The 144,179-nt window shown below is 43.8% G+C and overlaps 4 protein-coding genes and 2 pseudogenes across 5 annotated transcripts; 3 read left to right on the forward strand and 3 right to left on the reverse strand.

The window, feature by feature from the left end:
* The first annotated feature begins 25,671 nt into the window (after positions 1-25,671).
* Positions 25,672-48,646, forward strand: LOC147443744 (uncharacterized). Of its 2 annotated transcripts, XM_086526545.1 has the most exons (9): positions 25,672-25,902; positions 26,073-26,317; positions 46,137-46,254; positions 46,328-46,414; positions 46,527-46,647; positions 46,719-47,359; positions 47,634-47,746; positions 47,822-47,914; positions 48,126-48,646. In XM_086526545.1, exons 1-9 carry the CDS (start codon positions 25,882-25,884, stop codon positions 48,229-48,231), a joined length of 1,545 nt encoding a protein of 514 aa, XP_086382671.1. In that variant the 5' UTR covers positions 25,672-25,881; the 3' UTR covers positions 48,232-48,646. The 2 variants fall into 2 exon arrangements, with proteins under 2 accessions (XP_086382671.1, XP_086382672.1); XM_086526546.1 differs by lacking the exon at positions 25,672-25,902 and having other exon boundaries at positions 26,179-26,317; positions 46,045-46,254.
* Positions 48,647-58,221: 9,575 nt separating this feature from the next.
* LOC147443745 (5S ribosomal RNA) lies at positions 58,222-58,340 on the reverse strand (annotated as a pseudogene).
* A 3,933-nt stretch (positions 58,341-62,273) lies between these two features.
* LOC147443746 (glycerophosphodiester phosphodiesterase GDPD6-like) lies at positions 62,274-107,039 on the reverse strand. The gene is made up of 8 exons (XM_086526547.1): positions 106,874-107,039; positions 106,581-106,738; positions 70,734-70,917; positions 69,634-69,708; positions 69,417-69,526; positions 69,007-69,225; positions 68,765-68,923; positions 62,274-62,770 (listed from the first exon to the last, which is right to left on the reverse strand). The coding sequence occupies exons 1-8, from the start codon at positions 106,947-106,949 to the stop codon at positions 62,522-62,524; spliced, it is 1,230 nt and encodes a 409-aa protein (XP_086382673.1). The 5' UTR covers positions 106,950-107,039; the 3' UTR covers positions 62,274-62,521.
* On the forward strand, positions 82,011-82,886 carry LOC147443747 (uncharacterized). Its single transcript, XM_086527638.1, has 2 exons — positions 82,011-82,248; positions 82,297-82,886. The coding sequence occupies exons 1-2, from the start codon at positions 82,011-82,013 to the stop codon at positions 82,884-82,886; spliced, it is 828 nt and encodes a 275-aa protein (XP_086383764.1).
* On the forward strand, positions 85,520-86,611 carry LOC147443748 (uncharacterized; annotated as a pseudogene).
* A 23,456-nt stretch (positions 107,040-130,495) lies between the features above and the next one.
* LOC147443749 (polyubiquitin-like) lies at positions 130,496-131,614 on the reverse strand. Its single transcript, XM_086526548.1, has one exon. It carries the CDS (start codon positions 131,499-131,501, stop codon positions 130,584-130,586), a length of 918 nt encoding a protein of 305 aa, XP_086382674.1. The 5' UTR covers positions 131,502-131,614; the 3' UTR covers positions 130,496-130,583.
* Between the last annotated feature and the right edge of the window lie 12,565 nt (positions 131,615-144,179).

Raw genomic sequence — 144,179 nt, forward strand, 5'->3', positions numbered from 1 at the left:
GTATTCTGAGCAGGCGACCTAGGGTTTTACCCCCCTTTTGAAGCCGTTCGAGCCCTCAGAATTTTGTTCTGAGCAGCGTAGCAGAAGTTACTTTTCCGAGGCGTTTAGATCAAGAGGGTGTGCTTTTTGACAGATTTTCTTCAGGTAAACAGTTCTTTTGGGAAGCAGCTTGTCTTAGCTTTGTGCTGAGATTTTGTGTAGAGTTTTGCTTGGATTGGAGAGGAGATTTGTGAATCTCTTGGAGGTTCTTTTGCTCTCTTGTGTGCATCTACAGTATGGCTCAATCTACGGAGAAAGAGATTTTTGGTGCGTTTACATCCGAAGACAAATTGGATGGTACCAACTATTCTCTTTGGTCTTTTATGGCCAAAAATGTTTTGGTTGGTAAAGGATTGTGGGATTATGTATCTGGAGATGAAGTTCGTCCAGGTAGCATTGCACCTGCCACGCCTGGTCGTGGTGCAGCTGTTGGTGCAGGACCCTCACAAGTCACTCCAGAGCAAAAGAGATGGGATACTAAAGATGCACAGGCTATGGCTGTGATTGCCTTAACCATAAAGAGGACAATCACACCACATATCAGATCTTGCAGAACTTCTGAGGATGCTTGGAACACTCTGCAAGCTATGTTTGGAGGAAGAAACGCTGTCAGAATAGAGTTTTTGAAGAAACAACTTGACAAAATACAGATGGACGAAGGTGACAATATTGTCAAGCATCTTACAAAAATCAGGGATCTTAAAGAGCAATTGCTTAGCATTGATGAAGTGATTCCAGAGAAGGACTTGGTTTCCAAAACACTCAATTCACTACCACCATCTTATTTGACTTTTCAGACTTCTTTGACTATGTCTTTGCGAGCTAATCCTGACCCTCTTCATTTTGAAGAGTTAGTGGCTTTGCTATTGCAGGAGGATCAATCACGTAAGAACAAGTCTTTACAGGTGGATGGTATGGATCATGCTCTTGTTGTACAGAACAAAAACAGGGGTAAAGAGAGTGCTCATTACTCCAAGTCTAGTGCAGGACAATCTTCAGAGAAGTCTAAAGGTGATTCCGACAAGTCCAAGAAGAAAGGTAAATGTCACTACTGCAAGAAACCTGGTCACTACATTAGTGAGTGTAAAAAGCGAATTGCTAAAGAAAAGAAGAAAGAGTCAAGTTTGGTTGTTTCAGTTTCTGGTGATTCTTCTACAGCTAAAGAAGAGTCTGCAAACTTTGTGCAGGATTCTTATGCTTTTGTAGTATGTTCAGATTTTTCTGCTTACAGTGTTGACAAGACACAAATGATTTGGTACTTTGATAGTGGTGCATCCAGGCATATTACTTCAAGGAAGGATTTGTTTTGTTCATTGGATGCAGCTCCAGCAAGAAAGAAGGTGACATGTGCAAATAATGCTTTATATCCAATCAAAGGCGTTGGTAAGATTTTGATTACCATTTCAGATGGTTCAGATTTATGCTTGCCAGATGTCTTATATGTTCCAGGGATCAAGAAGAATTTGTTGTCTGTATCCTCTCTTGCAAAAAATGGTCTTCGGGTCATTTTTGAGGATAACAGATGTGTTGTACGAGATCGAGAGAATGGTTATTCTCTTATCACTACAGGTACGCTGGAAAATGGACTATTTGTGCTAGATCATTATGAAAAGCAGATTCAGGTATGTATTGCAGAAACAAAGACTCAGGCCATGCAGGATGCTGAGTTGTGGCATGCTAGATTCGGGCATGTTAGTTATGGCAGTTTGATGACTTTACAACGTCATAATATGGTGCATGATTTGTCTTTATTGGAGATGCCACCAAGAAATGTATGTGAAGGTTGCGTTCTTGGAAAGATGCACAGATTTGCATTTTCGCAGGATGGTTCAGTTAGAGCGACACGAAAGTTGCAGCTTGTACACAGTGATGTATGTGGTCCTATGAGGACGCCATCTATAGGAAACAGCCTTTATTTTGTGACCTTCATTGATGACTTTTCCAGGTTTTGTTGGGTGTATCCACTCAAAGCAAAGTCAGATGTGTTTGCAGTTTTTCAACATTATGTCGCCATGGTTGAAAATGAAACAGGTTGCAAAGTACAGACTCTTCGTACCGATCGAGGAGGTGAATACATGTCAGGTGCATTTAAGGATTTTTTGGGAAAGAAAGGCATTAAACACCAATGCACTATGCCATACACACCACAACAGAATGGTGTTGCAGAAAGGAAGAACAGGTCTTTAATGGAGACGGCTAGATGTATGCTCAAGGCTAAGAGTTTGCCTCATAAGCTATGGATGGAGGCAGTTGCTTGTGCAGCACATGTTTTGAACAGGTGTCCTACTCGTGCCTTGAAGACCATTACTGCATATGAAGCTTGGTATGACAAAAAACCTTCAATCAGTTATCTTCGTGTTTTTGGTTGTCTTGCTTATGCTCACATCCCTCAGCAGTTACGTGGGAAGCTTGATGATAAGGCAATCAAATGTATATTTGTGGGGTACAGTAGTGGAAGTAAAGGTTATAGACTTTACAATCCTGCTACAAACAAGATTTTTGAAAGTCGTGATGTAATTTTTGCAGAAACTACTGCTCAACCTATGGTTGCTTTTGATGTACCTCATATGCAGACACATGATGTATTTGAAGGTTTGCTTCCTTCTTTTGTGGAGAATCAAGAATCACAACAGGTTGATAATCTTGATCAATCTTTTGATCAGCATGTGACACCTCATGATGTAGAGGAAATTGTGCGTGAAGAGCAAGAAGTTCTCAGGGAAGAAAGAACCTTGCCTAAATGGGTTCAGAAAACTTTGCAGGATAGCAAGTTGGATGCACCGTTGCCACGGAAAACACGTGCTGGTACTACTTTTGGCAGAGAGCAAGTAGATTTGGCTTGCTTTAGCACTCTTTGTGATGCAGATGAGCCTGATTCATTTGAACAAGCTTTAGAGTGTGTTCAGTGGAAAGATGCTATGCAGCAAGAAATTGATTCTATTCATAAGAATCATACATGGGATCTAGTGGACTTGCCTACAGGTAAAAAGCCTATTGGTACAAAGTGGGTTTTTAAGGTAAAAAGGAAACAAGATGGTACTGTTGACAGGTACAAAGCAAGGCTTGTGGCAAAAGGCTATGCGCAACAGAAAGGCATAGATTATGATGAAACCTTTGCTCCTACTTCTCGTGCGTCCACAGTTAGATCACTAGATGCAATTGCTGCTCATCATGGTTGGAAAGTGCATCAGTTGGATATCAAAACTGCTTTTTTGAATGGTGATTTGCAGGAAGAAGTTTATGTAAGTCAACCAAGTGGTTTTGTTGTAAAAGGTCAAGAGAAAAAGGTATGTAGATTGCGTAAAGCTTTGTATGGTTTCAAACAGGCTCCAAGAGCATGGTATGAGAAGATACATACTTATTTGATTGGCCAGGGATTTCAGAATAGTCCAACAGAAAGTACTTTGTATGTCAAAAAGAGAGATGGAGTTCTCATTATGCTAACACTTTATGTGGATGATATGCTTCTTACAGGAAATAATGCAAATGAAATTGAAGCGTTTAAAGATGCTTTGAGAAAAACCTTTGAGATGTCTAATCTTGGTTTGCTACATTATTACTTGGGTATTCAGTTTGTGCAATCAGAGGATGGCATATACATGTTGCAGGCAAAATATTTGCATAAAATTTTGGACAAGTTTGGTATGCAAAATTGTAAGCCAATCTCTATACCCGTAGAAACTGGATCAAAGTTGAGCATGCACGATGCTGGAGAACCTTTTGATGTACATACTTATGCAGCAGCGGTTGGTTGCTTGATATATTTGGCAGGCAACACTCGTCCAGACATTCAATTTGGGGTTTCACAAGCAAGCAGATTTATGCACAGCCCAGGTATGCATCATTGGCAGGCTGTGAAGCGCATACTTCGTTACCTTTCAGGTACCCCTAATCTTGCCATGTTCTTTCCAAGGGGGGATATGTATGGAAAGCACAGTTCTATGCAGCTTCTTGGTTACAGCGATTCAGATTGGGCTGGTGATTTTGACACACGACATTCCACAAGTGGCAATTGTTTTTTCTTGGGAAATGCATGTATATCTTGGCTAAGCAAGAAGCAACCCACAGTGGCTACATCAACTTGTGAAGCTGAGTACAGGGCAGCTTTCACGGCAACAGTTGATTGTGTATGGATACGCAGGTTATTGGCAGATCTTTGTGAGTGTCAACAGGCACCCACTACCATTTTCACTGACAGTCAGAGTGCTATGGCAGTTGCAAGGAATCCAGTATTTCATGCAAGAACAAAGCACATAGAGGTTCACTACCACTATGTCAGAGAAAGGCTACATGCAGGGGAGATCACACTAACTTACTGTCCTACACAGGATAACATTGCAGATCTATTTACGAAGGCATTATCACGAGAAAAGTTTGAAGCTTTCCGAAAAGCTTTGGGCTTACTCTCATACACATGATGATCTGCTACCTTGTACGGATTCACACTATCACTACAGGGGGGATTTGTAGACATGTAGTAGTGTTAGTGTGTATACGCGCTTCACCAGGGGCACTTTTCTCCCACTGGGTTTTTCCCCCTGGACATCTGGTGTGAAAGGACACCTTATCTCTTAGGGTTTCATATAAGCTTTGTAGCTCTGAGTTTGTATACAATTATTCCAATACAGAGAGAGAGACTACAGAGATCTCGTACACAAGCTCTGTGTCTTCTCCTTCTCCATCTTCTTCCTACTCTGAGTTGCTGTCTTCCTTCTGTTTCCTGTTTCATCATCTTCAACAGTTAAAGGGGTCCAAATGAGAGATGATTTGTCAAAGAGCAAGGCTAGCGAATAGAGCTTAAATACCTTAGGGTTAGCTTCATTAAAGACCTCCAATGGTTAGTGTTAAAAGTCCTTTGACCTTAGGCAAGCTAGGGATGTGCTTGAGGTGGAAACCCGGCCCAAGCTTGAGGTGCTTGTCGTGCTTTGTTGACTAAGGTGCTTGAGGTGCTTGTTGACTAAGGTGTTTGAGGTTCTTAATGACTAAGGTGCTAAGGTGCTCCATGACTAAGGTGCTTGAGGGGTTAAGGTGTTCAAAAGTCAAAGCATATCCCTACTCATGAGGGGGCGATCCCTCTTTGGAGGAGCTAGAGAGAGAACACACACACCCTCCCACAAGGCAAGCTTGGTACAAAAAAATCAACTAGGAAACTTGTCAAACTCCTCTTTACGTTGCCCTCATGGTGTGCCTAAAACCTATTGGTTGGCCTCCTCCCAAGGTGTCGGAACTATAATTTAATTAATTGTTTATGCATTTAATAGGTCCTCTCTCTCAAAGGGGAAAGGGGGACACTTGTCCCAAGGCTATCCTTGTTGCTTGATATGCACTAAGCATGTGATTGGCCAAGATTGAGGAGGTCCAATCAAGTGCAAGATAGTGCTAGAAGAGGGGGTCGACCAAAGCAAGGAGAGGGCTAGCTTGGGGGGTACAATCTCACACACACACACACACACACACACACACACACACACACACACACTATAGTACTTTAAAACCCCTAAACTTATTGGTCACTCACTTCCTAAAGCTTCAGTTGTTGAGTCTCGACCATGGGACTTGGCCTTCTAAATTACAAGGGACGTGTTGTGGTGACAGTTCTTTTTGCCCGTGCTAATAGTCACACACACACACACACACACACACACACACACACACACACACACACACTGTATCACCTACCTATTAAGCAATCCCGAGCTTACTTAGCTCTTGGGATTCTATTGAATCCTACCTCCTATGGTCTCCACCATGGGGCGTGGCCCTTCTAAAAACATGAGTTCTACATCGTGGTACTGCCTCCGGTTAACTCGGTCGTGAAAGCACTTGGGTTGCCTCTTCATTACACCTTGTAGGCGGCCTCACCATTTCAGCTGGGGATCTCTTCATTCATGGCAATCTGCACGCTATGCAGTTATGGCAACCTCCCTCCCTCCTTTATTTAAAAGGTGAGGGTGCAACTCTGCCCCTCACTTAGCTTTGTTTGTGCTCTGTTTTTTGCAAAAAATAGGACTGTGTGTCTGTATCTCTACTGCAACAAAGTATGGAGCTCACAACACAAGTAACACAGGTCGGCTACTTTTACTGATGGTTTTTTTTTGCACCTACATTTTTAGGGCAATATGTGTGTGCTGCTTTAAAAGGCATGACACCTTGAGTAGCTTTTACACAGTATAATAAGGAACAATGGGTTGGCTTTTCTACAAGGATTTAATCCCAATATTGGGATTCTGATTGCTATCTGTTGAGGATTCCATATTGATGGTTCTTTTTTGGTATGTCTTACTACCTATTGCCGCTTTTAACTCTGGTTAGCCTAAAAAAAGGTAAACTACCTACTAGCTACTGTTCAGTTGACTAAAGACTGGTTTTTGGTTACGGCTTTGCCCTGATAACTGGTACAAATAGACATTTTTTCTCGTGCTTGCTAATATGATTGCAGGTTGGCATGCTAATTGGTACCTTTTTTGGATGTGCTATGGTTCTATGATTGGATCAACCTTATGTTTTGGATATTGTTGGGAGCTTGAAATGGGATGGTGTTGTCCCACCCTCTGCACATCGATAGTGAATATTTTTGTGGATAAATGGGCCAGGTGGCACGCTACTGCTGTATCTGAACATTTCTTTATGGCCAGGATAAAGAGTAATACATTATATTTTTTGCTTACTCACTAGCGGTTGTTGTTCCCTTTGGTGCTTGGTAACTGTTTTGGTCTACTGCCTACTGCTGCTTAGGATGGTTTTGTGAGCAGAAAGGGATTTTACCATTACACAATGTTATTTGACATCATTATGGTATGGGTAGTTGCCATGACTGCATTCCATGACGACTTTTGGGACTGTTCCCAAATTTTGGTTAATTTGCTGCTTATCGATATTTACATGGGCAGTATGGTTTTTTAATTAGGGTGAAAATAGGGCGTGGCCCTGCTGCATACGAGTGATAGATGGTTTTTTCTGGCCCTAATTCTTTTAGTTACTGGTTGAATGTCTAAAACTGTCGTGATAAAGTACTACAAGGATCTCCTCTTTTATTCACATAAGGAATTGGTAATTGTATAGCATAATTCTTTTTTAGTTAGACTCGTGTTCTAACTTGATTTAGCAAGGGAATCTTGCCACCTGGGTTGGCCAAAATGATGTATAAGGTAAGTGACTTGCAAATTGGTGGATTTGGATACCATGGTAGGCCTAAACTTTACCCGACTTAAAACAAACATTGAACTAGCCTATGGCTGGATTGGAACCATCAAATAATTATTTTTTTCATAAACTTCATATGATGGTGCTTTCATTAATCTAGGAAGATAAAAACTGTGATAATAAAAGTGGATGGATTCAGACACTTGATTAGAAGGGGTGATGGCCTTCTAATCAGAATGATATAAAATTCTTCTCTAAATCAAAAACTTTGGGTTCTTTTTTGAAAAACATTTGTCCACATAATTACTCTGGACTTAGCTTGTAAAAGTTTTTCTAAAAAGGCTTGTAAGATGGACATGGATAATAATTGGCATAGTCCATTGATACCCGTAAAACACATCCAAGGCTAACATATTTGTTGTCTTGTTTGGATGGATGCAAGTAAGGAATCTATCTTATCTTGGAAGGTTTTCTTTAGCTTTGGCAAGCTTTCCTACACTGGATTACACACTCACTTACTGCTTGGGAAGTTCTTATGTTATTTTTTTGCTAGAATGAGGCCTCATTCTTACAAGCATTGTACAAAAATAATTCTAAGACTGAGTTGTTTTTGTACTTATTATTTTCTAATTTCTAAAGCTACCTGTCTTTTGAATGTAAAAAGTTCAATTATGTCGTATTATTTATGATAAAAAATAGCTACACACACACACACACACACACACACACTCATTGTGTGAGTTGCAAAGTGCAAGAGCTCCATCTCCTTCTCCAAGCTTGTAGAGAAGTTGAGAGCCTACACCAACACTCTTGGCTATGGAATGCAATCCAACCAAGAGCCATGCTCCAATGCTTAAGCTTGTCATCTTCTCCATCTTCATTACTATGATGTTATGTATGCTAAGCAAGAAGAGTATGAATGTTTCTTCTTCCTCTTCCCTACCCTCATTCCTCGCTAGCTCTCTCCACCTTTGAAGGTGTTTGAGGCCTTGGGAGTGAGGCTGAGGATGGTTAATGCTTTTTACAAAGTCTATGTTATGCTCGTGGTGCATGAAGTTTTCCATCTTCATTGCAGTACCTAGGTCACAAGGAACACAAAGATTGTATTGTACCAAGTCTCTCTTGATAGTAGAGTCTGTAATACAAAATCCTTTTGGAGGGGGCGGCTCCACATAAATCCGGTCCTCAATTGTTGTCAACTTCTCTAAACTCTCTCTCTTGCAAAAGTATTCTTAATGAGAAGTTAATTAAGTACTATGATTATGTTGCTACCGCTAATTAAGTTCACCCTCTATGTTCTCAAAGTAATCTCACAAAGATGCTCACTCTAATTTTCTTAATTCCGCTATTCTCAAAGTTTATATGCCATTTCCATTACGGAAAGAGAGATGAGATATAGAGAGGGAGAGAGAAAGAGAGTGAGAGGGAAAGAGAAAGAGAGAGAAAGTAGAGAGAGAGAGGGAGAGGGAGAGAGAAAGAGAGGAAAATGGATATATATAGAGAGAGAGAGGGAGGGAGAGAAAGAGAGAGTAGCGATAGAGCAGTAGGAGTAGAATAGAGAGCAATAGGAGTAGATAAATCTCCTATGGCTTTCTCTACTCTATTGCCCTCATCCTACCCCTCTCTATGTCATTATAAAGAGAGTGTAGAGATAGATAGTAAGTGATTAGAGATTAGGTTGTTTTTTTCTATACCTAAGAAGAGATGCACTCCTCTAATTTATGAAAGGTTGGAGTTGTTCATTGCAATAAGGTAAGTGGGACTAGGATTTATTATCTTGGTTGGCATGCCTGTTTACAGGAGGGTTTGGGGGACACCATCAAGAACTATGGTCTTAATAATGGAGTCTTTCTAGACTTGCCTATGACTTAAACCATTATTGAGCTATTAGCAAAATCGATAGGAATCGGTGCCAACTTAGCACTATTAAACCCACTCCACTACTCTTTGCAATAAACAATATTCTAAACCACGGGTGTAGTTACTTGAGTGCAATTTTTTGAAGGCTAAGAGAAGTAGTCACCAAAGCTTTAATCTCTACTATCTATACCCTATCTATACGTGTGTGTGTGTGTGTGTGTGTGTGTGAGAGAGAGAGAGAGAGAGAGAGAGAGAGAGGGATAAATGAATACGTATGTTTAGGTTTAGGTATACCTATGTTTAGGTGTAGAGAGAGGATTATTTGTAAACATGTAGAGGTATGCAAATTAGATATAGCGCTAGGTCCTGATACTTATCAACCTTTAATATAGATGTTAGACGAGAGACCATATGGTGGTGAGTAGCCATCACATTCTTCTGTTGGTTGGTTCACGTCCCATATGGGCTCCCATTCAGGTGGACATCGCCTCCAGTGGACCCAAGTCTTGAGGAGGTGATTCCAAGCATTGAAATTAAGCTTATCTATAGCTAGTTTTTTGTGAGCATGAGTGTAGGCCTAGCGTTTTGCATTTGCAGGACAACCGGCGACAACAGATTCCAATTCAGCCCTAGCATTTTTGGTGATCTGTGGACCTAACATTTTTCTTTGTTAGGTCATGTAATGGTCCTGCTATTAGTGAGAACTTTTCTATGAAGCGTCTATAGTATGCACACATACCTACAAAGCTTCTTAATTCATGAAGATTCATTGGTTTAGGCCATCCTTTTATTACCTCTAACTTTGATGGATCCATTTGGATGCCATCTTGAGAGATAATGTGACCTAAATACTGAATCTCTTGTAAGAAAAAATCACTTTTCTTTTGATTAACATAAAGTTTATTCTCTCTTAGAAATTGAAATATTACCTAGAGGTGTTGCTTGTGTTCGTTGAATGAATTAGAGTAGATGATGATATCATCAAAGAACACTCCAGTAAAGGTTTGATGAGGCCTAAATAGCTTCTCCATCAAGCGGTTGAATGTGGCTGGTGCATTGGTCAAGCCAAAAGGCATGACAATGTATTCGGAAAGACCCAACGTAGTGCAAAATGCGGTCTTTACAATGTCCTGATCAACTATCCTTATTTGATGATAGCCACTTTTTAGGTCGATCCTACTGAAGTAGGTGGAACCTTGTAGCTTATCAAATAGGTCTTCTACCCGTGGAACGGGAAACCTATTTTTGATAGTGATCCTATTTAGTGCTCTACATTCGACACACATACAGTATGTGCCGTCTTTCTTTTGCACTAGTAGCACAGGAGAACAAAATGGAGATGAGCTAGGCCTAACCATGCCCTTCTCAACTAACTCATGCACTTGCCGCATAATCTCCTCTTGTTGAGCTTGAGAAACTCTATAAGGAGGTTTGTTAGGCGGTGAACTTCCTGGAAGAAGTTCAATTGCATGGTCATCATTACCTCATTTAGGAGGTAGCTCACAAGGGATGTCGTCAATAAAGACATCCTGAAACCCCTTAAGAAAATTGGATAACTCTAATTCCTTTTGATTGTGTATATTTTCTTTTGCTAAAACATTAGGTTCATTTTGAAAATCTTTAACAAAAAACATGCACACGGAAATAGAGCTCTTTATTGACTTGTTGAAAGCTTGTGTATGTACAATGGGTATAGTGTTACCCATTTCCTTAGCATCTATATACATATCTTTTTTCCTGAACTTAAAGGAGATTCTCCTTTCAGGGAATTTAACATTGGTAGCCATGCGATCAAACCATGGTGCCTCTAGGATTACATCCCCATGCTTGAGAGGAGAGATAAAGAAGTCCTCTTTGTCCACATAGCTTTGAACATGGAGCCTCAATTTCTCGATTAAGGGAGTGACTGAAGCTTCTTGCCCCTTGAAAGCACCATCTGCAGGTAGGACATCTCCCATCTCATAGGCTTGTATGCCTAGCTTGGTGGCCAACTCTATAGATATAAAATTGTGAGTAGAACCAGGGTCAAAGAGAATAAAAGCATCATGTCCTCTTACCTTTCCCCAAGCATGGCATAGAGGAGATCCTTTGTGGTGAATTTCCTCCTCTTGGATTTCGACCAAGGTAGCTCTAAGAGGTTCATGGCGGGTGTTCTTTTGGGGACAAGCACGGTACCATGCCCTTGCTCACCGCACTTGAAGCACGGTTATCCTTGCGACTTTTGGACATTGTCCTTCCCCTTAGGCTCATTGGAACCCTTGTTTTTCATGGGCTTCGAATTTCTTTTAGCCCCCGTTTGGAAATTGATTCGAGAGGCCACCATAGTATGGTGTATAACCGCCGATATGGTGCGTGTCCTTTGAGAGTTGACATACTCCGCCATTTCTTCAGTTAAGCCCGCACAAAATTGTCGCTTTTGCTCTCCAAAATCCAACTTTTTGAAGACAGTGGCTTTGAGTTGTAGGTCCCAAAACTTGTCTACATATTTGTGAATGGATTCATAGGGAGAGAGATTTAAGCTTCGCCATTCGGTGAGTACTTTGTCTTTGGCATCGGTGGCCATAAACTGCTTCATAATGGAAGCTCTTAAAGCTTTCCATGTTCGTGGAGCTTCACCGTTGGCCTGTAGGCTAGACCACCATTGCCTAGCGGACTTTTGAAAGTGTATAGCTACATGGCGTAGCTTAGAGGACTCCGTGAAGCCCTCATCTCCAAACGCCGCGTCGAACTATTGGATAAAGGCCAAGACTTTGTCTGTAGCACCAAAGGTGCCATCGTAGGTAAGGAAAGAGATGCTCTTCCCTCCCTCTTTGAGCTTCTTGAGCTTGGACGACCTCTTCCATGCGGCATAGGATTTCCTATGGCCTCTTCTTTTTGATGGTTCAAAGGTTGCACCATCACTTTCTTCAGAAGATGAAGAATTTGAGGAAGATGAAGAAGAGGGTGACCTCTTTCTCGCCTTTTTCTTGCCTTGATCTTCATTGTCTTCACCATCACTTTCATAAGAGGAAGAGGATGAAGAAGATGGAGAAGAGGTTTTCCTCTTTCTCGCCTTTTTCTTCTCTTGCCTTTTGTCATCGCTCTTTGAATTATGGTGTGGAGAAGTATGCGATGCTTTTCTCCGTTTTGTCATCGCTCTTTGAAGTATGGTGTGGAGAAGTATGCGATGGTCTTCTCCGTTTTGGAGAGGATGGAGAGCGTTTAGCCCGCCATCTTTGTGGAGCCATCTCCGTCGAGGTGGCGGGAGACTCACTTCTTTCTTGTTCCTTCGGTGGAGGCTCTTGAGTTCTCCTTTGAGAAGGAGATGCGTCATCAAGGAGCAAATTTCTGAGTTCTTCATAGGGATCCTCTTCTTCTTTCCGAATCGGAGAGAGACCTCTTTTGGAAGTCTGGCAAGGAGGCTTCCTAGGTGTTCTCTCGTCATGGTGGGGAGCTTGGAGAATCCCATGAGCACGAAGCTGCCGTTGCACTTCACTTTGGAGGGATGGATTGCCCATGGCTTGTTGAAGCCTAGAAACAAGATAGTTAACAAGCATCGGGGCATCATTAGTAGCTCGATCATTAGCAAAATCAAAGTTATCAACATTAATTTCACTCTCTTTACTATTGTCAGCCATTCTAACAACTTTTAGGTGTAAACGTTTTAGGTGTACTTTGGCACTTTAAGCCCTAGTTGCTACTCCTCTTTACCCCTTTAGAAAAAGCACTCAAGCTATTGTACCCGTGGCTCGAATACCATCAATTCCAAGGAATAGAAGAGAGGGTCGTTCAACACCAAAATAGCACCGGCTCCTGTCAAGCTTCTAATAGCTCAATAGTGGTTAAGCTGTAGGCAAGCCCCGTAGGACTCCACTATTAAGAACATAGCTCTCGACGATGATGCCCCGTTAACTGCACAATGGCAGGCGCACTGCAAGGCTGAAAAATCCCTATTCTACTTACTCACATGCAATTAATAGTATCAACCAGTTATAGCTAGCTTGAGGACCTCCCTTCTTGAGCAATAAAAGAGAAACGTTGTGCTTTGATACCAATGTAACATTTAATGGCCTAGTAACTTGTGTGTAGCGGAAAATAACATGAACATAGTGAGCATTTCATTAGAATAGATTCCTAATGAGATTAACAAGAGTGCTTGGGTGGAGAGAGCAACAAAAAGCATAACAGCTAATTAGATAGCATGAACAATAGTTCAAAAGAGAGAGAAATTAAGCAATTGACAACAGTTGAGGACCGGATTTGCATGGAGCCGGTCCCCCCTCCAAAAGGCTTTGTATTATGGTTTCTCCCATCAAGAGAGACATTTTACAATACAATTCTTTGTGTTCCTTCAATACTAGCTAGTGCAATGAAGATGGAAACTTCATGCACTAAGCAAAACACTTATCAAACACAACATCAATTCCCTCACGGTCTCAGACCCAACACCCAAGATGATGGTGAGAGCTAGCGGGGTTTTGAGAGTAGATTGAGAGGAAGAAGGAGTATTCTTACGAGAAAGATGTACATTTCCTCACATAATCACTCATATTAGCATAGCTTAGCTTAGTAATTATCATGGTAGAGGAGATGAGCATGCATTGAAGCTTGGCTCTTGGTTGGATTTGCATCACAAAGCCAAGAGTTGTTGGTGTAGGCCTCCCTTCTCACAAGCTTGGAGTAGGTGGTAAGCTTTCCATTAAAGCTTGAGAAGGAGAGAGAGTCTTCTTTACTTCACACATGAGATTGTGTGAGTGTGTGTGTGATAATGCCTTGAAAAAATCAGTCCCCCTCTCTCTCTTGGTCGACCCCCCTTGCTAATTACTCATGCTACAGCCCTATTGGACCTCCCCAGTCTCAGCCAATGGAAATTAAGCAACATAAGTGATAGCCTTCTGACATGTGTCCCCCTTTCCCCTTTTGTGAGAGCTTTAGGTAGTTATTTAATTCAACTAAACTCTCATTGGACCCTTTTGCCTCTTGGCCAATAGGAATCAGGCAAGCCATTAGGCTACTGAATGCTCATTGGTCCCCTTGGGAGACTGTCCAATAGTCTTCTAGAGAGCTTAAATCCTATTGGTTCTTTTATTAACTGTTTTTAAATTAATTAAACTAGATTTACTCTAGCCTAATTCTCATTGGTCCACCTCCAAGGCCATCCGATAGGATTTGAGTACACCTTGTGGGCATCTGGGCTAGGGAGCTGACATGTGTCCCTCTTTCCCCTTGTGTACAAATGAATCTTGTGAGTGTGTGTGTGAGTTTCTCTCTCATCCCCTACTTGCAAGGTCGCCCCCTCCTATGTAGGGCTTGACAAAGACTTTTTGGGACACACTCAAAGCATCCAATTCACCTAATGTTTGACCTTTAGACACAACCTTTGAATTTTGGAACCTTAGCATTTTGGAAGTCTTAATGGGCTGAACCTTAGGGTCTTTTGAGCCCATTGTTGCACAGAGCTCTTTTGCAGATGGCCCCCCCTTTGGATCCCTATTTTCCCTCCTTTGGATCCCTATTGTGGCTGGTCTACTAGCTTAACCAATATTCTAGCTTTTTCTCCCCTGGCACTTCCCCATATTAAATGATCAGTTTAACATGAGAAAATCATTTAGGAGAATTAGATATTGATTATTATGACAATATGGCTTGCGTTTCAACTTGTAAACCCACTTCGTATCAATGGCCTTTTTGCCAAGAGGCAAATCACATAAAGTCGATGTGCCATTTTCTATAAGTGCATCATATTCTGATTGCATGGCAACCATCCAATTTTTTGAATTCTGTGCTTCATCAAAAGACAGAGGTTCCTCAACATCATGTAAGTTAGACACAACCAAAGCAGAACAATCTAATGCATAAGATGCATAGCGAGAACCTGAATGAGTACGACTAGACAAAGGTGCATCTAATTTACTGTCACGCAAAGTATGCACCAACCATTTAGGCATACCTCTAGCCTGCTCATTCTCATCCCTTTCCTCATCAACTACATCATGTACATCTGCATCAATAATAGGCTGATCTGCAACATTTTCAAAAAACCCCATAGGTTGTACATTTGCCTCATTGGAATTTACATTCGTACTACAAAGTGTCATAAATGTCCTCTAAGCTGACATTATTGTCTCTAGTACATGACAGCAAGGGTTGAACATAGTCTTCCACAAACACAACATCCTGTGAGACCAAGATATGCTTTGTTTGTGGATGATACAACGTGTAACCTTTGCTTTCAGCACTATAGCCAACGGAAATCACTTGACTGCCTTATATTTTTTGCGTTGTGTTTGTGGCACCAAAGCATATGCCAAACAGCCAAAAACACGCATGTGCTCAATAGAAGGTTTTCTATCATGCCATGCTTCATATGGAGTAATAGACTGCAAAGATTTCGTAGGACACCTGTTAGTACATAAGTGGCACACATGATGGCGTCAAGCCAAATAGAATGCAGCAAAGCTTGACTTTTGACCATACATCGTGCCATTTTCGTAAATGGCCTATTTTTCCTCTCAGCAACACCATTTTGATGAGGCGTATAAGGCACTGTACATTGGTGTTTTGTTCCACGACTAGCCAAAAATGCATTAAATTCATGAGACATATACTCCCTCCCTCAATCGGAACGGAGGGTGCGCATAGTACATTTTGAGACATTTTCAACCATAGCCAGAATTTTTTGAAGCACATAAAATACTTCGGACTTCGCTTTAAGCGGAAATACCCATGCATGCCTGGAGTAATCATCAATGAAAGTCACAAAGTAAAGGTAATTGCCCAAGGACGGAGTTTGCATGGGCCCACAAACATCACTATGCACAAGCTGCAACCTGCATGTGGCCCTAATTGAACCATCCTTTGGAAACTTCTGATGGTGCATCTTACCCAAAATATAGCCTTCACAAACATGTTTGAGAGGTGCTTCAAGAGGCGGCAAAGAAGCAACCATATTAGATTTCTGCAAACGCAACAAACTGGCAAAATTCAAGTGACCAAAACGTGCATGCCAAAGTTTTGCATCTGAAATAGCCTTTGAATCCACAACTGCATTTGCAAAATTCTGCCCACACTTGTCATACAAAGTGAGCTTATACAGCCCATGGCATAAAATGCCAAATGCAACAATTTCATCACCGAAACTGAGATCATGTACAGTACATCTGTCATCCACAAATTTGACCACAAGACCAGGTCTAGCAAGTGCAGATATCGGTACATACAAAAGATCCTTCTTGATCCCAGGTACATAAAGTGTATCAACAAGTGTGAAATAATTGCCATTTGCAGCAGTAAGCATAATATTTCCAACTCCTTGAACCGGATAAGAGGCATTGTTGGCACAAGTAATTGAATTCCCATGAGGCACAGACTCAAGAGAGGTGAACAAATCATGATGTGAGGTAATGTGCTTTGTAGCACCGCTGTCAAAATACCACACATGTGAATCTAGAGCAATTGACATGCATGCATCATGGAGAACATGATTATAGGTACACTCTGCACTAAAAGCCCATTCTACATCAACATCTGCATCACAGTCTCCTTTCACAGAAGACTCAACAATAGCTGCATTTGTAGTGGATCCAACATTTGCAGTGGAAGCACCCTCTTTCTTCTTAGCCTCTTTGGCCTTCAACTTAGGACACTGCTTGATCAAGTGATCATTAGCTTTACAATTAAGGCAACACATCTTCTTTTTGCCCTTATCACCAGAATTTCTAGACAAATTCTTGCCAGCAGAAGCATTAGGAGCATGTGATTTTCCACTTGCAGAAGAACCATAAGAAGTGGCTGCATTGTTGTTACCACCCTTTCTTTGAGCAACAATAAAAGCATGTTCAACTGCATACTGTCTAGTCCTGTTTTTTTTGGGACAGCGACTCTTGCAACAACAACGTGCACTGTCAAGACACCTGCAAGGCCGGACTAGACAAGGGCAAGGCCGGGCTAGGCAGTGTGGAAAGGGAGTCCAACTAGGGCAAAGGGCCAGGGGCTATGCTATATAGTGGGTGGTTGGGTGGTGGACTCTTAGGTTCTAGTTCCCCTTGTTCAACATTAGTATCAAGAGCTTGGTTCTTTTTTGGGAAAGGCACAGTCGTGGAGGAGGGGAGCCACACAAACTTGCATGAGCAAGTCGCATGTCGGGGTTACCAAACCGTGGAACACCTCTCCTGTGAGAAGGACGACAAGCAGGAATTTCGTGGGCAACCCCCCTTGCAAGGAGAAGCCGCCGAGGTGGACTTGCACAAAATTCATCCCTTGCAGGCTCTACGGCTTCGCGTCGGGCGAGGGAGCATTTCACGACCCAGGGCTGAAGCCCCTCGCTCAATACAGTGGCCGCCATGGCCCCCTTCCTTGCTCGCGAGCTGTTGTAAGCGACCATAGCCGCTGCGTGTTCGTTTTTCACATTACAAGGGCGCCCAAACCCCTTGGGGGTTAGTGGCCACACCCTTTTTCAAGAACAAGGGGTGGCACCCACAGTGGGGTACCCCACCCCCTCCCTCGTGTGCGGATTCGGTAAGGTCCGACAAGGTGCGGCATCTTGACACGGTCGGCACAAAATTCGAGTATCCAATTCTCTGCGTATTACCGATAGAAACTCAGAGATTTAAGAAAATCATTCCAATGGGAGTTCAAAGTACAATTACCTTTCAAAATCAATTAACGATTGCAAGTATAATTGATTCTGCTACCAAGGAATTGCGGAATTTCCTATATGACGGACAATTCGGATCAATTTCCACCGGGATACTATCGATTTTCACGGAATTAGCAAGGTTAATTACACTTTGCAAGTGCTCTCAATCTCATGTTTTTTTTTTTACTATTCCTTGCACCGCACTGTGTCGCCATGGATTCGGATATCAATATGACATTTGATTTTGAGCAAAGTACGCCTAATCTTGCCCATGATGGCCCGCGGCCGGATCCTCTCAAGGAGAGTACCCGCGACGCTACGGCAGGTGATGACACTTACGAATTGCTCGATATTCAAGAAGTTCGTGCACTTCAGACACACATGATAGTCATGGATGAAAATTTTAAAGCTTTAAATGCAAATGTTACTAAACTATCCACATTAGTGATTCAATTAATGCAACAGCAGTCCAAGGGTCCTACTGACACGCACATGCATGAGCACGTTGCTACACAAGGGCAAGGCCCTTCTAATCTAGGGCAAGGCCCAAATGCTGATATGTTGCATACTCTCACTGCAAAAGAGGTGGATGAATTGTTGAAAAACACCAAACCACCGATTTTTAAGGGAGAAGATCGAGACCGCAATAAGGATGCAATGAATATCTTTCTCAGCAAGTGGGATGGAACTCACGTCTTACGGCGTACTCCGGACGCAGTCAGAGCTCTGTAAACGAGCTTAACTATGGAAGGCAAGGCCTACAAATGGTGGATGTCTCTCAAGGAGAAGAACACCATACCACAGAGTTGGGCAGCTTTTGAAGCTATGTTTAGCAAAGAATATTTGTCTACAAATGAGGCAGATCAGAATTGGACGGCTTGGGACACATGTTACATGCGCCAATACCCATCATTGCTTGAATATATCTCTCATATCGGGATGTTATCCTCAAATTGGAAGGCTTAGATAACTTTCAACAAGTACTGGGGTTTATACGAGGTCTGACACCAGAGCTTAAGAAGTACGTCAAGACCCAAGACCCTAAAAAACTTGAGGAAGCCATAATGAAAGCACATATTCATGATGATCCAGATGAAAAGAAAGCACATAATAGTCACGTGCCTGCTAATACACATGGTAATACACGCACTCTATATGGGCACAATAAAAGGAAATTTATTATAGTTGCTAATTCATATGCATCTAAAAAACCCAAGGGGTCCAGGGGTCCTCTCTCTCCTGAGGAATTTGATAAAGCTAAGAAAGAAAAATTATGTTTTCAATGTTTAGGAAGTGGTCATGGCAAAAAGCATTGTCTCAAGGGGAAATCTGCTGCTCATGGCAAGGAGAAAGCAGTGCACACGGTACAACTGCTACCTCTTGAGTCTTCCTCACGCTTCTCTACAGTGGAAGTAACACACACAAAGGTGGTACATGAATGTTGTCTCACAGCTTCCATGTGGCAACAACCCTTTGGACCACATGAGTTAGTACGTATGCACGGATCTCTCCAAGGCCACAAGGTGTGCATCTTGGTAGATGACGGTGCTACTCACAATTTCATCAATTATGGATTGGTGAAAAAACTCAAATTGCCTCAAACTCCGTGTACCCACCGCTACAAGGTAGCAATGATGAATGGACATGATACCGAAATCTGGGATACTCAATGCTGAGCTGTTCCATTGGAAGTACAAGGTTACTCCACATGCTTGGATTTTCAGGTTATGAACATGGAAAGGGCAGATGTGGTTCTTGGTAGGGAGTGGTTGCATAGCCTAGGACCATCACTGAAGCGTAGCTATGAGCACAACAACTTGATGTTTGAATCCCATGGCGCACATGTGTTGTTGTTAGGAGAGAAGGATATACCTTCATCACCATTGATTTGTACCGCTGAGCTTATGCAGCTTGTTTTTTATAATGAAATAGATCAAGTTTTCTTGTGTTACTCACTGTCTCATTTTCTTTCTAACATTGAATCGGTTGAACGTTCCTCAACGTCGCATGCTTCTCTCTCATCTCTTCCACCAATGGCTAATTCTAAACAAGCAAACGTTGCTAGTGAGTTACAGAAATTATTAAAGGAATTTCAAGATGTTTTTCCTAATGATTTGCCACCAGGATTACCGCCAACACGATCGGTGCAACATAGCATCGACATGGCTGCAGGCTGTAAACCTGTCAGTAAACCGCCTTACCGTATGAGTTATTCTGAAGCTGTTGAGGTGGAACGTCAGCTTGCTGACTACCTTAGCATAGGGTATATACAACCCAGTTCTTCACCATGGGCCTCTCCTATCCTATTAGTGAAGAAAAAAAGATGGTAGTATGCGCATGTGCGTAGACTACCGTGGCTTAAATGTGGTTACGGTTAAGAACAAATATCCATTGCCCCGAGTAGATGAGTTGTTTGATAAACTCACTCATGCTCGCATTTTTCGAAAATAGACTTGCGGTCAGGATATCACCAAGTCCGTATTCGACTTGCCGATATATTGAAAACTGCATTCTGAACACGGTTTGGACAGTACGAGTTTTTGGTGATGCCCTTTGGGTTAACCAATGCGCCCGCATCATTCATGACACTTATGGATAGTGTCTTGAAGCCGTACTTGGGCAAATTTGTCATTGTTTTCCTCGATGACATTCTAGTCTACAGTGCTTCTGAAGAAGATCACTTACAACATCTCAGGCAGGTGTTTGAGTTGTTACGAACAAACAAATTATATGCCAAGGAATCTAAGTGTGATTTTCTAAAATAAGAAATTCACTATTTAGGGCATGTTATTTCAGCTAATGGGTCATATATGGATCAATCCAAAGTGGATACCATCCGGAAATGGCCTTCTCCTAAAAATCTGGAAGAGTTACAATTTTTTTGGGATTTGCAGGTTTTTACCGAAGGTTTATTAAAATTGTGCTAATATTGTTGTTCCCATGACGAATCAACTAAAAGGCAAAGGCAAAGCTTTTCAATGGGGATCCGCTCAAGGGCCGCTCAATAGCACAATTTTGATACGCTCAAGGATGCATTAGCTACAGCTCCCATACTGGCTATTGTAGATCCTTTGAAACCATTCGTTTTGGAAACGGATGCTAGTGACCGTGCTATTAGAGCAGTCCTGTTACAAGACGGATGACCAATTGCATTTGAAAGCAAGAATCTTGATGCAGCTCAACAGAACTACTCTGCTTATGAGCGCGAACTCTATGCAATAGTGTCTGCCTTAAAAACATGGTGGCATTATCTGTATGGTGCTCAGTTTGAGATTGTGTTTGACCATGAAAGCATCAAATGGTTTACACAACAAACGGATGTGGGCCGAGATTCTTCAAGAATATGACGCCAAGCTAAGGTATCATAAAGGTCGATACAATGTGGTGGCTGACGCTCTAAGTCGTATGCTGGAGATCAATTCTCTCTTGTTCATGAAACTTTCTAGTGAATTTTTGGATTCTCTCAAAGGCAAATATGAGCATGATGAAGCATATTCCAAAGTGTGGAGCCATATTCAAATGAGGGATCCTTCTCACTCTAATGATGGTAGTGTAACGTTAACCTCCACACGTAGTTCTCCTCTATCAAGTGATGAACTACATCGATGGAAGCATTTCACCATCGACAATGGGTACCTACTCCATAAGGGGAGAGTTTGTGTACCGATGGACATAGACATTCGGTGCCAAATTCTTTATGAGTCTCATGATAGTCAAAGTGCAGGACACCCGGATATTAGAAAAACTTATGCTCTCGTACGATGAAAGTTTTACTGGCCAGGTATACATGGATTTGTTCAAGCTTGCATTGCCTAAAATGTCAAGTTAACAAAGCAGAGCGCCTGAAAGCAGGAGGACTCTTACATCCTTTGGAGATTTCCAATGGAAAATGGGAAAGCATCTCTATGGACTTTATTGTGGGTTTACCAACCATTCTACGAGGTCATGACTCGGTATGGGTGGTCGTAGACCGGTTGACTAAACTATGTAAGTTTATTCCAACCAAATCAACCGTTAAGACACCAGAACTAGCCAAGTTATTTGTGGACAATCTATACAAATTGTATGGTTTGCCAAGTAACATTGTCAGTGATCGTGATCCCAAGTTTAACAATCACTTTTGGAGAGCTGTGTTTAAACGATTGGGTACACAATTGAACCTCAGTATAGCCGATCATCGAGAAACAGATGGTCAGACTGAACGAGTTAACCAGGTGCTAGAGGATATGCTAAGAGCATACGTCAGCAAAAAATAGTCAGACTGGGAAGAATACTTACCTATTCTTGAGTTTGCCTACAACAGTGCTAAGCATGTCACAACTGGATTTAGTCCTTTCATGCTCATGTATGGGTTTCAACCTAGGTCACCAGTTACGGTGGGGTTGGCAACCGAAAAACTCCAACAGGTTAAGGATTTTCTCCAAGACCACATGGATATGCTGAAACTCCCTCGTCAGAATGTCCGACAAGCACAGGATCGGTATAAGAAGTATGCCGATGAGAAACATCGGCAAGTTACCTTCGAAGAAGGGGAGGAAGTATTTTTACGTGTGCCAGAACATTCAGAAAGTCTGAAAACTGGGCCAACACCTAAATTATCTCCCCGATATTGTGGGCCTTTCAAAATACTCAAGCGAGTAGGTGATTGTGCCTACAAATTATTGCTACCTTCACATTCTCGTATTCATCCGGTGTTTCATGTAAGCCGTTTACGTAAGCGGTTACATGGGGATGACAATGTCATTGACCAACAGATTTTGGTTGATTTCATTGAACCTCCTACCTTACCGCATGAACCTGAATGTGTTCTCGATTATCATGAGATGTGTACACGTCATCATGTATGTCAACAAGCCTTAATCAAGTAGAAAGACCGACCTGAGGAAGGTGCCACTTGGGAAAACATTAGTGTTCTTAAGAATAAGTTTCCCACTTTTGTTTTCGAGGAAGAAAACTCTTCTTAAGGGGGGAGTAATGTCAGGACATCGGCAAGGCCAGACTAGACAAGGGCAAGGCCGGGCTAGGCAATGTGGAAAGGGAGTCCAACTAGGGCAAAGGGCCAGGGGCTATGCTATATAGTGGGTGGTTGGGTGGTGGACTCCTAGGTTCTAGTTCCCCTTGTCTAACATGCACAATGCATCAAACTTGACAACTTCAAGATTTCCTTGGGTCATAAGTCTCCAGGTACTAGCAAAAGTTTGGTAAGAGTCTGACAAGGCATCAAGAACAGTCTGCACAAGGGAACTGTCTAAAATGACTGCACCTGCAGAATTAAGTTGCTCATTGATATCCTTGACACCAGCAAGGACAGTGTCCATATCATCTTCCTCATGCATAATCTTTGACTCTAGCTCTTTACGCAGCAATGCAATTTTTGCCTCATTGCGACTTGCATAAAGATCAACTAGAATATCCCAAGCCTATTTTGCAAATTTCGTTGAACAAATGTGAGGAGTAATGGTGCACTTCATAGACAACGCAATCAACGCATGGCGCATCCTTTGTATCCCAACGAGCTTGTTTTGTCGTAGGCAAAACAACGCTAACAACATAAATCCTTGCAGCAAGACCTGCAACATCCTAAACATTGATTATATCCTCAGAACCAGGACGTACATCAATGCCCAACACAATATTCCAGACGCCCTTCGACACAAGAACATGTTGCATCATATAAGCCCACAAAAGGTAATTGTCCCCATCCAATCTGTCCTCAGTAGCAAACATCTTGAACACATTTGTGTTGTTGTCGGCCATGGTAAATGCTACACCTGATGTGAAAACTACCCAAAAAGAGGAGAAGGAAATCTTGAACAACACGTGCTATATAGCACAAACTGTAGAAGACCGTAAGGACCTGTTATGCAAAAAACAACACTAACAGAAATTTTACACAAAATAGCATGCACAGTACTGCATGTAGTGGAAACGGAGACCGAAATTAGCTCGAATCAGAAATCTGAGCAGACCATGGTCTTCGAACTCCATGAAAATTTTAGTCGACCTGCGAACGCTTGCCAAATCTCACAGAAATCGGAGAAAGTGAGTAGGCATGTGCTGGAGCTGCTGGCGACTAAGCCCGAGAGGACGTAACCTGCTATGACACCACTTGTTGGAATTAGGGTTACAAGAAACCACACACAGCTTGGAGAAGAAGAAGGAAGCTCAAGGCAGACAATAGAGAGTGTTTTACTTAGTGTGCATTGGAAAGATAGATAGCCCTAGAATGAATGGGCGTATATATAATGCATAGGGGAAGAAAACCTCCTAGTGAGGAAAAAAATGCCCCAACGGTCCTAAGTGTGTTCACACACATCACTACCACATGTATATGGTAACAACAAAAAAGAGTGGGAAGCAGCTCCCTACGAGGTCATTGACATCTCATCAAATGGGAAGGCACACATATCAGAGGAGGAACTAGCCAAGATCCCAACAAATGTATTCATTGGAAAGTTTCATCAAGTTGCAGATGGTACCAAAGTAAAGACTACCATCTTTCCAAGAGAATTGTGGACCTTGCACCTTTAGAGAGAGGTAATTGAAGGATCCAGATGCCTTCATCCGGATACATTTTTCAGCTTTTGCCATGGGGAACTAACTTCTAGAGAGCCCACAAGCTTATGAGCTCAATCCAATACAACAGTGAAGCCACACCGACCAACAAGGATGGTGAAACGGTCAAAGTCAGGATAACTGATGAGCTCATTAATCAGGCCCTCCACATACCAGCAGGAAATCATAACCTGGTCTTATGGACTTGATCTATACCGAGACAGAGTTGCCCCTGAGATTGATCTCGCAACATCTCAAAGTTCAGAAACCACCCCGCTACACATAGCCGAATTTTCACATAGCGGTGGTAATGGCCATGGGGCTAGCAGAGCAAAGGTTTATGAGATGTGACCTTGGCAATTATATCCTAGAAAATCTAGTTGAAGCGAACCTAAAGGGTAGCGAAAGATTCGCATATCAAGCCCTTGGTATGATTGATCAACTACCACCGCGGCAGAGTCACAATTGGACCTTTTGCACAAAGCCAAGCATGCAGTCACATCAGTTGGAGGATCCTCCTCTACATCTACAAAAAGACACACAAGAGGACAAAGTTCCAAGGCAAAGATCACTGACAGTGAAGCGACAGAATCTGATATGGAATTCAACGGAGAAATCAAGCCAAGCAACATAGGAGGAAGAGGATGACATTATCGTCCCTCTAGTCAAGAACAAACACATACCACCCGAGCAGATACCCAAAACACACACTCAAAGATCAGCTCGACTGCAAGAGGAGAGACGAAAGCAGCTTGCAGAAGAAAAGAAGAAAATTGATGAAGCGGGCTTTGATGCGGACGATGAAGACGGTCTGGAGCTAAATAAGAAGTTAGAGAAACAAAAGGCAGAGCAGATGGAAAAAATTCGGCAGTACAAACAAAGGAAAGGGCGGAAAATGTGGAGCGAGTTGACACTTTTAGACAACACATCCACAAAGTGCTCAAGAGAAAAGCCAAGTAGTGAGAAGCCGAGGAATCAAAGAGACAAAGGGTACAAGATTTAGAATCTCATATGGACTCTCCCAAAGATCATCACACAACACAAGAAGAATCGCCAAGGGAGGAAGATGCCGTAGATCAACAACATCATGATGCTATAGAGAGCAACAATTCTCACCAAAGCCGAAGAGACCACCTCCTGCAGGTGAAGAGAAAAAGGAGATCAAGAGAATCCCAAAATGCCATTGACTCGTGGAAACTAGGAAAATATCCCTCATATTTGGCAACTTTTACCAAAAGTTCCCCAAATGCCTATACCCTTAAGTTTAACCAGGATTCCCAAGGTACCCCCTTGTTATTCTCGCGAACATCTCTCAAGCCGTATGTTTTGCAACTATTTTGCAAATGTTCATACTATTTCTTTCTTAAAATAACAAAATTATATCATTTTTTTGCACATATTCATACTATTTTTCTTAAAATTTCATATTACATCGATTTGAGCATATACATACAGAAACCATTTTAACGACTTGTTAAACGCCTTCGTAGCTGATGGAATTTCTTTCGAACGCTAAGGTGGACGTAAAGCACAGAGGGAAGAGGAGAGTGGAAGCTTGAGGTTGCAGCATTATTTCTGTTGTGCTCGACTGGTTTCATTTAAGCATTGCCCATCTGCTTGTGGAGCATAAATCTGAAGGGTTTGCTTCTTTCGGAAAACAGCCCGTCATGGGCCGGCCTGAGAGAATGGTAATTCTGTGTACGCCTTTTTTTTATGAAACTCTGGATGATGGTTTATTTCTAGCTGAACTCATTCTCACGAAAATTAGCATGTTGGGTATCAGAAAATTTAGGGTTCTGATCATTTTAAATAGACAGGGTGATCTATGCTTTACTGTTTGGTTTCTTTTGTTACACAGGAGCATTACAGGGACGAAAGAGACTATGGCAACCTTCTTGATGAAGATTATGGGGATGAATATGAGGAGAAACAGGATCTGGCAGAGCCATTACAAAGGGAAGAAGAAAATTATTCTCAAGAATGCCAAGAGTATTATGAGCGTAGAGAGAGGTTGAAAGAGCTTGAAAGGCAGAGGTTTCGACGCCTCAGTGACAATGGGAAAAGCATTTCCAAATCAACAAGAAAACCTCTACCATATGACAAGTAAGAGTTCTTGTTAAGCTAGCTTTGCTGATAGCATCTATAAATTTCTGTTATGTAGTTCAAGAAACTTGCTTTTGTTGGATATGCACAATCAACTTCGATCATTGTGAAAATTAAAAAGTCTTTTAACCAGGCAATGTGTTTGTAAGAGGATAAAGGTGCGCTAAATCATTCTTTAGAATCTATATGCATCTAATCGCACATCTGTTTGCTGGTATACTCTCATAAACAGGGGTTTTCCATGCGTATGTGATGATAAGTCTTTTTTAGCTTCGTGAAAGATTTCATCTAGTAGTTTCATAGCATAAGGCACTATACAAACAGAGATACTTTCAGTGCTAGTTTTCAGGCCATGCCTTTGTCTTCATCATTCTTCTATGTATCTGCCATTCCCTTGGTTTGTTTCTTTAGATTGTGGATGATTAATTACTTTCTATTGTAGTAGAAGAGACAAACAATATGCTGCCAAGTCTTCAATTTCTCTATTAATTGATATACATGTAACACAATAACGTGGATGCTGGGCTTAAAAAATTCAGCCAGAGAGCTTGGTTAAAAAAACAAAAAGCTAGAGAGAGAAAATAGGGAGTGTCCTAGGGAGAGAAGATATTTTTTAAGAGAATCAATGTGCAGTCAAGGAGGCTTCTTGCCGTGATTCATAGTTTAGTTAGGTTGACCTTTTTAAGGTATGCTGGAGGAAAGTGGTAGCTACTTGCACTTCTTGTCATCCTATAACTTAGGATCATGTGTTTAAGGTATGTTTGAGAAAAGTGGTAGCCACTTGCGTTTTCTTTGTCTTTCGCAACAGGAGTGCGACCCTAAAGCCTGTTTCATACTGCCTTGTAAGTCAAACCAATTGTCTTGGATTGTTAGGTAATAAGCAAGTAAAACCGGTGGCTATATTGAAAAATGCACTTTTTAAGACTCATATAATGCTTCTAAAGCAATAATCAGTTGTTGATGACATATAGGCACCTAGCCATAGCTGTATGACTAGTAAAAGCTGGCAGCTGGCTGCTTATATTCAATTTGTTGAGTTCGCATATGTCGGTATGATCAATATGACATTTGTGCCTGTGACAGCTTGATGACGTGGCATCATGCATGAACTTGATTGATTGGACCATAGAAGAGCCGTAGGACTGAGCACGAGAGGCGTTCCCCCATATATACGTGATTTGCACCGCAAATCGTCATGCATTGATAATGTGGCAGTCCGCACGGGCACTTGGTGACGTGGTATATTTGGTGAGGAGATACTTTTGGGTGCGAGTTCTAAAGCAGATGACCTATGAGTGCTTTTGGACCAGCTTTCAATAGTAGTACACTCTTTAGTGTACTTTTAACCACTGCTTATAATAACATAAATTTTAATTGCTTTGGCCAAAGTGCCTATAAAAGAGGGACAAAGGGTCTTAGTCTTGTCAAATTGAACAATTGTAATAAAACAACTCATTAATAAAATAAAGAAATACCACCAATGGTGCCTATTTGTGGGCTAACTCTCCAAAGGTGTACATTCACCTCTTCCGTGTCGTCTCGGGCATTCAAGTCTAAAGTGCTTTTCAGTTTTATTCTAGTCGCTTAAAGTATGTTCTAGTGATTTCCCTTGTGCATGTGGTGCCATAACTGGTGGTATTACAGATCAGCAATTTGCGTTTTCACCAAATAAATTGGTAATTAGAGACTTTTAAGGATGGTGGATTAATAATAAAGTTTGTCACCTTCTTTGGTGTTTGCGACAGAAAGAAAGCTCTTCAGTTTCTTCAATAGTTTGACAACACCCACTTCTTTGGTGTTTGCAACAGAAAGAAAGCTCTTCAGTTCCTTCAATAGTTTGACAACACCCACTTCTTGGAAATTACACAAAAGAATTTAAAATGTCATGTGCTGTAGCGTTTCTAAGACAGTGCTATGCAGTGGTGGAGTGCTTTATTGACCACGCCGCATACTCCACGGACATGGCAACGTTATTTTCCCACAACTATCTCATGTCCCTCTTTGAAGTATAACTACTTGTAGATTGGGGCAATTTAAGATGGTCTCCGAGGACACCCTAGAAGATTATAATTATAGATTTTGGGATGTGTATTCTTCACGAAAACCTAATCTTAGAAGATCAATGTGAACGATAGCTGTACCTTCACCACTATACAAGTATTACCTCTCTAAACAGGTCACCACTATGCAAGAGTTTATTCTAGTGTGAAAAGACGAAAGAACATTCCATTGACCAAACTCATCAAAATAAATTCACTCTTCAAGAACAATGGAGCCTGTCATTGCAACGTCCCAGCCTCATTTCAAAGAAAAGAGCAACTTTTTAGCAAGAAGGTAGTTGCTTTGGATGTCTAGGCGTCACACTTTCCTCTATTGTCGGGGTGCATAGGTTGTTCTCTAATGGGAAAATTACCAAAATACCTTTGAAATTCGTGGATATACCCAAATTGTCTCTCAATTTTCAAAAATTCGCAAAATGCGTTATAGTTTTCCCAAAATTCCCAAAATACTCCTTGTGAATCTTGCAAACATCTTTGAAGATACTTTGGTGTTCAACTCTTCATAGAAAAATTGGTTCTCTTTCAGTACGAGATCTTCCATTTCCATAAAGGATACAATGGCTAAGTTGGGTCCCACATCATGAAGCTTGGAAATTGTGACGCCCTCTGTGACGCCCTCTTGGGAATGCCTTGGCATCACAAGAATGCTGCCGTGTCACGTGCACATCTAACCCTATGTGCATGTGGACAAGCCATCTCAAGTCTAGGGTTCAAATCAGCTTAGGAAGTGTTCTTGCACCGTTGTGAGCCTGTGCGCAGGCCGTGCATGTCCAGGGATTTAGAGTAGTTGCATATCCTCTGGTTAAAGCATGATCATCAGCATGACATTCAATACCCATCATGATTATTTTACAGTGTATAGAACCCATTTTTCCAATTTACTCATTTTTCACTTATTATTTAATAAGTGACTATTGGAAAACTGAGTAGGGCAAATTTGCTAAGTCACTATATAAGAAACCTAGCGCTAGCACTTTTTGGCAGAAGAAGTTCTAGCAACTTGTAGTGCACCTTCTCAGCAAGACCGGCAGGAGGCCTGGCATTTCCAGCCAACAAGAACTGACAATGTTTTTGGGATTTCCTCTCACTAGCGTTTTCAACAGCAAAATCAGCATAGCGTTTTTCATCCGTAGCAGATTCCACCTAGTGTTTTTCAGTTGCAAACCTAGCCTAGCATGTTGCAGTTTCCGGCGTCATATCAGCCCCAGTACATCAGCTTTTCCAGTTTTCAGCACTTAGCTTCGTAGGTCGAGCCCCTCTTGCAGATCTCACCTACCCGCAACAGATCCTCCCCGTACCGTCGAGTCAGCCAGCGTTTTCAGATTCAGCCTGCTGTCCACAGATTTCAGCATCTACGTTTTCAGTGCATCGTCGTCGCGTCGTCGTTGCTGCTGTTCTCGTCGACACAGTGTCAGAGATTAGCAGAAAGTCAGCATTTTGCAGATTTCAGCAGTTCAGCTAGTGTTCTCAGATTTCAGCTTGTCCTCGTCGTCGACATCGTCGGCAAGTCCATTGCACCTAGACCATCGTACTAGATTTGTGTAATCAATAGCATAGACCTCTCTCGCCATAGAGAGGGGGGCCCTTGGAGGAGGGTTTGAGAACCGTCTGGTATCGTATTCTTCTCTCTCTCTCTCTCTCTCTCGCAGTCTCAACACCTTCATTCACAGTAGCATTCACTTTGTTTGTGATCATTGCACTATCTTACTAAAGGAACGGAAGGCTCTTCCTTCCGTAAGTAAAAGGAACCCTTGAGCACAGTTCAGAGCACTCATCTTGAGCAAGATCAACATTCAGTTCCACTGCACCTTACATTGGTATCAGAGCTTTGGCAGTGTTCTGTATCACTCAATGTCACGTGACACATCCAACCCTATGTGTCCGTGGACAAGCTACAGCATGAGTAGGGTTCAATTCAGTCAGTTTAGTTAGATTAGGAAGTGATTTGGCACTTTGTGAGTCTGTTCGCAGACCGTGCATGTCCAAGCACTTAGATTAGATGCATATCCTCTGGTTGCACACAACATGACCATCAGATTCCAGTTAGATCCCATCAGTAGCATTTTTACAGTGCATAGACCTCCCTATTTTTGACATTTTTCACTTATTATTGTTAAGTGACTTTTGTTGGAAAGTAGGTAGGGCAATTTTGCTAAGTTTGTATATAAGCAAACCTAGCGCTAGCACTTTCTGGCAGAAGAGGCAGCAAGAGCACTCGCTCAACAGGCAACTTCTCAGCAGAACCCCCAAGGGGCCTAGCGTTTTTTGCATCACAGCAGAAGGCGAGCGTTTTTGGACCAGATCAGCCAGCGTTTTTGCTCTTGCAGATTCTTGGTGATAGCAGACCGAGCAGAAACCCCAGCGTTAGCAGATTCTCCACAACCTGACCATTTTCAGCCCTAGCGTTTTTGCATCTGCAAGGCACTTCAACATTTTTGCAGATCTTCGCGATGGAACCTCCACAAGCATCAGTGTTTTCAGTTTTCAGCAGTCAATTTCCGCAGTACAACCCCCGAACTTCGCATATCTCACCTTCCCGCAGATCCTCGCCGCACGGTTAGATCCCGCGAAGTTTGCAAATTCAGCCCGGAAAACGCAGATTTCAGCATCTGCGTTTTTAGCGCGTCGTCGCCGCATCGTCGTCATCGACATTGTCACCGACATAGAGTCAGAATTCAGCAGATAAAAGATTTGCAGATTTCAGCCCTTAACATTTTCAGATTTCAGCCTGTCGTCCTCATCGTCGTCAACATCGTCGGCAAGTCCAAGCATTGTAGAGATTTGTGCAATCATAAGTAGACCGCTCTCGCCATAGAGAGTGGGGCCCTTGGAGGAGGGTTTGACAACATCTCCAGTGTCGTATTCTCTTCTCTCTCTATCTCTCAGTCTCAGCACCTTCACGCACAGTGTCCATTCAATTTGTTTGTGTCCATTGCACTCTCTCATTAAAGAACGGAAGGCTTTCCCTTCCTTAAGTAAAAGGAACCTTCAACACAGTTCGGAGCACTGATCTTGAGCAAAGTTCAACATTCACTTCCGCTGCACCTTACATTGTGTCACGTGACACATCCAACCCTATGTGTCCGTGGACAAGCTACAGCACGATCAGGGTTCAGTCAGTCGAGTCAAGTCTAGATTAGAAGTGATCTGGCACTTTTGTGAGTCTATTCGTAGACCGTGCATGCCCAATCACTTAGCATAGATGCATATCCTCTGGTTGCACACAACATGATCATCAGTATTCCCATCAGAATCCATTAGAATCAGTTAGATGAATTTTTCAGTGCTTTTAGCCTATTTTCCCTATTTTTGGTATTTTCACTTATTATTTTTAAGTGACTTTCCAACAAAAGTAGGTAGGGCAATTTTGCTAAGTTTGTATATAAGCAAACCCAAGTTAGCACTCAATGGCAGAAGAGGCAGCAGGAGCACCGCTCAACAGGCACCTTCTCAGCAGGACCCCAAAGGCTTCTAGCGTTTTTGCTCCACAGCAACTTGGCTAGCGTTTTTGGACAAGACACCACAGATCAGCCAGCGTTTTGCATTTGCAGAGCCACGGCGACAAGACCACAGCAGATCAGCCTAGCGTTTTTGCATCTGCAGAATCCCGGCGACAGAAACTCCATTTTCAGCCCTAGCGTTTTTGCATCTGCAAGCAACCTCAGCGTTTTGCAGATCTATCGCGACAGAATCAGCCCTAGGACCAGCGTTTTCAGTTTTCAGCAGTGAGACATCGCAGATTAAGTCCCGAACCTCACAGATTTCACCTTCTCGCAGCAGTTCCTCGCCGCACGGTCAGTTTCCGCAAGGTTTACAGTTTCAGCCCGGAAAACGCAGATTTCAGCATCTGCGTTTTCAGCGCGTCGTCGTCGCATCGTCGTCATCGACATAGAGTCAGAATTCAGCAGAAAGAACATTTGCAGATTTCAGCCCATAGCGTTTTTGGACAACAGTAGAAAGATTGCAGATTTCAGCCCTTAGGTCGACTTCGTCATCACTGTCGTCATCGTCGACATAGCCTAGACTTGCATTGGTCTCATACATTTGCTCGCACAGTGTCCATTCACTTTCTTTGTGATCATAGCACTTTCCCTTAAGAATGGAAGGCTCTCCCTTCCATAAGAACTAAAAGGAACCTTGAGCACAGTTCGGAGCACTTATCTTGAGCACAGCGCAAACAATCATTCCGCTGCACCTAACATTGGTATCAGAGCTTTGGAAGTGTTCTGTATCACTCAAGGAAAGAACCACAAGAATTTTTTTGCTTGTTGAGGTCGCACGAACCCAAGTTCGCTTGGGCGTGTCCATTCCTAATCGTGTTTTGTTGAAGAGTGACAGGAATCCCAAGAAAGAAGGGCTTGTCCAGCCTCCCCTTGTGTCTCTTTTCACTCATTGAGAGCGGACCGTGCACTTAGCGGCCGGCCAATCGACGTGAGGTGGGAAAAAGCAACCTTAGTGTGAGCGCAAGGCCGTCAAGGGGTGCGCCCGCAGGAAGGAGTAGAACTCGGGTGAAGAGAAGATCCTTCTCAAACGCGGTTTGCAAGCGAAAGAAAGCCTCAAGAACCTCAAGACCCTCAAGAACCCAAGAATCAAGACCCCCAAGAATCCAAGTTGCTTGTGAACTTAAGAACCCAAGACCACAAGAACCCACAAGAACCCACGACTTCAGAATGGTCATCACTCGAAGCGGAATGGATACTTCGCTTGGAGGCGAGAGCATGAGAGAGGCGAAGAAGAATTTTCCACACCAGGAGGTTTTTCCGACCCTCCCCCTTTTCCGTCTATGACAAAGATTGCACTAACTCCTATGGAGGAGTTGAAGCAGTTGTTTATGGAAAGACAGTTAGAACGCGAAGAAAGAAAAGCAGAAAGAAAGGCCTACGAAGAACGAAGGGCAGCCATAGAGCGTGAGCACGAGCAAGCACGCTTGGAAGCCAAAGAAATACAAGCCAAATTTGATCGCGAGAACAAAGCCCTCAAAGAAAAGAGCGACCAACACATGAAAGAATTCTTGCGACTCTTTTCTCAAGTTCAGGCACAGATGCAAGAGATTCGGGAAAAGGAGACTATCTCAGTCTCTTCTTGTCTAATGCATGATACTCGGGATTTGCATGATTGTGTAAAGCATGATGACGATTTGATTGACAATGACTTGCATGATGATTTGAATGACAATGATAAGCATGATGATTTGGATGACAATGACAAGCATGATGATTTGCATGATCAAGATGTGATTTCTCACGAGCATGATGAGTTGCATGAAGATGATGTGATTGTTCACAAGGATGATGTGTTAGTGGATGCTTTTTCTAGCGAAGCTAACCTCGTTGTAGATTCGATCAATCACGAAGAACCGATCTTGGCTTTCGAGTCGAGGTCCAAAGCACCCCCATAGGACGATTCGATCATTTAGGAAGATGCGATCTTGGTTTGAGCCTAGGACCAAAGAACCCTCACAGGAAGTATTATGTGTTCGCATGATTGATACGCACGCATTGTTCGAGTGTTTCATTCGTGATCGTTTCCTGTATTTTAGTCAGCATCTTTATGTGATCCCTTTTCTTAGGCATGACATATTGTACGTTGAACACGTTTCACTCATGAATGAGCACGAATGTATGCGGATTGTTCATGAAAAGCTGAAAAGTATGCATTCAAAGAAGTCACATTCTATGTCTCTTCCTTGGCATGATACATTTGTAGAAAGAGCACATGAAAGTATGAGCACCAAGCATGGCATTTCCGTTGCAAATTGCCACAATTGATTGCTTTAGATTAGAAGAGAGAGATTCGATCTCATTGTTTGCGTGTGTGTGGTGAATGGTCTAGCACTCCGTCTCTTTGTTCATCTACATTGCATGCAGAGTCTTTAGAGAAGACAAGATTTTTTCCACTCACTTTACATGGAATAGGTATGTTCATGGTTTTGTGTTGGAAATGGTTTCAGGAATTTTCAGCTATGGAGATTCTTGAAGAAGAAAGAAGCATGACTCTCGACAAAGTTGAAGCATCGAAAGAGCCACAGAAAACTTTGTGTCGCTCTCGGCGTGGCCCAAAGAAGCAAGCTTTGCAGACCTTTATGACGTTCAAGTACCGCACGACCCACACATCAGAGTGGACCGGCGAAGAGTCCCTTCCAGGATTCCGGATGCTATTGGCGATCTCCTTTGACGCCATACAATTCGGTACTAGTACCTCACTTTGAAAAGGAGGGGATGTCACGTGACACATCCAACCCTATGTGTCCGTGGACAAGCTACATCATGATCAGGGTTCAGTCAATCCAGTCAAGTCTAGATTAGAAGTGATCTGGCACTTTTGTGAGTCTATTCGTAGACCGTGCATGCCCAATCACTTAGCATAGATGCATATCCTCTGGTTGCACACAGCATGATCATCAGTATTCCCATCAGAATCCATTAGAATCAGTTAGATGAATTTTTTAGTGCATTTAGCATATTTTTCCTATTTTTGGTCTTTTCACTTATTATTTTTAAGTGATTTTCCAACAAAAGTAGGTAGGGCAATTTTGCTAAGTTTGTATATAAGCAAACCCAAGTTAGCACTCAATGGCAGAAGAGGCAGCAGGAGCACCGCTCAATAGGCACCTTCTCTGTAGGACCCCAAAGGCTTCTAGCGTTTTTGCTCCATAGCAACTTGGCTAGCGTTTTTGGACAAGACACCACAGATCAGCCAGCGTTTTGCATTTGCAGAGCCACGGCGACAAGACCACAACAGATCAGCCTAGCGTTTTTGCATCTGCAGAATCCCGGCGACAGAAACTCCTTATTCAGCCCTAGCGTTTTTGCATCTGCCAGCAACCTCAGCGTTTTGCAGATCTATTGCGACAGAATCAGCCCTAGGACCAGCGTTTTCAGTTTTCAGCAGTGAGACATCGCAGATCTCACCTTCCCGCAGCAGTTCCTCACCGCACGGTCAGTTTCCGCAAGGTTTACAGTTTCAGCCCGGAAAATGCAGATTTCAGCATTTGAGTTTTCAACGCGTCGTCGTGCATCGTCGTCATCGACATAGAGTCAGAATTCAGCAGAAAGAACATTTGCAGATTTCAGCCCATAGCGTTTTTGAACAGCAGTAGAAAGATTGCAGATTTCAGCCCTTAGGTCGACTTCGTCATCACTGTCGTCATCATCGACATAGCCTAGACTTGCATCAGTCTCATGCATACCATTTGTACCAGATTGTGCAATCATAAGTAGACCACTCTCGCCGACGAGAGTGGGGCCTTCGGAGGAGGTTTTTACAACGTCTCTGGTGTTGTATCTCTCTTCTCTCTCTATCTCTCAGTCTCATACATTTGTACGCACAGTGTCCATTCACTTTCTTTGTGATCATAGCACTTTCCCTTAAGAACGGAATCCCTTCCATAAGAACTAAAAGGAACCTTGAGCACAGTTCGGAGCACTCATCTTGAGCAAAGCGCAAACAATCATTCCGCTGCACCTAACACATTGGTATGAGAGCTTTGGCAGTGTTCTGTATCACTCAAGGAAAGAACCACAAGAACCACATAATTTTTTTTTGCTTGTTGCAGTTGCATGTAACCCAAGTCCTCTTGGGCGTGTCAATTCCTAATCGTGTTGTTGAGGAGTGACAGGAAACCCAAGAAAGAAGGGCTTGTCTAGCCTCCCCTTGTGCCTCTTTTCACTCATTGAGAGTGGACCGTGCACTTAGCGGCCGGCCAGTCGACGTGAGGTGAGAAAAAGTAACCTTGGTGTGAGCGCCAGGCCGCCAAGGGGTACGCCTGCGGGAAAGAGCAAAACTTGGGTGAAGAGAAGATCCTTCTCTAACACAGATTGCAAGCAAAAGAAGAATCTCAAGAACTCAAGCACCGCACGAACCCAAGACCCCCAAGAACCCAAGTTCCTCGTGAACTTAAGAATCCAAGACCACAAGAACCGACGACTTCAGTGGATGGTCATCACTCGAAGCGGAATGTATACTTCGCTTGGAGGTGATGAGCATGAGAGAGGCGAAGAAGAATTTTCCCCACCAGGAGGTTTTTCCGACCCTCCCCCTTCCCCATCTACGCCAAGGATTGCACTAACTCCTATGGAGGAGTTGGAGCAGATGTTTATGGAAAGAAAGTTAGAACGCGAAGAAAGAAAAACAGAAAGAGAAGCAGAAAGAAAGGCCTACGAAGAAAGAAGGCCAGCCATAGATCGTGAATACGAAGAAAGAGTGGCAGCCATAAAGCGTGAAGCACGATTGGAAGCCAAAGAAAGACGAGCAGAATTTGATCGTGAGAACAAAGCATGAAAAGACAAGAGCGACCAATACATGAAAGAGTTCTTGTGACTCTTTTCAGTTGTGTAGGCGTAGTTTGAACCGAATCAGGAAAAGGAGACTCTCAGTCTCTTCTTTTCCAAAGCATGACACACATGATTTGCATGATTATGATAAGCATGATGATTTGAATGACAATGACAAGCATGATGATTTGCATGATGACCAAGATGTGATTTCTCACAAGCATGATGATTTGCATGAAGCTGATGTGATTGTTCACATGGATGATGTGTTAGTTGATACTTTCTCTGGTGAAGCTAACCTCGTTGCAGATTCGATCAAGAATTGATCTTGGCTTTTGAGTCGAGGTCCACAGCACCTCCCCAGGCAGATTCGATCAATCGCGAAGACCCGATCTTGGCTCTCGAGCCTAGGTCCAAAGAACCCTCACAGGAAGTACTATGTGTTCGCATGATTAATCAGCACGCATTGTACGAGTGTTTCATTCGTGATTGTTTCATGTATTTTAGTCAGCATCTTTATGTGATCCCTTTTCCTAGGCATGACATTGTACACGTGGCACATCCAACCTTATGTCCGTGGACAAGCTACAGCATGACCAGGGTTCAATTCAGTCAGTTCAGTTAGATTAGGAAGTGATCTGGCACTTTTGTGAGTGTGTTCGCAGACCATGTGTAAGGTGCAGCGGAATGAATGTTGAACTTTGCTCAAGATGAGTGCTCCGAACTATGCTCAAGGGTTCCTTTTACTTACGGAAGGGAGAGCCTTCCGTTCCTTTAGTGAGAGAGTGCAATGGACACAAACAAAGTGAATGGACACTGTGAATGAAGGTGCATGAGACTGAGAGATAAAGAGAGAAGAGAATACGACACCGGAATGTTGTTAAACCCTCCTCTGAAGGCCGGCGAGAGCGGTCTACTTATGATTGCACAAATCTCTACAATGCTTGGACTTGCTGACGATGTCGACGACGATGAGACGGGCTGAAATCTGAAAACGCTAATGGCTGAAATTTGCAAATCTTTATCTGCTGAATTCTGACTCTATGTCGATGACGATGTCGATGGCGACGACGACGCGCTGAAAACACAGATGCGGAAATCTGCGTTTTCCGGGCTGAAACTGCAAACTTCGATGGATCTGACCGTGTGGCGAGGATGTGCTGCGGGGAGGTGAGATCTGCGAGGTTCGGGGGTTCTATTGCGGAAACTGACTACTGAAAACTGAAAACGCTGAGTCTAGGACTGATTCCGTCGCGAAGATATGCAAAAACGCTGTTGATCTACTGGTGTAAATTGTTAACGCTAGGGCTGATCTGTCTTCTGCTGTCGCCAGGCTGCTGCAGATGCAAAAACGCTTGCTGATCTGTGTGCAAAACGCTAGACCTTCTTGCAGATGCAAAAACGCTAGGCTTGCTGTGTTCCTGCTGAGAAGGTGCCTATTGAACTGAGTTCCTGTTGCCTCTTCTGCTAGAAAGTGCTAACTTCGGTTTGCTTATATGTTATCTTAGCACAATTGCCCTACCCAGTTTCCAACAAAAGTCACTTAAAAATAATAAGTGAAAAATGTCAAAAATAGGAAAAATAGGTCTATGTATGGTAAAAATGCTCCTGATGGGTTTTGACTGTAATCTGATGATCATGATGTGTGCAACCAGAGGATATGCATCTAATCTAAGTGTCTGGACATGCACGGTGTGCGAACAGACTCACAAAAGTGCCGGATCACTTCCTATTCTAGACTGACTTGATTAACCGAACCCTGGTCATGCTGTGGCTTGTCCACCGACACATAGTGTTGGATGTGTCACGTGACATCCTCTCCTTTTCAAAGTGAGGTATTGATACCGAACTGTATGGCGTCGAGGGAGATCGCCAATAGCATCCAGAATCCTCTTCGCCGGCCCACTCTGATGCATGGGTCGTGCGATACTTGAACTTCATAAAGGTCTGCAATGCCTTCTTCTTTGGGCCGCGTCGAAAGCGACACAAAGTCTTCTGTGGCTCTTTAAAAGCTTCAACTTCGTCTAGAGTCATGTGTCTACCTTCTTCAAGAATCTCCGAGGCTGAAAATTCCCAAAACCACTTTGAACACAAAAACATGAAGATACCCATTCCATGTAAAGTGACTGGAAAAATACTACTCTTCTGTAGAGCCTGAGCATGCAATGTAGATGAACATATAGACGGAGTGCCAAACCGTTCATCAAACACACGCAAACAATGAGATCTAATCTTGTTTTTCTGATCTATCCTTGTCAATTGTGGCAAATCAAAATGGAAATGCCGATGCGTGATGCTCAAACTTTCTTCTGCTCTTTCTACGACTGTGTCATGCCATGGAAGAGACATGGAATGTGAATTCCTTGAATGCTTTTTTTTAAGATTTTCATGAATAATCCGCATAAATCCGTGCTCATTCATGAGCGAAACGTGCTCAACGTACAATATGTCATGCCTAAGAAAAGGGATCACATAAAGACGCTGACCTGACTAAAATACAGGAAATGATCACGAATGAAACACTCGAACAATGCGTGCTGATTAATCATTCGAACACATAGTACTTCCTGTGAGAGTTCTTTGGACCTAGACTCGAGAGCCAAGATCGGTTCTTTCTGAGGGGGTTCTTTGGACCTAGGCTCGAGAGCCAAGATCGGTTCTTGGTGATTGATCGAATCTGCAATGAGGTTAGCTTCGCTAGAAAAAGCATCAACTAAACCATCATCCTTGTGAACAATCACATCATCGTCATGCAAATCATCATGCTTGTGAGAAATCACATCTTGATCATCATGCAAATCATCATGCTTGTCATTGTCATTCAAATCATCACGCTTATCATCATGCAAATCTTGTGTGTCATGCCTTGGAGAAGAAGAGACTGAGAGAGAGTCTCCTTCTCTTGAATCCTTTCAATCTTCGTCTGCACATTTGAAATGAGAGAGGAAGAATGAACAACTTTCTTGCGATCTAATTTTGTTTTTCTTTTTGCGTACTTGCGATCAAATTCTTTGGCCTCCAAGCGTAATTGCTCGCGCTCACGCTCGCGCTCCATGGTTGCCATTCTTGCTTCGTGCCACGTTGTCATCATGTCCATCATCGTCTTGCACCAAGCTTCCATAGGATCTGGTGCAATCTCTGGCATAGATGGGGAAGGGGGAGGGTCAAAAAAACCTCCTGGTGGGGAAAATTCTTCTTCGCCTCTCTCATGCTTATCACCTCCAAGCGAAGTATCCATTCCGCTTCGAGTGATGACCATCCACTGAAGTCTTGGGTTCTTGTGGTCTTAAGTTCTTAAGTTCACGAGGAACTTGGGTTCTTGGGGGTCTTGGTTCTTGGGTTCTTGAGGTTCTTGGGGTTCTTATTTCGCTTGCAATCTGTGTTAGAGAAGGATCTTCTCTTCACCCGAGTTCTACTCTTTTCCGCGGGCGCACACCTTGGCGGCCTTGCGCTCACACCAAGGTTGCTTTTTCCCACCTCACGTTGATTGGCCGGCCGCTAAGTGCACGGTCCGCTCTCAATGAGTGAAAAGAGACACAAGGGGAGGCTGGACAAGCCCATCTTTCTTGGATTTCCTGTCACTCTTCAAAAACACGATTAGGAATCAACACGCCCAAGAGGTCTTGGGTTACGTGCGACCGCAACAAGCAAAAAAAAAAAAAAGTGGTTCTTGTGGTTCTTTCCTTGAGTGATACAGAACACTGCCAAAGCTCTGATACCAATGTAAGGTGCAGCGGAAGTGAATGTTGAACTTTGCTCAAGATGAGTGCTCCGAACTGTGCTCAAGGATTCCTTTTACTTACGGAAGGGAGAGCCTTCCGTTCCTTTAGTGACAGAGTGCAATGGACACAAACAAAGTGAATGGACACTGTGAATGAAGGTGCATGAGATTGAGAGATAGAGAGAGAAGAGAATACGACACCGGAATGTTGTAAAACCCTCCTTCAAGGCCCCACTCTCTATGGCGAGAGCGGTCTACTTATGATTGCACAAATCTCTTCCGTTCCTTTAGTGAGAGAGTGCAATGGACACAAACAAAGTGAATGGACACTGTGAATGAAGGTGCATGAGACTGAGAGATAGAGAGAAGAGAATACGACACCGGAATGTTGTAAAACCCTCCTCCAAGGCCCCACTCTCTATGGCGAGAGCGGTCTACTTATGATTGCACAAATCTCTACAATGCTTGGACTTGCCGACGATGTCGACGACGCTGAGACGGGCTGAAATCTGAAGACACTAATGGCTAAAATCTGCAAATCTTTATTTACTGAATTTCAACTCTATGTCGATGACGATGTCGATGGCGACGATGCGACGACGACGGGTTGAAAACGCAGATGCTGAAATCTGTGTTTTTCGGGCTGAAACTGCAAACTTCGATGGATCTGAGCGTGCGGCGAGGATCTGCTACGAGGAGGTGAGATCTGCGATGTTGCTTGTTGCGGTCGCACGTAACCCAAGTCCACTTGGGCGTGTCGATTCCTAATCGTCTTTTTGAAGAGTGACAGGTAACCCAAGAAAGAAGGGCTTGTCCGGCCTCCCCTTGTTCCTCTTTTCAGTCATTGAGAGCGGACCGAGCACTTAGCGGCCGGCCAATCGACGTAAGGTGGGAAAAAGCAACTTTGGTGCGAGCGCAAGGGTGCGCTTGCAGGGAAGAGTCAAGCTCGGGTAAGAGAAAAGCCTTCTCAAACACCGATTGCAAGCTAAAGAACTCAAGAACCTCAAGAACCCAAGTTCCTCTTGAACTTAAGTACCCAAGATCTCAGTGTATGGTCATCATTCGAAGCGGAATGGATACTTTGCGTGAAGGTGATGAGCATGGAGGTGGTGAAGAAGAATTTTCCACACTAGAAGGATTTTCCGACCCTCCCCCTTCCCCATCTACGCCACGGATTGTACCAAACCCTATGGAGGCTTTGGTCAAGTCGATGATGGACATGATGCTACAATAAGAGGCGCAACGCGTAGCCTTGGATCGCGAGCGTGATCAAGCGTGCTTGGCGGCCCAAGAAAGAAAGGCAGCCTTGGATCGCAAGCGTGAGCAAGCGCGCTTGACAGCCGAAGAAAGAACGGCAGCCTTGGAGCGTGAGCGTGAGCAAGCGCTCTTGGCGGCCGAAGAAAGAAGGGTAGCCTTGGAGTGTGAGCGTGAGCAAGCGCGCTTGGCGGCCAAAGAAAGAAAGGCAGCTACTGAGCTTGAGCGTGAGCAAGCACGCGAAGCTCAACGCATAGCGGCCAAAGAAAGGCGAGCGGCCTTGGAGTTGGAGCGTGAGGCGCATAGAGATCAACGCATGCAAGAGTTGGTCCTATAGGTACTCACCTCGAAGCTCGAGCCGGTCAAAGATGTGGGCAGCTCATCAAGTAGCACAAGCAGAGATTCGGACTCCAAGTGACTTTTGTTGGGAACTAGGTAGGGCAAATTAGCCAAGGAAATATATAAGCAAACCCTAGCACTAGCATTTCTGGCAGAAGAGCAAGGAGAGCACAGGCACCAGTTGTAGCAGGCTGCTCCCTCTCTCTCTCAAGCAAGATCCCTAAGAACCCTTGCGTTTTCCCCTCAAGGTAAAGCCAGCGATTTCAGCACTTCAGCGATTCCAAGCCAGCAGATCTCCATCAAGCAGCATCAGATCAGCGCTTTGGAGCCCCATCAAGCTAGCGTTTTTCAGCATTGAAGGCCAGCACTTCAGCATTTTTGAACAGCAGAAAACCAGCGTTTTCCATGCAGCAGAACCTGCGTTTAAGGCCGCAAATTTAGCAAATAAAAGATGCAGAACCAGAGATTAAAAGGCAGCAGAACTAGCGTTTTCCAAGACAACATGGTAGCGTTTTCAAAGACAGCAAGACAGCGTTTTCAGCAAGGCATCAAGTACACGAGACGGCCCCAACTTGGTGCGGCAAGAACCGACTCATAGCATTCAATTTTCAGCCTTAGTGTCGTCGACCTCGACATAGCACCACTTAGATTTGCATCGGCATCTTGTACCAGATTTGTGCAATCAATAGTAGACTACTCTGGCCATAGAGAGTGGGGCCTTCGGAGGAGGGTTTGACAACTTTTCTGGTGTCGTATTCTTCTCTATCTCTCAGTCTCAGCACCTTCATTCACAATGTTCACCACTTTGTTTGTGTCCATTGCACTCTCTCACTGAAGGAACGGAAGGCTCTCCCTTTCGTAAGTAAAAGAAATCCTTGAGCATAGTTCGGAGCACTCATCTTGAGCAAAGTTCAACATTCACTTCCGCTGCACCTTACATAAACCTTAAGAAGTAGAAGGAGAAGTTTTACCAACTTACAAAGCCTTGCTGAGTGGGGGCAATTTTTAAAGTAGTTCCCGCCAACTTATGGGCTCCGTCCGATGGGGCTAGTGACACAAGACAACTAAATAAAGTAGGATCAACACACACACACACACACACACAAGCCTTACGTAAAAACGCGATGACGTGGCAGTTGTACGATGCCGACAATTTGCAATGATGACGTGGTAGCTTGTGCGAATTGCATTGCTGATGTAGGTGTACGGATTTTCATAATTCGTGCTGGCAGCTTTTTCCACGCTAGCTTTTAGACCAGAAGCTTTCGAGTTTGAACGCTTTTCATGTAAACTGCTTTTAGAGGCCAAGGGCCTTTAAATATGACCCATGGGCTCTCACTCCGACAGTCTACCTGCGGGAGATGTAGAGTAGAGCCATGAGAGTTGTATACAGTTGAAGCAATATAAAGAAATACCAAAAGGTGCGCCAGTGTTTGGGGCGAGTGCTCTCTTGGGGGGGAACTACGCCACTCCCCTCTCTCTCTCTCTCTCTCTCTTTCAGTTTAGTGTTATTTGAAGTGCTAAAAGTTGTTCAGTCTGTTCTTTTTCGTTGGCACGTGGTGCCCGTTGCGTTACACTGAGAAATCCCGTGGCTTGAGAGATCTTTGATTCTTTTGAGTAGTTCCCCAGGACCCCATGGCATACTGTTGCAGAAACTGTAAAGATTTCCTTGGATCTCTCTCTCCCGAAAAGCGAGAAAATTTCTTGTGAACTCTGGAAGCGCCATCTTGCTTTGTCTCCTCTTTGGAAGGACCGGTATGCTAAAAGCACATGATTGGAGCTTTGATACCACTGTAACGGGCGGGCACCAGTGCCAACAGAAAAGAACAGATTGAACAAACTTTTAGTACTTCAAAACAACTGAATTGAAAGAGATGCACGACACACGAGACACGGAGTGATAGAGTTCCACCCCAAGAGAGCACTGGCCCCAAACCATGGCGCCCCTTTCGGTATTTCTTTATGTTGCTTCAACCGAGTACAACGCTGACACTCTTTGCTCTGCATCTTCAGGCGGGAGCATGCTAGAGAATGAGTCCTCGACACATATTTAAAGGCCCCTTGGCCATGAAAAGCACTTTACATCAAAAGCATATGATCGTAAAAGCATCTGGTCTCCAAAAGCAAGCCAGTGCATTTTTTGGGAATTTCGTACAACTGCACGTTATCAGCTAATGCAATTCGCGAGGTTCGTACGTTGCCAGGTCAGCAGGCTATCAACGTGGAATCCGAGTGACACGTCAGCATGTCATCAAATTTTACGCCATTATCATATGTGTGTGTGTGTGGGTCTTGCTTGTCTTTAGTGACTTGGGCCCCATCGAGACAGGGGTCCCATAAGTTGGTAAAACTCTTTTAATAATTGGGCCTCTCGACGAGGAACTGCAAGTTGTTGAGAACTTTTCTTCTTCTACTACTTCTAGGGTTTAGGCCCCTTGGCCGGATTTGCAAGTCGGCTAGGGTTAGGTCTTGGGAACCTTAACTCGTCGGGTCTTCAGTGGCTTGACATGTCAGCAGTTTGTGACACTACTTCACACGTGGTTTGCCACAACAGGAGGGGAGACAGAGGTGGGGAAGAGGAGGAGAATGATGCACCATTGCGATATGCATGTTTAGCGAGAGCATTCTGAAGTGCTCGAGACTAGGAGAGATCTACCTTATGGGAGACTTCAATGCTAGGAGATAAGAGCAGACAGTGTGAGATCTGTGATTTTGAGGATCTAGAGATGCTTTCTATCTTGGAGGACATAAGCCGAGCGAATCGTCGCACCGTCTTGCCCACATCTGGTAGACTAGCAGGGAGTAGCACAGTGGACTACATCATTGGACCTCGAGAGGCATCACTCTTACATCCATCCGTCACCATGCCCCCACTGCCCATCGGAGCAGATCATGCATACCTTCCCTATCCTTTTCCAGCTCACCCATCATACACACAACACCCACATACACCACACACCAGCATCCACTTTACCCATGAGCTTGCACATGTCTATTGTCACGTGCACATGGCTCTCTGTGCCACGTGGACATGCTTCATCGACTTCCAGAGCCAATTTTGCACCTATCCCTAGCTAGGAGTGTCTAGAATTCTGGGAGGATTGGTACCGGCAATTATGGGAGCCTGTTTGCAGGACCTGGGCCATCAGCAACCCCTCATCGAGACAGATCCAAAGGTGGATAAAATCAGCCCGGGCAGTGCTTCATCTTGAAGAGTTACCGTGGCGACATTCCCCATTCGAGTCAGTAGAGTCTGCAATTGAGGTATCATGTGTGCACAACCATTCATGCTGAAAGCAATCATGACCGCAAGGAAAGAAGTAAAGATTTGTGGAAATGTAAAGTCTAGATCTTCACCATTTCAATTCCGCTGCACCTGACTTCTAGGCATCCCAGGTTTATGAGGGTATATGCAGCTTAGACCGTGACGCCCCTTTGGCCACTCTCACTAGCCAGATATCTTCTGTATCACACATCAGCCATCAGTGGCTGACCACCACCCTCGTGACGATGCTCCAGAACCGATGTAATTTTTAAGATGGAGTCCACTCGTGGCAGAGAGAACATGGCCTAGAAAATGGGATAGCATGGGGATAAGCTCAGTCACCTACATCAGTCCCATACAAGGGGAGAAAAAGAGCAAAGAATAGGAAATTATTCCTGAGAATTGCTGGTTTTTTTAGCCATACCTTCCAGGCTGGAAATCTGATTCATGGGTAATGTTGAGCCTTTTTGATATTGTATGTTGCATGACGAGGAGGCCCTCCAACCTTTCCAGGCATTGAGCATGGTGAGGCTACTATAACAGGTTGGGTTTGGTGCTTTGCCCTTCTGCAAACCTCTGTTTGCTACTCATGGAATCTCATGGGTGGGGTGTCAGTCACTTTTGCAGCATGCAGGGACTAATTTTCTTCTGTCCTTCCTGAGTCCTCATTATTGAGTCAAGTGAATTTATATGGCTTGCTTGTTTGATAGTCAAGGCTTTAGTTGGAGTATTTTGCATTTTAGAAAGAAGGCACAATAGCATCTGTGGAGACATGCTGTTAGTTGTCATCCTTCGCTTCTTTTTTTGTCATGCAGTTAAAAAGGTCGACGTGAGTTGAACAGATGCAGAGTGTTTGGAAGGTTAGTTGTCTAGCAGCTAATGATGATAATGCAAACTTTCGGTGCAGCTATGGGAGTTTTTTTGGCCCCTCTGAACCGATTGTGACCAAAAGGATTATTGCTGATGTCCGTGCTAGAGAGACTGCTAGTAAGGTTGCTGCAAGGCAGGCTCAGGAAGTTTCAGAGGTGCGTACTTTCTGTTCATGAGGTTTATGCGCCTTTCTTGGGGTAATTCTTAATCAAATCCGTTCTTTCTCAGCCGCAAAGAGTTTCAAAAGGATCATCTGGAATGGTATCAGAGTCAAGAGTGGTTGAGACAGCAAAACCATCAAAGGGTGTAAATGAGGTGTGTGCAGTCTTACTTGGCGGTCTTACAATGTGAAGTTATTATTGTAAGGTAAAAACACTTTAGTACACCATCATTAAGTTCATAACTGAGACATGGTGCTCGTAAACAGCAAGCATTGAAGTTGCAGCGGTTGAAAGAAGCACGGGATTACTCTTTTCTCTTTACTGATAAAGATCCCACAGCATCTCCCCCATGTGACGAGGCACGCTCTATAACAAAGGAAAGGCAAGGTAAGGGTTTGTTTTTGCCGGTCCCAGCATAAGTGAGTTTTGGATTATCCTGACACACTGCCATGTTGCAGACAATAATCGTACCAAGCATATCCCCTCCTCAGCTAAAGGTGCCTCTGGGCAGCCTCCAAGAGGGCCCAATTCTGCCAAACCGTTGGCTTCTATTTCGGCAAAGGCAAGTATGGAAAGTAAGGCAGTTGCGCCAAAAGCTCAGGAGAGGCAATCGGCTCCGACGGCGAAGTCGTCAAAGCTTCCCGAGAGGCCTCCTGTGTTGAAGTCAAAAGTGTTGTTTCAGTCGGGATCGATTTCTAACCTTAATAAGACAATATCTGGACCAGGGCGGCCTGCTCAAGCTCAGCAAGCTCGCCCAAGTGTTTCTATGGCAGGGTTGTCGAATGGAAAGAAACCTCTTTCATCTGCAGTGGCATCTCAATTAAGAAGCTTAGTTGCACCTGCTCCTAAGGGGGCTAGCACGCTCTCTGTGCCAAGTACTTCTGCTAAACCAGCTCCAGGAAAAGGTCCACCATTGAAATCGGCTCCCTTTGGTAGTGTGGAAAAGAAGCTGCCACAATTGCCAGGAAGTAAGAGTCAGCTGTCAACAGCTTCACGTCCAGACCAGAAGCGACCCGGGGTGACAGCGGGCCGGGGAGTTTCCACTCATCATGATCAAAGGCGGCCGCTGCCTACACAAGCTGCTGCTTCACAAAAGATGGTGCGTTCACTTTGCACGTTGATGTTTGGCTTTAGTTCTATCTGCCTTTAGGTGGCCTTTGACATGTGATTTCTTTCTCAACATCATTTTCACCTTCCAAGGAGCATAATTGGTCCCATTGAGCTTTTCAGCTTCCTCTCAAGCTAGGTGCTATGGCAAGACATTAGTTGTATTAAGGCCAAAAAATGGAGAATTGGCTCAAGTTTTTAAGAAATATTAAGAATACTGCAAAAGATTTTTCTCTAGAAACCTTTTGTGTGTGTGTTGGTAACAGAAGTCAAAGCCACTTCCTTCGAAAAGGTCATGGGAGTCGGAGTCTGAAGACTCCTTTCTGGATGATGATGATGATGGTGGTGACTACAGGAGTGCGATTCGGAAGATGTTTGGGTGAGTCTAGAACTGGTGTCTATGTAGTTTGTGGAATTCAAGCAAGGCCTCATATGTATGTGCATTTTTTTCCAGCTACAATCCAAATAAATATCGTGATATAGATGACGAGGATGATCGAGCAATGGAAGCAAATTTCCATACAATCCAAATGGAAGAAAAAAGGAGGTACCTTTTTAGTTTAACACACTTGACGTTTGTAGGGATTTGGTTTCAGACACAAACATATGCATGCACGCACTATGGTTTCATATTAATTATAATGGCTTGTGAAGAACTCGTGATTTTGAACCCACATTTTCCTTGATATGTGAAATTGAGGTATATGAAGGCTATATATTGCATTGTCCATATGTAATATCTTCTCTCTATGTTATAGTGCAAGGATTGCTCGAGAAGAGGATGAACGAGAGCTGGCATTGATAGAGGAAGAGGAAAGAAGAGAGAGGGAGATGGCCAGGAAAAGACGAAAGCAGCAGCGATGATTTTCCTATTTCAAGATTCTTCATTCCTGTGCCTTGAATTGATATGTTTTCAGAAAAATGATGAGCAGACCCTTGATAACAACTGTACAAGATGCATAGTAGATGTTGGGGTTGGGCACATGTAGTATCATATCTTGCAGCTCATCAGTCATTGTGTAATGTATGATGGTTGTTTCCATGAAAAAGGTCCTGCAATTCATGTTGTACAGTTTGTTCCCCTTGCACTAGATTCGCAGTTTTCCATAGTGATGGGGATGCAAATTCCTCTGATTATAATTCGACAACCCCTAACCAGGCCTTCATGAATGTTCCTTGTAGAAGGTGGTATTGGTAAATTAGCTAGCCTTCCGATTCACGGTTTTGTAACATTCCTCACAATTTATGAATCTTAAAATACATTTTTACCTCTGACCAACTCGAACTGGGACAATGTGCAGTGCATTTTGCAATGACCAGTTAATTATGTACAGAGAGAGTGAGGATTGATATAACATTTAATGATCATAAGGCGAATTACTTAGATCGTTTTGACTATTCTCTTGTAACTATTTTGTTGTATTTCATTGTTTTTTGCACTTGCCTTTATGGGTTTGAAAGAACCTTAAACTTTCTTAGCAGCCATAATATGCATGGAAATCATTGCCGATAATTGTACGACACCTCAGCATGTGGAATAAATATTGCATGTGCGGCTGAACTTGACTGTACATGTGTTGCAGAAAGGATTGTTTTCATGCGTTGCTCTAGGAGCTTCACGGGTAGAGAACAATTATTGGCTCCCCTCCCCTGGACCTTGACAGCCCTTTACTGACCTTTCCCTTTGTAATCACTGCTCCGGCACGGCTCTGGACTCCCTGCCTGCTGCCATGCAGCTGCAGTGATTATGGAGAAACGTTAGTGAAGTACACTATAACTTATTTGACATATATGTGGTGCGTTGGTAGGCCCAACCCTATCAATTTTTCGACGATAGGATTTGACGCTTTCAAAGTATGGGTTTCACCCAAGTTTACCCTTCCCTTTGGAATGGATTTTCTTTTTTGTTAGCCCTTAAAATGACAAGGTTGCTTTCCTCTCTCTAATTTAAATCTTGTGTGGCCTTGCCCATTTTGATGACCTTTCACTAGATACAACCCTTTTGTTAATGTGTCCAATGCTTGTAGTTACTCGGGTATGGTGCTCTTTTATTTATTTATAGTGCAAAAAGTGAAGCTCCTTTCTTGCAATGTCAATCTCTAGTGGTGCTCTGATTGCTGGATACATGGTAAACAAAAACTTGATTGTTTTCGACAAAATGCAATGCCGAGTGACATTCTCTCTCGTCATACTGACCAAATGGCATGCATGCATGCACGATTTGTGTGTTTGTTTGTCCTTAAATATGCATGCAAGATTTATCTACAAATTTCTACCTCTCGCATTGCATGATTTATATGCATGCCGTTCGATATGCTAGGTTTTCTGTGCAAAGAGTTGTTCAATCATAAAACAATAATTTTACGGATTAGCATCTAGCCTAGAAATTCTAGAATGCAAGACAAATGAGGAGGCAAAGAAGAAATGAGGATATATGTACCTACTACGGAATGGCCACTTAGATGTTAGTAGATGGGATGATCACAGAAACTTATCTTCGCTAGGTACCTCTCTCAACTCTATTAAAACGTCTTTTCACGAGTCCTTGCTTGTCTAGCGCCAATTTGCAAAGGTTTCAAAGCCATGTTCCCTGTGTATTTTTGTCAATCTGCAGGACTATTATTCAGAGTTAAGAGCTTTCTTGCTTGCTAGCTCACATTTCTATTCTTGGTGAGTGTTACAAATTTGAATTTGAATGTACGGAATTGCAAGCTCAAACGTATTGGCTAATGTCCAACAATTTTGGAAATACTAGTTCCAACAGGTTTGAGTCTCTAGTGTGAAAAACTTTAGTCAAGATTTACAATTGGAATTCATAATTAAACAAATTGGATTATTATCTTGAGCCGAGTGGCGAAATTATAAGAGAGCTCAAGAGTTTAGTTCTAGATCCTATACCCTAAAGATTAGAATCACATGGATCTTGAGTAATAAGGCCATCAATTCTACCTAGCTACATTAGGAAAATGCTCTTGCATTATTTAAAAGAAGTTTCCCTTTTGGATACACAATGTTTTGAATTTCCCTTCACAAGACGGATTTCAAAAAAATATCCTGTTCCTAATCGAAACGCTTCCAATGAGGTTGATAGCCATAATAAGGGAAGATGGCCGTCTAATTCTATCGCTAATTGTAGGTCATTAATTGTCTCATGAAATCTTTGTTTACAAGTGACATGAGTCTTCAAGTGGAAGACCTTTGTGTCTAGATGTGGTCTCATGGCAACATGGACATTTCAAGCCACATCACACATGGGCACCACCCTTGTGTGACAGGGCCTTAATAATTTCTTTTTTCATTTTTTTTGGAGAAAATCTGAAAATGTAGTAATGGCCTATAATGGGCCTTTAACATTTTGCTTTTGTGCGCCTTTTGGAATTCTTTGCTTACCTCCTAGGAAGTGGATGTGGAGGGTTTTGCCGCATCTTAAGCATGTGTTCCATGACTCTCCATACCCATCAATATCAATGGGTAACGATCCAGACTCAAGAAGTAAGAGCAACAGTGTTTGGGAAAATTGTGTCTCAATTCATCCTTGAGCCGGTTAAAAAATTGAAGTAGCCGGTTGCGAGGAGGGAGAAAAGGAGAAAATCCACTTAAAATATCAGGAAATTAGTTTAAACTTAAGAAATTTCTGATTTAATTTGCTTAAATTTTTCCTAGGAATATCTCAAAAGGGATTTTTGGATGTTGTGAAAAATGATTTTTCCCGAACACTGAAGAGCACCCCTGTAATGCATGCTCCCGCACGTCTTCTTCTTCTTCTCTCTCTCTCTCTCTCTCTCTCTGTGTCTAACACATGGTGTCATTGTGGCACACAACATGGTGCCAACCACAATTGCCACATTATGGGGTAGGGAATGGTCTGTTGGTGACCATTTCGTGTAATGCATGCAATTGCATGGTGACCGGTGGAGTCCGAGAGAGAGAGAGAGAGAGAGAGAGAGAGAGAGAGAGAGAGAGAGATGCAAAAGAAGGTGGCGGCAATGGTAGGTTGAGAGGAGACCGTTTACTGTGCATAACTAAAGGAGTCCTGAGGTGTTTGGGAACATCTAGCTCTCTTTCTTGAGGTGTTTGACAACATATATGCAGAGCATGGTGGTGACAGTTCATAGTCTTCGTGATGTCCATTTAAAGAAGGCTCATCCAAGCTTAGTGAGTCCACCATGGATGGGATAATGACGAGACTCAAGACTTGGACGAGAAAGCATTTGATGAGATATACATGTATAAATTTCAAAAAATCATAAATTCAACATTCTATCTGTTGGCACCTTGCTTCCCCAAATTAGGTCAATCAATTCAAAACCCTCCTTGCGAGCAAATTTAATGTTTTCTGAATTCTAATGACGTTGGGTCCTATCTACCGAGCTAGAGTCCAATCTCCCATATGCCTCCCTGTGTGCGCGTGTGTGTGTGTTGTGCAACACTATGTCTTGGACAAATTGTCCCTATCTACCGAGCTAGAGTCCAATCTCCCATATGCCTCCCTGTGTGTGTGTGTGTGTGTGTGTGTGTGTGTGTGTTGTGCAACACTATGTCTTGGACAAATTGTCCCTCTGCTAGAAGTCATTCGTCATATGGGATACCCTCTTGGATGGAATGTGTCATTCAGAGACCAAATAAATTGGGTGCAACAAAATCTTCGTCATAAGATTGTTCACTAGAAGTTCTCTACTTGGCCATTGCATGTACGCTTGTGCATAGTGCAATCTATTATTATGGCATATATGTCAAAGTCGACGATGCGGAAACGCAGAGACCAAGGTGAGTGAGCATGAGAGAGAGAGAGAGAGAGAGAGAGAGAGAGAGAGAGAGTCATTCGTCATATGGGATACCCTCTTGGATGGAATGTGTCATTCAGAGACCAAATAAATTGGGTGCAACAAAATCTTCATCATAAGATTGTTCACTAGAAGCTCTCTACTTGGCCATTGCATGTACGCTTGTGCATAGTGCAATCTATTATTATGGCATATATGTCAAAGTCGACGATGCGAAAACGTAGAGACCAAGGGGAGTGAGCATGAGAGAGAGAGAGAGAGAGAGTCTCCTGAACCAATCAACATTGGCAATGAATAACTGAATGTGTATACAATGGAGGCAAGAGGTTGCTTATATAGAAAACTCCTACCCAAGACTTTGACAAATAAGTAAAATAAATACCTAAAAGCCAAACTAAATAATGGGATCACATTAGGCAGTTCACTTGAGATGTCTAAACTTTAACACCCTCTCTACAGCTCATAGTGGACATCAATAGTGAGACCAAGTCGATGAAGAAGCTACCATGGACACCCCAATAGAAGTTCTTGAACTACTGGATACACCTTTGGTGTTGCTCTCCTCAACTTTGTACTTGAAAGAAATGCCATCTTGAGCATCGGTTGCCTTTGTAAAAACTTTGAATTGTAGACCATACTATGTCCAATAATCCCCATTCGTGAACTATGAACACATCACGTCCAAAATATAAAACTCCAAGATAATGAACTATTGGAACACATCCTGTCCATACTCTAACCAACAACAATGAATTGGGGCGCCCATCCATAGTGTTTTAGACGTCTGATTGGTTCCCTGCCACATGCATGTGCATTGAACTCCGACCTGCGGGTCCAAGCACCAATAACTTGAACTCCAACACATAGGGTCCAAATTAATTATAGGGAGCATTTCTTGCCCCTCTCTGCCACTCACAAGCCTCTCTCTGGCTGAAGCTAGTGGTAACACCGATCTTCATGTGACTAGAAGGCGGGAGCCCGTGCCAGTGTAGTCACCACCACACTAACAGCCTCCTTGCTGTCCTTCCTGAGTCACTATCACTACTTTCCTCCTGTTGCTTGCTTTTACCTTTGTCCTTTGTAGAATCTCTATCTTTGCCTTTGAATTTGCAATCCTTGGCCAAATGACCACGCTTTCCACATTTGTAACAACGGTACTTTGTCCTCTTTTTGGAATCCGAAGCAGCAAGTGCTTCACCATGTGATTCCACTGTCTCCTAAATTTGAACTTTGCCTTGAGTTACCAACACGTCTTCCTCAATGAGAAAAGAGTTGAGATCATCAAATTCGAGCTTTTCCTTCGTGACTTGTAGCTGTAGGGTCCTAGCCACTGTTCATACTCTTGAAGCAACTTCGTGAGAACCAAAGCAGCTAACTGGGTACTCGACAATGCACTCTTCATAGTTGATAGTTGATCATGAATAACTTTAGTCTTCATAAGAAATGATTGCATAGAACTTCCTCGGGGAAAGTGGACGACAAACTACTGTCCAAGAAAAGTGACTGCTCGCATCGTAGAATCCCGATCAAACATACCTACGAGCTTGAACCACATTTCTTTGGTAGTCTTTAAGGTCTGAATAGCTGGAGAAAGGTCCTTTGTAAGAGATTCCGCAATGGCCGACATTGCCTTCGCATTAGCCGTATCCCAATCGAAAATTTCAGATATTCGTCATCTCGAAGACGGGTGTACCCGTTGTGGGGATCTCGAGTGGGACGAGAGCCGTCGACAAAATCCCATAAACCTTTTCGTAAGAACCAAAGTCAAATAATCAAATTCCAATGCACGTAGTTATTCCCGTTCAATTAGTTGTTGGCGCTCAAGCAATGGGGAGCCATCGTGAAGCTTGCAAAATCAGTTGCACCTGATCGCGAGCCGCTCCACAAATCCCTCGGCGCTGCACAACTTCCCTCTTTGCCGCACCATGGCCGCCTCAAAGCCTCATACCTCCTCCAACTCCTCCGCACTTGCCGCACTCGCCTCGCCTTTCAATTTAGCCCGGCAATGTACACAGTTCCACCGAAGGCCCGCTCGAGGAGGGGGGGGGGGGGGGGGGAAGCTGCTGACTGGCCTTTTTGCGTTTCAAAACGCTAGCAAAAAAAAAAAAGGTTTTGGCTCTATGGGCTGGCGCTGCAAGGCAGCATCTCGAAACGCTAGGGGCAAGGGGGGTGGGGGGGGGGGATCTCAATGGCTGCCGGCGTTTCAAAACGCAGGGGAAACTGTCGCCAAGGGGCTAACTGTGGACAACGGCGTTTCAAAACGCTGAGTGGCGACGGGGGTGGGTTATTGCTGCGGGGTAGCGTTTTGAAAACGTTGGCGAGGGAGATGAGGGCAGCGCCTATTGCATTTTGGAATGCAACGACAGAGGGGACTTTGGGAGGGAAACGCCGGACAGGGGGTCGTAGCTCTGCCTCCTTCAAGGCCTTCAAGCTCTGCACTGCTGCTCCTCCATGCCAAGGGCTTCACACGCACGGAGCTTCACCAAGATTCTCTGATACCATGTCAAAGTCGACGATGCGGAAGCGTAGAGACCAAGGGGAGAGAGAGAGAGAGAGAGAGAGAGAGAGAGAGAGAGAGAGAGAGAGAGTCTCTCTTGAACCAATCAACCTTGGCAATGAATAACTTTGGCAATGAATAACTGAATGTGTATACAATGGAGGCAAGAGCTTATATAGCAAACTCGGTGAATTGCCCTACCCAAGACTTTGACAAATAAGTAAAATAAATACCTAAAAGCCAAACTAAATAATGGGATCACATTGGGCACTTCACTTGAGATGCCTAAACTTTAACAATATATTCACTTTTACTTGCCTTTGCTACCTTGGTCTACAAAAGATATTGCTTCTTTTATGTCTCAAGGTCATGGAAATACTTTGGAAGACGCATCTATATCTTAAAGCTCTCTGTCTTCCTCGTATGAAAAGAGTATGTTCCTCACATGGCTGTCAAAAATATGGATTAGGTCTACACATTAGATCTATTTGGCTTGTTGAAATAGAAAAAGAGAGACAAAACGGCAGATAACATACATGACAAATCCATATTATCCTGAAATAACATACATGACATACATATTATCTTGAAGATAACATACATGACAAATCCATATTATCCTGAAATAACATTTATTTAGAGTAAACCAATCTATTTTAACTCCCATTGTCTCTGACATGGGTGTTGCAGTGGTGCCTCCGATAGCAAGAGAAGAAAAGTTATTCAAAGGTAAATGATTTATCTCGTGAGAGGACCTTGCTTTTATTCTCTTAAAAATCCAAGATCCTCTCATTTTTCTCTCACATTTTCAAAGTGTGTTTGGATCGCATCTAGAAGATTTAAGTGGTTAGAGCATACAGAACAAACTCAAAACAAACGTGATTTCATCAACTGCCCTCTTGTTGCATTTAAAGAGACTACATTTGTATGGAAACCCTCCCACCAAATATGGCATACATGTCAAAGAGAGAGAGAGAGGCATGGCTTGAACACCATTGTGTCTTGTGGAACCGGGGGATGGGGAAGGGGGATTCTTCAATGAACTGGCCTTATTTGGGAACCCGAGGATACATATTTGAGGTCTCTTGAAAACGTTCCTATGATTCCCTTCTTCTAAGCCTTTGTTTGTGGTCTTTGATGTGTTGAATTTCTCTCTTTTTATCTTCGTGACCTTTGTAAATTGCAAAGAACTTAGCTTCAAGGGTCCCAAAAACTTCCATGAACTCCACTTTCTTGTGCTTCTTGATCTCAATAAAAGTTTCTTTCCTCTGCTTCAAGTTTCTTCAGGTTTGTCTAAGCAAGCGAAGATGGTCCCGTATAATCTTAGCCTCCGGTAATATGTTGGACGAGGGGATGTTGGTAGGCATGGACATAGCCAACTTTTCCTTTCATAGCTAAAATAGCTAGCTGCACACTATTCCATAGCCTTTGACATACCACTGGAACTGCACTACAATGTAAATTCAATGCCATCTAAACTATGTTAGAACTACATGCTACTCTTAAAAGCGAGGCAAAAACTCTAATTTGTGAATTAGTAAATGATATAGAACAATAGCTAGCAACTATGCATGTAGTTTCCAAGAAATAAAGAACTAAATCACGAGGAATGGAAGAGAGATAAGCGAGGAGAAAGAGATAGATGATCTCTATCTCTCTCTCTCTCTCCTTCCTGATCTTTGTTGTCTTGGGATAGTTTCTACGATGCTAAAACTTCTCTTCCCTCGTGTGTGTGTGTGTGTGTGGGGGGGGGGGGGGGGGGGGGTGTGCACGCTTGAGTGATTAAGAGGAGGAAATCTAAATAACCTTTATATCATCCAAGTCTAGTACATTGGTTGTCCCGACCGATTCTCTCTTCAATAAGAGGTGTTGAGTTCAAGACTTGTTAGATAGTTCTTTGAGGTATCTTTGGATAGTTCTTTGAGGTATCAAACTGCCACCACCCCCTCCCCCTCTCTCTCCCTCTCTCTCTCTCTCTCATATCCTTTAATTAGTACTAACCGTTGGCATGCAATTGGCAAGCTTGCAACTTCAAGAAAATATCTTTGTAGGCATTCATGCACACATGAAAAACATATTTCAACAATTTGACATTTTGAGTCTCATCTCAGATTTGTTACATTATTAGTATCATCATTAGAGCTACAATGATTTCTTTGAAACACATCCTTTCGTTTATGTTAGAGACAAAAAGAGTGATTTATGTCTGTGCTAATGCCACAACATGAGCCTGCATAATTGGATAATAACGGTGAAATAACGTCAGATAAATATTTTGACATATGCAAGTGTGTGTGTGTGTGTGTGTATAGCGAACATGCTTAATGGAAAAAGAAAGAAACCTACGATAATCATCAAATTAGAAAGCATGGAAGACGTAGTTTCCACATCCATTAGTTTATAAGTTTGCATTGAACATTTGAGCATCACATTCTCTTGTGCACCAAAAGCCACTCAAAATTAGATTTTGATTTCCAATGCTAAAACCACCTTCAGCCCCACCACAATTTCTTGTTTGTGCTCTCTCTCTCTCTCTCTCTCTCACACACACACACACACACACACACACACACACACACACACACACACACACACACACACACACACACACACACACACACACACACAACCAATGATATCTAAAATACCAATTCAATTTACCAAGGAGTGACAAAAATATCCAAACAAAAAGCTTGAGAAATACCTTGACAAATGGAGAAGTACATGGCACAAAGTCTCTCTCTCTCTCTCTCTCTCTCTCTCTCTCTCTCTCTCTCTCTCTCTCTCTCTCTGTGGCACTACCCCCCCGGAGACTCTTCAACTTCTTAGCTCCCAGTTCTAGTACAAGTTCTTGTCCTCACCTCATAATTGTTTCCTCTCTCTCTCTCTCTCTCTCTCTCTCTCTCTCTCTCTCTCTCTCTCTCTCCACCCCCAACAAGTTCATGAGTCTAAGCATCACACCCTACTTGAGTGTGCTCTGCATTTTATCACATTATACCTTAGTTTCCCCACATTTTTAGCCATGGGTTCTACCTGCACACATTCGTCAGGATGTGGACTCAAAATTACGCTCATTCTCACAATTCTTGAGCATCTAGAGTCGCTTATCAGCTCCACACCCCCCACATGGTATGTTCCTTTTGGTCACATAGGTCATCTTTGACCTTCGAGGATGACAATGAAAAATCTGTGTGTGTGTGTGTGTGTGTGTGTAACTCTTGCTCTCTATCTAGATGTGAAGGGAGAGCATACAAAGGCTCTCTCTTTTGGTAGGATTCCTAGAAGAAGCATGAGTGCGCCTTGTTGTTGTTGTTGTTGTTGTTGTGTGTGTGTGTGTCTAGAGGGTTGTTGTATTAAAAGAGAGTACACTATACACAAAAGAACATTATACTTTTTTTAAAGTGTTGACAAGTTAGCTTTTTTATTCCACGAACACCGTGCATTAGGCCGGGCACTCGGGACCATCCTTTGCCTTGAGATACTGCCAAGGGCGCTTAATGGGGGTTAAACCCACCACCTTGGTGATGCAAGTCCAACCCTCATCCAACTAAGCTAGCCCGCTTGGGTAAAGGAAGGGTGTAGCACCCGGACTTCCCACGAGATCACCCATCCCAGTACTGTTTTGGCCCAAGCCCGCTTAACTGCAGAGTTCTAATGGGATCTGGTTGATTAGCGCTGGTATGACCACACCACACAAAAGAACATTATGTTAAAAAGACAATTTTAGACAACAAGAAGGTATTTGCACAAAAATTGTTTTACACTCAATCACTTTTGTACAATATGGTCATAATGAGGAGTCATTCCAATTATCCTATACATCATCACATAAAGTGAATCTAAGGATAAATTAGGCCTTCATCTTTAGGGTCAGTAGGCTAAACCTCTTTAAGCAAAGATAAAATCCTTACCTGCATCCATATAAAGACAACATAATTTGTTAGCTTTGAATACATATTACAGGCGTCAAAGAACCTATTAGTTGTTATTCTTGTCCTAGTTGAAAAATAGATTAACTACTGGCCTAAAAATGTTTTAAGTAAGAAAGTAAAGTTTATTTAAAATCTTGAAATCCATAAAAGGCCATCTCTCCTTCTACTGAATTAGGTATTTACAAGCTTTTGAAGTCTATATATTTTTAAAATTATCAATGGTTTTTTTAATTCTTACATTCCATAGGAAGCAAGTCCTATTTGCTCCCCATTTTCTTTAAAAACACGCTCAAGAATATCTCAAGTGATCAATACTTTCTCATACTCTTTTTATTTAAAAAATCCATAAACCAAGAATCACACACTCTTTTATTAAAAAAACCATAAACCAAGAAGCCAGCTGGCTCTATGCTCTCAAAGTAGTATCAAAGCAATCCTATTCAATTCATCATAGAGGATATTTTTCCACAAAACATTTCCGTGTCTTGCAAGAAAAGTCTCTTTCTTTCTATTTATTAAAACCACCCAATAGTTTTAATTGCTAAAAAAATTTCCCAGCATGACAACTATTAGATCATGTAGTAACCATATCATCAATTACTAAAGGTAAAATAATTCAATGCTTTTCATCTTACATTATCCTAGTAAAATCTACTAGGACCTAGAGAATCAAGTTTTTGTCCAAGGTTAGTGATATTAGGCCTTGCTTTAGAAGGACTCTAAGTTTTTGTAATCAATTATGGCTTAATATTGGAGATTTGATTTAGTAAATTTTAATCCCAAATTCCAATGATAAATCCAATCCTTGTTTTAGAGTTTAGACTAGATAAATCCCAAATAAGTACAACCAAAAAAGTGCTAGTAACTAGAGTTTATCATATAATAAGTCAAAATTAAATTCCAAAATTAAACCATACACGGGACATCACAGTAAGGGTCCACAATGAGATCATATTCTCTTTTAGAGATCATTTTCTAAGAGAACTCCCAACATTATTTGTAAGATCAAAGATTACTAGAAACCAAATGCTCAACACATGCTTTCATGTTTCCAAAACCATGCCAAAAAATTCATACTTAGTAAAGACTATATAGAGGAGGATCAATAATGCCATCAATTTAAGGGGTAAACAATAGAATAGTAGTGACATCAAATCCATCCATAGATCCTTATAACAAAATTTATGTCAAGGAGAATAAAAATCAGGACAAAAGCCAACACCAAGGCTCAGTTCAAGGTCTTCATTTCTAAAAAAAGAATAGATTCTATGCTGATTCTTAAGCGGCAAGCCATAACAAGGTCATAACCAATAAAACATACACTACAAATAGAAGGTGGAAATAGGCAATTATGCAAAGAGGGGAGTCGTCAAAAGTCAAAAGCTAGAAATCAAAGGAGCAGCCCATGTCAAGAAGACTGTCACAACCCAAAAAAACTTATGCAATTTCCCAAACACAAGACCTACAACTTTTAGGCTTTATTTTTTACACTTTAGTATAATAAGATACATCCTTACCATAATCTAACTATTTGCAAGCCAAGGTCAAATTTTACCCAAGTTGAGCTATTTAATTTCTCGATGCAAAGAAAGTCTCAGAGGAAGACCAAAATAGCCATTAATGAACCACTAGGTGCATTTATACAAGACTTTGCCAATGTTGAAATTTCAAGTCCTATCCTAAAAACACTAGTATGAAGGTATCAAAACCATATGAAAAACAAAAGGTTCCTCTTGATACCTCAGAGATCAAACAAGGAAACACTATTCCATGAGTGTTCATGCCACTTTCTCATCAATTCTTATAGTCAAAATAATCAAAAACCATACTCTTTAACTTCAGAAATAGAAATCAACCTAGTACCCAGAGTAAAAGAGAATCAAAGCACACTCAAATAAGGCCAAGTAAAACACAATACACACAAAGAAACAAGTTCTTCTTATGTAATAGGTAAAAAGGAGATCATGCATGGCCTCATGAGAATCAGAAAAGATCAAAGTTTCTTACATCCAAAAGTCAATCAAAGTTGTTACTAGTTGATCCGATGTTCAATAAGGCCATCTAGTGTTAAAAAGGACCAAGAGCTTTTAGGGTTAGCGTAGAACCATCCAATAGGAACAACCATTGCAATTGCAAATGTAGAAAAGATTGCAATTGGCATTCAACTAGATTCCCTTCATAAAGGATGCTAAAGCATCAAGATAGCCATCAAAGCACAAACCATCCATTATGGGAGAAAGAAAGCTTGGTGCTCCATTCAAAAGCCCTATCGAGTCATTCAAGAGGATGTAACCAAGAGGAACACGAGAGAGGATGCCTATTCCTTCAAGGCCAGATCCATTTAAAGCAAGGAGAAATGAACCGACAGCAGTACACTGGAACTCTTACGCCCAAGGGGAAAGAACAAATCGAATCTGCAGATGGAGTAATGTGCGAGGCAAGCAAAAGGAAGAGAGGGGGGCATCTCCCAAGAAGTCTCTACAATCAATGCCACATCTCATTCCAAGATTGGGGGGGGGTTGTGGTAAGGGGATCCATGATAAAGAACCTGGGACTATTCTCACAAATTTTGGTAAATTCAATTTAATTAATACAGAGGCAAATTCAAAATGAAACGTCTTTCAAGCTATCTCAAATTCATAAGGGGCCATATGCCCCAACCAAGAGTAGCTTTAGAAGGAGAAGTAACCCCAAGAGGTTAGGCAAGAAATAATCCCATTAATAGCACACTACTGTGGAGGTTTGTATTCTATGGACAAGAACCAATGAGGTAAACTAGAGCCCAAGGTGGGCATAAATTCATGAGAAGTCTAACAAGTAGTTGCAGAATCCTCGGAATGAGTAGGGTTCAACCCATAGATTTGAACCAAGCGTTAGATATTGAAAACAAGCTATACTCAAAGCGGTTACAAGAGTTACTCAAGTGTCCAAAATCAAGCCTATCCAAGAGCAAAACGTAGCCAAGCTTTGAGAGGAAAAAGATCGAGGTTTAAAAAACCATGTTTTACGAGAGAGAGAGAGAGAGAGAGAGAGAGAGAGAGAGAGAGAGAGAGAATTTTAACGACGTAGGAAACTATCCCAAGAGACCTCAAAGATCTATCCGACGCGAGTTGAACTCAAGACTTGTTATTCAAAAGGAAATGGCATAACCAATCTACCACATCTGGGTGATAGAAAGGTTATACTGTTTTCCTCTTTTTATTCTCACACACACACACACACACACACACACACATGAGAGAGAGAGAGAGAGAGAGAGAGAGAGAGAGAGAGAGAGAGAGGAAGAACAGAACTTTAACATCATAGGAAACTATCCCAAGAGACCTTAAAGATCTATCCAACAAGGAGAGTTGAACTCAAGATGTGTTATTCAAGAGAGAAATGGCATAACCAATCTACCACACTTGGCTGTGAGAGAGAGAGAGAGAGAGAGAGAGAGAGAGAGAGAGAGAGAGAGAGAGCATATGAACAATAGGCATTGCTACCACTCCATAGATATCCATTTCAAGGAATCTCAAGATACTTCATTATGGACAACCCAATAATAAGTCCTCTCCTAAAATGGCAATTTGATGCACTAATAAATTGTGCCGAGTGGGTTACTACATTTACTACAATTTGGTCACATAAATAGTGGGTGAAAAAGCCCATCTAGAAAAAGTAAGTCAATGTTGCAAAGTCACAAACAGAATATTTTAAAAGCAAGGCACAAAAAGTATCTAGATGACCATTTAAAAGTTATGTATTTGAACTCGGTGAGGTGCTTGAGACGCGATCAAGGTTGGGGGTTCAAGTCCATGCTGAGTCTACCCCAACAGATGCAAAAGCTTAGGAAAAGTGGTGTACATATCCCATGAAAATACATCTTACACAAATTTACAGATGTAGCTTGCACACTCCAGCAGTAAAGATGATAAAGAATTATTTAAACATTGCTGAGACTATGGAAGCTTATATTTATGAGAAAATAACAATTTGGAAAATGTGTCCAGCCAGGTGACAGCAGAGGGACCCATCACCAACTTCATTGGTGATGTCCACTCTTGGTACATGTGCAAGCTACCTGGAAAATCTGTGAAAATTCCATCCACCTTCATTATGCTTATCCAAAATTGGTACTCTTGATAAGGATCTTGATTGAAGTCAAAATGCAAGAACTGGTTTTCATTCCTGAAAGTATATGGATGCACCTGCAAAATCAACATCTTTACTAGCTCAGTAAAACTCCCCCACCCCCCACCCCACACAGCTTCACACACCCACATAGACACCCTCAAAAGCAAGTCTTAAGAGTACAAAGAGAGAAAACAAAGCACACATAGACCAAGATCCACTCATGCGCACTACACACACGCACACCCCCGAAGCAAGGACTATGCAATGCAGAACCACACAAAAAATGTAGACAAACAAACGAACCCAAACAGAGAGAGAGAGAGAGAGAGAAATGAAATGATATATTTACGTCTACAAAAGGCCAAAATGACCTATGAGACAAATCACGGTTACAAAATGGTGTATCTGATACACCGTCTGTAGAATTGAAAAGATGAAAAAACTAGGAAAGAAAAACTAGACTGAAAGCTGTAGTGACAAGCTGGGGGGGGGGGGCATTGACTAGAGACTCTCTAGCCAGTACAACAATCCAATGATACAAACTCATGCAAATGAAGAAGCTGAGGGTGAGGGAGCATCTGCACATCAGGGTCCCAAGATGTCCAGCATCGGCCGCTGGTGAATCTCATCAATGTCCTCCATAGTAAGCACTCTGGCTGGGCGTCTCCCATATCGTGCTAGAATGGTCCTGATCCTCTGATGAATCCTCCATCGATGCAGTGATGATCCTCGCAATCGCGGGCGTCTAGATCTCCCAAGTTCCATGGCCCTGTCAATCAGTATACCTCTAGTGCAGGTAGGTCCTGGAGGCTGCTCTGGATCCTGCTCCTCTGACTGGCGCGTCTCCACACGAAAGAAATCAGTGATCTCCTCTGTGATTGTGTCCCTCTATCTGATCTCCTCAAGAGGCTCTCTCTGTGTCTGCGCAGCTCTAGCAAGAATAGCCCAAGGCATCTCTGATCCTGGTACCTCATAACTCGAGACAATGGCCCAAAACCATCCCTAAAGAGGCAATGAAAACGGCCTCGTATCTCATAGTAAACTGGGCAATGGCATATATAGTGCAGCTCTGTCTCTGGCTCCAAATGGCATAACTGACATATCCTGGCCTCTGCTGGTACTCTGCTAAATCTACCCACCTCAATCTCCAGCTGATGAGAAGATGTGCGTACCTGACCAATGGCACATCGTATGCCATATGACAGGTGTGTGTCCATGTAGCTAGGTCTAGTCACAAAACCGTCCTCTGTGAGCTGGAGAAGATGCTCCCTGTAGAAAGACATCTTCGTGCCTAGCTCATGGGTTGGCTCTATCCAAGTCCTCCTGGTATCCAGCTGAGTCACATCCTGTCTGATGAGTCTGCTAACCTCTGTCCGAGTAAGAGACAAGGAGGGTGCATCCAGCGAATACTGGAAGGGTGGTAGCCTGTCCATGCTAAAACCATGAATCTGGAACCAAGAGGTCATCTGTGCATACCAACATGCTGTATCTCCCAGTGAAGCCAGCTGCCGAGAAGACTCCAGTGCTAAATGTGCTCCTGTTGCCTCTTCTGCCATTTAGTGCTAACTTGGGTTTGCTTATATATTAACTTAGCAAAATTGCCCTACCTACTTTTGTTGGAAAGTCACTTAAAAATAATAAGTGAAAATACCAAAAATAGGGAAAATAGGCTAAATGCACTGGAAAATTCCCCTGACTGAATCTGATGGATTCTGAAGAGAATACTGATGATCATGCTATGTGCAACCAGAGGATATGCATCTATGCTAAGTGACTGGGCATGCACGGTCTACGAATAGACTCACAAAAGTGCCAGATCACTGCTAATCTAAACTGACTCGATTGACTGAACCCTGCTGTTGTGTACCTTGTCCACGGACACATAGGGTTGGGATGTGTCACGTGACAGAGTGCCTCTCCACCAGCGGGGGAGCAGCCAGCTCTGCGCGGATAATCTCATGTGGTACTGAGGCTTTGGCTCTAATCATCCGTGAAATCATGGAAACTAGAGGTCTCTTCATGCATCTCCACCCATCAGTACTACTAGAGCGACTGCTATGAGCCACAGAAGGGTCCCATATCTGTACTCCATATAGCATGGCTGAGGTCACTAAGGTATCGAAGAGCCAAAGCTTTGTACGAGGTTCTTGCAATTGGATCTGTGAACACATCCTTTCTAATCTCCCCAAAGCTGCATGTGCTCTTGTCAGTCTCGTCTCTGCTGCTCTCCTGAAAGAAAACACTCGGCCGCTGAAGACCACCCCCAGGTATGTGTATGCATCTGTATACTCCACTGTCTCATGGCCATAAGTAAATGTAGGAGCTGACCGTCTGACCCACTGTGGTGTGGTGTTAAACACCATAACCTTGGTCTTGCCAAGGTTTACAGACATACCACTATCGTGAGCAAAATTATGTAAAGCATCCAGATGACGCTACATCCCCTCTGGAGAATCAGAAATCAAGACAATATCATCCGCATATAACAGCAAGGAAATCCATGTGCCTGCCAACTGTGCTCCGCTTGCCACCGTCCCTCTCTATGTAGTCTGAAACCTCATCAATGTACATCCCAAAGAGAGTAGGGGAGAGTGGGCATCCCTGTTTCACCCCAATGGTGGAGTGAACTAGACCAGACATACCCTTTGGAGTGCGTACCTGTCCCACTACTTTCCTGTACAGGGCCATAATCCCCCAAATCACCTCTGTGGGCACACCCAGCTCATGTAATCTGTGCATCAACCTGGCTCTAGGGACCGTGTCAAAGGCTTTGCGGAAATCCACAAAGCTACAATAGACCCTCCTGCCGTGTGCTCTACCCTCCTCAATGATAGCTCTGAGCGTCAGTATATGATCAAGAGTAGAGAGTCCCTTCCTGAAGCCTGCCTGTCCTAAAGCCCGTATGACCTGTCTCTCTGCCCATCTACTGAGGTGATGCTCGATAATAGATGCATACAACCTAGCCAAAGTGTGTCCAATCATGCTGGTACGGTAGTTCCCTAGCTCCATAGGGTCTCCTGCCTTGAAGATAGGCACAATAGTGGATAAGATCCAAGTGCTAGGAAATCCCTCACACATGGCTCGGTTGAACATCATTGCAATCAGCTCTTCAAGCATATCTCTAGCATGCATAAAGTGTTCGGCCACCAAACCATCATGGTCATAAGCTCTCCCAGTCTTCATCCTGTCAAGGGCTTTCTTTACCATCTTAGCAGTGAAGAAAGTGCAAGTCTGTGGACAAGGCTCTGGGGGATCAGGTAAGGACTGCTGCCCTGGGATCGAGTAGAGAGAGGTTGCATATGTACCCCAAGTCTCTGTAGATGTAATGGCAAGTGTAGAAGAATACTCGTGAAAACGCCTCCACGCTTCCCCTGAGTCCTGGCTCAAGAAAAGCTGATATAACTCCTCGAGCTGAGCAAGATAAGCTCTCTTCTTTCGCCGTACTAGGCGTCGAAAGAGAACCTGCGATCGTCTGTGTGTGATAATCCCTAAAAGTACCTCCCTCTGAAGTGTAGCTCGCATCTCTCTGCACTCATCATCATACCAGCTGTTCTGGGGCATACTCCCAGTGCGGTGTCTGGACTCAGGCTGGGTGTGAGGGTATGTCTCGACTGCTGCAGCATGTAGTGTATCTGTCAAGATTTGAGTGAGCTCGTCTAGAGGGCGGCCTGGCTCCTCTGTACATAGGCGCCTGTAGATCCCATCCATATAAACTGAGTCAATCTCTCGTGTAAAGGTGTAACGGGCATGTGTGAGTGGTCATGCCAGAGATGCTGAACTGAAACGAAATGATATGGTGAGAGTCAGGAGTGTGTGGTCCACCGCTATGAAGTCATGAATAGAAGATATGAAACTGGGTTGGGTCATAACATAGTCCACTGTACTGGCGCCATGCCTATGTGGGAAGCAAGTAAACCCCCTCGCCTCTGGAAATCTCTGCAAGCCATTCAAAATGGCAAAGACCATGTGAAGTTCCCATTTCTACTAAGAATCTCCCGTACTCTGTGTGCTCCAAGTCCTGTGAAGCCCTAGAAAAGCCCAAGTCGCTGGTCTCCAACTCCCTCATCATCTCCTCTGAAGTATCATAGAAAGATGTCTGCGTCTGAGCTGTCCTAGCATTGAAGTCACCCAACAAGATAATGTCACCGTCTCTAGAGAACTCCCAGATGTCATCATCTAAGACCGAGAAGGGGGACTGTCCTCTGGGCGTAGTATAGGCTGAAGTACTGGGAGGAAAGTAGCATATGGCAATGTAAAGAAATCGGCCAGTCTCTGCCCTCAGCCTCACCCACATATACCTGGCCTGCTCATCTCTGCGAACAATGTGTATGAGTGGTTGGAGCTCCTCCCTGAATAAGACAGCTACTCCTCCAGATCCCCGTCCTCTGAGCTTAGATCTAGTTTCTGCTCTGCATGTCGACTCCCACCTATATCCAGATACATGTGGCATAAGCTGTCCCGGAGCCTGCTGTATCTCAGAGTAAAAAACAATGTCTCTCCCAAAATAGCTGTCCTGAAACGCCTCCACATCCAACCGAAATGATCCATTACAGTTCCATGCTGCCATATGAAGAGCGGTCCCATAGGTCTCACACTGTCATGCGGAGCGGCGCTCTAAAATCACCACTCTCCCATCTCTATAGAAAGCAATCTTCCCCTTCTCTCTTGCAGCTTTTATCTCTAGCATGACCTCCTTCATGTGTGCGAGTTGTGCTAGCGTGAGGTCATCTCCAAGGAAGATACTTGTCTTCTTGAGAGTGGGTCTCTTCTTCAAAATTCTTTCTTTGCCTCCATAGTTGGGAAGCGTAAAATGAGTGCTCTTTCCCTTGAAGATTCTCCCCCTCCTTCACTTCTTTTGCCCACTCTCCAAGCTCGCAAATGCAAAGGGCTTGTGATTTCCATCATGAGCAAGAGCTCCTTTGTTTCCTCCTCCACCTTGTCTCCATCTCTGAGCCTAGTTACACGTACATGTAGAGCTCTTGTCTTTCTTTTTTGTTCTTCTTCTAATGTCATGTTGATGATGGTGGACGGGGGTGTGAGACTATGTACTCCCCCTTTTCCTTTCTTTGCCACTTCAATCCACTTTTCTGCTTCCTCAGCCTTCTTTTGTGTTCTAGTGAGAATATCAGCCCATGATGAAGCTTCCTTTGTCTTTTGATGCTCTTCTTCCTGGAGGGTTTTAACCTGCTCTTTAATGCTTTTCAGCTCCTCCACCATGCATGGCTGATTTTCTCCCTCAATTGTAGGTTTGCTTTTACAAAATGCGATTTCCTTGCGTAGTTCTTCAATCATTGCATCCTTCTCACCAATTGACTTTTGCATCTCGGTTTTCCATGTTTCCCAAGTGGATGTTGCTTTATCCAGTTTCGCTTGCCAAGAAATCTCTACTGTTTGTACTTCTGCTCTCACAAAGTGTTGCATTTCAGCTTTGAAAGCATTGGACAAATCGACCTTGTGTGCTTCCATAGCATTATAAACCTCCTTCTCGAAATTTGCTCTCATAGAACTCATCTCCGCTCTAATCATGATCTGAACCTTCTCGTACATGTGTTCGTCTTTGAACTTGGCGGCCTTTTTTGCTGTCAGCAGGCTTGGTGACAGGATACCTTCTCGTTGCCTTGTTTGTTGGAAGGTATGCTTTGCCTTTGGTGGAGTAGTGAAGAGGTCACCCTCCTCCTGTGTACCTGGCGTTGGACTAGACATAGGGAAGCTCTCAGGTTGTATGGAAGAGAGAGAGAGAGAGAGAGAGAGAGAGAGAGAGAGCTTTATTAATGCCTTCTAAAGGCCGAAGTCAGCCTATGAGATTGAACGATGTACATGTGTGTCCTCTGTGTATCCGAAATAAAATAGACTGGCATGGGTGTGTGTACATGTGTGTGAGGGATGAGGGGGATGGAGCTCTAGCTCTTAAATGGATGTGAAACTATATGTGCAAAAGAGTACAAGCATGATATGCTAAAGACTAACTAGCTTTGTCAGGTACCAAACAGGGGGCGTAGTATGGCATGCATAGGTGGGGAGAGAGAGAGAGAGAGAGAGAGAGAGAGAGAGAGAGAGAGAGAGAGGACCTGCAAACCATGGGAGTGAGCCCTATGCACCAAATGAGTTGAATTCTTCAAATGGTTCATTGTGTCAGGGGGCACTAGTGTGTCTTTCCAAGGTCCAATCCCCACAACATACTCCTTGATGTAGTTAAGGTATGCTTCAGAGGTGATCTCCCAAAATGACTGAAGGCAAAAGTTGCTAAATATTACAAAACAACTATACACAAGCATAGAGAATCTCTATGGTGGTCACGAGAAAAAACTACCTGGTTTGTATCTTGGGTAGGAATATCAACATCATCAATGAGAAGAATCTTGGGAGAATCAGTCAGATTAGACACATAGATGAGTGACGTTGGAGCAAATGACTGTATAAAAATGGGCTTTGCCTTCCACTGCTCAGAGAGGAATTTCCCCTGGTATCCATACTTGAGCAGCGTCTCTGCAAAAACATCCTCATACTTTTTCCCATCTGCCCATGTGACCTGAGATGAAGTAAAAATTACCTTAAATAATCCAGTAACCACTCAAGACTCACTTCACACAGAAGTTTGACTGGCATTACTACTTCATACATCTAGACACAAAACCATCTCTATCCGTACACGAAGTCCTTAATTTGGGAAAAATACACAGCTGTAGAAGAATAGACATGAAGACCAGGTAAGGCACTTGCATGCTCATTGATGAAAACAGGATTCTTTAATTCTGGATAAATCCCAACTATTCTTGATGCGTTCAAGGCAATCTCAATATATTCTTCAAATTTAATGATTGGAAATATATCTGCATGGAAAACATTAAAAACAGGTTCTTAAATTCTTCTGAGTATAGTTTGTAAGGAAAGTGTGCAGGCAATAAAAGCTCAAGGAAACACAAGACTACACGATTACCATTATAAGCAGAGTCGCGAAAGCTGAATCTCTGCCGCGTGCGAAGTGTTTGAAGCTCCTGCCATGTGAAATCAACTGCAAATAACACGTAGTATACAGATCAACTACAAAAAAATATCACACCTTTCAAATCACATGATTATAATTTGTAAAACACCAATTCAGTTGGATGTTTGAAGTATTGAGTGAGAATTAAGAAAGCCAAGCACCCCTATGCACATCCGAACATCACATCTCTAGTATGATAGGCACCCGAGTGCAATATGCTCTGTTCCTCCAAGTCTGAGCCAATATCCTCAATCGTGTACTTAAAAGAAAAAAGAATGGGGAATAATGGCACGAGGTATTGCAGACTTCGATGAAGTGAGTGTACTGTTTCAGCAAAAACACCTGAAGAGCTTGAAGACCACCAGCGGGCACGATAAGTAATTATAAGACACAACTTCACCGAATACATAGCATGACTCTTAGAAGTTGAAGAAACTAGTTAGAGAGAAACAAAACAAATGTTGATATGGAAAGGAGAAAAAAGCAAGCAACTATCATTAGGAAGTAGAATGAAGCCAAAATGTCAGGAAAGTGCAACTTGTAGAAACTTGATTCACACCACTGCAAATCTGATTGCATCACAATGAAATGAATCAGCCCTCCTTCTCAATACTGAATCATGATAAGCCTCTATAAAAGCGCTGTATTATGTTTTATCGACCATGTACTTGCTATCTAATAGCTTTACACAATCAGCAAAGTCAATCTACATCTATATCTCTTAGTGGCTCAATCAAAATAAAACAAAGCAATACACATAGCAAGGAGACCACTGAGCAAAGCAAAAGCTAAAGAAAACATTGGACAAAAGGTCAAAGAGACATACACATACAGTGTTAATGCCACATAGCTCTCTTAAGAAGGTAGCATAAGGACTTTCAACTTTCCAAATCTTACCGACCCTTCATTGTCCACACCATTCTACTTTACCTTGAAACTCCATCTTTGAATTTTTTCGCATTTATTCCTTGAAATCAGTAGGCATCTACTAGCTTATGTAACTGGCAAAGAAAATCTCAGAAACTAAAATCCCATAGATAGCCATATCTTACCAGAAAACCACCCAGTAGTGTCAACCCCTTGTACTTCATAAGTGGATATGCGATCAGCAAATTCTGGATGATCCGCAATATCAGTGGTGTCATTGAGAGTCACATCATGAAAGCATATAAGCACTCCATCCTTTGTTGAAAGTATATCAGTTTCTATGAAGTCAGTGCCTTCCTCTATGGCCCTCTGTAAGAGAAAAAACAAAGGATTAACGAATGCAGGTGATCCGCAAAACTAAAACCACTTTAGTGACTTTCCCCTGTTTATTCCTTTAAGTAAGATAGAGCAAATTTACTCAGAAGTATATAGCACCCAGTCAAGCTATTGACATATACAAAAAGAAAACAAGAGTGATATACCCATCCACAAGACAATATATCCCTCAGCTCCAACACGCATAAAGACTATGCCATCCCCACAGATGTCACCAATGGCCACAAACGGGTGAAGAATCAAGTATCAACATAATACTCCCACATGCACATGCACGTGAGCATAAATTCATACAAAGCTGTACATATTGACTTTATGTCATAGTTACCACGGACAAAAATTCGAATGCGGAATGGGGAACTAAAATGGGCATAAATTTTTTTAGAGTTTTGGCATCTCAAGTGAATTGCCCAATGTGATTCCATTATTTCTTTTGGCTTTTAGGTATTTAGTTTACTTATTTGTCAAAGTCTGGGTAGGGCAATTTACTGAGGTTGCTATAAAAGCAACCCCTTGCCTCCATTGTATACACATTCAATTATTCATTGCCGAGGTTGATTGGTTCAAGAGACTCTCTCTCTCTCTCTCTCTCTCTCTCTCTCTCTCTCTCTCTCTCTCTCTGTTTTGTACTGTTGTTAGGTTATTTTGTTACTCTGACTTTGTATCAGATCCACCACTCTGTAACTTTCGGGTCTCATAGGTCATTATGGCCTTTTGAAGACGTTAATATAACATTTCATTTCATTTCTCTCTCTCATACTTTCTCTTCCTGCTCGCTGCCCCCTCGCCCCCCCCCCCCCCCCCCTGCTCGCCCTGCTCGCTGCCCCCCCGCGCCCTGCTCCCACGCCGCTGTGCCCGCCTGCAGCCCCGCGCGCTGCTGAGCCCCTGCCTCCCCTCGCGCTGCCTCTGCAAGCTCGCCCCCCCCCCCCCCCCCCCCCCCCCCCCCCCCCCCCTCGTTTCGCCTGTAGCCCCGCCAGGTTCCCCCCCCCCCCATCTACGCGTAGGAGTCCCCCCCCCCCCCGCGTCCCCCCCCCCCTACGCGTAGGGTGCGCCCCCCCCCCCCCCCCCCCCCCCCCCCCCCCCCCCCCCCCCCCCCCCCGCAATTTTTAACGCGCAGGATGTCCCCCCCCTTCTTCTACACGTAGGAAGTAAATTTTTATTTATTTATTTTTTCTCGACATGGTTTCAGATTCGCCATATCGCTCGGTCCCATAGGTCAATTTGGCCTTTCGAAGACGTTAATATACCATTTTATTTATTTCTTTTCTTTTTGATACTCCCCCCCCTTCTTCCCCCTCTCTCTCTCTCCCGTCTGCACTCATCGCTCCCCCTCCCCTGCCATACCACCCCACGCTCTCCCACTCGCCCAGCTACCGCGCCCGTCGATAGTGTGGGTACACACGCACGTTTAGTGCCTCCTTGGCGTACGGTGATCAAGCATGAGGAAGCTAAACGATAAAGCCGACCCCCTAGAGAATGCCATTCAAAAGTGCAAAGAGGAAATGACGGAGATCTTGAAGAAAAGACCAACTCTTAAAGAGACTAGCATCTTTCTCCGGGATGATCTCACCCTCTCGCAGATCACTCATATGCAGGAAGTAATGCCGGAGATTAGAGCGGCAAGGGGAAAAGGCAAGATTGCCTTCTACCGAGACGGAAAAGTGGTAATACTAGAGTGACGCTCCACATGACGGTGCGAGACTTATGGGACCACACTCAAAGTGGCTGCCTGGAACTGTAATGGATCTATGCGTCTTGATGTAGGTGCTTTTGAGGATAGCTTTACTGGAAGAGACATCATTTTTTACTCGGAGACACACCAGGCCCCTGGGCAATCCATGCCTCACATCAGTGGATACAGGTGGGAGACAGCTTACAGACAGGAGACATGCTCAGAACACAGAGGGCGGGGCTCGGGGGGAGTGGCAGTGTTATTTAGAGAGGATCTGCAGCCACTGATACATATAGCCCGCAGGGATGAGCAGGCTAGGTATATGTGGGTGAGATTGAAAGCAGAGACAGGCAGATATCTCTACCTAGCTATTTGCTACTTTCCCCCGAGTACATCAGTTTATGCATCACCCAGAGGACAGTCCCCTTTCTCTATTCTGGATGATGACATATGGGAGTTCTCTAGGGATGGTGACATTATCATCCTAGGGGACTTCAATGCTAGGACTGCCCATCACCAGGCAGTGTTTTATGATACTTCAGAAGAGATGCTAAGAGAGCTAGATGTTGTGGAGACGGGCCTGTCCATACTATCACACGATGTGGAATATACCGAGTATGGGCGACACCTGATAGACATGGGCACTGCACATGGTTTGGCCATCTTGAACGGCCTACAGAGATTTCCTGCTGCGGGAGGTTTTACATGTTTCCCTCACAGGCATGGAGCCAGTACAGTGGACTATGTCATGGCACAACCGAATCTCATCTCTAGTATCCAGGATCTCACAGTTGGGCCCAGACTGGTCGGGGTAGCAGTAGATCATGCTCTGGTGTCGATGACCATCTCTTTCCAGTTCAGTGTAGCACACAGGCCACGGGTAGCATCCCCTACTCGCTACACATTCACACGGGAGACGGATTCTGTATACATGGACGGGATCAACAGACGCCTATGCACTGAGGACCCTGGGCAACCTCGGGAGGAGCTAACTACTATACTGACACAGACATTACATGAGGCAGCAGCAGAAGCATACCCACACACCCAGCCTGAGCAGAGCCGCCGATCAGGGAGCATGCCTCAGAACAGCTGGTATGATGAGGAGTGCCGCCAAACTAGAGCCAGACTTGAGAGGGAGGTGCTTTTGGGGGATGTCACTCACAGACAGTCACAGATTGACTTCCGACGCTTGGTACGGCGGAAGAAGAGGGCTTTTTTGGCTCGACTCGAACAGGATCTATATCAGCTATTCTTGAGACAGGACTTGCGTGAGGCGTGGCGGCTCTTTCATGAGCAGTCCCCCCCTCCCCCCCCCCCCCCCCCCCCCCCCCCCCCCCCCTGCTATTTCCTCCACAGAGACCTGGGGTCAGTACGCATCATCTTTGTACACAGTACCTAGACAGCCGCCCCTCCCCAACCCCCCCGACCCATGCCCACACATGTGCTTTTTTCACCGCTGAGATGGTGAAGAAAGCTATTGACAGGATGAGGACTGGGAGAGCATATGATCATGATGGCTTAGTCACTGAGCATTTCATGCATGCCAAAGATCTACTGGCAGAGCTTCTAGCAGTTATGTTTAACCGTGCCATGTGTGAGGGCCTACCTGACACTTGGAGCCTATCTATGATAGTACCTATCTTCAAGTCAGGAGACCCCATGGAGCCTGGGAATTATCGCGCTATTATGATTGGGCACACACTGGCACGATTGTATGCATACATTCTTGAGCAACAGCTGAGTAGATGGGCAGAGAGGGAAGGAATGCGTGCAACTAGGCAGGCAGGGTTCAGGAGAGGCTTCTCTACTCTTGACCGCATCTTGACAATCAGGGCCATCATCGAGGAAGGTAGATCTCATGGGAGACGGATCTATTGTAGCTTTGTGGACTTCCGCAAAGCTTTTGACACAGTACCCAGAGCTAGATTGATGCGCAGATTACAAGAAATGGGAGTACCCACAGAGCTCATTTGGGGGATCATGGCATTATACAGATCAGTAGTAGGGCATGTACGCACCCCGGAGGGACTCTCAATACCGGTTCACTCCACTATTGGGGTGAAGCAGGGCTGCCCGCTCTCTCCTACTCTTTTCGGTATGTATGTGGATGAAGTTTCTGACTACATTGACAGCGATGGGGATAAAGGTGCACAGCTGGCAGGGACATGGATTCCACTTTTGTTATATGCGGATGATATTGTGTTGATCTCCGAATCCCCAGAGGGAATGCAACGCCAATTGGATGCTTTGCATACTTGCCCACGAAAGTGGTTTGTCTGTCAACCTTGGTAAAACCAAGGTTATGGTGTTTAATACCACCCCACAGTGGATCGGGAGATCAGCACCTACATTCACATACGGCCAGGAGACTGTGGAGTACGCAGACGCTTACACTTACCTTGGAGTGGTTTTTAGCAGACTCACATTCTCACTCAGAAGAGCATTAGAGACCAGACTGACAAGAGCCCACACAGCATTGGGTAGATTGGAGAAGATGTGTTCGTAGGTTCAGTTTCAGGAACCCCGGACGAAGCTCTGGCTCTTTGACACCTTGGTGGCCTTAGCATTGCTCTATGGGGCTGAGATATGGGGACCTTCATTGGATCACCACGGGAGGCTGGGTCGCAGAGACGGATGGGGGAACATGGAGAAACCTCTCGTCTCTATGATCTCGCGGCTCATTAGAGCCAAGGCATTAGTACCACAGGCCATTATCTGAGCAAAGCTAGTGGCCCCCCCACTAGTGGTGGAGGCGCTCACCAAATCAGTCTCCTTCATAAACCGCACATGGGAACTTCCCAGAGACAGATATGCTTGCATAGCACTTGAGTCCTCTTGACAGTTAGCCATACAAGGAGATACAACATGCTGGTATGGGGAGATAACATCATGGTTTCAGGCGCATGGGTTCAACATAGACAGGCTGCCACCATTCCAGTACTCATTGGATGCACCATCTCTCATTCTTACACAGTCGGAGATCACCAAGCTCACCCGCCAAGACCTGACCCAGCTAGACACCACGAGGACATGGATACAACCAGCACAAGAACTGGGCACGAAGATGGCTCTCTACAGAGACCACCTTCTCCAGCTTACGGAAGATGGTTTTGTTACGAGACTCAGATACATGGATACCCACTTGTCTCATGGGATACGATGTGCTATTGGCCAGTTACGCACATCGTCTCACCAGCTACGGATTGAAACTGCGAGATACAGCGGAGTACCGGCAGAGGCCAGGACATGCCCCTTGTGTCACATGGAACCTGAGACAGAGCTGCATTATACATGCCGCTGCCCCGTCTACTACGAGATAAGAGGCCGCTTCCATTGCTTGTTCAGAGAGGGTTTTGGACCACTCTCAAGAGTAATGGGATACGAAGATCAAAGATGCCTTGGTTTGTTCTTGCTCGAGCTGCGCAGGCATAGAGAGAGCCTGATGAATGGCGAGGCTAACCAGTCTCAAAGACGGATTATTGACTTTTTCAGAGCAGACACGGGACAGCCGCAAGAGCCACTCCTACAGCAGAGCTCCCCCTCGTCTCACGCCAGAGGCACACTGATCGACCGAGCGATTGAACTGGGGAAATCCAGGTGCCAACGGCTGCGAAGGACTACACAGCATCGACGAGGCTACGTCAAAAGATTCAGACTACTAGCCATGGAGGAAATTGATGAGATTCGCCAACGACCGATGCTAGATCTTTTGTGATTCAGCTATCCCAACTAGCCGCCCATTTTTGCTTAGTTTTCGGCTTAGCTCACATTGACCAATCTAGAATCCCATAATATATATCTTTGTTTTGTACTGTTGTTAGGTTATTTTGTTACTCTCACTTTGTATCATATCCACCACCTTGTAACTTTCTGGTCTCATAGGTCACTATGGCCTTTTGAAGACGTTAATATAACATTTCATTTTCATTTCTCTCTCCGAGGCGAAACCCTAAAACGCACAGGGCTGACCTGTGCGAAACCCTAAAACGTAACGTGCCCTCCTCCTGCTGCACCAGCGCGCGTACCTCTGCTGAGCTGCGCGCCACCTGCCTGCTGCATCGCCATTGCCTTATTCGTGGCTGGACTGCGCCGCCCCCCAGCCCGCAGGTGCATTACAGTGCAGACAACACGCAGTCACACCTGCAAATTTTTCGGACCTGCAAAATTTTTTCAGACTTGCGCAGATTTACAAAATACGGAATTTACATTTTTAGAATTCTCACGAGTTGCAAACCTGCAAGGAAATTTTTGAAATTCAGAATCACATAAATTTCAGCTTTGATAGAAATTAGCAGAAAAGGAAAATCAAAAATGTATGATTGATATGGGGAACATACATGTATGCATTATGCGGGACACAGATGTATGTGTGATGTGGACATAGTGGGTTGACTTGGCAGAAGTGCAGATTGTATTTTTGATGGAGGTCATGACTGCTTCGCCGGTATGTAAGCCCCATCCGAAGGCAACCTTTGTGCTTACAAACAAGCGGATTACACAAATGGAGAGGGAGATGAAAGACTGGAAAGCAGATATGGAGGGATGGTGGAAAGAGAAGGCCAACCTTCTTCAAATGTTTCTCAACGAAGGCGCGCAGTGGAAGAAAGAGAAAGAGGACCTGCACGCAGAGCTACAAGCACTTAAGGCGGACTCCAAAGCACTTGAAGAAGAGGTCTCAGCTCTCAAGCGAGAACTTGCTGATAGAGCGAGCAGTGGACTAGAGGAGGGGGAAATCCAGCCTTCGGTAGTAGAGGAAATCAAGGTCATCAAAGAGCAGGTACGGATGATCAAAGAGGAGGAGAAACAAAAGATGGTAAAGACGTCTTCGTGGATGGATGTGATCACGAAGACGCAAAAGAAGGCGGATGAGGCCAAGAAGTGGATAGAAGTCGCTAAGAAAGGCAAAGGGAAAGAAAACACATCTGTTCGCACTCCTACAATCATCAACATGACTCTATACGAAGAACAACGAAGGAAAACTAGAGCTTTTGTATATAAGAGTAACCGGTCTAAGAGACCGAGATGATGTGGAAGGGGAAGTTGAAGAACTTCTCCGCATGATGGGTAGTGAGGCTACTCATACAAAGGCATGGAGCGTGGGGAAGAAGACACAAGGCAATGGGGAGACTTCAAAGGGGAGAGCTCTAATCATCCGTTTCCCATACATGGAGGCAAAGAAGGACTTCTTGAAGAAGCGTCCTACACTAAAGAAAACGGGCATATTCCTTGGAGATGACCTCACTCTCACACAGCTTGCGCATATGAGAGAGGTAATGCCAGAGATTCAAGTGGCAAGGGAGAAGGGAAAGACGGCCTTCTACAAAGATGGCCGGGTTGTGATTGTAGAGCGGCGCTCCACACGACGGTGCAAGACCCATGGGACCACCCTCAAAGTTGCCACGTGGAATTGTAATGGATCTATGCGACTTGATGTGGGCGCCTTTGAGGATAGTTTCAGGGGAAGAGACATCGTCTTCTACTCTGAGACACATCAGGCCCCTGGGCAGTCTATGCCTCACATTAGTGGATATAGATGGGAGACTACCTATAGACAGGAGACACCATCAGAGCGCAGAGGGCGGGGATCAGGAGGAGTGGCAGTGTTATTCAGGGAGGAGTTGCAGCCATTGATACATATAGCCCGCAGAGATGAGCAAGCTAGGTACATATGGGTGAGACTGAGAGCAGAGACAGACAGATATCTTTACATTGCTATTTGCTACTTTCCCCTGAGCACGTCAGTGTATGCACCACCCATAGGACAGCCCCCTTTCTCTATTTTGGATGATGACATATGGGAGTTCTCTAGAGATGGTGACATCATCATTCTAGGGGATTTCAATGCTAGGACTGCCCATCATCAGACAGTATTTTATGATACTTCAAAGGAGATGCTGAGAGAGCTGGATGCTGCAGAGACAGGCCTATCCAGACTATCACAAGATGGAGAACACACTAAGTATGGACGACACTTGATAGACATGGGGACTGCACATGGATTGGCCATCTTGAATGGCCTACAGAGATATCCCGCTTCAGGGGGTTTTACATGCTTTCCACACAGACATGGAGCCAGCACAGTGCATTATGTCATGGCACAGCCGAGCCTCATCTCTAGTATCCAGGATCTCATGGTTGGACCCAGGCCTGTTGGTGTGGCAATGGATCATGCTCTTGTGTCAATGACCATCTCTTTTCAGTTTAGTGTAGCACACAGGCTACGGACAGCAGCCCCTACTCGCTACACCTTCACGCGGGAGATAGACTCTGTATACATAGATGGGATCTATAGACGCCTATGCACAGAGGAGCCAGGGCGACCTCTGGAGGAGCTTACTACTATATTGACACAGACACTACATGATGCAGCAGCAGAGGCATACCCACATACCCAGCCTGAGCAGAGGCGCCGTTGGTATGATGAGGAATGCCGGGACACTAGAGCTAGACTTCAGAGGGAGGTGCTTTTGGGGGACATCACCTCACAGACAATCACAGATTGACTTCCGACGCCTAGTGCGGCGGAAGAAGAGGGCATTTTTGGCTCGGCTAGAGCAGGATCTATATCAGCTGTTCTTGAGTCAGGACTCACGTGAGGCATGGCGGCTCTTTCAGGAGCACTCTCCCCCCCCCCCCGCCATCACTTCTACAGAGGACTGGGGCCAGTACGCATCATCTCTGTACACAGTTCCTGAGCAGCCCCCCCTTCCCGACCCTCTCGATCCATGCCCACACCCATGTGCTTTTTTCACCGCGGAGATGGTGAGGAAGGCCATTGACAGGATGAGGACTGGGAGAGCATACGTCGTACGATCATGATGGTTTAGTGGCTGAGCATTTCACGCATGCCAGAGATCTACTAGCAGAGCTTCTAGCAGTTATGTTTAACCGTGCCATGTGTGAGGGCTTGCCTGATACTTGGAGCCTATCTACTATTGTACCTATCTTCATGTCGGGAGACCCTATGGAGCCTGGGAATTATCGCACTATCATGATTGGACACACATTGGCACGGTTGTACGCATCTATTCTTGAGCAGCAGCTGAGTAGATGAGCAGAGAGGGAGGGGATACGCGCAGCCGCACAGGCAGGGTTCAGGAGGGGTTTTTCTACTGTTGACCATATCTTGACACTCAGAGCCATCATTGAGGAGGGTAGATCGCGTGGGAGACGGATCTATTGTAGCTTTGTGGATTTCCGCAAAGCATTTGACACAGTGCCTAGAGCTAGATTGATGCGCAGATTACATCAGATGGGAGTATCCACAGAGCTCATTTGGAGGGTCATGGCATTATACAGGTCAGTAGTGGGGCAGGTATGCACCTCAGAGGGTCTATCCACACCGATTCACTCCACTATTGGGGTGAAGCAGGGCTGCCCGCTCTCTCCTACTCTATTTGGTATGTATGTGGATGAGGTTTCTGACTACATTGAGAGAGATGGTGATAGAGGTGCACAGCTAGCAAGGACATGGATTCCATTATTGTTATATGCTGATGATATTGTGTTGATCTCCGACTCTCCGGAGGGGATGCAACGTCATTTGGATGCTTTGAATAGGTTTGCTCAGAAAAGTGGTTTGTCCGTGAACCTTGGTAAAACCAAGGTCATGGTATTTAATACCACCCCAGAGTGGATCAGGAGGTCAGCGCTAGCATTCACATACGGCCAGGAGACTGTGGAGTATACAGATGTGTACACTTACCTCGGAGTGGTTTTTAGTGGGCCAACATTTTCATTGAGGAGGGCAGCAGAGACTAGACTCACCAGAGCCCATGCAGCATTGGGTAGATTGGAAAGGATGTGTTCACAGGTTCAGTTTCAAGAGCCTTGGACGAAGCTCTGGCTCTTTTGACACTCTGGTGGCTTCTACATTGCTTTATGGAGCTGAGATTTGGGGACCTTCATTAGATCATCACGGGAGGACAGGCCGCAGTGATGGATGGGGGGACATGGAGAAGCCTCTCGTCTCTATGATCTCGCGGCTCATTAGAGCCAAGGCCTCAGTACCACGTGCTATTGTGCGAGCAGAGCTAGCTGCCCCCCTACTAGTGGTTGAGGCGCTCACCAGATCGGTCTCCTTCATACACCGCATGTGGGAACTTCCCAAAGACGGATATGCCCGCCTTGCACTTGAGTCCTCTCGACAGTTAGCAATGCAGGGAGATACAGCATGCTGGTACGGGGAGATGACATCATGGTTTCACGCGCATGGGTTCAACATAGACAGATTGCCTCCCTTCCAGTACTCATTGGCACAGGAACTGGGCACGAAGATGGCTTTCTACAGAGAGCATCTCCTCCAGCTTACGGTTGATGGTTTTCTGACGAGGCCCAGATACATGGACACCCACTTGTCTCATGGGATACGATGTGCTATCGGCCAGATACGTACATCTTCACACCAGCTGCGGATCGAGACTGGGAGATATAGCGGAGTACCAACAGAGGCCAGGACATGCCCCCTGTGTGACATCGAGCCTGAGATAGAGTTGCACTACACATGCCACTGCCCCGTCTACTACGAGATACGAGGCCGCTTCCATTGCTTGTTCAAAGAGGGCTTTGGACCATTCTCCAGAGTCATGCAGTACGAGGATCAGAGATGCTTGGGTTTGTTTTTGCTCGAGCTACGCAGACACAGAGAGAGCCTAATGAGAGGAGAGGCTAGCCAGTCCCAGAGATAGATCACAGATTTCTTTAGAGCTGCCACTGGACACCCGGAGGAGTTACTACCACAGCAGAGCTCGTCGTCTCACACCAGAGGCACACTGATCGACCGAGCGACTGAGCTGGGAAGATCCAGACGCCCACGACTGCGGAGGACTACACAGCATCGGCGGAGGCTGCATCAGAGGATTCGGATCACTTTGGCTCGACATGCACGACGCCCGGTCAGACTACTGACCATGGAGGAAATTGATGAGATGCGCCAGCGACCGATGCTGGATCTCTTGTGATCTAGCTATCCCAACTAGTTGTTGTTCACACCTAGTAGTTTAGGATTCCATAGTATTTTATTGTGACATTTGTCATTTCATTTTTGTCATTGTTGTCATCTTGTTACTCTGACTCTGACTTTGTATCAGATCCACCACATTGTAACTTTCTGGTCTCATAGGTCACTTTGGCCTTTTGAAGACGTTAATATAACATTTCATTTCTCTCTCGCTGCCCACCTGCGCATCCTAACCAACTCTGCTGAACCCACGCCTCTGCTGCCCTGCCGTACAACCCCCCCCCCCCCCCCCCTGCCAGCCCTGCCCTCAGCCTGCATTGCTCTCTGCAGTACAGCCTCACAACCCCCCTTCTCCCCCCCCCCCCACATTGGTATGAGGTTCAACACTTGGTGACCCACACGAGCGCCCCTCCCTCACCCCACCCTCCCATCATGGCACCCCTTGATAAGAGGGAGGTGGAGGAAATGATAGCTCGGGCCATCTCCCAGGTCAAGAAGGAGGCCGACAAAGCACTCAACACAGAGATGCGCAAGTTGTCGGACAAAATTAAGCAATTGGAAGAGGAGAGGAAGCAAACGGAGGAGCACATTAAAGTTCTCACTGCAGAAAGGGATGCATGGAAGATAGCACACGCTGAAATTCAGCAGGAGTTCACTAGAGAACTTCACCGCATACAAGAGGACATACATCATATGAGAGGGGTAGCATGAGAAGAAGGTGAAATCTCCCAAATAGAGGAACTCAAAGGAGGACTGAAAAAAGAGTGCATAGCTGAGCTCAAGGAAGACATGATACAAGAATTAGATGCAAAGCAAGGGAATTGGATCGAGGTAGTAAAGAAAAACATCAAGAAAGAAGTGCGGGAAGAGAATGCGAAAGAAGATGTGATAAAGGTTCAGGACACACTGGAAGAGGAGAAGCTACGTTATGCACGCAGGCTAAACGTGCGTATTACTGGACTCCCAGAAGGGGCTTCACCCGACTTAGATGCGCAGGAGTTTTGTCGAAGCATGGGATACACGGCCATGCCATTCACACGGGTCTGGAGGGCAGGGAAAGATGCAACTAGATCTAGAGCTCTTATTTTACAGATGCAGTCTCAAGAGGACAGAGTTGCTTTCTTTCGAAAGCGAGCCATACTACATGGGCGGCCCGGTGAGACCATATATATGGATGAGGACTTGACCAGGATGCAGATTGAGCATAGGAAAGCATGCATGCCCCATATTCTACAGGCCAGGAGGGAGGGCAGAAAGGCCTTCTACCGTGATGGTAGGGTCTTTATCGATGGTCACCCTACTAAATAGGGCCACGTGGCCTATGAGACATCAGTACCACCGGAGATATTGATTAGAAGAGCAGTATGGAACTGCAATGGCTCTTTATGGACGCGGCCAGACATGCTAGAGGAGGTCATGGAGGGGCATGATTTCCTATGTATCACAGAGACTCATGAGAGCCCGGAGAGGGGACTACCTCGTATTACCGGATTCCAGTGGGAGTCAGCTTTCCGGCATACTACACGCCAGAGTACAGCTAGAGGGTCGGGGGGAGTGGCTATTTTATTTAGACATACTCTACAGAGTCACATTCAGATCATGAGCAGGGATGAGGAGGCAAGATATCTATGGGTACGTCTGGAGATATCACATCAGAGATGGATTTATCTAGCCATTTGCTATTTTCCTCCACGTGGATCTAGATACGCGGGTCAGGAGGGTGCGAGACAGGTCAGAGATAGTGACTCCCCATACGCGTATCTATCGGAGGATATCCTACATTACTCCACATTCGGAGAAGTCTTCCTCATGTGAGACTTCAACGGCTGCACCCAGACCAGACAGTGTGAGATATATGACATGGAGCAGCCCAATATTATGAGGACTCTTGACCCGGAGGAGATGGGGATCGGCAGATCTTCAAACGACACAGGCCAGGATACCACAGGATATGGTAGACACCTTCTAGAGTTGGGCAGCAAACGCCATCTCGTTATTTATAACGGGATGCATCGATGGCCAGATTCTACCAGACTGACTTGCTTCCCACGTGGAGGGGGGAGCACTGTGGATTACGTCTTGGGACCTCTATCTGCTGCACACTTATTACAGTCATTCAGTATTGGACGCTGCCCACTGGGAGCTGACCACACCTTTCTTAGCTTTGCACTCTCATCCTCCGTCTCACTTGACACTCCACCTCCTACACACACTCACACCACGATCCGCTTTACTCATGAGCTCTCACATGTCTACATTGATCATCTCCACTCACGCTTGCTCTCTCTTGACCCTCATGCCAAACTCGACACACTTACCACACAATTCACACAGATTCTCCATGATTCAGCTCTCCATAGTTTTCCTCATAGCACTCACACACACCCATCTCGAGTGGGGTCTATGCCACAGAATGGCTGGTATGATGATGATTGCCAGGAGCTCCGCTGAGGTCTTCGCGCAGCAGAGGCTCGTGGCGAGATCACACACAGACAGGCACAGAGGCACATGAAGTCCCTTATCCGCTGTAAAAAGCGGGAATGGGAAGAAGTATTGGGAGTTATATCACTTGCTCATGAGTAGAGATAGTGGAGAGGCCTGGCGACGCATCCGTGAGCGAGGGCGCCCGACACCTATACATGATCCTCACCTTTGGCATGATTATGCAGAGCGCCTCTACCAGATACCAGGGCAGCCACCTATACCCACACCACAGAGACCACGACCGATTACAGCATCATTCTTTACATCACATATGGTGAGCAGAGCCATCTCACACCTCCGGCATGGACGAGCCAGAGATCAGTCTGGATTACAGGCAGAGCATTTGATTTATAGGAGAGATACTCTGGCACCACTTATTGCTCACCTCTTCAACAGGGCTCTAGTAGAGGGATTCCCGGACTCGTGGACAAAGCATACCATTGTGCCTATCCACAAGTCAGGGGATGTTATGGACCCGGGCACATATCGCACTATCATGATTGGGCCCATGCTGGCCAAGTTATATGGAGCAGTATTGGAGGAGGCATTGAGCACTCTAGCCGAGACGGAGGGTCTTAGAGCTCTAGGCCAGGCAGGATTACGGCGGTCTTTCTCTACCATAGACCATATCTTCACTCTCAGATGTCTGACTGATCAGACTCGAGTGAAGAAGAGGAGATTGTATTGCTGCTTTGTGGACTTCCGCAAAGCTTTTGACACAGTACCTAGAGAGAGGTTATTCAGACGACTGATGGATCTGGGTGTGGGTGAGGAGATGATTTGGGGGATATATGCATTGTATGAGCATGTTTCTGGCAGAGTCAGATGTCTAGGAGGTATATCAGACACTCTTGTTAACACCATTGGGGTGAAACAGGGGTGCCCTGCTTTCACCTACACTATTTGGACTCTATATTGATGAGATAGTGGACTTCATTCAGCACAGAGGAGGAGATGGAGTGGAGATAGGCGGGACTACTGTACACATATTGCTCTACGCGGATGACATAGTGCTAGTAGTAGAGTCTGTTGAGGGGCTACAGCGACATCTTTCAGCACTTGATGATTTTTGCTTACAGCGAGGGCTTTCAGTGAACCTTGGTAAAACCAAGGTTCTTATCTTTCATACTTTAGCACAGGTCAGGAGGCAGAGGGCATTTATAGCAGCAGGAGGGAGCATTGAGATTACAAGGTCATATGTTTACCTTGGCGTGACCTTCACAGCAGCATCAGGGGCATTCTCGATGGCACAGGCAGCTAGAGACAGACTCACTAGAGGGTATTCGACACTGGCATTGATGGAGAGACAGTGCCATCAGGTACACTTTCAGAAGCCCCGTACAAAGGGGTGGATGTTTGATACACTGGTCACACCAACACTTATGTATGGGGCTGCGATATGGGGCCCAGGGCTAGCTGCTTCTGTATGGACTCTAGTGGAGCGACCACAGATACTCATGATCTCTAGACTCATTCGCAACAAGCCCTCAGTACCACATGACATCATTCGAGCCGAGCTTGCTTCACCACCTATGCTGGTTGAGGCACTTTTTCAGACTGTATGCATGCTGCACAGACTTCAGAGCATGGACAGAGATCGTATTGCATACCGAGCCTTCTCAGCATCACAAGACATGGCATTGGCAGGGGATAGGACCTCATGGTATGCTCAGACACGGGATTGGTTTTCTTCTCAGGGACTGGATATTGATAGACTGCCGCCACTACAGTACGACACTCAGGCCCCCACCTATTCCCTCGCACGATCTGAGAGGAATAGGGTCATTAGACAGGAGATATGACACACCTACATTCAGAGGACATGGGTTGACCCAGGACATGAGCTACCATCGAAAATGCTACATTACCGCGAGCATTTTCTACAGCTATCAAAGTAGAGGTTCATTGAGACCCCCCTATACATGCAGAGATATATGCCACATCACCTTCGGGTGGCCATTGGGCAGCTTAGAGTGTCCTCGCACCAGTTGGAGATTGAGAGGGGCAGAGCCAGAGGCATACCACGAGATGAGCGTATGTCCCATTTGTCATACAGAGGTGGAGAGCGAGGAGCACTTCATGGTGAGATGCCCAGCTTACTCGGAGCTCAGAGTTCAGTTTGGCATAGAGGATACACTCCAGCAGTGTATAGCGAGGAGTGACCAGATCCAGCTAGGCCGCTTCCTGACCACTGCTTTTAGCATGCGTGAGCAGATTCTACAGCCACGACAACAGGCAGGTGCGAGTACACAACGGACTATTACAGAGTTCTTCCAACGAGAGGTGTATAGCCAGAGACCTCCGACTCACACGAGCGGGCTAACGCCTCAGCAGGCCGACACCCAGAGAGCGCGTCGTAGACCACGAGTCCCTGCTATGTGAGACGGCGACCACATCACGACGAGGTATTGAGGATACGGGAACTCCATCAGCACCACCTAGAGATGAGGTATGCATCTACGCATTGGACCACCAGGCTACAAGAGGCTCTTCGACCACCCTCCCCTATGTATGACATTCTCCACCCACCCCCTATAGTATGCTTTTAGCTGGACATTGCCCACCATCATGTGGCCTTGTATTATACTGTGAAGTCATTTTCTGTTGTGCCAGAGCTACACACACGTGCCTATACTGCTATGCTGCACACACAGGGTAGCCACTATCCGCGGAGTCGGAGCTACCACCCACTCTCATACTCATTCACAGTAGGCACAGTCGGTTTATTCTTTCTTTTCTCTCATTTTTACCGACACCCAGATCACCACTTTTGTATATGATTTGGTCTCATAGGCCAACTTTGGCCTTTAGTAGACGTAAATAAAGCTTTCTTTCTTCTCTCTCTCTCTCTCTCTCTCTCTCTCTCTCTCCCCCCCCCTTGGTCTCTACGCTTCCACATCGTCGACTTTGACAAAATTGCCATTCCCTATTACAGATACTCATGTCTAAAACACGGAATGGAGATTTGGAAAGTTATAATGGGAACGGGAATGGGAGCTTGAAAATGGCCATCGTTGTAACTATAATTTATGGTATGGCTCTAGAAATACAGGGCAGACTAAGACATAGGCAGCCAAGCACCAAGTAAAGCATTACCAAAAAAAATCAAACCAACAACAAGGGGGCACATGCATCACAAAAGAGTGATAAATTATAACGTTATCAACCATTTGCAGCTCAGTAAAAACTTCACAATCTTAAATATGTATGTCTGCTAATACAACTCAAATGTACAGTTGGATGAATCCAAGAAGGCCCAAATCATCTTTAAAAGAAGATGCAAGCTGCAGAATTATAGATGATATAAGCATCGGCTCCATCATGCATAATAGTGGCTAAATACCATGTCCCATTGAAGGCTTGACTTGCAATCTCAAGCTTGTGTCACAGGCTTGGACACCCAAGTGAGAAACCAATATCAACACACGAACAAAAACTGCAACAACTGAACTTAAATAGAGAGAGAGAAGAGGAGAGTCGACATGAAGTGGCAAAGTTCCGCTTCCAAATGCATTGGCTGTGATGGGTTTTAGGTTAGGATTTCTGTATCGAGGTCATACACGCATCTGATCCATGCGTTCATGTGGCTAGGCACAAATCCACTCCCCCTTGAAGGTGGTCCATGCCAATCTCTTGTCGAAGCCAGAATCTTTGTGCCATGAACAGTTCTCTATGTGGTATTTCCATCTGAAGTCATCCGCATGATGCTAGGATATCTGAATGACCTTCGGGTCTTGAACTAACTTGACTGAGTTTTGCAGGAACCGGCCAAGGGGCCTAAAACCTAACAAAAGAAGCAGCAGCAAAAAAATACCAACTTATAAAGTCTTGCCAAGGGGGCCTAAATCATTAAAGGGACACAAACAAAAGATTGCATAAAATATATGACATGGCAGCAGTTGTACGGACGTCTGTGAATTGCGTTGGTTGATGACGTTGGAAAGGGGGAATGGGGAACACACCCAACACACACACGAATGCCCCTATATAACTCAGGGTATCCACAACACCCATGTCCTCTCGAAACCGTCTCCAAAAAACACATTGCTACTAGCAGACTGCCACCCGTGCACCTCTCGACTCACACACACTGTACCAGACCATGACTCAATGCACGTGCTCCGCACAGCATATTCCACTGCTTCCCACACACACCGAGACCCTCTTTCTCTCTCTTTGCAACAAGACACCACCGGGGGCACACTTGCCGACACACACCCAACACCGCGGACACACACACAAGAGCAATAGAACAAAGGGGGGAAATGACACCAGAATGCAAGCAATCCTTGCTCCTCTTTACTCAGAGCAGCCAAGTACAACCGGCTCCATTGGCACAACCTTGACGGGCACGAAAAAACGACTTCGGCAACCCTCAGTGGTGCTCGATGATGGAGCCTTCCTCTTCCTCCATGTCCTCGTCGCAGAACACACACAGGGCTCCCTCTTCTTTGGAGCTCCCATTCCCAAAAGAAGAGCCCCTCCTTGGGCTCGCTTCACCCTCGACAGAGAAAACAACAGAAGAAGGTGAACAAGCTCTTCCCGTGCAAAAAGAAAGCCTCCCAGGAACAAAATTTTTTGCCCCCTACAGGGCGTTTTTTCCCTTCATTAGCAAGTGCCTTTTTCCTCGTAACAAGTGTCCACTTTCCCTCTTCTAAACCGCATGAGAACGGCCACTACCCATGACTAGTCAACCCTCCACATAGAATCTAGGACCGTGATTCCCGGCGACGTATTTAGCAATCGCAACTAGATCCACATCAGACTGATGTCGATTTAACTAATTTACCATATCGCGATCACGTCCATAGATTCTGAGACCGAAATGCTGCGGTCATTTGGTCAATCATTCCACTCAAGCACTATCGTGTGCGAGTAATCATTGTCGGGGATCCCATGTCGAAGTACTCTCATAAAGTCATTCAGTAGAATACTGTCTGCACATCAGTATCCCTGAAACCCAAAGGGAAATTAGTGACTTTATTCCATCCAGGTAAAATCTGTGACAAAGGAGTGGAGGAACTCCCCTCTTGTGTAGTCCTACCTGCACCAGATTCAACCCGCTAATCTGTGGGAACTCTTGGAATAGGCACAACCGCACAGCTAGACCAAAAGGGTCGAGGTAAAGTTCCAAATCTGAGGAGTATTTGCTAGGTCCTCCTCCTCCATCCATTTCGCATTCAATGCGAGATGGTTCTTAACTAAGAACCACCGTTCATTTTACCTTTCTCTTTCCTGTCTTGGAAAGTCAGTATCTGTTCCTGAACGAGTATCTAGCTTCTTGCTCTTTTTCAATTCACGTTCATCCGGAAGCTATCACCGCTCCAAAGCCATTCTCATCATCTCATTCATAATCATGTTATATGCTCACAAATAACAGGTTCGTCCATACCACATTGGTTTCATCCAATTTAAAATCTTCTTCCAAAAAGTCGAATTTCATAAATTCATACAGCAAAATAATACTAATTCATCCATAATGTTCTATCTAAAATCTGTTCTGGATCGAGTATCTCCTCGTCCCGCTGTATTTCCATTCTGTCAGTCATCCTTATTCTTGTGCCTTGTTGGGGCACCGTGCAACGATATGTCCTCCACATTCAAAATATTTTCCTGCTTTGAAATATTCATCCTTCTGGTTTTTTGTAGTCAAGATCGTGTATCTTTTTGTTTTTCTATCAATCTTTACTTGGTGAGCCCAAGGCTCTCTTTCCACTATCTGAACGCAGAAGCCACCACGTGGAATTAGATTTTTTTAATAAAAAAATATCGCTGCCATGAAAAGCTCTAAAAAAAACTCCATCGTGAAAAGCTACCAGGTGAATAAAATAAAAAACGCACTCTGCGTTGCCTCCGTTGCAGTCGCAGATCATCAAGCTTTGCCAACGTAATGAGCACTTAGATATTTCGTGCGATCAACCCATAGCAGAGGTTTGTTCTACTGCTATTGAAACAGAAGATATCAGATGTCAATCAATGATCAGCTGGCCTAATCTGGAGTAAAATCACCAACACTCATTGCCTTCCCAAGCCCGTTCGACACATTTTTCTACTGATGCTATCGTGCTGCTGGCAATGCAGACGGCAGAGGCAGAAGAAATGGAATGAGTAAACGTCAAAATGGACATGAGGGCAGAAAAGTTTAGCACGATCGATCACACCAAAGCTTATGATGGTTATCCTCAAGTAATTAAGCCAGCGGCTTCAGTGCTAGTTGCTTTTGCTTTTAGCAGAGTGTGTGAGGGGATTAGTGGCAGACAGATCAATGTCGAGGGAAAGGCATTGGGAATATTGCCACTAGTGCAAGTCATGGTCTGATGAGCCGTTGGCTTCAGTCGCACTCCTTGTCCAACTTTGTTGATAGCCTATCTGAAAATTTGATGAGGCAAGCATTTAGGAACAATTTGCGGACAAACAGAAACATCTCTCATGACCAATTCAACACAGAATATGGTGTCTGCGGGAGTTGGTTAATGTGTAGCTCCAAGGAGATGCAACAACATTGCAGTGGAAATCAAGTAGTAAAACATGCAGGTGCATACGTTGATGATGATCATGACCAAAAGAATAGTCAAAGAGCAGAAGCAAAAGCTAATTCTTTTTTCCACACAAAGAGATTTGATGCTGGAGAAGCTGACGAACACGGATTGCGGAGTAATGGCATTTTTGGAGACAAGCATACCAATATGTCAGCACCTATTAGCCTCTAGGAGCAATTCACTGCTGCCCATTCAACAACTGGGTAGGATAGCAAAAACTCTATAGACAATATGGCCAATATTGTGGCTTGTAAAGAGCTTCTCTTGCTAATAACCATGATTCGGTAGCGGATCCTATGAGCAAAGGTCCATATACGCAGCAGCTATTGGATCAAGTTCAGATGGCTGCAGATGACATACATCGGTTTGGTATTCTAGCCAACACAAACCCTCGTTTTCCCTTGGAGAAAAGCTACTCCAAGGCAGCCAGTGATAATCTATTCACATCTTCTCAAAGGTCTTTTGTGCAACAGGCGGTTGAGCTAGAAACCCCATATAGCAACTATAGTATGCCGAACAGATCGAGTGTAATTATTGCTAACAACGACTTAACATTCCATAGCGCAAGGCATACTGCTGTTAATATATCGTCTAAGTGCGGAACCATTTTCAATGTCAAGAGGATTGTTCAGAGTTTGTCTATTGTCGAATGCATTTTGCAACCTCAAGATTCAATTATTTTATTTAGTTATACACTCAATATATCATATATGTTGGGTGCCATGCGTCCTCTTCTGCAAATACATTCCTCATGATGCTGCATCTTATCTCGGTTTTCTTGTAGAGACGAGTAAGCTCTCTTTGCATCTCTTATTGGGTTGGCATATAAGATCCATTACATCGGTAAAAATTCGAGGAGGGTTGTCTGGACAGAGGGGTTGGCTAGGTGTTGTGGATTGGAGGGCCACCAGGGCTTGAGAAGGAGAGTTAGCCGCACGGGGTGGTGGAGGCAACAACGATTGGACTGAACATATGGAATCTGGTTGCATGCAAAAAAGGGCTAAATTTCTCGCAGGCTTCATGCTGCCACCTCAATTGCATCATTAACAGAACTACTAGTACTGTAACAAACTGCTTGTGTGTCAAAGCCTTAAGAATGGAGCCAACTTGCAGATGTCGGCCGAGGGGCCTAAGCCCTAAGAAGAACAAGTAACAGAAGAAGAAGTCCTACCAACTTATGGGGACCCCGTCCGATGGGGCATAAAGGATTTAAATAAAGTAGGACCTGCACACACACACGCAAACTAATGACGTGGCAGATTTTCCAAAAATTGCGCTGTCATGATGACGTGGCAAGTTGTACGGAATTCTGCGTTTTGCGCTGGCTGTTGACGTGGCAGGCTGTACAGATTTCCATAAATTGCGCTGGCAGCTTTTTGGCTTTGCTTTTGGACAAGAAGCTTTTGAGTTTGAAGGCTTTTCATGTAAATTGCTTTTCAGGCCAAGGGCCTTTAAATATGAGGTTAGGGCTCATTCTCTAGCATGCTTCCTAGAGAAGGTGCAAAGTCTGGAGTTACCGGCTTGTACTCTGTTGATGCAGTATAAAGAAATACCGAAAGGGGCCAATACTCTTTGGGATGGAATTGCGCCACTCCATGTCGCGTGTCGTCTCTCTCTCTCTCTCTCTCAGTTCAGTTGTTATTATAGTGCTAAAAGTCTATTCTGTCTGTTCTTTTTATTGGCACGTGGTGCCCGTCTTATGACAAGTACCGCTGTCATAAGCACCGACTTTTGCATCTTTTGGAAGGATCGCACCTTGAGAGCCTTCAAGTTGCATGTTTTGACTAGAGATATTAGTTTCTAATGGATGGCTATTGCGCCCCCTGCACGCGGAAAGTGGTTATTTGAGACCCAAAATCGATGAATCTTTAGAGTTGTTTTTTGCTCGTTACTGCTCAAAGCATGGGACTCACAGAAGTTTAGAAGTAGACGCTCAATACAGAAACAAATCTATTGCTCTTGAAAATGAGATCGTTGTCAAAGGAATCAATAGATGTTTTACAGTTATTGGTGACAAGCTTGAGTATACCGTCTCTATGGCAAGAAGACATAATTGCTGACGAAGCAGCTTACAATACACACACACACACACACACAACACACAAAGAGAGAGAGAGAGAGAGAGAGAGAGAGAGAGAGAGATATTGATCAGAGGACATAGAACATAAAGGTACATCTGCTTGTTTTCTTCATGGCAGGGAGGACATATATTCACAACACTACACGATCCAGTTGCACAAGCGCGACTCCAACTTGACAACACTTCAGGGTTTGTTATCTACATCCAAAATTTCCACGCGCATGCGTTTGCTTGGCGCAACACATAAATGCTACGGGGCAGGGCACGGCTTCCGTTTCTTACAATTCTTTGGAGAGACCACAGTGCCAACTCTCCACCATACTTTTGTATGGCACCTCTGTATGACGTGCACTGTATACTTCGCACTTTCAATCTATGAGGTTTCATTACAAGACAATATGTTTAACTATTCACATCGCTTTTTTGTAGCTCGACTCAAAATTCGACCAGTAGATTGGACAATCGAAAAGCAACAATACAACATTGCAGGTCAGTAAAGCACCTCATTTATTGTTGCAGGTCATTTATGCTTTATCTATTTGCTTGTTTTAGAATTTTTTGCATTACTTTCTTTGCTTCGGTTTATTTAGATCTCGTTTTCAAGACTATACACTTGATGTCGATCTCTGCACATGTTAGTTACACACGCAACTCTTTACATGTGGTTGCTAGCCAATGCATGTGATGTATTACAATAGTGAATGCATGTGGTGTATCACAGTAGTGAATTCACCTTGTGCATCTTTACTTTAGCTCTACTCCTCATACTACCTACTGGCAGCGTTGGTATTATATTCGTTTCATTGTGAGATTCCTCTAGATTCCATTGCCCCAGGCCTTCGAATTCAAAACTCTCTTTCTCTCTCTCTCTACAAAAGTGTTACTCAAGATTCGAACATGCACGACCTGCAGAAGAATCACACGCAAGGGACTCTGCTAGCCAATCCGCCACTCCAGTTTCGTTGCTACGAAACGTCGCACACACATAAAAAAAATAACTAAATGCCATCTGCGTCCCCACAGCGGCCAAGCCGTCTGTCAACTCCCTTGCCTCGCTTGTGCCCTCTGCAGGCTCGTCTGTCGCTCACAGCTCTGCCTCGATTGCGGCCTCACAGCCCTACCTCGTGTGTCAATCGTCCGCTGCGTTGCTTGGCATCAATTGAGATTCCGTTTTTTTACGGAATTAACGCCAGCTGGTGCCTCCTTTTCTGCATCTCTGCTAGCACCCCTTGGTGAAGGGGCGCACCCCCCTTCAAGCGTCGCACCTCTCCATGTGTCCGTTTGCACCCCTCTGGAATTCGTACGCTGGTTTGATTAATTTCACTGGGCCTTTTCGCTGGTGACATTCTTTCGCATGTGCCTATTGCACACTTCACATTGATGGCAGGCCTTTTTCTCCACTTGGGCCACTTGATGACATGGCGATTTTTTAAATCAAGCAAACTGCCCAACACATAAACAGCCAGCAAACACAAATTTTGGGATCTGCAACGTATTTACCAACACAGTTACAAAAAAAATAAAAGGAAATCGTGGGCAAAAAAAAAAACGTGGGCAGTGTGGGATTCCAGCTTTGAACCCCCATCATACCCCCAGATTTGGGCGATTACCACTTAGCCCACAACATGGTTTCGCTACCCCCTTGGTGCCTTGTTTGCAGACAAGCAGAGCCCAACAATGGTTCGACACACTCTCTTCTCCCAGTAGCTATTGCTACATAATCGGCGATGGAGATAAGATGGCGACGACAATATATTACCGAAGATCCGATAACAATTTTCAAAAAGGAGATGGTAGCAATTTCATCAAGCCTCGCATTGAGTCACACTCGCTTGGCTCAGATGCAAATACAAACCTCTTCTTGGAGTCACCCAACAGCTTCTCGCACAATACATGCATCTTCTTCCGACGCTTCAGTGGTCGACCAGAAAGAACCACTCAAACATAAGCCTTCGGAACCGAAATTTTCTCACCCAAAGCATGGTTTCTTAGAGACAACTAGACGCAAAGTACCTTCGTACGAGCAACAAAAGTCTCAGCATGAATATTCTTGGAAATGCTACAATTCTAAGCAACCAACTTCTTATCGGAATCATCGGCAACAAAAGCAGCAATATGAAGCTTCCAAAGGATCATCAACGATATCAAGATGGGCTTACTTAGTGGCACATATATCCGACCCTAGTCGAGTACTCGATCGTGACTGCCGCGACGCTGGACACATTCCCCTTCGCGAGCCATGCCCTACATTTAAGTCTTTCTTATCTGCTGGTGGTAAACTCGAAGATTTGTTGATCCTTTCCTTGTGCAAGAGGATCCTTCAGAGGTCTAAGAGGCAACAGCTCCTGTTGGGTCTAAAGGCCCTCTTATAGCCTCTCTTACTCATTTATTCATTCTTTTATACTTGGGTGTGTTCACACCCAAAGGCCATTTAAATGGTCACAAGTTTGTACCCTTAATAATAAAACATAGGGCTTTTAGTTGTGTGCCCAAGAAACACAATTGACATTGTACGCTCTCTCTCCCTCTCTCTCTGCAACAGCGCTCACACTCTCTCTCTCTCTCTCTGCTCGTGTGGTCTGCTACACCCATCGCCGGCCCTTCTTGCACTTCAAACTAGTATCAGAGCCAAGTTCCCTACTCCCGCGCGCATTCCCTCGCGAGAAATCTTCATTTTCTCTCTCATGCGCAATTTTCTCTCTCTAAAAACAGCAAGCGCAGGTGTTTTCTCTCTCCTCCCCGGACTCAGGGAAGACAATACCTCAGCCCACAAGTGCTTAGAGGCTGAAAACAGATTGAAAAACAGGTCATTCCGGGCTGTTTCTCTTCGAAAACAAGTTTTTTCTGTTAATTACAGCAAGCACAAGTGTTACAGGTACATTTAGGACACTTTGGGCAACACCAATCCACCCGGAGAATTGGGGGTTTTGTCCTATTTGCTGAAATTTCATAAATTTCAGCAAATTGTCACTTTAAACTTGGGGGTTTTGCACATTAGTGCAAGATTATTCAAGTCTACGTCTACATGCGTAATTACAGGAGAAATTCTCGGGGATTCGAGTTGAGAAATTGAGGGCTTTTGCTGATTTTTCAGAAATTTCAGCAAATTGTGCAGTAACTTTTGGGGCTTTTGCAAATGTGATGCAATTCTGGACATTTTGTGTCATGTATTGCAATTTGTGGTACAATTGAGCAGAGTTTGAGACCTCTCACACATAAACAGGAGGTTTATGTGACAATAAACACATGTATTTACTTGTGGATGCTTCCCATTGAGTCTATGTATTGCTGAAAATACATTTTGCAGCAGCTTTTACCTCAGTTGCAGGTTTGAGGTTGTTGCAAATGCACTTTGGTTTTATTGTTGAAGTGGGAGCATTCATGCACAGGATGTATGCTTCATGTGTGTGCTGAAATTTCAGTATTTACTACTAAAATTTATCTCTTTTACTGTTGTACACTTTGGATAAAGTGTTTGTAACCTAGTGTTACGTTTCCTTACACTTCTATAGTGTTCTCTGAGCCTGTAAGAGGCTAAAATTGCAACTTGCAGCCTGCTATTATAAAATTAAAGCAGTGAATTTTTGGTCTATTTTGCATCAAAATGGCTTCCAATGCATCTACAAGTAGCAGTGAGTCAAAGTCTTTGATGGAAATCAAAAGATTTGATGGCACTGGCTTTGATTTGTGGAAGGAAAGAATGCAAGGCATTCTATTCCTTAAAGATTGTGAAGATGCATTGCTCGCAGCAAAACCTGAAAACTTGTCAGATGCAAATTGGGCAAAGCTGAACAAAAAGGCTATTGCTTACATCAAAATGGCTGTGTCAGATGATGTGCTTACTGATATTAAGCGTCTTGACACTGCACATGCTATTTGGCAGACGTTGACTAGTACGTATGAGAATAAAACTCCTATGAATCAAGTTCATCTCATGCGGAAACTTATAAACATGGAATTGGATGAGGCAAAGCCTGCATCTGAGCATTTGAATGCGTTTACAGGTGTTTTGAGTCAACTTCAGGATTCAGGGCTGCAACCATTTGATGACAAGTTGAAAGCTATATTTCTTTTGATGACTTTGCCTGACAGTTGGGAAGCGCTTGTTGTGTCATTGTCAAACAATGCTGCTTTAACCTATGATGGTGTAAGAGGCTCCATTCTCGATGAGGAGATTAGGAGGAAAGCCAGTGGTGAAGGCAGTGGCACAGCTTATCATGTAAGGGGCAGGTCAGAGAAAAGGAACAATGTAGCTAACAGGGGCAAGAGTAGAAGTAAGAGCAAGGGAAAATCTCAAGATATAACTTGCTATCAATGTGGACGCAAAGGGCATAAAGAGACTGATTGCAGATTTTACAAGCAAGAGCTTGAGAGGAAGAAGCAGCAGCAGGGTAAGAAGAAGAAGGATACAAAAGATGCTAAAGGTGATGATGGCACCTCCTCTTCTTCCAAGGGTGTTGGCAAGGCAAATGTGGCCTCTAGTGTGGTCATAGAGGAAATTGTTGATGTGGAGGAAGCACTTGTCGTAGCTTCGAGTGTCTTTGATGATGTTGTGGCTATGGCAAGTGATATGTATATCACGAAGCCAGATCTTATTGACGCTTTGCTTTCAACACATGATGGGTTGTCCCAGTTTTGGATAGTAGACAGTGGTGCCTCATTTCATGTAACTACTTCTTTGGAGTCTTTTGCCACATACACTGCAGGTAACCTGGGTAAAGTTTACTTGGGTAATAACTATGCATGTGACATTGAGGGTGTTGGCACCATTCACTTGGCTTTGGAAAATGGTCAAGAACTTGTTCTGCATGATGTTCGGTATGTGCCTGGCATTAAGAAGAGTCTGCTATCAGTTGGGCAGCTGGATGTAAAGGGCTACTTCACTACTTTTGGTGGTGGCTCTTGCAAAATACAAAAGGGTTCTGTGTTGATTGTGAAGGGCAACAAAAGGGGAACTTTATACTATTTGCATTGCAAGGCCTTACCTGGCAAGTTTGTTGCTATGGCTGAAGTTCATTGTCCAATGGAACTTTGGTATAAGAGACTTGGCCATATGAGTGAGAAAGGACTACAGGTTCTCTCCTCTCTTGGGAGATTTGATGTAAAATGTCCTTGCCTTGAATTTTGTAAAGATTGTATCTATGGTAAACAAGTGAAGTTCTCTTATTCGTCTGGTGTCTCTAAAAAGTTGCATGCTCTTGATTTAGTATATTCAGATGTTTGCACTATACCTGTGAGCTCACATGGTGGTGCACGCTATTTTGTATCTTTCATTGATGATTTCAGTAGAAAGACTTGGGTGTATGTACTTAAAAACAAGAGTGATGTTTTTGACACTTTTAAAAGATTTCATGCTTTTGTGATCACACAAAAGGGTATGTATCACGTGAATTTAAAAGGGAGTTAACAGCCCCTTATAATCCATCATCTAATGGCGTGGCTGAGAGATATAACCGCACAATTTGTGAGAGGATATGTTGCATGTTGTCCACAGCTAATCTTCCGCAAGAATTTTGGGGAGAGGCTTTGAAAACTGCAGTTCATGTATGCAACCGTTCTCCAAATCGTGCTTTGGACAATGGCATCCCCGAAGAGGTTTGGTCTAGCAAACCTGCTTCATATGACCATTTGCGTGTTTTTGGTTGCGAGGCATTTGTACATGTACCTGTAGATCAGAGGACTAAGCTAGACATGAAATCCATCAGAGGCATCTTCATGGGTTATGGAGATGAGGTTGAGATGGGTTACAGAGTATGGCTACCTGATTACAGGAAGGTTGTACGCAGCCGAGATGTAGTATTTAATGAGGCTAAATTGCTCCAAAATGCTACACATGTAGACCATGATAAAAAGAGGGTCAAATTTCATAATGACCAGCCAACCATAAAGCCTTCCTTGGCTGAAAATATGGTGCCTATTGATGCTGAAAATGAACAGCAACCATTTGTGCAACAACCAGAAGAGAATGGACAACAAATAGATGCACAAAATGGGGTAGAACACAATGACCAGCAGGCTGAAAATGATTTACAGCAGGGTATAAATGCTGAAAATCATCCGCTAAATGATAATAGAATCATTCCTGAGGATGTAGACCCTTTACCGGCAAATGTAGATCATTGGGTGAGGAGATCTACACGTCAGAGACGTCAACCAGAGAGGTTTCAACCATCTTTGGATTGTGTTTTGTTGACTGATGAGGGAGAGCCTCTTACATACAAAGAGGCCCAGTGTTGTGACGACAAAAGTAAGTGGGAGCTTGCTATGAAATCTGAGATGCAATCACTGTATGCAAATAATACATGGGAGCTTGTGCATTTGCCCAAAGGTAGGAAAGCTATTTCTAACAAGTGGGTTTATAAGATCAAATGTGTTGATGACAAACCCAAATACAAAGCGTGTTTAGTTGCCAAGGGTTATGCACAGAAGGAAGGCATTGACTTCCAGGAAATCTTCTCACCTGTAGTGAAGATGTCTACTCTCCGTGTGTTGTTTGCTCTATGTGCTATCTTGGATTTGGAGCTTGATCAAATGGATGTGATCACTGCTTTCTTACATGGTGACTTGGATGAGGAGCTGTATATGCTGCAGCCTGAGGGCTTTGTCATTCCAGGGAAAGAGTATTTGGTATGCAAACTAAAACGCAGCTTGTATGGGCTAAAACAAGCTCCTAGACAGTGGTACAAAAAGTTTGATAGTTTTATGCTCAATCATGGTTTCAAACGCAGTCAAGCAGATCACTATCTTTACACTAAAAAGGCTCCTGATGGTAGTCTTATTGTGCTAGTCCTATATGTGGATGACATGTTGATTGCTGGCAAGCATAAGGAGACTTTGAATACTTTGAAAAAGGAGCTGAATTCAGCTTTCTCGATGAAAGATTTGGGTGCAGCTCAACATATTTTGGGTATGCGTATTAGGAGGGATAGAAAGAAGCGTCTTTTATTCCTCTCTCAAGACAAGTACATCAAGAAAGTACTTGAGAGATTTAATATGGCCGATGCTAAGCCTCTTGGTGTGCCCTTACCTAGCACACAAAGCTTAGCAAGCTTGATTGCCCAAAAGATGATATAGCTGCTCATGCTATGAAAGGCATTCCTTATGCTTCAGCTTGTGGTTCATTGATGTATGCCATGGTTGCTACACGACCATACATTGCTTATGGAGTGGGAGTTGTTAGCAGGTTCATGTCTAATCCTGGCAAACCACATTACGAGGCAGTGAAGAGCATATTCAGGTACTTAAAAGGTACAACGGACACATGTATATGTTATGGCAAGGGTACACTATCATTGCAGGGATTCTGTGATTCGGACATGGCAAGTGATCTTGACACTAGAAAGTCTACCAGTGGGTATGTATTCACACTTGCTGGAGGTGCTATTTCATGGTGTTCAAGGTTACAGAAGATTGTGGCACTGAGCACTACAGAGGCTGAATATATTTCAGCTACAGAGGCTTCTAAGGAAGCTATTTGGCTTGGCAGGTTGGTCAGAGACTTTGGTCTTCCTGCATATGCTCCAGTGCTTGGTTGTGATAGTCAGAGTGTTGTATGCCTAGCTAAGAATGCGATGTTCCATGCTCGTACCAAACACATTGATGTGCGGTACCATTTTATACGACAGGTATTGGATGATGGCCTTGTCACACTGACAAAGGTCAAGACACAGGATAACCCTGCAGATGTTCTCACTAAGTGTCTTGCTAAGACACAACATCAGCATTGCTTACACTTGGTGGGAGTTACTTAAAGGTACCACATTGGGCCTTTAAGTGGGAGGTTGTTGGGTCTAAAGACCCTCTTATAGCCTCTCTTACTCATTTATTCATTCTTTTATACTTGGGTGTGTTCACACCCAAAGGCCATTTAAATGGTCATAAGTTTGTACCCTTAATATTAAAACATAGGGCTTTTAGTTGTGTGCCCAAGAAACACAATTGATATCGTACGCTCTCTCTCCCTCTCTCTCTGCAACAGCGCTCGCACTCTCTCTCTCTCTGCTCGTAAGGTCTGCTACACCCATCGCCGGCCCTTCTTGCACTTCAGCTCCCTCGACCTCCCCCTTCTCAATTGGAAGCCTTAATACATGCTAAGAGAGCTGAAGATTCAGAAGATTCCAGTTCTTATCTGACAACCAACAAGCACATAACCCCTTCTTTGGCCATGATCCAAGCAGGAAAATTCGCCTCGTCATTGCTCTTACAGAATACAATCTTTGTCTCTGAACAGATACCAGATGCTATGGTGAATGATAATTCTTCAAACTTGAAGACTCTAGTCCTTGCCTTCAGCGGTGCAAAGGATAAAGTAGATATAGACTATTGCAGCATGACTTCAGTCGCTGCAATTGAATCTTTGGACACAACTTGTTCCAGTGATAAACCTTTACAGATGGATATACCTCCAAACACTACTCTCTCTCAGTCTAGGGCATCCCTTCAGGAGGATTTTACGATTCCAGACAAACCAATGGAATACCTTACAGATTTCCAACCAATGATCATAACTCAACAGAAAACTCAAGTCAATCTACCAATAATTTCACTCGAAGCAGATAAAGATTCAATCTTTTCTTGGACAAAGCTCGAAGTTACAAATGACTTTGACAAAGGCACTTATCAAGTTGCAGATATGGCCAGTTTTCAGTTTGGCAAAATAGTCATGGTCAATAATAGTGCCATGACATTTCCTTCTCCCGCAGTTTCTACAACTACCCTGGGTTTTATTTAAAGAGGGAGGGAATGTCACGATTGTGACTATGTTAACAACATTACATCTCCTAGTTGCAGATACGCGAAGTGCCATGCCAAGGAGGACCCCTACGCTTGGATGGTCGCACCCCTTCGCTCAAGAGACGTGCCTCTTCGCCAAAAGCCACACTCTTTCGACGACTGGTCACACCCCTTCGCTCTTCGGGTGCGACTCTTCACCCAATGGTTGCAGCTCTTCGCCAAAAGGATATGTCTTTATGTCTAAAGTCATGTCTCTTCACCAGGAGACATGTCTTTTCATTTGTGTCTCTTCGTCTCCTATATAAGGAGCCTATTGTACTCAGTTTCAAGCAGTCATTTAATCAATCAAACACAGAGTCTTCTGAGTCTTGTTTCTGAGTTCAGTTCAAGTTTCTTATGTCTTAATCATGAGTTTAAGTACTTAATAAAGGATTAGTACCTAGAATCCTCACATGCAATATCAAACTGTTGAATAAAGGCTAAAGCCTTAAGAGCATCTGAAAACCCTGAAAAGGTTTCAAACTTTACTACTTGTCCACCCTCTTTGAATTCCTTGGCCTTCTTGCCCTTGTCGTCGAGAGTATGTTGAATAAAGGCTAAAGCCTTAAGAGCATCTGAAAACCCTGAAAAGGTTTCAAACTTTACTACTTGTCCACCCTCTTTGAATTCCTTGGCCTTCTTGCCCTTGTCGTCGAGAGAATCATACTGGTTAGCTCTGTAAAAGTGCTTCCTTTTTTAATAAAACATATGGTCTACTCGTAGTTTCTTGCCCTTTTTGTCCTCATCACTCGAGTCAGAAAAGGATGTATCACAAGACGGGCACCACGTGCCAATAGAAAAGAACAAACTGAACACACTTTTAGCACTTCATTAACAAATGAACGGAGAGAGAGAGAGAGAGAGAGAGAGAGAGAGAGAGAGAGAGAGAGATGACACGCGACACGGAGTGGCGGAATTCCACCCCAAACCTTGGCGCCCCTTTCGATATTTCTTTATATTGCATCAACACAGTACAAGCCGGTACTCCAGACTCTGCACCTTCTCCAGGAAGCATGCCAGAGAATGAGCCCTAACCTCATATTTAAAGGCCCTTGGCCTAAAAAGCAATTACAATAAAAAGCCTTCAAACTCAAAAGCATCTTGTCCAAAAGCAAAGCCAAAAAGCTGCCAGCTTTAATCACAGAAATCCATACAGCCTGCCACATCATCAACCAGTGCAAAACGCGAAAACCCGTACAACTTGCCACGTCATCATGCCAGCGCAATTTTTGAAAATCTACCATGTTATCAATTTTTGCGTGTGTGCGGGTCCTGCTTTATTTTAATCCTTTATGTCACTGGGGCCCCATCGGACGGGGTCCCCATAAGTTGGTAGGACTTGTTCTGTTACTTGCTCTTCTTAGGGTTTAGGCCCCTCGGTCGGCCTCTGTAAGTTGGCTCCATTCTTTAGGCTTTGACATGTCAGCAATTTATGACATCTCCCCTTCTTGAAAGAGAGTAATCGTCCGCGATTACAACATATTTGCAAAACAACTCAAGCTAGCTCAAAAATTTCCGAGGCTCATTCAGAGGGACATTCGGAGGGACAATCAGTTTGCTCTTTTTTAAAGGAGTTAGCTTCTCCTTTCGGCTCTTTTGATCAAGGAGTTAACTTCTCCTTTTGGTTGTTTTGATCAAGGAGTTAGCTTCTCCTTTCTGCTCTTTTGATCAAGGAGTTAGCTTCTCCTTTCGTCCAGATCGGAACTCTTGATATTCCGACGTAGTAAAATTAGCCATCACACCCAGACCGTATTGATCTTCCACGAGTGTCTTGATGCACTAAAATTACATGCCCAGGCCATTTCAAACAAATTCCAAACAGGATCACCAAATAAGTTCTCAAACAAATTTGAAACTTAAAAAGCAATCTCGATATCAGTCGAGCTCGAAAAGTTGATTGACTTTCCATCTTCAAACCTGCACAAAAAATTAGGGTTAGGTTCCTTCCATGAGGTCGTAGCCGAGCACAGCACGGTCCATCAGCTCTTGGACAGATATTGTTTCTTTGGCGGCGATGGTAGTCCCAAGAGATAGCAATACACCGAACCTCCAAGGTCATCTGCTCGTGAAGAGACGTCTACTGAGAGATGTCAAGAAATTTCAAGTTATAATCTGCTAGGGTTTCCATGGCAAGCATTTCAAAATACCCCACTCTGCCAGAAGTTGCACTCCGAAGGAAGATGTCAGAAACCATATAACTTCGGACAAAATTTTTCTTGCCAAGTACTTGCAATATGCTGCTTGGTAGCTGTAGACATCAACATCTGCATGGCATTGCCTCTGAGAAAAACAGCAACTCGAAACAAATCTTGGATCCTTCTCTTGCAAGTGATCTTAATGGCTTATGCCTTGTAAGACATGAGTGGTGAAGACGGGAGCGCGCCCGATGCGCGATGAAGGGTGGGAGTGGCTAATGAGTCTGGGTGGAGGGCGAAGTTACCTTAAATAAATTTCCAATAGCTTTGTCTGCTCTTTTGTAGGACAGGTATGCTTTCAGAAAAGCACATGCCTAATGCTCTGATACACTGTCACAAGACGCGCACCACGTGCTAATAGAAAAGTATAGACTGAACACACTTTAGCACTTCATTAACAATTGAACTAAGAGAGAGAGAGACGACACGCGACACGGAGTGGCGGAATTCCACTCCAGAGAGTATTGGCCCCAAACCTTGGCGCCCCTTTCGGTATTTCTTTATATTGCATCAACACAGTACAAGCCGATACTCCAGACTCTGCACCTTCTCCGGGAAGCATGCCAGAGAATGAGCCCTAACCTCATATTTAAAGGCCCTTGGCCTAAAAAGCAATTACACTGAAAAGCCTTTAAACTCAAAAGCGTCTGGTCCAAAAGCAAAGCCAAAATGCTACCAGTGTAAATCACGGAAATCCGTACACCCTGCCACGTCATCAACCAGCGCAAAACGCAGAAACCCGTACAACTTGCCACGTCGTCACGCAAGCGCGATTTTCGAAAATTTGCCACGTCATCAGTTTTAGCGTGTAAGCGGGTCCTGCTTTATTTTAATCCTTTATGTCACTTGAGGCCCCATCGGACAGGGTCCACATAAGTTGGTAGGACTTCTTCTGTTACTTGCTCTTCTTAGGGTTTAGGGCCCTCGGCCGGCATCTGTAAGTTGGCTCCATTCTTTAGGCTTTGACACGTCAGCAGTTTATGACAGATAAGTTGTCCGAGCTGTCAGAAGAAGATGAGGACGAATTGAACAATGCTTCGAAGCACACACGCTTCTTCTGTTTTCTTGCTTTCTCAAGGATTTTCAGCCCAATTAACCAAGTCAATCAATTCCCTTGTTACGTTTCTTCAATTGCTTCTCCTTTGACCCAAATAGTTAGTTGACTCATTTTTCGACAATATCCTCGAGTTCATCTTCAGTAAGCATCTGTGGGACAGGAGGTTTCTTGATTGCGGGTTTTATTGGTGACTCAATGGCTTTCTGCCAATGAGTATGCACTTCATCCATTGTGTGCCGGGTCAAAAATTTGGCATACTGTGGGTCCTTGGCAAACTGGAGCATATGCTTTGCGCACTCATCAACCTGCTGTTGACGTTGCATCTCCATGAGTTGATACTGTAGGCCGGGGTGGCCCGTACTCGTTCTCTGCTAATCCACTTAAATTTTCATACCGCCTCCCATTTCCAAGAGGCCAGGGAAAGTTGTCTGATTTCCTGGTAGAAGAGAAATCAACTATGTTCTGATACCACTGTCACAATCTTAGTCACCCCCAAGACGAGAATTGGACACGACACACGAGAGAATCACTTAAAACACTTCACAACTTTAAAATCACAGTTCACTTTGGACGACACGGCCCAGCACAGTTCCGTGCCCAGAGAGATTGGCCCCAAAGACCGGTGCCACTTTCGATATTTCTTTTATATTAATGCTTGATCAAAGTACAACTTCCGCGGGTCCTCGGCTCTGAGACTTTGCGTCCAGATGCCCTAAAAAGTGAGGCCCTTAGGCCCTTTTTATTCTTAGAAGGGATGCCAAAAGCAAAGCCCCAAAAGCTTATAAACTCAAAAGAAATTGGTCAAAAGCAATAAACTTAAGAGCAAATAGGTCCAAAAGCAATTGGTCCCAAAAACTGATAGAAAAAGCCACTAGCGCGATTTGCGGAAATCTGTAGAGGTTGCCACGTCAGCACTGTCAACACAAATCGCCACATCAGCAGTCAGCGCAAAATCCAGGTGCCACATTATCAACCGTATTGCTCATGCAACGTCATGTCCGCGAGTGATCATGCCACATCATCAATTTGTGACAACGTCAACGTGTCAATGCGATTTACAGAACCCTCTTTCAGAGTGCAAGTTTCTTGTTGAAATTAGGATTGCAGGAAAACACTCACACCTTGGAGAAGATGAAGGAAGCTCAAGGCACACAAAGAGAGTGTTTTACTTAGTGTGCAATGAAAAGATCCACAGCCCTAGAGTGATGGGCGTATATACAATGCACAGGGAAAAAACCTCCTAGTGAGGAAAAAAATGCTCCGGCGATCTTAAATGTGTTCACACACATCACTGTCACATGTATATGGTAACAAATTCCCCCTGGGAACGATGTGGTGAACGAGAGCTCACACATAGTATAGGGCAGTGCCATGCCGTGAGGACATGATCAGTCCACAAAGGGGAGTAAGCCCAAAGCTTTGGGGAAAGAATCGAGCTTCTCACGAAACAATGCCTTTGTGAAAAGATCTGCGAGGTTGTCCTTTGTTGGCAGATAAGCCAAGCTGATCTCTCCTGCTGAGAGCCTCTCCCTAACATAGTGGTAATGCATGTCACAAACTGGTGACGTGGCATGCCCGGACACACTCACAGCAACGTACATGCCAACAGAACGTGGAGACAGGCTGACGTGGCAATCCCGGAAATTCCGACGCATTTCACATTGACAGTGCTAACGTGCCTGCCGTACGGATGTCCGTTTTTCACGTTGTAAGGAATTCCTGCTTTAGCGCTGGCTGAGAATTACTGGCAGCTTTTGGGATTATTTATTTATTCTTAGAAGCTTTTGAATGGTCTCACGAAAAAACAAATAGCATGCATGCTACCATACTTGCTATCAGAAAAACACCACAAATCGAGCTGGCAACCATACGTACCAGGTACGCGGGTGCAGTTTCCTCAGGCAGTTCCCCATTGGCCCCTCGATGCGCAACATTGAATGCGCGAACAGTTTGAATGGACAGACGTACTTCACAGGGATGTGGCCTTGCACGAACACTTGCAAGGCAGCAACAAAACCAGAAAGCGAACCAGTCTGCAGAATACAAAGAAAATTTAAGCATTTGCGTCTCACGAGCATACGCAGAAAGGGGCTCTCAAGAGACAGAAAATTATGCTAGCTAATGAGCTCATCACTCTGTCTTCTGATTTCTGAGCAGAGACGACTTACAGAAGATGGGCTGGAAAGACGCCATGCTTGCATGCGGCAAGATGGGGCTCGAGAAGTAACAACCATGGTTCTTCATGCAAGCAAGCACAAAGACGGTATCAAAAGGGAATCAGCCATCGTTGGATTCCCCAAGACAAGGCTTTTTTTTTCCTCGAGGAGGATCACTCTCAGGAGTGATAAGCCCGTGTTTATAAGTGACACGGATGAGAGTCGAGGGATCTACGGTCCAAAACCAATCCATTGTTGATCGGATCTCCGCCATGCAAAATTAATAGCTCCCATCGTCGCGTCGTGACTAAAGAGAGAGAAAATTATGCTAGCTAATGAGCTCATCACTCTGTCTTTCGATTTCTCAGCAGAGACGACTTACAGAAGATGGGTTGATAAGACGCCAAGATGGGCTCGAGAAGTAACAACCATGGTTCTTCATGTAAGCACAAAGACGGTGTCAAAAGGGAGCCAGCCATCGTTGGATTCCCCAAGACAAGGCTTTTTTTCCCTCGAGGAGGATCAATGTAGGAGTGATAAGCCTCGTTTATAAGTCACACAGATGAGATCTACAATCCAAAACCAATCCAATGTTGATAGGATCTCCGCCATGCAAAATTAATTAGCTCCACACAGTTGCCTCATGACTCGAAACCCGACCTCCTGCTCTGGACTCGTGCTCCCTGTCATAATAACTGTTATCTGATTTTCTCATGTTAAACTGATCATTTAATATGGGGAAGTGTCACGGGAAAAAAAGCTAGAGAATTGGTTAAGTTGGCAGACCGGCCACAGTAGGGATCCAAAGGAAGGAAAATGGGGATCCAAAGGGGGGCACATCTTCAAAAGAGCTATGTACAACAATGGGTTCCAAAGACCTTAGGGTTCAATCCATTAAGACTTCCAAAATGCTAAGGTTCCAAGTGTGTCCAATGGTCAAAGGCTTAGGAAATTGGATGCTTTGTGTGTGCCCCAAAAAGTCTTCACAAACTCCTATATAGGAGGGGGCGAGCCCAAGAAGTAGGGGATGAGAGAGAAAAACACACACACACTCACAAGCTTCCTTTGTACACAAGGAAAAGAGGGACACATGTCAGCTCCCTAAGCCAGATACCCACAAGGTGTACTCAAATCCTATTGGATGGCCATGGAGGTGGACCAATAAGAATTAGGCTACAGTACAATTAGTTTAATTAATTTAAAACACTTAATAAAAGAACCAATACGAATTAAGATCTCTAGAAGACGATTGGACAGTCTCCCAAGGGGTCCAATGAGCATTCAATAGCCCAATGGCTTGCCTGATTCCTATTGGCCAGGAGACAAAGGGGTCCAATGAGAGTTTAATTGCATTTATTAATTACCTAAAGCTCTCACAAAAGGGGAAAGGGGGACACATGTCAGAAGGCTATTACTTATGCTCCTGAAATCCTATTGGCTATGCCTGGGGAGGTCCAATGAGGTGCTAGCAAGAGCAAATAGCAAGAGGGGTCGACCAAGAGAGAGAGGGGCTGATTTTTCAAAGGCAATTATCCACACACACACACTCACACAAGCTCATGTGTAGAGTAAGAAGACTCTCTCTCTCTCTTCTCAAGCTTTAATGGAAAGCTTATCACCTACTCCAAGCTTGTGAGAAGGGAGGCCTACACCAACAACTCTTGGCTTTGTGATGCAAATCCAACCAAGAGCCAAGCTTCAATGCATGCTCATCTCCTCTACCATGATAATTACTAAGCTAAGCTATGCTAATATGAGTGATTATGTGAGGAGATGTACATCTTTCTCGTAAGACTACTCCTTTTTCCTCTCAATCTACTCTCATACCCCACTAGCTCTCACCATCTTCGAAGGTGTGTGAGGTCTTGGGTCTGAGACCATGAGGGAATTGATGTTGTGTTTGATAAGTGTTTTGCTTAGTGCTTGAAGTTTCCATCTTCATTGCACTAGCTAGTATTGAAGGAACACAAAGAATTGTATTGTAAAATGTCTCTCTTGATGGGAGAAACCATAATACAAAGCCTTTTGGAGGGAGGACCGGCTCCATGAAAATCTGGTCCTCAACTGTTGTCAATAGTTTAATTTCTCTCTCTTTTGAAGTATTGTTCATGCTATCTAACTAGGTGTTATACTTTTTGTTGCTCTCTCCACCCAAGCACTCTTGTTATTCTCATTAGGAATCTATTCTAATGAAATGCTCACTATGTTCATGCTATTTTCCGCTACACACAAGTTACTAGACCATTAAATGTTACATTGGTATCAAAGCACAAGGTTTCTCTTTTCTTGCTCAAGAAGGGAGGTTATCGAGCTAGCTATAAATGGTTGGTATTATTAATTGCATGTGAGTAAGTAGAATAGGGATTTTTCAGCCTTGCAATGCGCCTGCCTTTGTGCAGGTAATGGGGCATCACCGTCGAGAGCTATGGTCTCAATAGTGGAGTCCTACGGGGCTTGCCTATGGCTTAACCACTATTGATCTATTAGAAGCTTGACAGGAGCCGGTGTTGTTTTGGTGTTGAACGACCCTCTCTTCTACTCCTTGCAGTTAATGGTATTCGAGCCACGGGTATAGTAGCTTGAGTGCTTTTTCTAAAGGGGTAAAGAGGAGTAGCAACTAGGGCTTGAAGTGCCAAAGTGCACCTAAAAAGTTTACACCTAAATGTTGTTAGAATGGCTGACAATAGTAAAGAGAGTGAAATTAATGTCAATACTTTGATTTTGCTAATGAGCAGGCTACTAATGATGCCCCTATGCTTGTTAACTATTTTGTTTCTAGGCTTCAACAAGCCATGGGCAATCCATCCCTCCAAAGTGAAGTGCAACGACAGCTTCGTGCTCATGGGATTCTCCAAGCTCCCCACCATGACGAGAGAACACCTAAGAAGCCTCCTTGTGAGACTTCCAAAAGAGGTCTCTCTCCAATTCGAGAAGAAGAATAGGATCCATATGAAGGGCTCAAAAATTTTCTCCTTGATGACGCATCTCCTTCTCAAAGGAGAATTCAAGAGCCTCCACTGAAGGAACAAGAAAGAAGTAAGTCTCTTGCCACCTCGGCTGAGATGGCTCCACGAAGACGGCGGGCTAAACGCTCTCCATCACCTCCAAAACGGAGAAGACCATCGCATGTTTCTCCACACCATAATTCAACGAGGGATGACAAAAAGCAAGAGAAGAAAAAGGAGAGAAAGAGGACACCCTCTTCTCCATCTTCTTCATCCTCTTCCTCTTATGAAAGTGATGGTGAAGACAAAGAAGATCAAGGCGAGAAAGAGGTCACCCTCTTCTCCATCTTCCTCAAATTCTTCACCTTTTGAAGAAAGTGATGGTGCAACCTTTGAACCATCAAAAAGAAGAGGCTGGCCATAGGAAATCATATGCCGCGTTGGAAGAGGTTGTCCAAGCTCAAGAAGTTCAAAGAGGGAGGGAAGAGCATCTCTTTCCTTACCTATGATGGCACCTTTGGTGCTATGGACAAAGTCTTGGCCTTTATCCAACAGTTCGATGCGGCGTTTGGAGATGAGGGCTTCACGGAGTCCTCTAAGCTACGCCATGTAGCTATGCACTTTCAAAAGTCCACCCGGCAATGGTGGTCTATCCTAGGGCCAACAGTGAAGCTCCACGAACATGGAAAGCTTTAAGAGCTTCCATTATGAAGCAGTTTTTGGCCACCGATGCCAAAGAAAAAGTACTCACCGAATGGCGAAGCTTGAAGCTCTCTCCCTATGAATCCATTCACAAATATGTAGACAAGTTTTGGGACCTACAACTCAAAGCCAATGTCTTCAAAAAGTTGGGATTTGGAGAGCAAAAGCAACAATTTTGTGCGGGCTTAATTGACGAAATGGCGGAGTATGTCAACTCCCAAAGGCCACGCACCATGTCGGCGGTTATACACCATACTATGGTGGCTTCTCGAATCAATTTCCAAACGGGGGACTAAAAGAAATTTTAAGCCCACAGAAAACAAGGGTTCCAATGAGCCTAAGAGGAAGGACAATGTCCAAAAGTCTCCTAAGGGCAACTCCAACAAAGCTAAAGAGAAGGGAGTTGACAAAGGCAAAAATAAACTCTCTCCTCAAGAGCTTGAGTGTTATCGCAAGTATAACCGCTGTTTCAAGTGCGGCGAGCAAGGGCATGCGTACCGCGCTTGTCCCCAAAAGAACACCCGCCATGAGCCTCCTAGGGCTACCTTGGTTGAAATCCAAGAGGAGAAAACTTACCACAAAGGATCTCCTCTATGCCATGCTTGGGGAAAGGTAAGAGAACATGATGCTTTTATTCTCTTTGACCGTGGTTCTACTCACAATTTCATATCCACAGAGTTGGCCACCAAGCTAGGTATACAAGCTTACGAGATGGGAGATGTCCTACCCGCAGACGGTGCTTTCAAGGGGCAAGAAGCTTCAGTCACTCCCTTAATCAAGAAATTGAGGCTCCATGTCCAAAGCTATGTGGACAAAGAGGACTTCTTTATCTCTCCTCTCAAGCATGAGGATCTAATCCTAGGGGCACCATGGTTTGATCGCATGGCTGCCTATGTTAAATTCCCTGAAAGGAGAATCTTCTTTAGGTTAAGGAAAAAGATATATACATAGATGCCAAGCAAATGGGTAACACCATACCCATTGTACATACACAAGCTTTCAATAAGTCAATAAAGAGTTGTATTTCCGTGTACATGATTTTGTTAAAGACTCTCAAAATGAACCTAATATTTTAGCAAAAGAAAATATACACAATCAAAAGGAATTAGAGTTATCCAATTTTCTCAGGGGGTTTCAAGATGTCTTTATTGACGACATCCCTTGCGAGCTACCTCCTAAACGAGGCAATGATGACCATGCAATTGAACTTCTTCCAGGAAGTTCACCGCCTAACAAACCTCCTTGTAGAGTTTCTCAAGCTCAACAAGAGGAGATTATGCGGCAAGTGCATGAGTTAGTTAAGAAGGGCATGGTTAGGTCTATCTCACCTCCATTTTGTTCTTCTATGCTATTAGTGCAAAAGAAAGATGGCACATATCGTATGTGTGTCGACTATAGAGCACTAAATAGGATTACTATCAAGAATAGGTTTCCCGTTCCACGGGTAGAAGACCTATTTGATATGCTACAAGGGTCCACCTAAATCAGTAGGATTGACCTAAAAAGTGGTTATCATCAAATAAGGATAGTTGATCAAGACATTGTAAAGACCGCATTTCGCACTACGTTTGGTCTTTATGAATATATTGTCATGCCTTTTGGCTTGACCAATGCACCAGCCACATTCGACCGCTTGTGACGGAGACGCTATTCAAGCCTCACCGAACCTTTACTGGAGTGTTCTTTGATGATATCATCATCTACTCTAATTCATTAGATGAACGCAATCCTACATGCCTTAGACTCAATTGGAAGCACTATTTATTGGGGACTCCTTTCATTCTGCGAACGGATCACCAAAGTCTTAAGTACTTCATGATGCAGACCAAGCTCTCCGACAAACAAATGAGGTGGGCAAAACTTTCTTTTGCAATTTCATTTCCATATTGCTCATGTTGCTGGAAAGCATAATCAAGTAGCCAATGCACTCTCAAGATGGCCGAGAGTGAATGCGGTTTCCATAGCAACTCACAATGATCTATCTTCTATGATAGATGAGTATGCTATTGATTCCAATTTTAGAGATGTGATTTCAGCCCTTGCACTAGGGAAGAAAGAGGAACCATTTACTTTACAAGATGGTTATCTTCTCTGTGGCAATAGACTATGCGTTACTAACTCAGTTCGTGAGAAAGTACTGTATGAATCTCATGCTCCTCCTTATGCAGGGCATAGAGGGATTCAGTCTACCCTAAAGGGAATTGAAACATATTTCTATTGGCCTACCATGAAAGCAAACATACAAGAGTATGTTTCTAAATGTGTGGTATGCCAAAAGACAAAGTTTGATAGAGGGAAGCAACCTAGATTGCTTCAACCTTTGCCAATCCCTAATTCACCATGGGAGAGCATATCCATGGATTTTATCTTTGGGTTGCCTCAGTCTATCCATGGGAATACAGGAATATGGACAATAATAGACAGGTTCAGTAAACAAGCTCGTTTTATACCTGTCAAAAAGACTATCAAAGCCCATCAAATGGCAACCCTCTTCATTTCACAAATCTTCAAGTACCATGGCTTGCCAATGTCCATAGTGTCGGATAGAGATCCCAGAATGACCAGTAATTTCTGGAAGGGTCTCTTTGAGAATTTAGGAACAAGGCTAAACTTCTCTTCGGCCTATACCCGCAAACGGATGGCCAAAGTGAAATAGCTAACCTAACAATTCTCGATCTACTAAAAGCCTATGTAACAGAAGTAGATCAAAGATCCCAATGGGAGAAGTACTTACCCTTAGTGGAGTATGCCTACAATAACATTGTACATACTTCCACGGGAAAAGCACCTTTTGAGGTAACATTGTACATACTTCCACGGGAAAAGCACCTTTTGAGGTAATTGAGGGAAGATCAAAAAGTCCCTTGCTACTTAAGGTACACGGGAAGATCTTCGCTGCAGATGAGTATAGCCGAGACCTACAAGAATCTTTCCAAAAGATTAAGGATGCTATCTCTATCTCACAGCAAAGGCAAAACGCTGCTGCTGACAAGCACAGAAGAGCCCAAGACTTTAAAGAAAATGATTGGGTCTTACTCAAATTTCCCAAGGCTCGATTAAGGCACACGACGGGCAAGAATCCTACGGGACACCAAAAGTACCATGCTAAGTTAGCAAAAAGGTACTATGGTCCCTTCCAGATTCTTAGGCCAATCAATGAAATGGCCTATCAACTCAAGTTGCCCAGCCATTGGCTCATACACAATGCTTTTCATGTGAGCCTATAAAAGCCTTACAAAGGAGAGCCACCTCAAGAAACAACTTTTGAAGACCCACCGAAGATCGAGGACCAAGAAGAGGTGATGTGGCCCGCGTCCATCCTCTGACATGAAGACAAGGTACTAAGAGGCAGTAAGATTATCCGACGATATCATATATTGTTTAAGAATTATCCTTTTGAAGATGCTAGATGGATGCAAGGCATACAACTAAAGGATAACCTAAACCTTGTCTATGCTTACAATGCTTCCCAAGAGTAAGCAAATGTACAAATGTTAAAAATGAACAAAGTTTTTGTCTTATAAGACTCTCTTTTTCTTTATTGTGCACAAAAAAAAAAGAAGTAGTATGCATGCTTAGATCAAGTTTACGGACACAACGTCTCCCAAACACCAAGTAGAGCTTGTCACTCTACTATGGAAGATTGATAGGACTAATGTGCAGACATGCTTGTGGCAGCTTAGGCTCTCAAGCGCCAAATGGACTAGTCATCCATTCTGGAACAATGTCGTAGGGTAACATAGGGATCCTCTACCCGCTAGAAAAAGGACTAATGAATATGCTTTATCTTCTCTACCCCATAGTCGAGAACAACTATGATTTCAAGAGAGAGGAAATGTCATAATAACTAATATCTAATTCTCCCAAATGATTTTCTCATGTTAAACTGATCATTTAATATGGGGAAGTGACAGGGAAAAAAAGCTAGAATATTGGTTAAGCTGACAGACTGGCCACAATAGGGATCCAAAGGAGGGAAAATAGGGATCCAAAGGGGGGGGCATCTTCAAAAGAGCTATGTACAACAATGGGTTCCAAAGACGTTAGGGTTCAGCCCATTAAGACTTCCATAAAGCTAAGGTTCCAAAATTCAAAGGTTGTGTCCCATGGTCAAAGGCTTAGGAAATTGGATGCTTTGTGTGTGTCCCAAAAAGTCTTCACAAACTCCTATATAGGAGGGGGCGAGCCCAAGAAGTAGGGGATGAGAGAGAAAAACACACATACACACACACACACTCACAAGCTTCCTTTGTACACAAGGGAAAGAGGGACACATGTCAGCTCCCTAAGCCAGATGCCCACAAGGTGTACTCAAATCCTATTGGATGGCCATGGAGGTGGACCAATAAGAATTAGGCTAGAGTACAATTAGTTTAATTAATTTAAAAACACTTAATAAAAGAACCAATACGAATTAAGCTCTCTAGAAGACGATTGGATAGTCTCCAAAGGGGTCCAATGAGCATTCAGCAGCCCAATGGCTTGCCTGATTCCTATTGGCCAGGAGACAAAGGGGTCTAATGAGAGTTTAATTGCATTTATTAATTACCTAAAGCTCTCACCAAAGGGGAAAGGGGGACACATGTCAAAAGGCTATCACTTATGCTCCTAAAATCCTATTGGCTAAGCTTGGGGAGGTCCAATGAGGTGCTAGCAAGAGCAAATAGCAAGAGGGGTCGATCAAGAGAGAGAGGGGCTGATTTTTCAAAGGCAATTATCCACACACACACACTCACACAAGCTCATGTGTAGAGTAAGAAGAATCTCTCTCTCTTGTCAAGCTTTAATGGAAAGCTTATCACCTACTCCAAGCTTGTGAGAAGGGAGGCCTACACCAACAACTCTTGGCTTTGTGATGCAAATCCAATCAAGAGCCAAGCTTCAATGCATGCTCATCTCCTCTACCATGCTAATTACTAAGCTAAGCTATGCTAATATGAGTGATTATGTGAGGAGATGTACATCTTTCTCGTAAGACTACTCCTTCTTCCTCTCAATCTACTCTCATATCTCACCATCTTCGAAGGTGTGTGAGGTCTTGGGTCTGATACCGTGAGGGAATTGATGTTGTGTTTGATAAGTGTTTTGCTTAGTGCTTGAAGTTTTCCATCTTCATTGCACTAGCTAGTATTGAAGGAACACAAAGGATTGTATTGTAAAATGTCTCTCTTGATGGGAGAAACCATAATACAAAGCCTTTTGGAGGGGGGACCGGATCCATGAAAATCCGGTCCTCAATTGTTGTCAATAGTTTAATTTCTCTCTCTTTTGAAGTATTGTTCATGCTATCTAACTAGGTGTTATACCTTTTGTTGCTCTCTCCACCCAAGCACTCTTGTTATTCTCATTAGGAATCTATTCTAATGAAATGCTCATTATGTTCATGCTATTTTCCGCTACACACAAGTTACTAGACCATTAAATGTTACACTCCCTATCCAACCCGTCTATCACGACACGTTGAAAGCATTGTGACTATTAAACTATAAATCTCTGCCCCCCCCCCCCCCCCCCCCCCCCCCCCCCCCCCCCCGTGCTGCGTTGATCCGACGGTCCAAAGCCCCCTACCCTACCGAAAAGACACCCCTACCGTAGATCCCTCGACTCCCACCCCCTGTCACTTATAAACGACGGAGTCATAGCCAGGCTTAGGCTTGTGTCACACAAGTCTGCAAGCTTAGGCTTGTGTCACACATGTCCGCCCGGACGTGCGTGCACATGACATGGCAAAAAGTTATTGATTGAGTGTTATCTCTGCTCTGGGCGAAGTGAGGTGACTCAAACCCCCTCTCCCATACTGGTTGGCAAAAGCTTATTGGTTGAGTGTTGTGTCTGCTCTGGGCGAAGTGAGGTGACTCAGACTCCTCTCCCATCCTTGGCACATTGCAGACAAGAAGAAAAGAGAGGCGAGAGCGTACGACTGGTTTTGAACCTTGGTCCCTTGCACAGTGCATTGCATTATATCTAGATGGCGTAAGCTGTTTTACTGCACTTGGAGGCGAAAATGTGAGAGCCGACGTCCAAATGAGCTCTTTTGTTCAATCTCCATTGCATGTGTATGACATAGGTCTTAGTGATGCCTCCCCTTTTTGCTTTCATTAGCAAAAAGAAGAGGTTATTTTTTAAAAAATGAATAGTTTTTTATTGATTGGCAAAGATAGAATATACTCATTACAAAGACAAGCATATATATTCATAGGTGCAATGAATCATGGAAAGGAGACTCATGAGTCATCTACATAGCATATAATTAGTTTATTGTGGCTTTTGAAACCATGGTACTATACATCAAATACCCACTTGCATGCAATCATGAAAGAGTAGACTTATCAAATACCCATAGCTGAAATCATGAAACAACATTGTTTTTTAATTAAATGGCCACTCATGTGAGTGACGCCCCACCGCAAGTGATCTTTCTCCTTCCTTGTTTCTCGTTCACGAAGTTGCTGTCCCTATTCTGCTTGAACGTCCCTCCTCTTTAGCAGAAGTATTAGATCCCCTACTCTTTCTCTCGCTCTTCACCCCATTCGAAATACCCACTCTTGCATTCTGCGTCCATCATTTGGATCTCCAAGTTTCACCATTCTCATCTTGATTCTAAGGGTAAGCGCAGGACCTGACATGCTCAGTCCCATAATGTCCATAGAGATGTCAAAAAATCTATTATGGTCGTGCAAGATGATTGAAGAGAAAGCTCAATATAAAGCTAGATGTGGTGCAATAATATTGTGGGTGTGCTTAGGGCCACAGACTGCTCGACACTGATGAAAAATGTTACCAACACCATGCATCTCAACCCACACCAATAAGCTTTTTATGCCCCTCTTCTATAGAATGCATCACTAGTCATTTTCTTCTTCCTTTCCAACTCTTGCTTATAGCTAATTTCATTTATGATATGATCGACAGACCCGAGTGCGGTTCATTACAAGATTGATGCAAAAACTAAGGTTGTTGCAGTGACGTATATTGCCTTTACTTCACCAAGGCAGTTGGTCCATTTAAATGGATGCGAGACACAAGGCCTAAATTTTTGTGTGACGGGAAATTTTTAACATTGGCAACAAGCAAGGAGGCCTACAACAAAGAGACATTATTATATCTTTGATGATGAGGCCAACTGCATGAAATGTCAAGCTTTACCTTACCTGTCTATGGTGAAAGGTGACCATATTGTGCCTTGCCTGCACCTTAGTCCACCCTCTCTTACCATGCAGTAATGTAATGCCAGATCTAGCAAAGATATTCTATGGTTGCCCCTCTCTCATGCTTCACCACTACTCCCATAGGCTGGTGTGAGACAATGGATCGTGGTCATGTGAGTGGAAAAGGGATCAAGTAGCATTCCTAAAATGACTGTCGTAAACCTTTTTCTTCATTCTTTCATTCTTGTCACAACATTGTGGCAATGTATAACACCTCTTTTGCTTGAACCCGACTTCTTCGATTTTGTTGGTTTCGATCAAAGAGGAATAGCTTATATAGATAAATACATTTCCCCCCCCCCCCCACTTTTGTCTATTCTCAATTCTATTAATTTAACATTCCTTTATTGCACTTTTTTCCATTTTAGCATTAGTTTTACTATTGTCTTATACACAAGTTTCTAAAAACAGGATAGATTGCTTTGGTGGTCATAAAGATGTCTTGTGCTAGAAGCATTGCATACATATGTAGTCCAATTATCACTTGATTGGTCTCTCCTCAAACCTTGGGACTCAGTTCACCACCTACCCTGCTTGCCATGATTTCTATTTTGAATTGTGAAAACCACTTATTACCAAGGTTTTCCAAAACTTTTGTGTTAATGTATTAGCTTCAATTCTCATGGTCAATTTGCATTTTTTTCATTCAAGCAATCGCCAAGTTGGGATATATAAGTACTCTCTAAGTTTTTTTAAGAATATATTTTTATGTTTGCATTCTTGATGGTAGTCGATATGGTGCTTCATTAATTTTTGCCTCCCTATATATAGTATCTTTTTCTATTCTACATGTTTTCCTTTCATATTTTGATGTTTGTGTTTCTATTAGTAGCTTGATATTGTGCTTCATTTTTTTTGGTCTCTTTCCATATGTGTTGGCTCTAAATGATTGACATGTTTTCTTGTTGTTTTGAATGCTTGTTGGATTGTTTATGCAATCCACAGTGTGGTTCTCTCTCTCTCTCTCTCTCTCTCTCTCTCTCTCTCTCTCTCTCTCTCTCTCTCTCTCTCTCTCTCTCTCTCTCTGAGTTTCCTTATTGGTATAAATGCTCGACTAGCTTGTGCATGCAACTATGTTAATGTGCTTCAAATCCCATACTACCTCCCGAGAAGAGCTCGTAATACATATGTGCATATTAGTGCCCAAAAAATAACTTTTGGTGTATGCTTAATCAACAATAATTCCATCACCTTAGTTGTGTTTCAAGCATGTCTTAGAAAAAAAAGCAAAATTTCATCAGTGAAGTGTGAAAATTGGTATATTTCTCAAAATCACATGAACATCAAGAAATATTTTGTTCCATTGTTTACTATTTGGGGAGAAAAATCTTGAAAACTCTTTTTTGTATTTTCAATGCATGTGTTATGATACTCAATCTTAACGCTTGTCAAGAGTTCACTTGTTTATAGGAGGACAACCTCCAAACGTTGTTGCCTCAAGTTTATTTGTCCACATTGTTTCAAGTTATGGTTATTTTTCTATCATTCATTAGTCATGTGGAAAAAAATGTGGTGACGTAAGCTAGTTGCTATACTCCAATGTTGTGATTACTACCTTGCATAAGCCTCTTGCATGCTCTCTTTGGCGTAGAAACCACAATTATCTCCTTAATTTTAGTGATAATGATACCTATCAAACTCTTACACTTCCTTTGCTTATATCTAATATATTTTCCAAGGAGAAACTACACCACCACTACTTTCAAGTGGCAGGCCTCGTGATTTCATCACTTGTTTTTTTTGGAGAGCTTAGTTTGTAGTTAGTAAGTGGGAAGTCCAAGTGAAGTGGTGAGGAGGGAGAAAAGGGTCACATGGTGGAGAACAAGTTCAAGTACTGGTGAGAATCTCGCAAGGGCATGTATAAAGCGCTTCGCTACCAATCCATCATGATCATATGCTCTCCTAGTCCTCATCCTATCAATAGCTTTCTTCACCATCTCAACAATAATGAAAATGGATGTCTCTGGACATGGCTTCGGGGAGGAGATGTCGAGAGAATTGGATGTCAGTGATATGGGTTTGTTCAGATGTTCGTAGGATGAGGAGAACACGGGTTATGGGGGATATTTTATAGACATTGGGTTGCACATGGACTGACCATTTTGAATGGTCTATAGAGATCTCCAGCATCGAGTGGGTTCACTTGTTTTCCTCACAGACATGGGGCTATCACATTGGATTATGTCAGTTTTATACCCTCTATTCAGGATTTGCAGTTAGGCCAGGCCTATCGGTGTAGCGGTAGATCATGCCGTTCTCACGTTTACTGTCTCTTTTCAGTTCAGCACAGCTCGATTGACACAAACATCCACACAAACCCGATATAGTTTCACGTTAGAGACTGATTCTATCTACATAGATGACATATACAGACGCTTAGCTACTGAGGAGCCGGGACTTCCATTAGAGGAGCTTACCCAGATACTGACAGATAAATTACATGATGCAGCAACAGAGGCCAGCCTAAGCACATACGCCGTTCTAGGAGCATGCCCCAGAACAATTGGTATTATGAGGAGTGAAGAGAAATGAGAGCCACACTTCAGAGAGAGATGTCTTTGGGAGTCATTACTCATAGACAATCACAGATTTCCTTTCGATGGCTTGTGCGACGGAAGAAGAGGGCTTATCTAGCTCAACTAGAGAAGGAGTTGTATAAGCTATTTTTGAGCGAGGAATCAGGTGAGGTATTATAGAAGACTTTCTGAGAGTGGCCCGTTCTGGAATTGAAGTCCACCAAAAGGATAACATCTCCATCTCAAGAGAACTCCCATATATCCTCATCTAAAATCATATAAGGTGATTGTCCCTTGGGGAATGCATAGTGAGATGTACTTGGTGGAAAATAACATATTGCAATGTAAAGTGGCCTTCCAGTCTCCGCTCTCACCTTGACCCACATGTATCTGGTATGCTCATCTCTACAAACAATAAGAATGAGGAACTGCAGCTCCTCCCTGAATAAGATTGCCACACCTCCTGACCCTCATCATCTATACTTTGATCTCACCTCTCGTCTACATACTCCGACACTCTAGGTAAAGTGCCACCGAGAGCCTGGTGTGTCTCTGAGTAGAATAATATCTCTTCCTCTGAAGCTATCCTCAAAGATGCCCACATCTAGCTTCAATGAGCCATTACAATTCCATTCTGCTAGTTTAAGCTTGTCCCATAGGTCTCGCACCGTCATGTGGTGCTTTTTTCGAAACACTACTCTCCCTCCTATTAAAAAGCAATTTCTCCTTTCTCTCTGGCTGCCTTGATCTCTGGCATCTTCTCTTGCATGTGCGCTATCTGTGCTAGGGTGAGATCATCCCCCAAGAAAATCCCGATCTTCTTGAGTGCTGGTCTTTTCTTCAAAAACTCCTTCCTAGCCTCCAGGGTAGGAAAGCGCATAATCAGTGCTCTTTCTTTGGAGCTACCTGTCCCATCCTACCCTTTCTTCCCCACTCTCCAAACCTTTGTGTGAGTAGGCTCAGGGATGTTCATTCGTTTCAGAAGTTCCTTAGCTTCTTCTTCCACATTGTTAGTGTCTTTAACACCAGTGACACGAACATGAAGAGCTCTTGTCTTCCTCTTTTGCTCCTCCTCCAAGGTCAAGTTAATGATGGTAGATGGGGGTGTGGTAGTAGACATTCCACCTTTTCCTTTCTTTGCAGTCTCAATCCACTTCTCCGCGTTGTCCGCCTTCTTCTGTGCATTTGAAAGAGCCTATCTACCCACGAGGAAGCTTCCCATGTTTTTTGTTGCTCCTCCTCCTTAATAAATTTTACCCGCTCTTTGATATTGTTCAATTCCTCGCGCGATCACTTTGGGCTGGTCATCTTTAGCTTTTTCTGATTTACTTCTATGCTCTGCAACTTTTCTCTGAGTTCTTCAATCAGGGCATCCTTTTCATTCATATGCTTCTCCATCCTTGATTTCCAAATCGTAAAAGTGGTGGTTGTTTTATCCAATTCCTTTCTCCAAAGGACTTGTGCTACCTCTATTTCTGCCCTCATCCTTTTCTACATTTCTGCTATGAGTTCGTTATACCACTGGACTTTGCATGCCTCCTTGGCTTTGACAAGTTTGTTTCTCATGTCTGCTCTCATGAGGTTGAGTTCAACCCGAATCATCATCTGAACCTTTTCATACTTGGTTTCATCCTTGATCTTGTTGAGCTTGCCAACTTTTGTAGAGTTCGGTGACACCACACTATCCCATCTTCCGTCAGAAGGTGGTCATCGCCTTGAGTGGGGTTCGTAGTCATCACTCTCTTCATCCATAAGTGGATCCATCATAGCACACTCCACTAGAAATGGATATTTTTGTCCCCACAGTGCGCATTGATGCGTTTACAAACTTTCGATCGCCTTGCGTGCACCGTAGAGCAAAGTAGAGGGAGAGAGAGAGAGGGGGATAAAAGGCTTTTGTCTCACGGCACACAAGGATGCGTTTACTCCCTTTAAGTTTCCATACGTGCACCGTAGAGCAAACTCCTGCTGCTCCTCCCTGCGCCCCTCCTCACACCCTTTGGCTTCCCCTTGTGCACCTGTGTGTGTGTGTGTGTGTGTGTGTGTGTGTGTGTGTGTGTGTGTGTGTGAGAGAGAGAGAGAGAGAGAGAGAGAGAGAGAGAGAGAGAGAGGGGGGGGGGGAGAGAGAGACTGTTGACCTGAAGAAACTCTGAAGCACAAATTATGGTTTCATGTAGTAGTCTGCCGCACATTTAGGGTTTTGCTGAGCTCTGCGCATTGGCCTTCACAACTACGTGCTGCCTTGCAAGAGAGGGAGAAGAGAAGAGAGACATGACGAAGAGAGAGAAATTGTTGAGACCTGTCTTACAAGCAAACCCTAAAGTTGTTGTTGTCGCAACCATCTTGACCTCGTCTGTTGTTGGCATCTTATGAGCAAACCCTAAATCTGTTGTTGTCACAACCCTAACTGAGCTGCTATCGCAACCATCATGGAGAGAGAGAGAGAGAGAGAGAGAGAGAGAGAGAGAGAGAGAGAGAGAGACACACACACACACACACACACACACACACACACAGAGAGAGAGAGAGAAGGTAGAATGTTTAGAGAAAAAGGAAGAGAGACATATCTTTTAGGAGAGCAAAAGTGAGAGAGAAGTGAACTGTCTTTGCTGCATAGACCTTACGGGAGAATATGTGCATGCAAATTTCCTTAGAATGATGCATTCGAATTGAGCTAGCATATAGGAATGGAGATGAAGAGAAAGAGGAAGTGTGAATATATTTTACTTGCAACAAGTTGTCATGTTTGTATCTATTGAAAACAATAGGTAGAAGGAGATGGGTAGAGTGAGAATGAGAGTGACATGGATTGCTTATTACTAATTGAACCATATTAGTATATAATGCATGCTATGGATTTGATTGCCATCTAAGTATGTATGATTGGGAACTAGGAAAATAGTGGGATACAAATCATATTATTAGGACTCCACAATTTTGAAAAGATAAAAATTGCACAAAGAACTTCTAAACATTGCACATAGTTGGAAAGGGAACTAATACATTCCTTTAGATGGTGGAATAATGTCTATGAACCTTTGTTTACCTCGGCTATGAAAGTCATCAATGAAGGATTGAAAGCTACCTTGGCTATGATAAAGAGTGATGTCATGATTGCATATTAGCATCATCAAGAAGTTTTGTTAGCGTGACAATGGCCTATTAATTAGTTAGCGTGACTCAAATGGCTTATTAATTAGTTAGCCTGACTCAAATGCATTATGGATTAATAATTCCCAATATGATTTTCTTGTCGGTATTCTATCTCAATTTTCTCGTATCATACTTTGATATCACCCCTTGTTATGAAGCCATCCCACATATTCACAACTCTCAATCACACACATACACAAGCAATATAATTAACACAGCCACTTCACATTAGTGTGACCATTCCACTCCAACCCCTCAATGCTACTTTGCATGCACAAACACTGTTGGCGGGCCGTCACAATTGGACGGAGTAGCCTAGCGAGAACTCAAACCAACATAAATATGTCAATCCGAGGACGTAACTAACTCGACTAGTTCATGGAAACGTCGAATGCAATGTCTTAATGGCAATGCACTGAAGAGAAAGATGTCACTCTTAAGCCAAGAGACAAGTAATGTGATAATGTCTAAGTCTCTTGAGTGGTCTATCTCTCACTCTACTGGTCATTACGGTGTCAAATGAACTCCAAATGAGATGAGACTTGAGATTGGGGATCTCTAGGCTATGGGCAATAGGTTCTTAACATCCAAACCTGCAAAAGTCACCGTCGGGTAGGTGAGCAACCGTGATCGTTTCCACCTCTTACCTTCACCAAAAATGATGAATGAGGGGTCGCTTGGCTTCTCCTAGGGCCTACTTACCTCTTTCCATGCTTAGTTTTACTTAAAACACCATTAACAACTCACAAAGAGTAAATAAACACACGAGGTGACCTAGAGCTAAAACCACTCATTGCGTCACGCGCACGCGCACGCACACACACTCAAACACAACACACAAGACATGTACAAGATGCAAAGAGTGAGAGGAAGCAGCACAAGAAGTTTCATTAGCAATGCTGACCTGCACAAAGAGTAGTGAATGTGCTAGTGAGGCATGCACTTCACTTTGTAGCTCACCGATCCTTACAAACTTTTGGCTTATATACCCAAAGTTAAAATTAAGTATTTGGCTTGAAAGAGATAATTATTACAAAAATGTGGTGGACTAGGATACCTAGTCTCTCATTAAGTACAAAGTTGTTCCGATAACATCAAATTTTTCCCGGGTTTATGAATTACATTGCTGGCTTAGGCAAAAAATGGATAACTAAGTGGATGATTTTTTGTTAGGCCGTCAGATTTGGTGTGAGCTGGTCCTTTGCTTCAACACTCTCCCTCCCGGCTTCTTTTTGTCCCTGACAAGACTTTACTCTTTAAGTAGGGGCTTTCTTTGTTTCTGTTTGTCCACAAATTGTTGGAAGGCCAACATCATTTGCTACACCTGATCCTCCTCATGTGGCTTGTAGATTCTTGTAAGTGGGTTTTCTCGTTCATGGAGGGTGTAGGCTACAAATTTGAGCCATAGATCCTTGCATATGGGCATGAAGATTGTGGAATCGATTTCAAAATAGCATGTGTAGAAGGCTTCTTCAAATGTTTGTAGTGGCTTGGGAGGAATGTGATCCTTGAGAAGAGGCCGTAGATGACCTTTATCTTGGGGGTATCATTAAGATTAAAGATGAGACCTTTGTCTCCCTCCAAGAATGAAGTCCATTTGACTTTTTTGGCCTCTGTATTTTTAAATGTATTGATACATGTTGAAGAGCATGTAGTAAATTTTTAACATCATTTTGCAGGCAATGTCTGGTTTACCTCGAACCAGGCTAATCATTTTCTTGATTGCCTTGCTCATATATACGAGTGAAGGTGCCTCTCTTGGTTTGGGGAAAGACTGGGTAGTTGAGCCATGTAGGGTGTGAGACGAGCAGCTGCTCAAAGTCATCCCACCTTTGTCTTCTGATGATTGGGCAATATGTGGGGTCAATATGAAGGTGGGTTGGAGAAAAGGAGTTTACCGTTACTTCTTGCTTGTTCTCCCCCATGAACTCACTTTTCCATTCAGGCCTTGCCTCTTTGATCCGTTTAGTGGTCCATTCTGATAGGTCTGCATTCTTGTAGCTACCCTCGACATCAATAAACCCTCAACTATCTTTGGCATTTTAACTACGCAAATCCCTAGGGAGTGTATCCAAACTTCAGGTACAATTATCTCCTTGTGAATTGACCTAAGGTTACAGAGTCACATATCCTTTTTCTTGGGCCGAGCGTGATTCTTAATACAATAACCACTTATAAAAATATAAATATTTAAATCCTTCAACGAAAACAATGGTACGAAGCCAGAACGATTGAATCTTTGGAGAGTCGTGCTCATTCCAATGAAGCCACTAGTCCATAAAAGGGCCAAATTTGGTTTTAGAAGATGAGAATATCAAGGGTTTGATTCCCTTTACTAGTGTATTGGGTATATAAAGATCCTTGAAGTCTTGCATTTTACACCATCATAGGTTTGGGGCATCACGCAAGATTGTCGGCAATAACTCCTTCTTCTTCTATGTGGTCAGTCATTTGAGTAGTGGATATGGAAGTTCTAGTTCAGAAAACTCCTCTCATAACTGCTCTGCAATCAACAGATCTGATCTCAATAAATGGTGTTTGTAGAGGAGGTTCTTGGCCACAACTTCCCTTGTTACATTCTAATGTTCCTTTGGTAGATGGGAGTACTCTTGGGGCATTTTGTGTGGTTCAACTGAAGTACTCATATCTATCGAGGCCTCAGGCTGTTTAAGTTCCTGTTCTGTCTTTTTCTACATTTTCAAAGTTTGGCCCTATCTCCAAAGGTTCTGAATTTGCTCTATTTTTTAAAGTTGATCTCTCAACTTTTCCACCTCCTTAAAAAGCGTCTTGATAGTTTCGTCATTGCTCTGCCTTTCTTCTGTCATTGTCTTGCGCTTGCTGTGAAATGCTTCTTTGAGTGTGATTCTTGTCGTCTATGAGACTTCGAGAGCCTATTGTAAATCTACGATCTTCTTTTTGCAAGCGTCTGTTTTTTTAGTGCTACTTGCAAGGATATGGAAGGGGTCTTCTGTGACTGCCTCCAGCTATCAGTTTTGATCAGCTATTCGGTCTTTAAGCACTTCAATAGACACCCTTTGCTTTTGGGCCAGATCTGCTGATTCCTTGGCACTCTAATGAGCTTGTTGATATTGTTTTTCTTTTTATTCCAGTGCCAACTTGTTGATCTGTGATATGCCCTCCTGCACTTGCCTAGACATTACTTCTTTTTCATAAAGCCGTTTGTACTTTGTAAGCTCATCACAGGTGTATTCAGTCTGTGCATCTCTCCTTTGCAAATCCTCCACTAGGCCGGTGTTGGTCTCGGTCAACTTTTCATCTCCTTCTTGATACTTACCACTGCTAGACTTAGGTTAGCGTTGTTCTATTGCTCTTGTTCGTACTTGAGTGTTATTTATAGGATTTCTATGTTCAACTCATCTGCTAACCTTGCATTCATTGTTGCCCTGACCAGATTTGACATAGGTTCCTGAAGGGCAGGTCCTTGGGCGGTTTCTTTTGTAGCTCCTTCCGATGTCGCTTGAGCTGATTCCTTCGTTTTCTTGATATCCTCTTTTTTTATTAGTGTGATTGCCGGTTTAAATGGTACCTCATCCATTTGTTTTGATTTGTCCTTGTGTGGAGCGTCTTTAGCTCCTTCCGATGTCGCTTGAGCTGATTCCTTAGTTTTCTTGATATCCTCTTTTTTTATTAGTGTGATTGCCGGTTTAAATGGTACCTCATCCATTTGTTTTGATTTGTCCTTGTGTGGAGCGTCTTTATGAGAGTGTCTATAGGCACGGGTTTTAGCCCTGTCCTATGATGTTTTCTCCACATTTCCTGTATTTTGTATATTGCCGTTAAAATTTGTTTTTGATCAGGTGCTTTGGGTTTTCTTGCGTTTTTAGCAAGCTCTTCGACTCATTATCTTGGGCTACTGATTCTCTTTGTGCTTTTGGCTCCTAACTTGTCTCTTTTACAAATTTCATTGGCAAATTAGCCGCAACATGGACCTCCTCCTTACTATATCCGGTGGCAATCATATCCTAACTCTTTAGCTTTTTCATCGGTTGTGAGTTGTGAGGTGGGGATCTCGTCCTTCATAATTTCTACCTGGTGTCGTTGGTTTGTTTGAGATGGATTTCTGCTTCAATGGAATGGTATTTCATATGGATTAGAGTGCTAGGCACATGGCTTGGTATTTTTTATTCTTCAACATGTGTTTCTTGTTGATGCTCCTCTTCTTGCCTTTTCTGCTCCTCTTGTTGATAGATTTGTTCCATTAATTATGATATGTTCTCTACCTGAGATTCATCAAAAGGGCCTACCTCAGGAGTTGTGGTTGCCTGAAGGTGGTCCAATCTTCTTTTGGTTCTTAATTCCTTGGCAACAGCTCCCTCTTCTTGTTGCTCTTGGATCTTGGCCCATTTGGCTTCCTCCCACTCTGCTTTGCCTTCAATTGGCCTCTTTGATGTTTGACTAGTATGTTCTCTAATCTTCTCCCTCATCATCTTTGACAAGCTTTGGGCTTGTTGCTCTTTCCTAAATCATTCCACCTTTCTTCTCTCTTGGGCGGCTTCCCTTTGTCTTTGTTTTTGCTCTTCCTCTGCTCGTTGTTTTCTCTCCTGCTCCTCCTTACCTTCCTTTCCCTCTGTTCTATTCTTCAGAAATATACAAATGCGCGCTTCCTTTTTTGAGTGTTTGGGTCTATTCGTTGAAGTTCTACTTCTTCTTCATCCGCCTCTGATCCAATAGGCTCGGGACTGGTTGCCCCTTCATCTCTGGCGTACTCTGGTTGTGTTGTCTTTTTTGCCTTTGTGGGCCCTGTTGATGTAGAAGGATTGATCACTTTTCTTCATTTGGGTTGCTCGATCATTTCGGCCCACTCATTTGATATGGAGCATCTTTTAATGCATCTCTTTCACCGACAAGGCAAGCTGTTATCTTGGTTAAGAACTCAGCTCCTTCTAGGTATAGAGTGCTTTTAATGCATCTCTTTCACCGACAAGGCAAGTTGTTATCTTGGTTAAGAACTCAGCTCCTCCTAGGTATAGAGTGCCTGACTGCTTTGCTGCTGGTGCTACCATGCGGTTGAACCCCTAGTCCAACACATGCCTCCAGGCCGCAATTAGATTGGAAAGCTTGACCAATTAGATTAGAAAGCTTGATATTTGTCCAAAGACATAGGTTTTTTAAATACATATAACAAGCTTACTTACAAAGCAGACAAGTTCACTCTGCTTGGCAAATTGTGGAAGGTGAATTGGTCAAAAGAGATGTGGCTAAAGAGTGTAAACAGTATCTAGGAAGTTAAATGGCCAAGCTCCATGAAGATACTTACATTGAAGGTTTTATGGGGAGTTGTCCCAAATTCGAAACAAGATTATTGCAAGAGCCACTTTCTTTGCATGCAAAACTACTTTGGAGAATGCTATTTCAAAAACTTCTTTACTCATCCACTTGTGTTCCACAACAAGAACGGAGGCGACATCAATCAAAACCAACTAACCAAGTAACCAATTGTGCTCCAAAATCTATCAAAACACGTATGGCAAAGGCCCACCAAACAAGACTATAACCATTTTGTAACACGAGGACAACCCTTTATCCTAACCTTTTTCTCCTCATAAACATTTTGCACTAGGTTATCGACATTCAAAACTCCTTGCTCCTTTTGATTGCTCCAACCAACGAAGTAACCAACTGCACAAAACATGTACAACAAAGAGTAACGCCCACCAAGACTGACTAGTTACTGCAAATAATTAGAAGCTGTTATCTGAAACGAAGTTGGAAAGTTCGCTCGAAATCTTTGCGTCTTTGAGAGAGAATGTATAGTGGCTCAATTCAAAGATATTGTGAGTGAGCACTCTTTACATATATGTAATAGGGTCAAGAGTAGGGTGTGCTTCACGAGCCGAAGATTGGGAACATGCACTAAGCTGCATCAATGGTACCAATTAGCATAAAGCGGCCCTATCATTGAGGGCTATTAGATTAGGAGAAATCAAGATCTCTTGCGTCTTAATTTTACTATCCCCTTTTGAAAAGTTGCCTCCTCAAGCCACATGTAATGCCTGAGGTCGATTGTACTCAATACTTTCCAAGGAAGAATTGCCAAAGGTCAATTCTACCAAAATTGCAAAGAATGGCCAGGAGCTGTATTACCATCGAGAGTTGTGTGGAATCCGTGTTTTGGTCTACGGTATGGATAAAAGAAAATAGAAATGTATGTAGAGGAGTTCTCTTTATGTATGGATCATGTAATTGAAGTAGCCGATATTCACAATTGTAGTGATGTTATATCAACTCAGCAAAGAATGTAGCGCATCAACAAAGCTTCTCACCTTTACAAAACCTCTACCAATGTGCAGTAAGAACCCAGCAAGTGCTTTATCAGGCCCATAAGAGCACCAGGCAAGGGGTCACACACACACACACACACACACAAAGCAAGGAACACAGGTAAATCACAAAGATCAGCCTCAGCCACACCTTTTGACACCCACCCAACAGGGGCCCGTCTAGAGTGGAAACAGTGTTCAGGAACCGATTTTCCACACGCTCAGATTGAATCTGGCGTATGTTCTTCATGGAGCTGTACTACACTCCCAGCATTATAATGGTAGGTAAAAGAAAATTCCCTACCATAACACAATCAACCGCCCCTAACACCATGACACTCTCCTCTAGCATTTTCTTGCTTAATATCATGATGACTGGGCATTAAGATCATGGCTCAATGAGACTACAGTTCAATATAGCGCAGATCAATAACCAAAAAAAGTTTCCGTTTGTTTCTGCCGCTCACACTTACTAAACAGACTAGCACCAACCCATTCCACAAAACTTTGCACAAGGCCACCGCAAGATAATTTGGGACTCCAAAAGATCCATCCATCCCAAACATCGACAGCAGAATAGCCGATGTATGGCCATGGCCACGTAATTCTGTTCCGTCAAGCTGACATACATACCTGCCCCTTCAGGGGCTTAAAGAATTGCAAAACACATCAACTGATCAAGCGCTAAGCAGAAACAAGCTCTGATATAAATTAACCAGAAAGGGATTAAATTGAAAACCTGGGTTAGAGACTAAAAATCATCAAACACTTCAAAACATTACAACAAAAGCATCTCTAACAATCCATTTTGGCAACGTAATAAGAGATCTTCAAAAGAGAACCCATTTATTGATTATTGAATATTTACAACGCAAATCAATCAGCATACAAGCCATTCATTCCATCAACCCGGACAATCAATTCCCCCCTCTGAGCCTAAGGACGAGGTGAAGAGTAGATTCTTTCTGGATATTATAATCAGCAAGGGTGCGCCCATCCTCCAGTTGCTTCCCTGCAAAGATCAAGCGCTGCTGGTCGGGGGGAATACCTTCCTTATCCTGAATCTTAGTCTTCACATTATCAATGGTGTCAGAGCTCTCAACCTCTAGGGTGATTGTCTTGCCGGTCAGAGTCTTAACAAAAATCTGCATGCCACCACGCAGACGCAGTACAAGGTGGAGGGTTGACTCTTTCTGAATATTATAATCAGCCAGAGTCCTCCCATCCTCAAGCTGCTTCCCAGCAAAAATAAGACGCTGCTGATCCGGGGGGATACCCTCCTTGTCCTGGATCTTGGTCTTCACATTATCAATTGTGTCAGAGCTCTCTACTTCCAAAGTAATGGTCTTACCAGTAAGGGTCTTCACAAAGATCTGCATGCCACCACGCAGCCGCAACACAAGGTGAAGTGTGGACTCCTTCTGGATATTGTAATCAGCAAGAGTTCGACCATCTTCAAGCTGCTTACCAGCAAAGATGAGGCGCTGCTGGTCAGGAGGGATACCTTCCTTGTCCTGAATCTTCGTCTTCACATTGTCAATGGTATCAGAACTTTCAACTTCAAGAGTGATGGTCTTACCAGTGAGCGTTTTCACAAAGATCTGCATCCCTCCACGCAGACGAAGCACAAGGTGGAGGGTAGACTCCTTTTGGATGTTGTAGTCGGCAAGGGTGCGGCCATCTTCAAGCTGCTTGCCAGCAAAGATTAGGCGCTGCTGGTCAGGGGGGATGCCCTCCTTGTCTTGGATCTTGGTCTTGACGTTGTCGATGGTGTCGGAGCTTTCGACCTCCAAGGTGATGGTTTTGCCAGTGAGGGTCTTCACAAAGATCTGCATGATTGCGGGCTGAACGTATGCGAGAAGAGGATGGATATGGGTATTAAAAACAGGAACAAACGCAGAAGGAGACCCTAAAACAACGAGGATGAGATATGCAAACGTTCTGGTAAGGGGTCTCTTGAAATAGGGGCGATCGAGCGACTAAATCTGCCTAAATTACGTCATGCTTTCCGTGTAGACGACGTCTGGAACCTTCATTGAGAGTCGAGACGTTTCAACAACGTGACAAGACGTGACGAAGGTTACAAGGAAGTTTACAGCTTGGTGGGCCTTTGTATAGAATATCCTACAAAACATAAACAAAGCAATATCCTATATGGTGATTGAATATGGGGTACCCAATCACGTTAAAGAGTTTATTAAAGAAGAATCATCAAAGATCCCCGGGCGGGCTCGCAGGCGCAATGCTTCGTAGGAAAGAGGGGGGAGGTTGCGACGAAGCAGGAGGCACGATGCTGCACAGGAAAGAGGGGGGGAAGCTGCCATGAAGCAGGAGGCAACGACGAGGTAGAGACGAAGCAACAGCGGAGGCGAGGACGAGGCAAGGCAAGGAGCCCATGCCTTTCTTATAAAATTAATCAATCCTCATCAAATGCAGCGCCGAGCGCAAAGGCATCCTGGCTAGACGAGCTCGTGAGCGGAGTCAAAGCTTCCCCTGTCTCAGGTTCGAGACTTCAACACCTCTCCATTTTAGATGAGATTCTCCATAGGAGCAAAGTACTGGATTCGAGGGAATCTGTTGAAGAAATTGAATATAATAAGAAGAGAGCCAGTAGAGTATGTCCCTATGATGATTGATTACCTCTCTAGTTGTTTGTAAAATGGTCTAATTTCATAGCTTTTTCTAGAACTATTTGAACGGTGAGACCAAAGTGCTCCTCTTTGACGTACATGTTCTCATAGAATTTGGAGCGTAGTTGTTTACTTGGTTGTGATTGTGATCGCGTTATCTTTTGTTATGGAACACGAGTAGATAAGTAGAACTAATTGATAGGCAACAACAATAGCTCAAATTGGGACTTGATGAGCATTGGGAAGAAGCAAGTTGTGTCCCATAGCGTTCACTATATAATAAAGGCCTATTAAAGTAGATAATTGAACCAAGCAAAGGATTGCAGCTTAAACATTCTGCTTAAATGCTACTCCTTAACCTACTTTGGTAGTTGTTTGCAAATTGCTATTTAGCAGGGTAATATTGGCCATTTAATCTCTTGATTGAGGACCCATCTTTGGAGGTTGTTTGCAGTTTACCATTTAGCCTGGAAATATAGATCGGAGACCCATCTTCGCTACTAGCTTGCAATACATAAGTTGAATTGCCGAACTGTGAGAAAAGAAGTGCGTGTTTATTTGATATATAGATACGATGATCGAGATGAGCATGTACTAGTGCAAAAAATATATAGCTAAACTAAACTTAAGAAAGCATCGACAAACTCAAAGAATATTGAAAGCATCAACAGACTATAAAAAATATAAAATCGCACTACTGACCTGATAATCATGTATGGATGTTGTCCAATTGTGCAAAATGGCGCACAATGTTTGTGTCATGCTACATAAAAGCAATGTGAATAGTTAAACATTCCGTCTTGCAATGAAGCGTCACATAGTGAAAATGCTAAGTATATATATAGTGCACGTCATGTAGGAGTGCCATAGAAAAGTATGGTGGAGAGTTGGCATTGTGGTCTCTCCAAAAATAATAAGAAACGGAAGTCGTGCCCTGCTTTGTAGCATTTATGTGTTGCGCCAAGCAAACAGATAGTCATTGGGAATTGGATGCAGATAACGGACCTTACAATGTTGTCTAGTTGGAGTCGTGCTTATGCAGTCAAAACGTCTACTATTGTGAATATATGTGCCAAAGTTCCTATGCTTCATGCCCTTGAAGAGCTAGAGTTTCTATCATCTCGATCTCTCCCGCTTCAATCTCTATGTTCATTATCATTGTCACCACTAGTATATCCACGATATCTTTCCTTACAATCATCTATTTTGTACAATATGAGTGGCCGAAGGTGGCCATACACCACTCCCATCTTGTCCTTGCTGTGAAGCTACGGCTGGAGAGGATTGTCAACAAGAAGAAAGGGAGCGAGGGTAAGGGAGCAACCCTCGCTGGCGTTTGGGTCCGAATGATCATGAGAGCATCATGGATAGTGTACAGTCTTAGTCACTCTAATATGGCATGATCTATTCGGTCCAAAAGTCCGTATTGCGCTTATATATATATTGATTGTAGACATGGCAAGGGATAGTGGCTGTAAACGTCAGTGTTCAAGCACTATTTTTTGAGTGGGTCAATGGTTACCTGCAACAAGACTGAGGTCATGCTCAAGTATACAAAAGTCTTCTGCCAGAGCTACTTCAATCCACAAACACCGCCCGTTGCTTTCACTTCATCCGCCACAACAAGCAACAATAGTTTCTCTAATATATGCAACTTGATTCTTCAAACGGCATGGCAACAATAATGATGGGTACAAGATTAGCATTGCAACCATAAAGCCATGTAAGCTTTCAGCTCATGTGTTTTGTCAAGTCACTGTTCTTTTGAACCTTACAGTGAGATAATTTGATGTTTGACCAAAGCATAATATAGGTTAGGATTCTAATCAAAGCAAGGCCCCTGCGCTATTCACGCCAAGCGTGTACCATCATGCCTAAAGATATTCAGCTTGCAATTGAAGCTTTCATGAAAGTAATGGCATCGAAAGAGGAGACATGCGGTACTCTTGTCAGGACGATTGAATGTGACACGAAGGAAAAGAGCATCCAAGTGAGGTGCAAAATCCCGTTTCCTTCCCACCACAATGGACCTACCTTTCTTCTCATCAGAAACATTCGTCTTCAGTAGAAGCCTTTGGAGCTTCAGAGGGGATTTTTTCTATATCTTGGCCAGGGGGATGATGTTGACTCGATCGTCTTTAGAGTTGAAATCATCCTTTTCACTATTTCTCTCGCCCCCACCCACGTTGTCGTCCTCCTCTTCATCCTCTTCTTCCTCTGATGTGGACTCTACATCATCATGCTCTGGCCTCTTGCGGGTCATCCTTCCTGCCAGCTGCTTTTTTGGTGTAGCTGCTTTATATTGTCATAGTCTTTGCAATAATATGAAATTTAAAGATCGTTTAAAAAGGTCCTGGCCGTGTGACTTGGGTATAGGGCAATGGCCTAGATCATGCCAAGCGGCCTATTGTAGGCTGAAGTAAGTAAAAAAGCACCTTTGGCTTACCAAGTAACAAGGTGGGACAGCCTGATGACTCATTTATATCTGTGGTGTGAGGAGGTTTACATTGATGGAATGCAATATACGCTCCTCCCACTGCATGGCTTCCTTCCAAATGGTCTCTGTCTCCTCTTCCATGTGCTTTTTCAATGCTGCTTCCTCCTCAGTAGTTAAGCTTTTCGGTTGAGTGGAGGGTCCAACTTCATCATGAGAAATATCTAGATCAAGAAGACTGGCCTCTCCAGTGGCTGCTGCTTCAAAATCCAAAAATTGTAGCGTATTTTGATCTTGCATTGCAGAATCTACTTGTCCTTCCTCTGGTATGGTAGCCTATGCCGTTGCTGTTGCTTGAGCTTTGCTCAATTCTGCTTTTAGTTGGTCTATTTCCTATTGGTATCTCCCCTCTTGCTGCATAAACTCGATAGAGAGCTTTCTTCTTTGCATTTGCTCTAGCTTCAGCTCCATCTCAAGGTCTTTAGCTTTCTGTTCCACTGCTTTGTATGCCTGATTTGTGCCTTGTAGTGTGGCTACTATAGGGTTGTCCTTGAGCTCGTTTAGAAATGTATTTTGCTCTTGCCACCTAGCTTCTAATTGTGCCAAATGAGTATTTGCAATGCTTAGCTGGATTTGTAGCATGTCGATTGTTGAAGTAGATTCTTGTAGAGCTAAGGTGGCCGTTGTGACTTGTTGCTCTTGCTGCTGATTTCTTGTATGGAGAGCTTCCAAATCCGTTGATGTCTTTGCAGTTAGTTCAAACCAATTCCTTTTCTTTGAATTCCATGGCTTCTTTGTATGATTCGACACAGACATTGGCCATGTCTTTCATTTGAGAGCCGCGGTCGCCTGTATACGCCATGAAGCTGTTGGTGGTGAGCATAGATTTCTTCTTTCATTTTGTCCACCACATTGTGTGCATACTGTGTCATCTATGTTCTCTAGATTCTCCATTCTTCTTGTGTTGGTGGCTTCAGGCTGATTCGTTTGTGTATCCTAAGCCTCAATGATTGGCTCATCTAGCTGGCTGATTTGAGTATTTGGTGTCTCTATGGGCCTAGTTGGTTCACCCTCTTGCTCCTTGACAATTTCTTTGGGCGGTTTAGTATCTAGTTCCATATTGCTAGCAATAGAGTGGCCTCCTCTGGTTGTGGTTCTGTTGTGTCCTCCGGTTGTGGTGGTGCACTTGGGGGAGAGGAGCGTGGAACTTCTGCAGTAGGGTTGACTGGTTCTTTGGGTGAATCCTCCTTAGGCGGTGTATCAAATTCTTCTTGTTCCAGGGCCTATTTTCGTTGTCGTTCTCCTTTATGATAGACACTACAAGAGGCTATTCATGTTAGTGACGCTCACACAGCGACGCTCCAAAAAAAATTTCCCGGCGTCGCTATGAGCGTCGCAAATTTACAAGTAAATTTGCGACGCTCATAGCGACACCGGCTGGGCTAAAAAAAATAACAGAGAGCGCCCAAAAACTCAGATCTCAGATCTGAGTTTTTCGACGCCCTCAAGCAAGGAGCAGGTAACGCTCTCCCTCTCTCTCTCTCTCTCTTTCTTCTCCACACACACACACACACACACACACGAGGAGAGGAAGGAGAGCCAGGTATGCTCCTTCCCTCTCCTCACTGTCATGTTCCCTTCCCCTCTTTCTCTCTCCCTCTCTCTCTCTCTCTCTCTCACACACACACACACACACATAGTGTTTTTGAGAGAGAGAGAGAGAGAGAGAGAGAGAGTACAAACATAAACAAAAACTCACACACACATACATAAACAAAGAATGCACACACACATTGAGAGAGGGAAAGAGAGAGAGAGCATGCATAAACAAAAAACGCACACATTGAGAAAGGAAAAGAGAGAGAGAACATGCATAAACAAAAAACGCACACATTGAGAGAGGAAAAGAGAGAGAAAACATGCATAAACAAAAAAACGCACACACATTGAGAGAGAAACTAATTTAACGTCGTAGGAAACTAATTAAAATTAAAAGACCTAAAGATCTAGCCGGCGAGGAGTTGAACTCAAGACCTATTATTCAAGAGGGAAATGGCATAACCAATCTATCATACTTGGCATGGGTGATAGAAAGGTTATACCATTTATCTCTTTTTATTGGCACACACATCCACACACGCGCACACACACAAGAAGAAGAGAGTTATAACGTCGTAGGAAACTATCCTAAAAGACGTTAAAGATTAGGTTAGATGTAGACTTACGTTAAATTAGATTTAGGTTTATTTAAGTTAAATTAAATTAGATTTAGGTTTATTTTTAGTTAGATTTACGTTTATTTATGCTAGATTTAGATTTACGTTATATTAGATTAGATTTAGGTCTCCATAGACTGCGATGCCTGCATGAAGCGGGTGAAGAAAGCCCTCAATGGAATATAGGGTATTGCTGCCTTCACTCATGGTGGGCTCCGTCGATCCAAAAGTACTGGTGAAATGTCTTCAGAAGATAGGGAAGAAGGTGGATCTTCAGGGCGGCAAGAGTCACTACATCCCCGACAATGACCATCTAGACAACCTCTAGTCATTCAACAGCAACTTCAAAGTTAGTAACAAGAGCAAGAACGGTCCAAAGGGCCAATTGCTGTCGTCAGATGTGGATGGAGATGAGGCAGCGTCACCGCCGAAAGTTAACTCTCACATCTTTAGTGATGAGAATGCCAACTCTTGCCGAGTTATGTGAAAAATTATGTGTTAAATCAGTTTTAAGGTTCTTATAATCCATGTTAGTTTAGTTCTTTGTTTTTAATATAACATAATTTACGTTAGATTTAGATTTATGTTATATTAGATTAGACTTAGGTTTATTTAGGTTTACCCACACACACACACACACACACACACACACACACACACACACACACACACACACAAAAGAAGAAGAGAGTTTTAACGTCGTAGGAAACTATCCCAAAAGACGTTAAAGATTATGCTAGATGTAGACTTACGTTAAATTAGATTTAGGTTTATTTTTAGTTAGATTTACGTTTATTTAGATTTACGCTTATTTACGTTAGATCGAGTTCACGCAAGAATTACTTACGGTTTAGGGTTTAGAGTTAGACGAACAGTGAAAAGATCTACTGTGAAAAGATGTTAAGATGCTGTGAAGTGCTACAGCTAGAGAAGAGGCAAAGGGGTTTTGTCCACTACATGCAGTATCATGTAGACGTGGGTCTGTAGATTTCTTGTACCCACAAATATAGGTATTGACCAATAAAGACAAGATTATGACCCGGTGGTTCTGATCTCCGTGCACCTCTAGACCGAGGTGTGCGGGGATTGGACATGACTAGAGAATGTGAGGTAGAGAGAGAGAGAGAGAGAGAGAGAGAGAGAGAGAGAGAGAGAGAGAGAGAGAGAGAGAGAGAGATAAGACGAAGAATGCCAATAGAATATTAAATTTGTTGTCCAGGTTATAAGATTTTTATCCTCATTATGAGTAGTGACGAGGATGTGGGACCGTCCAACCGAAACACCTATCTCTCAACGAGGGTCTTATGTCCTTGTAATCAATGCAAGCATGCTGTGCGACGGACAAGACGTGTTTCTTTGCAGCACGTTCGCGAATTTGGCGAGTTCGATCCATCTATTATAGATTTAGTTGTTGCCAATTATAACTCGTCGGACTCTAACGCTGGCCAACAAGCAGCAATCTTGCAACCCAATAGACGTGTTCGCAGGCGCTTTGGTCAAGCAGCATATGTGAGGCCACAAGATGTAGCCTCTGACAGCTCGGGGGATGATCATGCAGAGCACATTCCCAACGAGGCAATGTTTGAGCCCGAGATTGATGAAATGATCGAGACGATCATGGATTCAGAAAGGCTTATCTATGATGATATGAAAAGTGAAGCCGATACGCCATTGTATAATGGAGCACGTATGTCTAGATTGAAAGCACTCTTGGTTCTTCTCAACATGCAGGCAAAGTTTGGATGGAGTGACACTAGCGTCACAACGCTTTTCAGGTGATCTATTACAATTAGTTTACTTTAATAAAACTCTAAATGTATAATGATCTGATAGATTTTTACACGACTGTATCGTATTTTTATGTTGCGTAGATTGCTTAAAGAGCACATACTACCAGCTGACAATGTGATGCCAGATTCCCGAGATGAAGCAAGAAATTTTTGCGAAACTTGGGGATGGATTACAATTCTATCCACGCTTGTCCTAATGACTGCATTCTTTTCAGAGGGGAATACATAGACATGGAGAAGTGTCCGAAATGTGATTCCGAAAGATATCGAGTAGATCTCCACGGGACAAAAATTCCACAAAAGGTTTTGTGACATTTTCCTCTGTTTCCTCGCATCAAGCATTTCTTCGAATGTAAGTCCATGGCCGCCCTAGCATCATGGCATGAGGAGAATAAATCTTAGGATGGTGTGCTACGAATTCCTGCAGATTGCGCAGCCTGGAAACATATAGATGGAACATGGTCAGATTTTGCCAGGGAAGCTCGAAATTTGCGCTTAGGCCTGGCTATGGATGGCGTAAATCCATTTGGTCAAAGATCAACATCTTACAGTGTATGGCCCGTTGTCATCGTCAACTACAACATTCCCCCGTGGTTGACTACGAAGAAGGGGCACCTATGGCTAAGCTTGATTGTGCCAGGGCGATATAAAGTGGAGAATATGGATGTGTATCTTCGTCCACTATTGGAAGAGCTACAACAATTGTGGATTGGCATAGAGGTGGTGGATATGAGCCGACACACAAGACGACGTCGGAATGCTTTGATCAGAGGCATTCTAATGTGGACTATGCATGACTATCCCGGGCTAACAGAATGCTCAGGTGATCTATTGACACTCCTCACTCAGACACTGTAAATCTTGTTTTTTCCCATAGTTGATCTATTATCATGTGTATACATGCAGGGCTTCAAACAAGCGGATACAGAGCATGTGTCACATGTGGACCTAGACTGAATGCACGTAGGACGCCCTCACTGAAGAAGCAAATCTACGAAGGTCATCAAGCGTATCTTCCAGAGAATCATGTGTTACGCGACGGCTTTTTGGGAAGAGAGCCACCAAGGATGTCTGCACAAGCATGGTTAGAGAAGAAGGAGATGTGCGATGACGGATTGCCTCCAGGGATGAAGAGACTATCTCTATGGTACGAGTTACCATACTGGCCCCGACTCATGATCAATCACTTGCTCGATCCAATGCACATATTCAAGAATGTGGGTAATCTACTATGGGACCATCTGATCGGCAAGAAAGATACTTTGGGAGCCAGAGTTGACCTTAGAAATGTGGATCGTATGGAGCAATATTGGCCGCAAACAGCGTCTGATGGATCGATAAAACTCCCTAAAGCACCATGGATTTTCACAGGAGCCCAAGAACGCAAAGTAAAAGAGACCATTCGATCTTTGCGGACCCCCACTGGCGTAATGCACTCGCTTCGAATGTGTTTTACTAAAGAAGGAAAGCTTACCGGTTTGAAGTCACACGATTGGCATAAAATGTGTCAGGTACGTTCATAGTGGACTTTAATATCATTGCATAAAATGTGGACTTTAATATCATTGCTGCACATACTTTACAGTTTATTTTACCGGTTGCCATTGAGGGATGTTTGTCTCTCGACATCCGTAACACAATCTACAAACTTGCAAAGCTGGTGCAATGGATCTCACAAAAGGAGATCAACGTAGACTCCATACCATTCGCCAAACTAAATGCTGCGGAGCTTGTGTGCATGTTTGAGAAACATTTTCCTACTACCATGCTAACCATTCAGGTGCATCTTCTTGTTCACATAGTTGATGAGGTGGAAATAGCTGGCACAGTTCATTCCAGATGGATGTTCTTCTTAGAACGTTTCATGAAAACGCTTAAGGGATATGTGCGTCAAAAGGCACGTCCGGAGGGTAGCATGGCAGAAGGTTGGTTGGTATCAGAGTCCCTAGTGTACATTGGAGAGTGGCTAGATGGATTTGATAAAGCCCGGGACACGCTATGGCGAACCATAGATGATGAGCGCATATCTGGGATTGTCATGTGCAATCTCGGTGTTGAGAAGAAGATGACGGAAGATCTAGAGGCTAAAATCAACCGATTTTGCATGCTTCACAATCCAGTGATGCAAAAGTGGATTTCACAATATGAGGATGCAAAGCAAGAGTGACAAAGGGCACGAATCGAGTGGAGACGGGGAAGACGACCACCGATGCACTATCTGACGGTTCTGGAGAGCCTACCAACATTCATGAGCTTAAGATGGTTGCACAACCAATTGAAAAGCGCACAACAATGCGGTGACGAAGTGACTGAGGAAGAGTGGGAGTACTCTCGGGGTTGCGCGACCAAGGTAAGTTTGCAATGTATGACTAGCTAGTGACTTTATTTCTAAACGTTTGAACGGCCACTCATAATCTTTGTTCGTTGTAGTATAAGTCATACACAGCAGCATGGTGTAAAGGTCGACATTTTAGGGTGGAACGGATCGACAGAAAGCGTTTTACTCAAGATTGTGGAATCATGGCAAAATTTGAACAGTCTAGTCGACGACGTTCCTCTGATGCAGATCCTGTGGTGGCGGAACTCACTTACTTCGGCACGCTACAAGAGATTTTGAGGATCGATTACAGAGGATTTTTTGTCGACTTGTTCGACGTGCAATGGTTCAAGATAATCATGGAGGGTCGCAACGCTACTGTGCGTAGAGGAGAGTCTGGTTTTCTTGAGGTGGATTCTACTAAGAAATGGACTGACCTAAGAGACACTTTCGTACTACCCGAGCATTGTGAACAAGTAAGTATGTAGCTAGTTAACATCCCCCTTTTACAAGTTATGTGCTTGAAAGCTCTCATGTAAGTTATGTGGCTTTGGCAGGTAATATTTCATCCTACAAAATCTACATCAAATTGGTGGTACGTCATAGAGGTAGCCCCTCGTAGTGCAAGGACGTATGAAGGCTACCATGTGCCAATCACAACGACATCAATGGAGGAGATCAGAGAAGATGCTCAATCAGAAGCCGCTGCGGTGGTGCCAGACGAGCATCAAGATGCTACTACTCTATATGGGGTGCATGCAGAGGAGCTACAAAATGAAACAGAGGATATGTGTTTAAACGGAGAGCTCTATATAGATATAGGAAGTTATGCTGAGTTATGCGAGGATGAGAGAGAGATCTCTTAAAGCCACAAATATTGTATTTGAACAATTTTGCTTCGTGTTGTAAAAGCTCTGGCTCTCTAAGTACCTTCCATGGTGTATAACGCTCTTTTCTACTCGCGCTCACATCTTTTGATTGAAAATTCTGAGTTTTCGACTTGCCTCTTCTATCACTCAATTCATTGCGTCATTGTATTTATATGCGTCATTACGTCATTGTATTTAATGGTCTTTGCGTCATTGTCTACTCTATTCATTCAGTATTAAGTTTAAATATTCGTGTGTTTAATGCAGGTATGGATGATGAGGAGTTTCTTTCTTCTTTGTCACCGCAGCAGAGACAGTGGTACGTGGAGCGTCATCGCTCTGGCGCATCATCGCGCGTTCCTACTCCATCCGCATCTCCCTCTCGTTCGGAGCATTCGGCGCGCTCGGAAGCTTCGACGTCGACGAGACGATCTTCACACTCGTCTAGACACCGGCGCTCTAGTGGTGGCGGTGGCGGTTGTTGTGGGGATTCCGCCGCCGATGCCTCCACACCGCATCGTGTTCGACGAGGCTCTTTACCCTCCCCTTCTTTGCCCGCCCCCACACCAGCCACAGCATCGCCATCTACGCCAGGTTTTGCGCGGCTGACTATTCCTAGCAGCTACACACCTCTACCTACTCCGCCAGGAGCCACCCCACTCGACACTCCTCGCTTCGGGGCCCAGACGCCGGTGGAGACACCTGACGTCCGTACCCCCATTGACACGCTGCTAGAGACCCCTGCCGGGACACCCAGGTTCACGCGTCACCGGCCAGAGGGCTTGCCTTACTCCGTCGACTTCAGCGGCGGCATCATCATGGATGATGACGGCAAGAAGGTGATCTCGCGCATGCGTGGTCTTTGCTCTCAGCTGTTTAGACACTACATACTAAACAAATGGAGTGAAGTACCAAGTGATTTAAAAAACAGAGTCATCAGCATACTTCATGATGAGTTTCCCGTTCCAACACGGGATCAGCGCTTCAATGAAGACCTGATGAAGATTCGAATGCGCGAATACTGCAAACACAAGCGTTCCGAAGTGCAAAAAGCAATCAAGCATGGGTGGAACATGCCAGATTGGCTGGCCAAAGAAGATTGGAAGAATGCGAAGAAAGCAGCGCGCGAGAATCCCGACAAGTGGAAACAACAAAAGGATGCAACCAGAGCGCGAGTAGAGGCAGGGAGCTCGCACCACTTGGGGAGCGGTGGATGGGCATCATTTGAGGCCGATTTTGTAAGTGTTTTCGCATTGCTCTTTATGTTCGATAGTTTAGGGTTTATGAGTTTTTTAATTCTAACATAATGAAATCTTTGTATTTTTTGTTAGTGGTCGATGACAGGACGTGATCCCACACCGTACGAGGGCGAGTACGCAGGCAGGAAGGGCTTAAACGCCCTGATGGACATTCTCAGTTCTCGCGGCGGCATGGTTAGTATTAGGGTTTACTCTTTTCTATTTTTTGTATTGTTTTATAAATGTCGTTATATGTTTATACTTACTGAAAGCTGTCTTATTGTCTTTTTTTGCAGAATCCGTTAGATACGTCGCTTGGACGCGATGAGACGTCTGACTAGACGACGTCAGTTTAGCCGTAGCTAGATAGCATTAGTTTAGGGTTTCTCATAGCTTATGTATCATGAGACGGATTTTATACGTCTTTTTGAACCATGTATATTATTACATTTGTCACCGCAGTTCATTTTGCCAATCAATTCTTTATGCCTATGATGTTGTACAATTGTCATTATTACATTTGCCAATCAATTCATTTTGCCTATGATGTGTACAATTGTCAATTTTACGCTTGTCAATTTTGCAAACAATGCGTCTTGTGGGTGACTATTTTGGGTCTATTATCTACCCTTGCACTTTTTTTAAAAAGTGAATCAAGTACAATATGGTTGATGGGTGGCAAGGCATTCAATGCCCTGTCACCAAAAAAAATTTCTCTCGGGCGTCGCTATAACCGTCGCTATTTATGGCTCTGGAGCGTCGCTATAGACTTCTGTGAGAGCGTCGCTATAACCGTCGCTATGAGCGTCTCTATATAGCGACGCTTATAGCGACGCCTATAGCGACGCATATAGCGACGCTCTCGTAGCGACGCTATTAGCGACGGTTTTAGCGACGCCGGGGGTTATAAAAACCCAGTGTATTTCCGTCGCTAACAGCGTCACAAGAGCACACAACCTCTTGTAGTGAGAGATGCTCTTAGCCAGCCCAAGGATCGTCCTTTTCATCAAACATTGGGT

This window comes from Adiantum capillus-veneris, chromosome 13 (genome assembly GCF_014529385.1).
Source record: "Adiantum capillus-veneris isolate H3 chromosome 13, ASM1452938v2, whole genome shotgun sequence".
NCBI lineage: Eukaryota > Viridiplantae > Streptophyta > Polypodiopsida > Polypodiales > Pteridaceae > Adiantum > Adiantum capillus-veneris.

Excerpts from the sequence above, each read along its gene's own strand:
- LOC147443744 (XM_086526545.1), top strand. The coding sequence starts at position 25,882 with ATGGGCCGGCCTGAGAGAATG. Across the intron at positions 47,360-47,633 it reads CTGCTGCTTCACAAAAGATG|AAGTCAAAGCCACTTCCTTC; the intron begins GTGCGTTCACTT and ends TGTTGGTAACAG. Across the intron at positions 47,915-48,125 it reads CAAATGGAAGAAAAAAGGAG|TGCAAGGATTGCTCGAGAAG; the intron begins GTACCTTTTTAG and ends TCTATGTTATAG.
- LOC147443747 (XM_086527638.1), top strand. The coding sequence starts at position 82,011 with ATGGCACCCCTTGATAAGAGGGAGGTGGAGGAAATGATAGCTCGGGCC. Across the intron at positions 82,249-82,296 it reads GTTCACTAGAGAACTTCACC|GTGAAATCTCCCAAATAGAG; the intron begins GCATACAAGAGG and ends CATGAGAAGAAG.
- LOC147443746 (XM_086526547.1), bottom strand. The coding sequence starts at position 106,949 with ATGAAGAACCATGGTTGTTACTTCTCGAGCCCCATCTTGCCGCATGCA. Across the intron at positions 106,739-106,873 it reads GTCTTTCCAGCCCATCTTCT|ACTGGTTCGCTTTCTGGTTT; the intron begins GTAAGTCGTCTC and ends TGTATTCTGCAG. Across the intron at positions 62,771-68,764 it reads CTCACTCCCATGGTTTGCAG|GTGCATCCATATACTTTCAG; the intron begins GTCCTCTCTCTC and ends TTGATTTTGCAG.
- LOC147443749 (XM_086526548.1), bottom strand. The coding sequence starts at position 131,501 with ATGCAGATCTTTGTGAAGACCCTCACTGGCAAAACCATCACCTTGGAG.